General features: G+C 41.7%; 1 protein-coding gene across 1 annotated transcript; it reads left to right on the forward strand.

Moving 5' to 3' along the window:
* The first annotated feature begins 10,249 nt into the window (after positions 1 to 10,249).
* FRMPD4 (FERM and PDZ domain containing 4) lies at positions 10,250 to 115,813 on the forward strand. Its single transcript, XM_055393682.2, has 15 exons — positions 10,250 to 10,406; positions 14,857 to 14,959; positions 63,069 to 63,114; positions 72,273 to 72,377; positions 75,005 to 75,112; positions 80,303 to 80,434; positions 84,960 to 85,079; positions 95,575 to 95,711; positions 98,518 to 98,644; positions 101,018 to 101,107; positions 101,813 to 101,995; positions 103,971 to 104,109; positions 109,959 to 111,026; positions 111,377 to 112,669; positions 114,138 to 115,813. The coding sequence occupies exons 1-15, from the start codon at positions 10,250 to 10,252 to the stop codon at positions 115,460 to 115,462; spliced, it is 5,133 nt and encodes a 1,710-aa protein (XP_055249657.2). The 3' UTR covers positions 115,463 to 115,813.
* Positions 115,814 to 144,179: the final 28,366 nt, after the last annotated feature.

Genomic DNA, 144,179 nt, shown 5'->3' on the forward strand with positions numbered 1-144,179 from the left:
TTGGAGGTTTTTTAAACAGGTTAGAAAAATTCATATTCAGGTTTTCAAAGGCTGCTGTCTTGATAGATACATATTTGCATAATTTTCAATAAAACAAGCACATAATGCTAGAATCATTTGCAAACATCTGTTTCCCTATATTCTTACAACAATCCAAGTTTCTTTTAAAAAATAAGCTACTTTCTCATTCATTATTATAATTCCCCCTTTACTCTGAAGAGACAACTCTTTTAGTTCACTGTTACCAGGTAGCTACCCCTGAGTAGGACAAAAGATTTTCATAGTTACTCTACTGCACTTAATGGTTTTGTTTTGAAAGCAACCATATTGTTGACATGCTAAAGTATTTTACTTTCTTTGGTGCCAAAGCTTGCACTGAATTCTCTCAAGCAGGCATTTATCTCTAAATTTACCCTGGAACCTTTGTTTTGTTGTAGTCAAAGCTGCTACTCCATCATTGTATACTTTTCTTTATTTGTCCCAGTGTCTCAGTATCCTGTAGGGTTCTACAGCCAGCGTATTTTTCTTGTTCAAAGTATCTTTTATATTGTCATATAAAATTTATAATTCTCTTTGTTGAATTCTTTAAAAGATCTGTTATCTTTATTTGATGGCATAAAATCTATAAATTAAGTTGAAAAGAATTGAAGTTTTTCATCTTTTGTCTACCCTTTAAGGAAATACCCCATTTCTTTCGAACCCTCCTAAAATTCTCTAATAAGTTTAAGTAAGGATTCTGGATTCTCTTGGCTTTCCAAATACTATGTAAGTTTCCAAGCTTGACTAAACAGTTCTAAATCTTTAAATGCTCCTGACATGTTGTGGGAATTGACTGACAGTGGCTTGTGGAATTGATTAGTGAAAGTTAAGTTCTCCTGAACTCATAATCTGCATATATATTCATGAAGGCAAAAAGCCTGAGACTCACTGTGTTATGTGACCTGGAAACACATCATGTCTGGTTATCTATGTTTATATTAAATTTTACTCACCTCCAGGGGTGGGATTTGTTTGGGCTCTTTTCATTCCAGAAGACAGAGGCTTGTCCGGATTCATTTTTTAAAACAAAAGTAAGTGGGGGTAGTTGAGTATAAAAATACATATACATCCTAAAAGACATGGAATCCCATGGATGTATGAGAGTGGAAATTCAGCATGGTAGAGCCTCTAAACTTCATGAGAAGCAGCGCTAGGAGGTAGTTCCAGATTCAGAGTTTTAGGACCCTCATTAGCAATACTTCCTGAATTTCCTAGCTTGACATCACTCCACAGTATGGTTTCTCTCCAATGGCATCCCTTCTCTTTAAATTCTCCTTTCACCTTTCCCTCAAAGATGCTGTTTACTCACATAGCCAGTATAAATCTAATCCTTCAACTCATGTGTGTTGTCATATTAGATTTCTGCTGATTGGCAATTCAAATATAATCATATGGAATATTCAAAAGTCCCTGGAATCTCGAGATTCCAGCAGGCCTTTTTGTGGTCTTCAGTCCTAAGATACTGTAATCCGAGCCTTCATGGTCCCCTGAAGTTCACTGACTCTGACATTTCTTTAGGCTCAGCCTATGGCTCTTGGTGCTTTGCTAGACTTACCACCAAGCTAACCCTCCTGAACTTTCTGCCACCTCACAGGGGTCCTCTGTCCTTGACTCCTAAGCCAAGTTGCTCAGACTTTAAGGAAACAAGTCAAGAGAGAGGGTTTCTGGTGTCAGCTTTTGCTCTGGGCCCTGGTAAATGCATCTTCCCTAAGGCAAGGGACTGAATGAAGCCTGTCTACCTTACTAGTTATGGAAGAGAAAAAAACTCAATGAGAAGAAAGCAAAAATTCATTTCAGTGTGTTATTTTGCACACATCATCCTAATTTTGACTTACTGGAGACATATCCTGGGGTCTAATCCCCCTCATGATCCTCTCTGAGTTGTAACCTATCAACTTCAATAATTCACACTTCTGCTTTCTTTTTCCTTCCTACTTACATTCGTATTCTGGGGAATTCAAGTTGGTCTGTCTCAGCACTTTTGCTCAGAGCCTTTCTTATTAGGCCCTCTCACATGTCACAACAGGGCTTCTGGAATGTTGGCTTGGGAGCCACCACTACTCCAGTCCAGTCAGAGATATGAGAAAGTCATGAAGAACAGAGCATGAAGTGCCTGTGGCTGCATGTCAGCTGGGATATTGAGGGGAGAAGTTTCCTTTGGAAGTGTCTGTAATGTTTGTAAAATGTGATATATTTAGTCATCAGTGGTATGGAGAATGGGGTTGGTAGATCCTTTTTGGATGTGGTATTTCAGAGTTTTTAAATACTACTGAAAACATTAACTACAGATAGTTTGAGTGAACTTTTGATTCATAACAAACGTCCCCCAAAGTCAGTGTCATAAAACAATCATCATTTGTTACCCTTCATTCAGCTGGCTGATCTAGGCTGAGGGGCAGCTGTGTTTCACTTGGCTCCTCACTGAGGTTGCAGTCTGGTATGTTCCACATGTGTCTATTCCAGAGCCCAAGCTGAAGGGGAGATAGCGACCTTGAGAATGTCTTCTCATGGTGACAAGAGAAAAGCAAGAGCTCATGTCCAACTACACAGGTGTGTTTTGTTTGTCATATCTGGGCTCAACCATGTGACACGCTTCAGGCAATGAGATGTTCACAGAGTCAGGGGGTGGAGAAGTGTGTCATGTGTCCAGTGGAAAGGCACTGGAAAGCAATGTGGTGGCCAGTGGCAAATCACATCCAGTGGGCAAATAAAGAATGCCTCTGTCTCCAATCCACACCAGTGCTACCTAGATGGGAATATTATATGTTGATGCTTAATGCTTTCATGGAATCGCAGCTGCCCATCCTTGAAAGGTAACATGAACCTTCTCAATCAGAACTGAGGCACATGTGTTTGTTTGTACTCCTTTTCATTCCAATCTTAACTTCCTAGGGATCCCACCTGCCGCCATCTTTCTATATTCTTTAACTCCCCACCAAAGGTAATGGCTTCTAATTTTGCTTCTTCCAAGATCTTTCTGCTCAGCACGTATTCCAATAAAGGAACTCACTGGCTCTAATAAGTGAATGGAAAACTGAAATTACTGTATTAATAGGTTTTCTTACATTTTACTAGTCAAAGTAGTTCTTTGTGATACTTTGGATGTATCAGTCTTTTATTTCTGCTGAGGAAGAAAAGCTTCTTGAGTTCAAAGAAAGCCCTTTCCTTTTGTTCTGAGAAGTTAGGCAGCAGAATTCCTATCATTCCTTTTGAAATGAATCTGTCAAAAACAGGAAGATTGTTCATTTAATCTCAGTGGAAACATTTTCCATCTCAGTTAATACACTATGGATTTTTAGGTCAGAGATGTCTAGCTTATTTGCGTGTGTTTTTTGGAGAAGATTGGGGCAGGGGCTGAAAGTTTGTGTAGCTCATCAGTTGTATTCCTCAAGGCTCAGCATCAGAATTCACTGAAGCATGTTCAGCAGGTAAAAAGATGTTGCTTTTTCAGCTCATTATAAAAGAACTCAAGCATCTTTATAAAAAATATTGCAGGGAGAGAGCCAAAAAATACTTGCATAACTCAAAGGGCAACATGATGTTTCATGGGGGAACATTTTAGTGTGAATCCATTCTTACTGGAAAAGAGACAGGGGTTGATTATTTATAGATAATGTATTCTGAAAATATAACCTATTTAGCAAGAAAATGATAATAACTGTGGAAGGTTATCCACTAAGTGCAAGCAAAACAAATAGAATTAAAAATAATAATAAACAAAGGAGAAAATACTAGAACAGGCAGCAATCACAAAATACACACCTGCTTGTAAGTTTCAAACTTTATTGGGGTGGGGAAGTGTTAGGGACTGAGGGCAGATCCTCTGTGGGATGAAAGGGCCTGCTCCTGAGTCTCATTCTTAAAATGGAGTTAGTGCTTCTCACTTTCTTTATGATCCGGGCTCACTCCAAGGTCACTTAACAGTCTTTGAAACACAGAGGAGGAAAACTTACTAATCTTGATTCAGTTGCTAGAGGGGCCTAGATTTTCTTCTTCTGTATTCTGATACTGTTTTACTTTCATGCATGTCAATGTATATTTGTGTTTACTGTCATTGCATTTGATAACGATTCTTCAAATTGAAGGCCTCTGAGCTTACTTAGGATTTGTGAGGCATCTCACTGAGCATTGGGCTATAGGCAATTGAAACACTGAGTTTGTTTTCATATTTTAAGATTGAATGAGTTCATAATGTCTGAAATCTATGCTTTTCTGTTCATTGCACTCAAGAGATGAAAATAACAGTGGATGCTTTTTGAGTGCTTCCCACATGTGAGAGAGTTTGCAAAGTGCTTGACATTTGTTCATTCATTTAATTTTCACAGCCATCTGATGAGATTTTTTCCTTTATTTTCACCTTTCTTATCCTTGATAAGGAAACTGAGGTACAGAATGGTGAAGTTATTTGTCCACATGACACTGCTAGATAGTGGTAGGGCCAGGATTTGAACTCAGAGTCTGGTTCCAGAGTCTCATTCCCAGACTAGCATACCAGTTCCCCTATTGGCCCTACACCCGAGCATTTGTGTGTTTCCTGTAGCTCCTTAAAGAGTAACTGTCTCCTGCAATTTGGGTACATCAGGACTCGGGACCTGCATTAGATAACGTGCTCATAGGTCCATCCTCACTGGGACCCTCGTGTGCAGGATGAACTTTCCAAAGTAGGAGCCCAACCCTTCTCTGTCAAAGTGGCTTCCAAATATGTTAAAAGTCCAAGGATTTCTTGCCATATCTGCCCTCACCCTGTTCCAGTGCACCATGATAATTTGTCAGGACTGCTGCAGTGGGACCTGAAATGCCCTCCCTGCTCACCAGGATGCCCTCCTGTCTGTTCTCAGTATGGTATTTGTCACATCACCTCCATTCAGAACCTTCCAACTGCTTCCTATTTTACTCAGAACAAAAGACAGAGTTCTTAGAACCTGTGTCATCTTTGACCACGCCCCTCACTGCCTCCACCTCCCCGTACCACTGGCTGTTCTCACTTCTCCTTAGGACCTTTGCACTGCTGAAATGTACCTCCTCCAATCATTTTCTGACCCCTAGTATAACTTGGCAATACCCTCACCCGCCAGCTCTGTAGCCTTCCTCCCTGCATTATTTTTCTCCTAGTGCTTATAATGACCTGATACGCCACACGTCTTACCCATTAGTTTATTCCCTGTCTCTGCTCACTAGAGAGAACATCGTATTTTTCATTCTGCTTTCATTCCTGTTGTGTCCCCAGAACTGAGAAGCCAGTGGGCGTACAATAAACATTTGTTAACGAAATGAATAAATGAATGCATTTTAGAATTGTTTTGGAGAATTAAATGAGCTAACATATGGAAAGCATCTTGAAAAAAGGCTTAGCATGAAATTAGTGTTTAATAAATGCAGATATTAATAAAATATTAAGTGAATGATGAATTAAAAATTGGAGAATTACTTAGTCATGTAAGTGGAAAGAAGATGATCTTTCTAGAGATGCTGTAAATATTTTAACTTACATTTGCAGTGGATGCTACGGGAGGTTGTTAGGGACATTAGTTGTGGCCCCTTTTCCTGTTATCTAGAAGGTACTATAACGTACCCTTCCCTGCACGGATGAATGATCCCTAAACATTGCTACACTTTGGAATCCCCTGGGAAATCTTTTCTGAAAAGTGATCCTGGCTTTCACCCTTAGATATTCTCATATAGTTAGTCTGGGGTGAAACCTGGGCATTAGGGATTTTTAATGCTATACAGATGATTCTAATATGCAGTAAAGTTTGGGCACCACTGCTGGAAGCTTCTCACAGTACTGACAGCAACATGGGGACTCATCTTCCCTAGTCCCACTCTACACTCGGAACTGAATTATGCCAGCCAGAATTCGATTCTCTGTAACACAACTCCTATGACTATTAGCACACTGCCCTACCTCTGTGACCTCTTCATCAGTTAGAATATGTCTTCTGTGGATTCTGTTGCAAACTCGGAGCTCAGGGCCAAAGAATGTGGATTTCCTCTCCATTGTTTCCTTCCTTCCCTCTGGGGATAAAAGGAGAGATGCATTTCCAAATGTAGCTCGAGTACAGCACACTCGTGTTACTGAACCCAAGCACAAACCAATCACCACACAACAGGCCAGTAAATCAAGAGACACGTTTTGAGGACAAGGAATAGCAGCTTCATTGAGAAAGCTAGCAAAGCAAGAAGATGGTGAACTAGTGTCCAGAAGTCCTGTATTACCTGAGTTAGAATTCTTTCATGCTAAAGGAAATAGGGGTGTGGCTGGTTGTTACAAACTTATTGGTGTCAATATTCTTTCTTCTTACATAGGTCTGGTTACAGTGTTCCTATAAACAAGGCAATGTTCTTTTACAAAGATGCAGAGGCAGCTTGACTAAGCAGAGACAACAGAGCACAAGAGTTAGAGCCAAAGATAAAGATCCAATATGGAGTCGGGTTTGTTCTCTCTTGTTACACTCTGAGATGGAGCCCTCTTACAGAGGACACAAGAGAACAGCACAGTGTCCATGATCCCCAGGTAACCCCACTCACCTACAGGCACAAACAGCCACGCCTGTTTCCAGTCTCTGAGGGTCAGTTACATTGGGAGATGAGTTGTTGGAGCAAGGAATAACTTTAATCTGAAGGCTGGCAGACTGAGAAGATGGCAGATGAACACCTCAAAAAACCACCTTCCCTCAGTCATAATTCAGGCTCCTTTTACGTCAGAAGGAGGGAGTGGGGCACCGACCAATGGCTGAGAGGGGCCACTAAAGCTCCCTGCTTGACAGTTACGATTGTTCCCTCAGTTGGGGGAGGGGCTTACTGTTCAGTTCAGTTCAGTCGCGCAGTCATGTCCGACTCTTTGCGACCCCATGAATCACAGCACACCAGGCCTCCCTGTCCATCACCAACTCCCGGAGTTCACTCAAACTCATGTCCATCGAGTTGGTGATGACATCCAGCCATCTCATTCTCTGTTGTCCCCTTCTCCTCCTGCCCCCAATCCCTCCCAGCATCAGAGTCTTTTCCAGTGAGTCAACTCTTTGCATGAGGTGGCCAAAGTATTGGAGTTTCAGCTTCAGCATCAATCCTTCCAGTGAACACCCAGGATTGATCTCCTTTAGAATGGACTGGTTGGATCTCCTTGCAGTCCAAGGGACTCTCAAGAGTCTTCTCAACACAACAGTTCAAAAGCATCAATTCTTCGGTGCTCAGCTTTCTTCACAGTCCAACTCTCATGTCCATACATGACCACTGGAAAAACCATAGCCTTGACTAGACGGACCTTGGTTGGCAAAGTAATGTCTCTTCTTTTTAATATGCTATCTAGGTTGGTCATAACTTTCCTTCCAAGGAGTAAGCGTCTTTTTAATTTCATTGCTGCAATCACCATCTGCAGTGATTTTGGAGCCCCAAAAATAAAGTCTGACACTGTTTCCACTGTTTTTCCATCTATTTCCCATGAAGTGATGGGACCAGATGCCATGATCTTCGTTTTCTGAATGTTGAGCTTCAAGCCAACCTTTTCACTCTCCTCTTTCACTTTCATCAAGAGGCTTTTGAGTTCCTCTTCACTTTCTGCCATAAGGGTGGTGTCATCTGCATATCTGAGGTTATTGATATTTCTCCCAGCAATCTTGATTCCAGCTTGTGCTTCTTCCAGCCCAACGTTCCTCATGATATACTCTGCATATAAGTTAAATAAGCAGGGTGACAATACACAGCCTTGACGTACTCCTTTTCCTATTTGGAACCAGTCTGTTGTTACATGTCCAGTTCTAACTGTTGCTTCCTGACCTGCATACAGGTTTCTCAAGAAGCTTACTGTGGAACCAACTAATAGCTCAGCGTGTCCACTAAAGTTCCCTGATTGACAGTTACGATTGTTCCCTCAGTTGGGGGAGGAGCTTACTCTGGAACCGACCAATAGCTAGCAGTCACTGGTTGACCTGTTGCTTACCCATGGACTCTTGCTTGGGCCAGGGGCCCAATGTGGCTCCAGCCAATGGCTGCGGAAGGCTGCTGTAGCTAGTGGCTGCCTTGCTGCCACTACATCTTGAGCACAGAGATGCAAGTCCAGCAAGGGACCGGGTCTGAAGAAATACCCAGATGCTCCAGTAATGTCCACCTCCAGCCCTCCGTGGAGGAGGGCCTGTAGGCGGCAGAGACAGTGGCGACCAGGTAGAGGGAGGTAGACGAGCCCATCAACCAGGATTACTGTTGGAGGCAGCGGGCACCCCCAGAGTGGGCCAGCCTGGTGGCTAGGCATGGCTGTGAGCCAGGGGGTGCGGGAAAGCAGCCCCTTCCTCAGTGGAGTGCGGGCCAGCACCAGGGAGGGATGGGACCATCCGCCTCAGGTACTGCTGTGGCGGCCACCGCTCCAGTGAGACATTGGAGACAGCACCCTACCAAGGCCGGACTTATGGGCATGTGATGCTGCAGTCACACAGGACCCTGGACCGGGTTTCACCTTCTGCTGTTCCTAAAGTTCTCAGTCCTGGTGGAAGGAGGGCCCCGCATTCTCCTTCTGCACTGGCCTTGCCAATGATGTAGCTGGTCGAGCACATGATGCTCAGAATCAGAAGACCTGGTGTGAATGGCACCTGGCTTTACACCTGAGAAGAGTGTGATCCTGGCCCAGTTCTTCTTCCTTTTTGGGCATTTACAAAGAGGAGGTGGTGGGGTCCAACTCCTTCTATCAGTGGGGCTTGTGAAGATGAAAGGAGGTAATAGATGCGGGTCAGCACATGACCCACCATGGGTTCGTTTGCAACTAACACTTCTCTTTTTACTGGTATTCCAGATCACCAACTGCTGGATTGAAAAGGCATTTCCTTCCTTTCTGTTTCAAAGGGATTTTAAACTTCTATTTTCCTATCCAGTGATATATGCCAAAAAAAGAGGGTTTTCATTGATTTTTCTCAACTGTTATGAATTACACTGAAGGACCACAGGGTTCCTCCTCTTTTCTTCTTGATTACATTTAAACAATACATTGTCCAGATGGTGTGTAGAGTAGCATCTTTTCAAGGTATTTTAAAATGATCTTCTTTTACTTATTGAAGAAGATTAGAGAAATAAAAATTGAATTAAGTCTGTGTCACTGAAATAATCTTGGCTTACATATTTAAGGAGATTTCTAGTGTTCAAACTAATAACTCTTCTCCAGTGAAGTCTGCCTTGGATGATGTGCATGAGTGAAGACTTACAGGAGATGATTTTCGACCTGACTCTCTGGCACATGGGCCCTGAGTGACAATAAGCCACCGTTCTCAGTCTCCGCCCTGCACAATGCAGATAATAATGCCTGCTCTGCTCTTTCATGCTTAAGGTTGTTTTGTGGATCAAATTAACTGTTTATGGAAGCATTTTGAAAATTTTTGAAGACTGTACAGATTTCAAGTTTAGATTATTGATAAGCCTTCCAAAGTTTAGGTGTTCACAAAAAGATACATTTAAATCATTTTGACTGTTTTTCTGGAACAGAAACACCAAGAGTTAATTCCTCAACTTTGAAAAGGGGGGACTGTATTTGACACCAGGGTAACCCATTGCCACCCAAATAATCCCCATCACTTCAATTTCACTGGAGGCAGAAGCCATACGTGTTACCCACTAAAGGTCCAGAACCTTCTGAGGCTCTTTCTCAGCAGATCAGTTGTAATTTGATAAAGAGTTGTCTTCTTTCCTCGGTCATTCAGTTATTTATTGAAAGTACAGTATGTGTCAATCATTATTCTAGGCACCTGGGATAAATCAAAATGAAACAAAATTCCTTGGCCTCATGAAGCTTACATTCGGGTATGGAGAACAGAATGATTAAGTAGGTTCCATAGCATGTTAGCAAGTGATTAGTGCTTTGGAACAACAACAGAAAAAAAAAATAGAAGAGGGAAAGGGGGAAGCAGGGCTGCGATTTTAAGTGTGCGTGTGTGATCAGGATAGTCCTCTTTAAGCTCCACATTTGAGCACAGAGTTGAGAGAGATGAGGGTGGGCCACACACATATCTGCAGGACAAGGATTTCAGGGTGAGGAATAGCCAGTACAAAGGCCTGAAGCAGATGTGGGCCTGGGGTGCTCAAGAAAGAAGCTCGGCAGTGCATCTCCCTGCATCTTCCCTGCTCTTTCCCCAACAGAGAATAGAAAGTTTTGCAGCTAGAGAAGGTGCTGTGACTTGAAACTCATACACTGATGCCTTGTCTCTCTTGTGTGTGCTTTGCCCACAGTCACATGACACAAGCAATCCCATTTGATGACCCTCGGCTGGAGAGCTGCCCAGTCATCCCTCCAGCCCCACGGAGGGTGGAGATGAGGCGGGACCCTGTGCTGGGGTTTGGTTTCGTGGCAGGGAGTGAGAAGCCTGTGGTCGTCCGCTCAGTAACACCAGGTAAGCACCCATCCCCACTGCTTGGTCTCCGGGACCTTTTGCCACCCCATGCCAGCACGACCACTGTTCCATTTCATAAGTTTCATACTGTTCCATCTCAGTCTGTGAAGTCTAGTTAAGTTTTCCCAGCACCTGGATAAAGCCAGACCAGCAGAGGTACAAAAATGGCTCTGCAAACGAGGTTTTAAACTTCCAAATCCATCATATTGCCAGACTTAGCAAAACACCAATCCATCACTTGTTACCATGGAGATGACCCACTTCTTAATGTACGAATGCATGTATTAAGAGGCAGGCATTGTGCTGTTTTCAGTCAGCTCTGGGCAAACTCTTTTCCAGAAAGTTTCAGTTAAGTTTCTCTAGGATATAGGTCTTTGTGGGTGGTTGGATTCTTTTACAAAAATGTACTCCCCTCTCTTCCCACTAGAGGCAGAAGATATTTCACTACCCCATAGCTATTGGGTTGAACCAGATGATCGACTTTGGCCAGTGTCATATTAGATGATGACATAAAGATGACGTAAGCAAAGGCTTGAAATGTTCTTGCCTAGTTGAGCCCATGTCTTGGGTTTCTGCCATAGACGTAAGATGAGTTTGCCTGAAGCGGCTGCTACCCCTTCAGCCTGAGCTCCTAAATGAACCTGTGAGGCAACCAGCCTGCAGCTGAGAGCTAAGTTACAGACTGACCTTCAGTGTTCAGCACAACTGCCCAGCTAACTTTGCCCTTGATCAGCCAATCCACAGTCATTCTAAAGACTCATAAGCATGAAAGGAAACCCTACTGAGTTTGTGGATGTCTTGTTATACTGTAAATGCTAACTGATACAGTGTGTGGCAAATCTCTTAAATTCTATCATAGGATCAGATAATGATGTACTTGATCTTAGTCATTCTCAGTGTAGAGATGTCCCACTATCAACACAGTTGAATATAATGGACTGTGATAACATTGCCTGACGTGGGCTGCCTTTGCCTTTGCCAGAAATCATGCTCTTTCAATTATTTATTAATTATGTGTATTTATATACTTATTTTAATGAACTTGTACTGGATTTATTTTCAGACAAAAGGAAAGAATCTTCTATGCTGTTTTTCTCCAGTATTTTGCAAATCATTAACAAAGTTCAAAAGGAAAATGCTGTAGTCAAGAGTGCAGACTCTGGCATCAGACTGCCTGGGTTTGATGAACTTGAACCCTGCCTCTGCTCTTATTCGGTTGTTTTTAGCTTCCGTGTTCACTCCCCTCCATTTCAGTGTGATATAACTTCTCTACATCCTTTGGCTAAGGAGGATCATAAGGAGGGAACGAAATGCATTGGAAGGATGCCAGATTAATATAGGAAATGGCAACCCACTCCAGTATTCTTGCCTGGAGAATCCCATGGATAGAGGAGCCTGGTGGGCTACAGTCCGCGGGGTCGCAGAGTCGATCACGACTGAGTGACTTACTCACTCAATGTTCAACTCTAAAATATTCGGCCAGTTGAGTCTGTCAGTTAAGGGGAATGAAAGCCCACTAGTGGGCTGCTGCTAAGTCACTTCAGTCGTGTCCGACTCTGTGTGACCCCATAGACAGAAGCCCACCAGGCTCCCCCGTCCCTGGGATTCTCCAGGCAAGAACACTGGAGTGGGTCGCCATTGCCTTCTGCACTAGTGGGCTAGTAGATATCATTAAAGTGGATTCCATTTTTCCTCATTTTGACACAATATGGCCCACGGCAAGGACTGCAGATACAGCCAGCCTCTTTAGACTTGTGCAGAGAAGAGTAAGTTTCCTGTTCACTCCTGCCACTGCTTCATCACACAGCTTCATACTTTGTCTGCTGAGCTTTTTATTTGATTAGCTGTAGATTATAGTTGTTGAACTCGATGCACTTGAGAATTTTATTCTCTAAAAGAGATTTTTTGTATTTTATAATAATGAAATAATCCATATGCTCTTAAAAAAAAAGATAAAGGTTTTTAAAAAATCACCTGAGTTCCAACTACTGAGTGTTAACCATTATTAACATATACATGGAGAACATACATATAGTAAGTCCTTTCTGTCTATACATTTGCATGTATTATGTATCATTAATATATAAATATATATATAGTACTGTGTGTGTGTATGCACACACAATTTTTCCCTCAACGGGGTCCCATTGGGCATGCAGCTTTGTAATCGTGGGACACGTTAACATCTCTGTGGAATTCTCCAGGGTATATGTCCTCCTCGGTGCTAACTGGAGATTCGGGTTTGGTTTTTCATTTTCTTGTATTGACTTACTGTTCCTTTAGCCTCTTCCCTTCCTTGCCCTCAACTTTCCTACACTCTTACCTACTTTTAGACAATTTTGAGAAGAGTAGAAAAAGTGAAAACTAAAGTCAAAGAGCACTGTTTCCAGTCATTTTTAAGAATTAAAATGCAGTCCTATAAATTGTATCTCTCATAAAATAACTCTATTGAAGTCAAGTGATTCCAATGGTAAGATCAGATTATTCTATAGTAGACCAGCCAGCCTTCAGAGTAAAGGGCATGAGAGTCCTCTGAAGTATTCCCCCACTTCATGTTCTGGAAGGCACTGTAATTCTTATTTAAGAAAGAGTATTTCCATGTGATCAAAAAAACATAAGTCAATGTAAGACTAATTCTTGTTCATCTGCACATGGTTTTCTCATCAGATTAGTTAACATCCATTCTGCAAACAGTTACTTTGGACATTTTTCTATATTTGACCAGCATTTGACTTCTAACCATTTCTTTGAATTTGAGTGACTTGCTCATATGTAATCCAGTCATTATCCAAGTTCTCTCAAGTGACTTTTAGAATTCCTTATGTGTGCCAACACTGAATCTCAGTTCCCACATCTGGAAATGAGTATTTTCTGTCACTGATACGGGGCCACATAAAGGTTCTCCCCTCTATCTCACTCCACAGAAAGGAGACAAATGTCTCCTCCAGATTGAGAGACATGTATGGCAAATGTCCGGTGGGTAGACAACAGCTGAATTACTTTGAGTTCCACATTCTGAGTGTTGTGTCCATTTCAATCACTACATGAGTTGACAACATTTGAAAAATAACCTTTCAGTTGCACTTATTATCCAGATAAGCCTCTGGAAAAAAAATAAAATTCCAGTACCATATAGCACCAGATCAGTATTTAGGGGATCATTCCATTAGACATGTGAAGGCAATTCATATTATCAAAGTATTCGCTTTCAGGTTTTATTTAGCACAAATGTGTGCTTCATGCAGCTATGTCTTTAAGTTTATGTGTCAAGAGACCTGTCAGTGACCAGTTTTTGAGTTAGAGGAGGAAGTTCAAAAGAATGCTGGCCACCTTGAACATGGAAGCATTCACAGACCTAAGCTGAGACCCAGCCCAACCCTTCCAGGCCACTCTTTTCCCTTGTGTAAGCCTCAGTCATGTCATTATATGGAAGGGATTATAGCAGTCAGTGAGGTTACTAGTTGAAGCACTTAGCCTGTTGCCTGGTACACAATAAGTGCTCAACAAATATTTGTTCTCTACTTGCTCCTTGGAAAAACAATTGAAAGAGGCTGTGATGGATGACAAATCCTCTGCAATCACACGTGAGCCCCACCACAACATCCTGACACAGTCCAAACCAGAGAAACAACCCAATGCCCTCATCTCCCAGAGGTCACGGTGGACCACGGCTTCTTACCAAAGGCGGCTTCCTTCCTCCCATCTGTCAGGCAATACGTCTTAAATGCCCATAATAGAATTCCCTCCAGCTGCTGAGAGCAAAGCCCTGCTTCCTTGAACCCTCTTCCCCAAAACCCATAACACAAAGTCAAATCCCGTAGGGCCTTCCTGGCACCCCCGCGTTCAGCTATCTTCCAGGCCCCCACAGTGTGCCATCTCCCTGTTGTACAGAGGAAGCAAATGTAGCTGTGTTCAAATCCAGGTGTGCTCAGGTGGTTGAAACTTCGGCTGCCAGGCATCAGCCCTGCTGACTGGCTACCTGTCAGGGGAATACCTTCTTCTAAGGGCCCGGCAGCCTCAGCAGCCAGCAGGACATGTAGGACAGGCCATCTGGCCCCCTGCTGTCTTCCTCACCTACAGAGTCAGTCCACAGGGCAACACATTCCCACGTGATTCATATGCCTGTTAAAGTGTGGGAAGCATTACCAGTCTCCACCTTGCCTGGAAAGTTTAAGAGCCATGTTGATTCCCGAACCCCACCTCCAGAGCTTCTGATTTTATCAGCCCGGCTGCACCCTGGGCCTCAGGCGCTTCCCCAAAGCTCCCACCTGCCTCCCCAGTTCTGTCTAATGTTGGCAAGGATATCGACGAGAACACCCATGTGTGGGTGGGGTTTGGTTTTGCTGATAACATCCATTGCTCACAAGAAGTCATGACTAGGAGCAGAGGCTACACATGGACGGGTGACCACTGGGCTTCTCACCTGCTCTTTACTCTCCTTTGTCTCCAGGTGGCCCGTCTGAAGGCAAGCTGATCCCGGGAGATCAGATTGTAATGATCAACGATGAGGCAGTCAGCGCCGCACCAAGGGAGCGAGTCATCGACTTAGTCAGGTAAGTGACTCGCTCACCCGGGCTCCGTCAGGAGGCTGCGCAACTTTGAGACCTCACTCTGCCGAGGAAGGGCTTCCCCTGGGCCATTTCAGAGCAGAAACACAAGCTGACCCAATCACCTTGAAAGTGCTGTTGACACTGACCTCTAATGTAAATCACCAGGCTCTGTAAACAGATACCTACTTGTCCGTTCTGTTAACATTCGGGCTGCAGACGCTGAATGAAACAGTCCTATTACTACTGCTCTAACCAAGGGTTGCATTTTTGTTTCCTTTCAAAATAACTAACACGTTGATATTCCATAATCAAGGAGATCAACATGCCGTCTCTGAGTTAAATTTAACATAATCGCATGGATACAGAAACATGCAGTTCACTAATTTTTCATACTTGACTGAGTGATTCATTACTGAATTTTCATATCATCAACCAAGGTAACAGGATCATTAGGTCAAAAGTAAAACAGGTTTTTAAATGTGCTTGGTTTATTGGTTTAGTTTCAGCATAGATGTAAATCATGTTATGTGATATTCTTAAAGGGATGTCAGAAAATGTATTTTATGTGATGTCAAAATACGGTCAACAGTCCTCTTCGAAGCCTACGAGAGTTCTACTTCCACTGTGAATCTAGGGCAAAGGGGTCTTGCGAAGTGTTCCAAATGAAGCTGTGTCTGTTAGATGAATGGACCCCCTCATACTGCCCGGCATCGAGGGATACTGACGAGCTTGTGTGACATTATTTATAAACTGATCTTCTGAGGTGAGATGGAAGCAGAAGGCTCTCAGGACACTTTAAATAAACTGAGATAGGAATCTTAAACACTTAATGCTCTCTCATAACAGAAAGGTTCATCTGTACCCTGAGAAAGGCAAAAATATATTTCCAGGGTTTTCTGGAGAAACTTTCTTTCCCAAGCTTAGTTCAGCTTCTGCTTTACCCTGAAGTGCTGTCTGGTCACACCTCCTGGGAGGAACTGGGACAGTGGTGAGAAGACAGAGAAATAGAAATAGAGACTTATTTTTAGGGTAACCAACCATCCCAGGTTTAGCAGCAAAGGGCCCACATCCTGAGATGGTCCTTCTTCTGAGGTGGTTGGTCTGGTCACCCTACTTGAATGCCGGCCTCAGAGTGGAGCCTTCCCAACTGGCTGGCAAAGTGCCTGTGCTCGTGGGGTGTCCAAATCCCCTCGAGTTCCTACTGGGGAGCAAGCACTGAGGTGCGTGTCGGTCACCCTAGGGCAGGAGCCATTCTTCCTGGGGACCAGGAATGCAGGGGTCAGGAGTGCTGTGCCATGTGTAGCCCTTGCGGGGAGCTGGAATGTGACCGCTTAGAAACCAGTCTCTCTTGAGATGCATCTGGGTGTCCGTGGGGAAACACCTCGGGCCGGCAGTCTCTGAGCCTTCTGTGGACTCACGTCCTGGAGTGGTGGGGCTGATGATAGGCTGCACGGTCCTTGTGTTGTCCCCTAAACACACGCTCCTGTGATCAGTCCTATTGATTTCTGTGCTCAGAGGATGACAGAAGAAATAAAATATCTCTGTTTGTATTTGCTGTGACTAAATCGCCTGCTGCAAGACAGAGATGGAGAAAAAGTCATCTAAGCGTGTGATCATGTCCTAGCCATCCTTTCAGGGCATTTAGAAAGAGATTTTTTTTTTTAGAAAAAGATTTTTCCCTGCATCGTGAAAGAAAATGGCATCTCTGTAAACAAAAATCTGTATCACACTTTTTATATAGTGGAGCTCAGTGAAGAGTTGTTGAATAGATGAACCAATTAAAAGAGCGGAGAGCAGACGACAGCTTGCGATCCAAATCCAACCGCCACCTGTTTTGGACAGCCCAGGAGCTAAGAATGGTTTTTACCATTTTAAAAGAGTTGGGCAAAAAATAAAAGAATATTTTGTGCCACAGAAAAATAATTTGAAATTCAAATTTCTGAGCCCATAAATAACGTTTTCTTGGAAACCAGCCACACCCATTCATTTAGATAGATCAGGATCTAAGAAGGTCTGCTCCCTGTACCTGCAGCAGCAACCTGGGACCCACAGGGAAGGAGATATTGACTATCTGATCTTGTCAGAAAAGGTTTGACCCCTGCTTTAGGAAACTTTAAGGTAACCAATCACCTTTTCTTTGGTTAAGCCAAATTTAGATTAAAACCCAAATGATATATGTATTGGATTTTACTCAGGCTGGGGTTATGATTACCGCAAGATTCCCACATTCTTGATGATGGGGTGTGGTGTTTGAAATGGGTTGACATGGAAAGCACTCATGCTTTTTAAGCAGGTACGTAAAGCTCTCTTGCCATTATCTCAGCCCGGCCCCCTTCCATATCCTTAACGTGGCCGAGGGTGAGCTGAGGTCACAGTTCGAGCCCTTTTGGGGTGAACTGTGGCTTCTCCTCTGATTAGCATTGGCTGTCACCCCCGTTGTCTTCCTGAAGTGCCCATACTGGCTCCTCCGTGAGACTCACCTGTGGGTTCTTTGGTGGCAGAAGAGGAGGGCAGTGTCTTGGCACTAGCTGCCCTGCAAGACCTCTTGGGTATGGCACCAGGCAGACTGGCTATATTTCAAGACGTCCACTTGACTTCATCCCTGACAGAGGGACATGAACTCTCACAGCCTCATGGCCCTTCTCACAGCTCTTTGGTTCTCCCCCACTCTTTCTAGAAGGAGAAGGAAAGAAGCGGCATTGCCTCAGACTACATTCTAAAGTCAATTGCCTCCTTTTAGAAAGTTCTGGTGAATCCCGTTTGTTTGCAATTGACTTTAGAATGTAGTCTGAGCATGCTTTGGCTGCTGTCTCAGTGATGGATGACAGGGACACAGTTTGATTCAGCAGTGATGCTTGATGTTGTCGAATCAGGTGACCTGGATCCTGAGTTCTGTGAGGAAAGCAACCTCGTCTGTGTTGTCCTCTGCCGTGTCCCCACAGCGAGGTCCAATGCCAGGCCCGCGGGAGGTGCCCACTAACGATGTGTTGAAAGGGAGTGGGCTCTGAACAGCACTCTTTGCAAACGACGATTTAGATGGTTTACTTCAAGCCCTCCTACAGCTATTCTGTGCATTTCAATGTGAGAGAAATGAATCCATCCCTCAGGAAAACATACATTTTTTTCACCAATTTATCATATGTTTTTACAGCACCTACTTTAGATGCAGGCCACTGAGCTAGGCACCCAACCTACAGGAACGGGTGAGCCAAAGCCAAGTCTTCAGGGAGCTTCAGTTCAGTTCAGTTCAGTTCAGTCGCCCAGTCGTGTCCAACTCTTTGCAACCCCATGAATCACAGCACGCCAGGCCTCCCTGAACTTCACCAACTCCCGGAGTTCACTCAAACTCATGTCCATCGAGTCGGTGATGCCATCCAGCCATCTCATTCTCTGTCGTCCCCTTCTCCTCCTGCCCCCAGTCCTTCCCAGCATCAGGGAGCTTATATCACGTCTATTCATTTGGGGCCCCTCCAAACAGACAAGACCCCACGTTGGCCACATGGGGGAATTGTCAGATTTGGAAGGGTTTTGTTAGTGATAAAAACACATAGGCCCAGGGCTTCCATGGTGGCTCAGTGGTAAAGAATCCACCGGCCAATGCTGGGTTGGATTCCTGGTCTGGGAGGATCCCACAGTCCGCGGAGCAGCTAAGCCACTGTGCCACAGCTACTGAGCCCAGGTGCTGCCACCACTGAAGTCCTCAGTAGGTGAATGCGCTCTGCAACAGGAGTAGCCGCCGCAATGAGAAGCCCGAGCACCACGACTGGAGAGCAGCCCCGGCTCGCCAAAACTAGAGAAAAGCCCACACAGCAACGAAGACCTGGCACAGCCAAAAATAAATAAAATACATTAAAAAAAAATTAAAATGAACACACACACAGGCCTGGATGTACTGAGAGGGTGAACACATCATCCTAAAACTTACTCCCTTTTAATCTCAGGGCAGTAAATGTACCTTTCTAAAAGTAACAGGGTACTTTATTTTAATCAAACAAATCTAAGTACAGTGGCAGTGCAATTCACAGAGGTGAGATGCAGCTGGTTGTGTAGTTATTGTAACAGATACCTTCAAACTCATTAAACCAGAATTTTCAAATAGTGCATTTCTCACTAATGAAAAAGTTCATCCATTAGAAAATTTGCATGTGTCTTTCCACCAGTTTAGTCTTCTATCTGCCATATGTATACTCCACTGAAAATTCAGTTCTTGTAAAAGAGTCTCTTTTTTATTGGGCTTCTCGGCCGATACGTGTTTTACCATCTGTATCTTACACAAGATGAATTCCCTTTCTGTTTGATAAAATATCTCATTTTCTTACCCATTGAGGAAATTTGGGAAAACCCTCATCTTTTTAATAACACTGTAAAATTCTCTCTTTAAAAATTGTCATCCACTTACTTGCCTACATGGTTTGGTCTTATTTTGGTCTTTTTTTTTCCCATTGCCTCTTTTGCTCATGGATCATTTTTTGTTTCTACATATATTTGTGTTTCTTTGTGGATTATTTTTCTTATCATTTGGCTGCTCTATTGTAGAATTTTTTTTCTTGAGAAAATGAAAGAGTTTCTGGGAGACCAATTTACTGCTATAGTAACCACATTTGGGGTTTTTCGTGTATCCTCAAAAAGAACTGTAATTGCAGCAACTGAAATTAGATGAGTTCCGTTCATTTCATAGTTTTCTAAATAGTTAACTCTAACTCATACTTTCTAGTGGTGGAAGACTGAAATCTTTGAAGAATTCATGCCCTTTGCAAATTACCATATCTTTCCTGTTTAGAAGTATCCAAGGGTAATTTCCCTTCAGTTCAGTTCAGTTCAGTCTCTCAGTCGTGTCTGACTCTTTGCGACCCCATGAATCACAGATGTCATGTAGAATGCTGGTAGTGTATAAATACAGGATTCCTGCCCTCACGGAGGAGACTACTAAGTAGTTGTACTCTGTTTAGTGGGAGGATCGTGTTGGGGTGTTGGGTGGGAATGTTCCATGGGGGTGAACAAGAATTCGCAGGAATGTCGTGATGGTGATAGAGGGTGGCTGTTGGTCCTGCCTGGATGGGCAGGTTTATACACAGAGAGGGAGTTGTAAAATGGATCTTCCGCTTGTCTCTGGGAACTCCAGACCCTCTTGAGAGACACTCATTTTTCAACTGGCAGACATGAAAATATCCATTGCCTAGATAAATGACCTGAATCACAATCTCAACATTTGCTTCCGCCCCCCCCCACCCCGCCATCAATGCTTCCTTGGTAGTTCAGCTGGTAAAGAATCAGCCTGCAATGCAGGAGACCCCAGTTCGATCCCTGGGTTTGGGAAGATCTGCTGGAGAAGAGATAGGCTATCCACTCCAGTATTATTGGGCTTCCCTGGTGGCTCAGCTGGTAAAGAATCACTGAGTCAGAAAGATCCCCTGGAGAAGGGCATGGCAACCCCCTCCAGTATTCTTGCCTGAGTAATCCCATGGACAGAGGAGCCTGATGGGCTACAAGTCCATGGGGGCGCAGAGTCAGACAGGACTGAAGCCACTTAGCATGCACAGGATGCACAGATGGGGAAATTGAGATACAGGGAAGTTAACAAATATGCTCAAGATCCCACATATAGTAAGCAGTGGAGGGAAACCAAGTCCAGCTCCTAAGTGAATGCTTATAACCCGCCCCTCCTGTGTAGCCTTTACAACAGCCATGCGGGCATGTAATGTTTATTGTGCCCTCCTTACAGAGTGGAAACTGAGGCTTAGAGAGGTTGAAGCACTTGCTTAACCTGGACAACTTGCTCAGGGCCAGGAAGGGGACATGCATTGGGAGTAGTGGAAAGCTAGTACAAATGACTGGGCCCTGGAAGTTCAAAGGACCAAGCCAGCTCTCTAGTGTGTTAGGCTCTTAGTGGACCCAGCAAACAACAGAGTTGGAAAGGGGCTCTAGAATCTGGATCTTAGTGCCTTCACCCCATCGACACCTCCACTCCAATTTTAGGTTAAACAAAATAGCCTGTCTCCTATCACCAGTTTGCCCAATAACTGTCTTGACTTTTGTAGGAAGAGCTCAGGAGTACCTGCTCGCCGTGGTCAGTGGGAGCCTGATAAGCTTAATAAGAGTGAAATGAAGCATTTAGAATGGACCCATCTAACAATAATATCTGTCTTTTTGTCAGTCCCTCGTCATCAGATCATGTTCTAAGAACATTGCATCTGTAGAAGAATATATTCAGAAGATCATCTTCCTAATTTCAGCTGGGCTTAGATGCCTCTTGGTCCTGTGTAGTAAAATAACAAAGCGATGAACATCTACTGAGCGTCTCGCACATAAAATATGCATGATGGTGTATGACATAATAAAGCCTCCCTGTAGTAAAACCAGCAAGTGCTTTCAGTGAAAACACAAAGGAACAGCCCCTCAGTATGCTGAGGTTACAGATGGTGGTCTCACCTAATACACACTTGCAGTGTACACATTTTCTGACAATTGCAAATTTTAGTGCGTGGGGAGAAAGAAATCTGGGATTCTAGAAGATGGAAAGTGTGAGGAAACATTCTAATATGGATAAGGTAGAAAAAGATTTGAGTCCATAGTTCATAAAGGTTATAATAGCAACTCATGTATGGAAAATCAATGTTGGAGATGGAAGAAGCAGAGAAAAATGTAAGCTCGGGCATGTTTTCAGTGATCTGCTATGTTTGAGACTACTGAATGTGTTACCTTGTAAGAACAAGTACTTTACTTGCATTAAGAACAAAAATGGAAAAAGATAATTATTGGCCTTATGCCATGTTCTATTAATCCTTTGGAACTAACAATTTATAAATTCTTTCATGCCCTTTGTATAAGTAACTGAAAAGAAAAAAAATGATCTTGGTGAGCCTGTGGTCAGAATGTGCTCAGGATCAAGCTATAAACCTAATTCCCTAGATATTTTACTAGCGGGTCTCAGGTGTTCAAGGCCAGATTCTGTTTTTACAGGCAACACAGTGGAGGTTGTGGTTGGCAGGAATCTCAGGCCATACCCTCATATGTGCATTGTTATTTGTCTGTTATGTGTAATAATCTACATTTTATTCCAAATCCTTATCCTAGGGCATGGTCAATTCATCTCATTTGCTGTGGTGCGGAGTCTACAGTTACAGGGCTTGGTGCAATGGGAGAAGGCATTGGAAAGGTGAAGTGTGTGTCCTGTTTTTGGCCTCATCATCGATCTCACTAGAATTCACTGAGACATCTTTGTGCCCATCTGGACCACTTTTGATCACTCACATAGGCTGGGAGCTACTCGTTATCCCCTGTTCACCACTTTCAACACTTCCAAAGCCGTCTCTGTCATCTTGGGTACACTTGCCCCTCTTGGGCCATAATGGGACACTGAATAATTCCAGCTAATTCCTTCTGTAATCTTGTCACCTTCCAGGTTCTTGCTAGGAAAGAAGACATAGGTCACCGTACTCTTTAATTTCACAAGGCTATGTGGTGGTTCCCAAGTGATTCTTCTCGGAGAATCAGCTTCTCAAAAGAGGGGAAGCACACCTATCCTTTCCCAGGCACCCACAAGTTGGTGCTCTTCTGCTTTCCCCAAGACACTCTCCATCTCTCCCAGCCTCTCGCTAGTCCCCATTCTGAAGAGGAAGGAGCTTCACTCTCATTTATAGAATATCCTTCCTAGTCCTTAGCTCCTGAAATCTAGGTATTTATCTAGGTATGTTGTCTTGTCCTGCAGTCATGATTGCATGTTGTCTGGCTGACCATAGAAAAAACAAAAAAGCAGACCATGCAGAGTAAAGAAATGGGCTTGGAGGTGAACATCAGTGAATATTTCAAAATATTGTCCTGCTATTCATTGAAAGCTGGATTTAGAAAAGGCAGAGGAACCAGAGATCAAATTGCCAACATCCACTGGATCATCGAAAAAGCAAGAGAGTCCCAGAAAAACATCTATTTCTGCTTCATTGACTATGCTAAAGCCTTTGATTGTGTGGATCACAACAAACTGTGGAAAATTCTTAAAGAGATGGGAATACCACTCTACATTACCTTTTCGCTGAGAAACCTGTATGCATGTCAGGAAGTAACAGAACGGGACATGGAAAAACGGACTGGTTGCAAATTGGGAAAGGAGTACATCAAGGCTGTTTATTGTCACCCTGCTTATTTTACTCATATGCAGAGTATGTCATGCGAAATGCTAGGCTGGAATAAGCACAAGCTGGAATCAAGATTGCCGGGAGAAATATCAATAACCACCAATATGCAGATGACACCACCCTTATGGCAGAAAGAGAAGAGGAACTGAAGAGCCTCTTGATGAAAGTGAGAGAAGAGAGTGAAAAAGCTGGCTTAAAACTTACCACTCAAAACTTACCATACTAAGATCATGGCATCTGGCCCCATCACTTCATGGCAAATAGATGGGGAAACAATGTAAACAGTGAGAGATTGTATTTTCTTGGGCTCCAAAATCACTACAGATGGTGAAATTAAAAGCAGCCATGAAATTAAGACTCTTGCTCCTTGGAAGAAAAATTATGACAAACCTAGACAGCATATTAAAAAGCAGAGACATTATTTTGCCAGCAAAGATCCGTCTAGTCAAGGCTATGATTTTTCCAGTAGTCATGTATGGATGTGAGTTGCACCATTAAGAAAGCTGAGTGCCAGAGAATTGATGCTTTTGAACTGTGGTGTTGGAGAAGACTCAAGAGTCCCTTGGACTGTGAGATCAAACCAGTCAGTCCTGAAGGAAATCAGTCCTGAATATTCATTGGAAGGATTGATGTTAAAGCTGTAACTCCAATACTTTGGCCACCTGATTCGAAGAACTGACCAACTGGAAAAGACACTGATGCTGGGCAAGATTGAAGGCAGTAGGAGAAGGGGAAGACAGATGATGAAATGGTTGGATGGCATCTCCGACTCAATGGACATGAGTTTGGATAAACTCCGGGAGTTGATGATGGACAGGGAAGTCTGATGTGCTGCAGTCCATGGGGTCGCAAAGAGTCAGACACGACGGTGCAACTGAACTGAACTGAACTGAACTGAAAACTCTTAGTGGGGTAAGGTCAGAAACCCCACTCTTCATGAATTTGAGTTCCTTTTGCCTTTGTTCAGGTTACCATCAGCATCACCACTTAGAATTTTCACTTGGAAGGCTTTGTCTCAAGGTCGAAGGAGGCGATGTACAGGGGAGCACTTTGTCACTTGTCGCCTGCTGTTCTCTGTATGTCACATACCGTCATTGCTGCTTCTGGGGGATTGTAGCACAAACCCAGAAGTCAACCAAAAGCAGAGAGGACCCTGGGTATAAGTCTCATCTTTCAGATTTAATATCTCTTGGGGGAGCAATATAAAAGCCCTAAACCTCAGAGTTTTCAAAGGTAGCTAGGGCTCATGCTGCAGGTGCGAGAACCCAGAAGTGATTGGCATTGAACTTGACTTGGGGGCAGTGGTGGACTGAGATATGCGGTGTATTCCGGCTGGAACAAGAGTGTTTTGTCAAATGGGGGGATGGGGTGTGGAAAGATGCAGGGGTATTTGGCATGTGCCCTCCTGAGTTTGAGAGTAGGTTACAAATAACCTAAACCAGGGGTTAGCAAACTTTTTCTGCAAAGGACCAGACAGTAGATATTTTAGGCTTTGCAGGCCATGGTCTCTGCTACAACTCAACTCTGCCATCTAGCACATAAACAACCATAATTAATATGCAAACAAACATACATGGCTGTGTTCCAGTAAAACGTTATATACAAAAACAAGAGTGCCGACCGATTTAGCTTATAGGCTTGAGAGACCTCACCCCTCAAAACGTGGAGATGGAGAGCCATAGGCATTCCATCCAAGATCATGTTTCATTGCACAGCTCTGTCTTTGAATGGAAGGACATTTAACAACTGACCTCATGCACTAAATCCTGGTGATGCTCCCCCATCACTGGGAACGCCCCCACCCCATTGAGGACCACTGGAGATGATTATTATGAAATGCTTCCAGCGTAAGCTTCCTGTGGTCAGTAGACAATGCATCATAACTTTTCCTCAAGAGGGTGCAAGTTTCAAATTCCTGCAGATGATTGGTTCCAGCAGATGGAATGTTCCAAGATGGCACCCTATCCAGGAGATGGTTGAGAAGAGAGAAAGGAGCTAATGAGGCAAGTCCTGTCCCTATTCCCAAGCAACAGAGCAGGGAGTAGGGAGCAGGGAGGTAGCAATTATCAACATCCACCCTCTCCCTGCTGGGAACCCAGCTGGTGTGGTAGCAGAGACCCCCAAGTTCATAAACAGAATGGTAAGATAGTGGATTTTAGTGATAAATAGGATCTATAAAAATGTACTGACATAAATCTGAGGCAGAAAAGGATTCTTTGAACAAGTAAGATACAGAGAGGTTTTGTACTCCCCTGACACTCTTTGCTACATTTTTTTTTTCATGGAAACAGAAACTGTTGAAAGAGGCACTTGTTCGGAAATATCTTTTTAAAAAAAGCAAAAGGAAAGCAGCCACCATTTATTAAGCCTTTTTCTGGGCCACATACACAAATTCTGGCACATTTCTGTGATTGGACTCATTTATAGTTAAGGGCTTCTCAGGTGGCTCAGTGGTAAAGAATTAGCCTGCCAATGCAGTATATACAGGAGACACGGGCTCAATCCCTGGGTAGGGAAGATCCCCTGGAGGAGAAAACGACAACCACTCCAGCAGTCTTGCTGGACAATTCCTTGGACAGAGGAGCCTGGCGGTCTACAATTCATGGGGTCGCAGAGTCAGACACAACTGAACGACGGAGCACACATGCACATAGTTCAGGAAACAGGATTAGGCAAGTGCTAACTAATTGCAAGGCTCCGAACTCAACTGGAAAGTTCTGTGGTCAAGGTCAGTTGAGCAATACTTGATGAAGCCAGGAAGTCAGCCCAGTGTCTCCTTGGTGTGCATGTTCTCTGACTCCTTGCTGCCACTCAGTGCCTAAGGGACCCTTAGATGTTGAGCAAGCCAGTCTGAGGTGGATGTGTGGATTCAGCCATCAGAGCATCTTTCCTGAATGTTGAGAGCTGATTATCATCCCCAGGACCCTTGCATGACCCAGCCAAGGGGGGTACTCTTCCAAGACATAACTGAGAATGTGTTACCCACCAGCCAACTAGTCAGGAGTTCAGAGTAAAGGTGAATTATTTAGTAATACAAAGAAATGGCATGTTCTTACCACCAGTGTAACATCTAGTATTTTTTTAAATGTTGGATGATATATAGAAGCGAGGAAAATGGGGACTTTCTTTAGTGCCATTTGTCCGCTCTGAAATACTTTTCCATTCCACATACATACATATGAGCTCATGTCTCTCAAATTGGCCTTAATTTCAACACCTTGGCTTATTAGTATTCTGTATGTTTTAAATCAGTCTTTATTAAGTGTGCCAAATTTATATATCACCATGTAGTAGACATTAAAAAGCAGTCAATAAGCCATTTGAAAACAACTGAGAAGATAAAACATAGACATTATCTCCATGTGATATATATGGTTAGACAAAAAAAGGACCCCCAAAGTGTAGATCTTGCCATTTAGTCAGAAGCAATTGTAATATGTTATGATTCCAAATAGGATTTCATGTTTATTTCAACATCTGTGGTTTTTTGTATTCTGAGAATTTCCGGCCTAAACAACCAAGGTGAAATTTGTTACCGATTCTAGGTCAAATAATAAAAGACCTTGAAAACAAAAGATTTGTTATTTTTCCCCCATGTGAGAACTTATCATTGTTAAACATCCTCTTTCCCTTTTAGCTTCTTGCTGCTGTTCTGTTTATATTTTTATGCACAAAATAGTCTACATCTCTGTCTAATAAAATGGAATTGCTTTGTGGGCTGGCATTCTTGGATTTTTACAAGAAGCATGTCAGAGCTGAGTTTTCATCACAGGCTCCGAGCACCCTACCCTAGGGTGTTTTCATTTATATTTAATGTTAAATCAAGGATATTAGAGGTGGAACAGGCTGTTCTTCATTGAACCCGATCAACAGCATCAGCTCACTCTGAATTCAGGAAATAACATCCGGAATGTTCTTTCTGATAGAGCACTTTGGGGTATTCGGTAACTTAGAGCTTGGTAATTTTAAAAGTGAATAGCTAAACACAATAACAAAAGAAACCTCTTTCGGGATTTATAATGCAAATTACCACATTTGGAGAAAGCTTCCAAAAGTGCGAAGATTTAAAAAATATATATACAGTACACATTTCTCACCCTTTAATTTCCTGTGTGTATTATGTTTCTTAAACACTATGAGGTACCAGTTTCCATTATTTGACAAAGTAATAAAATATGTGGGAGGCCCTTAAAAGTAGCCTTCCCCTGTAATTTGTTTTCTTTCCCTGTGAAGTCCCTCTCTTTGAGCTCTCAAATATGCAGTATATATCTTCGAAGTAGCATAGCTGTGATTAATAAGAGACTTTCAGGCCAAGCTGAAATGGAATTCAATCTGGCTTAAACAAAAAAGGAATCTGCTGGCTGGTGGAACTCAAGAGGATGTGGCACAGGGGATCTTTGCCCTCCATCTCTTAGCTCCACCCACTTCCTGTCCTGGCTTCTTTCTCAGGAAAGCTCTATCTCAGTAGCCATAAGACTACTTACCTCAGCTCTAGACTTGCATTGTTCAGTCACTCAGTCGTGTCCGACAACACGCCACCTGATGAACTGCAGCACACCAGGGCTCCCTGTCTTTTACTATCTCCTGGAGTTTGCTCAAACTCAATTCCATACAGTCGATGATCCCATCCAACCATCTCATCCTCTGTTGACCCCTTCTCCTCCTGCCCTCAGTCTTTCCCAGCATTGGGGTCTTTTCTAATGAGTCAGCTATTCACATCAGGTGGCCGAAGTGTTGGAGTTTCCGCTTCAGCATCAGTCCTTCCAATGAATATTCAGGACTGATTTCCTTTATAATTGACTGGTTTCATCTCTTTGCAGTCCGAGGGACTCTCAAGAGTCTTCTTCAACACCACAGTTCAAAAGCATCAATTCTTCAGTGCTTAGTCTTCTTTACATTCCAATCTCACATCAGTACATGACTACTGGAAAAACCATAGCTCTGACTATATGGATCTTTGTTGGCAAAGTGATATCTCTCCTTTACACTGTCTAGGTTTGTCATAGATTTTCTTCCAAAGGGCATCTTTTAATTTCATGGCTGCAGTCACCATCCACAGTGATTTTGGAGCCCAAGAAAATCAAACCTGTCACTGTTTCCACTTTTTCCCCATCTACCTGCCATGAAGTGATGTGATTGGGTGCCATGATCTCCATTTTTTTAATGTTGATTTTTAAGCCAGCTTTTTCACTCTCCTCTTTCATCCTCATCAAGAGGTTCTTTAGGTCCTCTTTGCTTTCTGCCCATTGAGTGGTATCATCTGTGTATCTGAGGTTGTTGATATTTCTCCCGGCAATCTTGATTCCAGCTTGTAACCCATCCAGCCCAGCATTTTGCATGATGTACTCTGCAGGGTGACAACATACAGCCTTTTGTACTCCTTTCCCGATTTGCAACCAGTCTGTTGCTCCATGTCTAGTTCTAACTGTTGCTTCTTGAGCTGCATACAGGTTTCTCAGGAGACAGGTAAAGTGGTCTAGTATTCCTGTCTCTTTAAGAATTTTCCATAGTTTGTTGTGATCCACACAGTCAAAGACTTTAGCTTGATCAATGAAGCAGAAGCAGATGTTTTATAGGAATTCCCTTGCTTTTTCTATGATCCAACAGATGTTGACAATTTGGTCTCTGGTTCCTCTGCCTTTTCTAAATCCAGCTTGTGAATCTGAAAGTTCTCAGTGGATGTATTGTTGAAGTGTAGCTTGAAGGACTTTGAGTATTACCTTGCTAGCATGTGAAATGAGTGCAATTGTGCAGTAGTTTGAATATTTTCAGATAGTTCAGTTCAGTCGCTCAGTCATTTACAACTCTTTGTGAACCCATGGACTTCAGCACGCCAGGCTTCGCTGTCCATCACCAACTCCCAGAGTCTGCTCAAACTTATGTCCATCGAGTCAGTGATGCCATCCAACCATCTCGTCCTCTGTCGTCCCCTTCTCCTCCTGCCCTCAATGTTTCCCAGCATCAGGGTCTTTTGCCCTTCTTTGGGATTAGAATGAAAACTGACCTTTTCCAATCCTATGGCCACTGCTGAGTTTTCCAACTTTGCTGGCATATTGATTGCAGCACTTGTTAAATCATCTTTTAGAATTAGCATCATCTTTTCGAATTTTAAATAGCTCACCTAGGCTTGCATTCCACTATCCTAAAAAGCCAAGTGGATGAAAGACCATCATTTCAGTTCAGTTCAGTCGCTCAGTGTGTCCGACTCTTTGCAACCCCATGAATCACAGCGCACCAGGCATCCCTGTCCATCACCAACTCCCAGAGTTTACCCAAACTCATGTCCATCGAGTCGGTGATGCCATCCAAACATCTCATTCTCTGTCGTCCCCTTCTCCTCCTGCCCCCAATTCCTCCCAGCATCAGGGTCTTTTCTAGTGAGTCAACTCGTCGCATGAGGTGGCCAAAGTATTGGAGTTTCAGCTTCAGCATCAGTCCTTCCATTGAACACCCAGGACTGATCTCCTTTAGGATGGACTGGTTGGATCTCCTTGCAGTCCAAGGGACTCTCAAGAGTTTTCTCCAACACCACGGTTCAAAAGCATCAATTCTTCAGCGATCAGCTTTCTTCACAGTCCAACTCTCACATCCATACATGACCACTGGAAAAACCATAGCCTTGACTAGACAGACCTTTGTTGGCAAAGTAATGTCTCTGCTTTTTAATATGCTATCTAGGTTGGTCATAACTTTCCTTCCAAGGAGTAAGTGTCTTTTAATTTCATGGCTGCAATCACCATCTGCAGTGATTTTGGAGCCCCCAAAATAAAGTCTGACACTGTTTCCACTGTTTCCCCATCTATTTCCCATGAAGTGATGGGACCAGATACCATGATCTTCGTTTTCTGAATGTTGAGCTTTAAGCCAACTTTTTCACTCTCCTCTTTCACTTTCATCAAGAGGCTTTTGAGTTCCTCTTCACTTTCTGCCATAAGGGTGGTGTCATCTGCATATCTGAGGTTATTGATATTTCTCCCGGCAGTCTTGATTCCAGCTTGTGCTTCTTCCAGACCAGCGTTTCTCATGATGTACTCTGCGTGTAAGTTAAATAACTACCTACTAAATCCACCCAGTCTTCCCAGACAGGACTTTCATTGGCCAGGTATGTTGGCACACCACTCCTAAACTGGCTGGGTGGTATGGGGAGGGGGACCAGTTTCAGGTCATATGATACAAATGGAATCAGCCTCACCTGGATTATCAGTATCTAAGAGTGGGGAGGTTGGTTTTGCAAAGGAAAAACTGCCACTACAAGTTTGCAAAGGAAAAACTGCCACTCATGGCTACAGGTTGTTTGGGACACATTTATTAGTTTATTATTATTTTATGAAAAAGTTTGAATAAAATCCAAAGTGTAGAGAAGAGCATAGTCAATCAATGTTCCCATCACCCAGGCTCAGTTGCCATCAACCCATGGCCGATCATCCATACCCGAGACACTTCCCTACACTTTGATGACATTGAAGCAAACCCCAGACATTGCATCATGTCATCTGTAATACTTCAACATGTATCTCTAAGGAATAGCATTCTTTATAAAAAATAAAATTCACAATAGCATTATCACACCTTATAAATTAACAGGATTTTCTGAATCAGATAATCCGTCAGTACTCAAATATCTTCCTTGGTTTCATAAAGTAATTTCTTATTGCAGTATATTTGTGTGTGTGTTTTTACTCAACTGTTTATTTATTTATGTATTTTTACTTTTATTTTTTTAATATCAAAAACATTTTATGTCATGGTATAGCTGATTAAGAATGTTGTGATAGTTTCAGGTAAACAGTGAAGATGCTCAGCCATACATATACATGTATCCATTCTCCCCCACACCTTTATTACAGTATATTTGAATCAAGATCCATATAAAGTCGATATACTATGATTTGCTGGTATATCTTTTAAGACTTTTAATCCGTAGTTTTCCCTCCCATCTCTTTTTCTTTAATTGTCTTTAAATATGATTTATGGATATTTAAAGAAATGATTTATTTAGCCTTTAGAGATTCCCAGAGCCTGAATTTTTCTGACTGTGTCCCTGAGTGTCATGTCACATGTTCTACCCTCCTGTTTCCTGTAAGATTCTCATCTGCTCTCTTATGGAGGATGCTATGTATTTTCATCCTCTAAATGTCCATGGTATCTGATAATATCTTTCTGTGATGTAAGCAACTGTTAATAATCTTTGCCAAGAGCTATCAATTCATGAATGATTACAAAGAGCTGATACTCTAATTCCATCATTTCTTCTTCATTTATAAGCTGAATAACTCTATAAAGTATTTGGTTACCCTGAGGAATAATTCATATGAAAGGAAGAACAGTCACTTGCTCCCATCCCTTTATTTACCACTTTTCAAAACCAGTTTTAAAAATAATTAGTTGTTTTGTCAGCATTCCCAAAAACCATGTTTGTCTTTATGTTTCTTTCTGAATGCATGGATTTAATTATATTTGACTATTTAAATCCATTGACATTTTTATTCTTTTTGAAGCTCAATTTGTCTCCTTTTGGTAAGTGAGAGCCTCTCACAGAGAGCTATTGAATCCTCTCGACAGGACCCTAATAGTCTCTGTTAGTGCCTTGACTCTGATAAGGGAAGATACTCAAGATCCCACTTGTTTGCTTGTTGCTCCACATCTGAAATCTGTCATTTCTCCAAGGAGCCAGGACTCCTTCTAGTTGGAAATTGTATTTAGTAAAAGCGCTAGTTCCGGAGAAGGCAATGGCAAGCCACTCCAGTACTCTTGCCTAGAAAATCCCATGGACGGAGGAGCCTGGTAGGCTGCAGTCCATGGGGTCGCTTCGAGTCAGACATGACTGAGCGACTTCACTTTCACTTTTCACTTTCACACATTGGAGAAGGAAATGGCAACCCACTCCAGTGTTCTTGCCTGGAGAATCCCAGGGACGGGGGAGCCTGGTGGGCTTCCGTCTATGGGGTCGCACAGAGTCGGACACAACTGAAGTGACTCAGCAGCAGCAGCAGCAGCAAAAACGCTAGTGTGTTCGTTGATAAGGACAGAATGAAGACATTTGCGAACTTTTTCGAGATAAAATACATCATGAGCTCATACCAAATGATATGTCTGATTCAAATTCAGGACCAAAAGCTCTTATGTAACCTCACCAGTCTTAAATCTTTGTCTCCTTTTTCTCAGACTCTGAGTCCCAATTCTCATTGTCATTTCTCCACTTTATCCCACTCTACACACACACCAGCCTCAGAATAACAGCGCTAGTGCGGATAACCTGATTACTGAACACATTGTAAGATATTTTTATTGCATTTCTATTTGTCTTTATGGCATACCCCACAAGGATGTTCAAAATACTGTTTTAAAATCACTTGACGTTGTTCCTCTCTGGGTCATTCTGCCTCTAACTGGATTCGCAAATTCAATTATTTCATTTTACTTACAGTTGTTAGGGATGGCTCTTTTGTTTGATTTTGTTTTAAAATTATGTTTGACTATAACCATGCCACCCACTGGTTTCACAGATACTTTATTAAATTTTACAATCAATTTTTAGGGATTTTCTTTAACTTTGCTTTATAATTATGTATATTTTCATGATTCCCAAGTCAAATATACAAAATGCATGTTCAAAGAAGTAGGTGTAAATTCTCTGTCCCGCCTCGCTGTTTCCTTCTACTTATTTAATACTTCTTAAAAAATTTCATTTTATGGTTCATTCTTGCATTAATATGAGCATATAGTGTAATCTATCTCCATTCTTAGAAATGATAGTAAACAAGACACTTTTATTCACTTTGCTTTTTCACTTAATTCTATATCCTGCCAATCTCATCTCATGATTTTGCATAAACACTCACACAAGCAGTAATTAGGAAGATGTATATTTTTGTTCTAATGGTTGTCATTAGATTAATGTCTCTGTGTAAGAGACTTGTCTACCCCCACCCCCACACTTAACTTACCTTTAAAATTTTCTGGCTCTTGTCTCCTGCTTTCTTATTATGAACATTATTTGAAATTAGCTAAGTAACCTCTTCTTTGCCATTTTGCTTGCTCCCTGGACATTTGACTTGAAGTAATACCGTTACACTCATTTATTGTTCTTGTTTAGTCACCAAGTCATGTCCAACTCTTTAGGATCCCATGGCCTGCGGACTCCCAGGCCTCTCTGTCCATGGGATTTCCCAGGCAAGAATACTGGAGTGTGTTGCCATTTCCTCCTCCAGGGCATCTTCTCGACCCAGGGATCAAACCCACGTCTCCTGCATTGGTTCAGTTCAGTTCAGTTCAGTCGCTCAGTCGTGTCTGACTCTTTGCGACCCCATGAATCACAGCACGCCAGGCCTCCCTGTCCATCACCAACTCCCGGATTTCACTCAAACTCATGTCCATTGAGTCGGTGATGCCATCCAGACATCTCATTCTCTGTCGTCACCTTCTCCTCCCGCCCCCAGTCCCTCCCAGCATCAGAGTCTTTTCCAGTGAGTCAACTCTTCGCATGAGGTGGCCAAAGTATTGGAGTTTCAACGTCAACATCAGTCCTTCCAATGAACACCCAGGACTAATCTGCCTTAGAATGGACTGGTTGGATCTCCTTGCAGTCCAAGGGACTCTCAAGAGTCTTCTCCAGCACCACAGTTCAAAAGCATCAATTCTTCGGCGATCAGCTTTCTTCACAGTCCAACTCTCACATCCATACATGACCACTGGAAAAACCATAGCCTTGACTAGATGGACCTTGGTTGGCAAAGTAATGTCTCTGCTCTTTAATATACTATCTATGTTGGTCATAACTTTACTTCCAAGGAGGAAGCGTCTTTTAATTTCATGGCTGCAATCAGAATCTGCAGTGATTTTGGAGCCCCAGAAAATAAAGTCTGACACTGTTTCCACTGTTTCCCCATCTATTTCCCATGACGTGATGGGACCAGATGCCATGATCTTCATTTTCTGAATGTTGAGCTTCAAGCCAACCTTTTCACTCTCCTCTTTCACTTTCATCAAGAGGCTTTTCAGTTCCTCTTCACTTTCTGCCATAAGGGTGGTGTCATCTGCATATCTGAGGTTATTGATATTTCTCCCGGCAATCTTGATTCCAGCTTGTGCTTCTTCCAGCCCAGCGTTCCTCATGATGTACTCTGCATATAAGTTAAATAAGCAGGGTGACAATATACAACCTTGATGTACTCCTTTTCCTATGTGGAACCAGTCTGTTGTTCCATGTCCAGTTCTAACTGTTGCTTCCTGACCTGCATTCAGGTTTCTCAAGAGGCAGATCAGGTGGTCTGGTATTCCCATCTCTTTCAGAATTTTCCACAGCTTATTGTGATCCACACAGTCAAAGGCTTTGGCATAGTCAATGAAGCAGAAATAGATGTTTTTCTGGAACTCTCTTGCTTTCTCCATGATCCAGCGGATGTTGGCAATTTGATCTCTGGTGCCTCTGCCTTTTCTAAGACCTGCTTGAACATCTGGAAATTCACGGTTCACATATTGCTGAAGCCTGGTTTGGAGAATTTTGAGCATGACTTTACTAGCGTGTGAGATGAGTGCAATTGTGCGGTAGTTTGAGCATTCTTTGACATTGCCTTTCTTTGGGACTGGAATGAAGACTGACCTTTTCCAGTTCTGTGGCCACTGCTGAGTTTTCCATATTTGCTGGCATATTGAGTGCAGCACTTTCACAGCATCATCTTTCAGGATTTGAAATGGCTCCACTGGAATTCCATCACCTCCACTAGCTTTGTTCATAGTGATGCTTTCTAAGGCCCATTTGACTTCACATTCCAACATATCTGGCTCCAGGTGAGTGATCATGCCGTCGTGATTATCTTTGTCATGAAGATCTTTTTTGTACAGTTTTCTGTGTATTCTTGCCACCTCTTCTTAATGTCTTCTGCTTCTGTTAGGTCCATACCATTTCTGTCCTTTATCGAGCCCATCTTTGCATGAAATGTTCCCTTGGTATCTCTCATTTTCTTGAAGAGACCTCTAGTCTTTCCCATTCTGTTGTTTTCCTCTATTTCTTTTCATTGATTGCTGAGGAAGGCTTTCTTATCTCTCCTTGCTATTCTTTGGAACTCTGCATTCAGATGCTTATATCTTTCCTTTTCTCCTTTGCTTTTCGCTTCTCTTCTTTTCACAGCTAGTTGTTTACCACCAAGTCACTAGGAAAGCCACTTTATACTCATAATTCACGTTAATACCTCTAAGGCCAGAAGCTACCTACCTCTGTTCTTCATAAACTTTCTAACTTCTCCCCCGTTTGTCATGAATCGGTGTGCTACATCCGCTTGGTCAGAATGGAGCCCATGTGGGTGCTGCCTGGCCCTCTTAGAGCATCAGAGTGAGTTATACAGGGAATTCCATGCTTGTGCCTGACTGTTCTGCCTTGACGCCTGTCAACTCTGTTGATGAGGGATGCCCACATCCTGTTCCCCCTGGGTGCTCATCTCCCACTGCTTGTGAGGACCTGTAGGCATTCTGGGGTGTCTTATCAAAGCTCCTTTCCCCCTTCCCTCCATTCAAACAGGTGCCCTGGTGGTGTATCTCCACCAGCTCCCAGTTGGTGCTCATAAAGATATCTCCTCACCTTGTTTTGCTGGGGATGTCCCTTGGTTTTGGACTTTGCCATCCTCATTACTTTCTCTCTTATTTATGGGAGAACTCAAGGATGTTCAATATTTATTTTACCCACTTGACATCAGCCTCCAATGGCTACAAATCTTAACAAAAAATTTTAATTGTAGAGAAGTATTTATAAACATACAGTGTTTCTTAGGGTCATATAATACTTTCAAATGTGAGTAATTGTTGAGCAGACCTAGCACTCAAATATAAACAAAGAGTGATTCTCCCAGGCTAAAGTGTAATCCTGTGTTTTTTTTTAATAAAGAGGAAATAATCTTATATTATGGAAAAATATAATGTGCTCTGTTGACAACTAAGTGGCTTATATTTTTCTCAGAAGTGAATACCAGACCACTTTTTATGGTACATGTGTGATTTGCTCTTTGAGATTCAAAGGTTGAGAATGTAACACTTGTGGACATCAAAGCCTAGATTTAAAAAAAAATGACTTCCTGCAAAAGTATCTGTGAAGTAACAGGGGAAATATTTGATCCACAGAAGGTATTGCCTCTACCAGTATTGTTTTCATGCTATATGAATCTTCCATGATTAATATGTGAATAGAGGGTATCTTTCACCTTCACAGAGTGCCTCATTAACAGCAAAAGTCTTCTTTATGCTCTGCGTAAGGCTCTAAAGGCTCAAGGAATGGAGTATTTTCCCAGAGCCCGGAATTAGCAGAGTCCAGAGTCAAACATGGATGCCAAGGGAACCTGACCACACAGAAATCGTGTAGCACTGTTTTCAACACCAGAAGGGATTCGAATCATGACCATTGGAGAAGAAAACTTACACTTCATTTGCTTAAAGGACAGTGAGGAGACGAGGCAGCAGGAGAAGGTATTACAAGGCTTGTATAGTCTCAACATTACAATTCAATAGATCTCGGGTTTTTTTCTTCTAAGTTTTATAAGCTGTAATTCAGAGAGGCACCAGGGTGGTATCTGCCCACCTCTGGATTGAAAAAGAAACACAGAATCAGGGCTATTTTAAGCACCTGTCAGGCTGTAATTACCTCTTTGCTCAGAGAAATCTTTATGTAAGACTAATGCAGATTGGCATTTCTTTGGTTTAAAAGAACATTTCCAGTCATTCTTTTAAAAGAATGATCCTTATTAATGATGGTTATTTCAATATGTTTTGATAGAGAGAAAATGTTCCCAGCATGACCCTGACATAGGAGCTTTTAGTTTTAATCTGGCCTGTTTCTTATTTACTTGCAAGCTCCAAATACTTTGAGCTTTATTTTCCCACTCTTTATTGTCCAGAAATTGTTGAATGGCATTTAGTTAAACTTTTCAAGTAAGCTGGATTTGTCTGTGTAAGCCTGGTAGGCTACAGTCCACGGGGTCGCAAAGAGTCGGACACGACTGAGTGACGGAACTGAACGGACCTTCCACAAGAAGTTTACCCAAAATTTGACCATTAAGACACGGGATCAAAATGACAGTTGTAGAATGAATACCAGTTTTACTTCATTGAACAGTTGTTCAGTGTTTTGGGTTGGTCTCACAGAAGTTTACCCTGAGATGAGGTTTCATGTGCAAATGACCTAATGGAAAGAGTTCCCAGGAAAAATAAATTAGGAAATGTCGAAGTAAAGGAAGCCAAACAATGATGGCAAGTCCCAGGTGGGTAAGTTTGGTTCATTCCACAGGGAGTTCTGGATATCTCCTAGGTCACACCTAATAGTTTTCCCATCAGAGGCCAAAAGAAGGAATGTTTGTATTCTTCCTCCATCACAGGGCCTTCCCTGGTAGGGACTGCCCCCTGGGGAATGTAAATTTCCAGGTACTGTTAACTCACTGCACTCCCTCCATGCTCTCTGGCAATGGTGGACTCAGTAGCGTAAGGATATTTCTTCAACAAAGAGTCAAGTCCAGTTGCTGAATGAGAGGAATGAATGCCCTTGGGATCAACGTGTGTGCTCTGTATACGGATCACCTTGGTGCTTTTACTGTCCTTCTTGCATTTGATTTATCCCTGCTGCTTCCATCAACACATCCTAGGCTGTCCAAGGACATCTTAAGCAGACAAAGGTACATAAGAAGTACAAGTTCTGTTGTGCTCTCTAGAAACCCATCAAATCCAATATCAGAGACCACCTGTACCTAATCCAGCATTTGTTTCTAACCCAACATTCCAGGTCACTGACAATTATCTCTAGGAAAAAAAAAAAAAAAAAAGATTTGAGAGTGAATTGATTGAATAACTATAAAGTTTTCTTCTATAAAAAGAAAACTATGTTTTTTTCATCTTTAACTCAGATTATGAATATGCAGCTAATGTAGCTTGAATGTTCTGACTGGAATGATAGACCACCAACCACCAGAATGCTGTTTGAAAAAAAAAATGGATGGAAATCATCCAATCCCTAAAAAGCTGTACACAGGAGAGAACCAAATGCATGGGAGCTGTCTGGGCCTCGGCACTTACCTGGGTGCTTCACATATTCAATCAACACGGCAATCTGCTAGGGCAAGTATTGTTGCTACCATTTTAGAGGTGAGGAAATTAAGACTCAAAGAGATGAAATATATTTACTCAGGAAATGTTTATTAGGCACCCTCTGTGTCTCGGCAGGGCAGTAGGTACTTGGTACGGAGTGGCAACGTGTTCCATTCCTTCCTTAAGCACATGGTCTAGTGAGGAAGGTGGAGAATAAGAAGTGAAGCCAGAAAACACATAGATAACAACAAATCACATTACACGACAGCAAATTATGTTACGTGACGTGAAGGAAAGAGCAGGGTCCTGTAGGGGAGAATGATGAGAATGTGACATTTTTTGCGGTGACTGAGAGGATGGGAAAAGTCAATCAGGCGAAGAAAGAGTTTAGAGGGCTTGGAGACGAGAAACAAGAGCATTGTGGCCGTCCTTGGCCTGCAACAGGGAAAGTGGTGTGAAAAGATGAGACAGGGAGACAGGAGCGGGGTGATGGATGATCTTCTAAAGTAGGTTGGCAAATTGTGGCCCATGGGCCAAATCTATCCTGTTGCCTGTTTCTTTTTTTTGTTTGTTTGTTTTGTTTTTAATTTTTTTAAATTGAAATATAGTTGATTTAAAGCTGATCGCTGAAGAATTGATGCTTTTGAACTGTGGTGCTAGAGAAGGCTCTTGAGAGTCCCTTGGACTGCAAAGAGATCCAACCAGTCCATTCTAAAGGAGATCAATCCTGGGTGTTCATTGGAAGGACTGATGCTAAAGCTGAAACTCCAATACTTTGGCCACCTCATGCGACGAGTTGACTCACTGGAAAAGAGTCTGATGCTGGGAAGGATTGGGGGCAGGAGGAGACGGGGACGACAGAGAATGAGATGGCTGGATGGCATCACTGACTCGATGGACATGAGTTTGAGTGAACTGCGGGAGTTGGTGATGGACAAGGAGGCCTGGCGTGCTGTGATTCATGGGGTCGCGGAGAGTCGGACACGACTGAGCGACTGAGCTGAGCTGAACTGATTTGAACCATGTTGTGTTAGTTTCTGGTGTACACCAAAGTGAGTCAGTTATCCATCTGTACTCTTTTTCAGATTCTTTTCCTTTATAGTTTATTGCAGAATATTGAGTAAAGTTCCCTGTGCTCTATAGTAGGACCTTGTTGATTATCTATTTTTTATATAGTAGTGTGTATATGTTAATCCCCAACTCCTACTTCATCGTTTCCCCTTCTTTCTCCAAAGGGAAAATTATTTCTTTGTCTGTGAGTCTGTTTCATAAGTAAGTTCATGTGTATCATTTTTTAAAACTCCCCATATAGGTGATATCTTATGATATTTGCCTTTCTCTTTCTGACTTACTTATCTGTAAGTAAGTAAGTGTATCTGTCCCCTTGCCTGTTTTTGTAAATCAGGTTTTATTGGAACATAGCCACAGTTGTGTATCTACGTATTGTCTATGGCTACTTCTGTACAACAACAGTGAAGGAGCATAGTAATGGGATGATCTGTCCCACAAAGCCTAAACTGTTGGCTGTCTGACCCTTTCCAAAAAAGATATGCTGACCCCTTGATATATTCCTTGAATAGAAGTCCGGATTCTACCGTAGAAAAAAGAGGGAACCTTTGAGAGGCTTTAAACAGTAGAGTAAAATCATCCGACTTGCATTGTAAACTATCACCCTGGCTCTTTGCTTCATGGAGAATGGAATAAGGAGACAAGAATGGAAACAGAGAAACCATTAGACGTTCTTGGAAGAGTCCAGATGAGAAGTAACTTCTGACTGGCACAGATCATCCTGGGAGTAGAGCAAAGTATGTCAGAGGAATAATCGGAAGGACTTGGTGGTGTATTTGATGAGGAGATTGATGGATAGTGGGGAATGGATGGTAAGTTCCAAAAATTTCAAGCTTGAACTCCAGGTAGATGATGGTGTCAGTCAACAAGATCAGCCAACTGGAGCTGACAGAAATAATTTCAGTCAGTAAATAAGTTTATGTTGCTTAGAATTATCTGTTAGTAAGTTATGGACTCTGCACTGGAGACCACGTCATCATGCTGTTACCATAAGCAATATGGCCTACCATAGGAATCATCACATGGGTTTAACTCTCAGTTGAAGTGGTGCCTTTCACACAAAACCGCAAACAATAAATCTTTCACACCAATATTTGGGGCAGTTGTGTAATTGGGACACAGGGAAATGGTCAAAGTGACCTGATTTAGAAAGATAGCCTGTAATTTTGTAGCCTTGTTCTTTATATTTGGCAAAGTTAATGTATCATTTATATAATGCATAAAATGAGCTAATTTTGAGCTTTATCTTACTGACAAAAAACTATCTCAGGCACTGATTAAAATCTTTCAGGCCTGAGTTAAATGTTTAACTATATACACTATGCAGAGAGCATTGTTGAGGATGTGCAGTATAGGATTCAAAATAGTTGTGGGGCTCTTGCTGTCACCGTAATATTTATTTTGTCTCCAGTTTCCCTGCGGGACCCACTCCCCAACGTTTCTCAGGTCATGATTCACCATCGGGAGATTCTAGTACTGTGCTTAGCCATAGACTAGATGGCAGTAGCTCTGAGGGCCCCAAGCTTGAACAAGACCTCCCACAGCTGACTCATCTTCTCGTCTAGGTAGCTGAGAGGGCCTTGCTACTCCACTCTGGCGGACTGGAATCTTAAGCCCCAGCCAGTCCTACCCACGTTTCCTCAAGCTGTAGACCCAGCCCAGGTTAGAATCTGGCACAACTCAGAAGTGAAGGATGACCAGATAGTCACATTTCAAACTGAAGCTCAGAGTACCATTCCTGTTTAATCATTTTCTGGGATCTACTTGGTGGACTTTATTTCCCTTTCATTAATTGAACAGCAGTCCATCTATGTGGAAAAACTACATGTGAATAAGAGTAAAGCATGTAGAGTGAATTATTAACTATGCAAATTGACTCCTTCAGCTGTTCTGTTTTTCAGACTTTTCCTAACAGTTCTACAGGGCATATGTTTAAAGACATATGATACATTACCTGAATTTCAAAGAAGCCATTAAGGTCTCATTTGGGCAAAGAAAATGCATTTTTTAAAAGAACTCCTAATGTGTGTTTGTATAATCGTGTCTCGTGGTTTTTTTAATGTTGCTGCTGCTGCTGCTAAGTCACTTCAGTCGTGTCCGACTCTGTGCGACCCCATAGACGGAAGCCCACCAGGCTCCCCCGTCCCTGGGATTCTCCAGGCAAGAACACTGGAGTGGGTTGCCATCTCCTTCTCCAATGTGTGAAAGTGAACAGTGAAAGCGAAGTCGCTCAGTCATGTCCGACCCTTAACGACCCCACAGACTGCAGCCTACCAGGCTCCTCCATCCATGGGATTTTCTAGGCAAGAGTACTGGAGTGGCTTGCCATTTAATGTTGCTACTGTTCATCAAATATGAAAAATTAGACTTTATAATATTATCAAAATAATTTTCACGTAGCATTAGTCTCCTACCTACTTTATGTTTCCTGCTAATCACTGACCAGTGTTTCTAACATATTACAATCCATTCAGGCCTTGTTATATTGAGTTTAATTCTGTTTTCCTATACATAGTAGTTTTGTATTAGACATGAAGTAATTTTGAAAGCTCTCACTCTTTAATTCAGTTTCTGCCTTTTATCTTCTCACTACTTTACAGGACATTTTTCTGTTTTGCCTAGTTGAATATTGATCCCCCTTGCAGATTAATGAAACTCAAGAAAAGCATAATTAGTGTGAAGCACAAAAAAAAAATGTTCAGATTTTTAAAAGATCGTTGCATATGTTTTTCATTTGCATCCTTTTTAATTAACTCTGGTTCTGGAATGAGATTAAGCTTCCATATGGTGGTAAGAATAGAAACTATAGGATGATTAAAAATGGAGATCACCAGCCTATACCCTCTCTGTTCTATATCGCCTTGGAAGTCAATGATAGTGCCAAAACTCTGATCTGTCACTATTTGGGACATGTAGTAGAGGGAAATGACCTTGGGTTCTATAGCAAGGAAGCTATTCCACGATTTCTATTTGCTTGTTTTTTCTTGTTCTTAACCCCAATGGATACCTGCTTTTGAAAAGTTATCTTTTTATGATTCTTCACGTAGCAATTGGAGAGGTTTTGTGAGTGAAATACATCCTTTCTTCATATAGTCAGTCCAAGTACAGCCTATAAACCCATTAATACAAAGCAGAAAGGTCTCAGAATTCAGTTGCAAGGTTAGTACGGTCCAAGTTCATGTTCCTAGCAGTATTTCCCAATAGACAGGAAAACAGGATTTCTCTACACCTTGTCATGGAGAAATTATAGCCATTGATTACAGTAAATCGTTTTCATAGGTTGAGGCTGAATTCAAACATGGAAGGCACGCTTTAAAAATTTAATAGAAATCCCACAACCTCTTTCCATCAGTGAAAATATGATCATCATCCACTGACAATCTGTCAACTCTCAGAGAATTAGAACATTGCTAGATTTCATAAGATTTGGGGAGTTGTTTTCAAGTAGCTTGAGCTATATACCTATTCTTCCTTAACCTGAATTTTCCTCCTGGTGAGAGGGTGTGTTTTGTCCTGTAGTTGTTTACAGGCTGTTGCTGGATGTGCCATCATTGCATTATTTTAGGCGCTTAGTCGTGTCCGACTTATTTGCGACCCCATGGACTGTAGCCTGTCAGGTTCCTCTGTCCGTGGGATTTCCCAGACAAGAATACTGGAGTTGGTGGCCATTTCCTTCTCCAGGGATCTTCCCAACCCAGGGATCAAACCCGGCATTGGCAGCCAGATTCTGTACTACGGAAACACCACGGGAAGCCCTCATCTTTGAATTACAGCTTCTTTAGTTGCATCATCTCTATTCCTTACCCAGGTTAGAAACAACATTTCTTAGTTTTACAATTTCCCCCTTCCCTAACATGCATGTAAAAGTTATCAACTGAAACAAGAGTTCAGAGCCTTTACCATCACCTTCTTCTTGTTTTATCTTTCCTTGGTTGACTTTTTTAAAAATTTTGAAATATAGTTGATTTACAATGCTGTGTTAGTTTCAGGTGTAAAACAAAGTGATTCAGTTATACACACATGTATGTGCTTAGTCGCTCAGTCGTGTCCAACTCTTTGTGACCCCATGGACTGTATGTAGCCTGTTAGGCTCCTCTGTCAGTGGGGATTCTCCAGGCAAGAATATGTTTTTCAGATTCTTTTCCCTTATAGGTTATTATAAGATGTTGAATATATTTAATAGTTCCCTGCACTATACTTAAGGTCTTTGTTGTTTGTCTAGTTTATATATTGTAGTGTGTATCTGCTAATCCCAAACTCCTAATTATTGCCCTGCTTTCACCTTTGGAAACCAGAAGTTTATTTTCTATGTCTATAAATCTATTTTTCTTTTGTAATAAAGTTCATTTGTATTATTTTTTTTTAGATTCCACATATAAGTGATATCACATGATATTTGTCTTTCTCTGACTTATTTCACTTAGTATGATCATCTCTAGGTCCATCCATGCTGCTGCAGATAGCATTGTTTCATTCTTTTTTATGGCTGAGTAATATTCCATAGTATGTACATACCACATCTTTCTCCATTTCTCTGTCAATGGACATTTAGGTTGTTTCCATATCTTGGCTATTGTGAATAGTGCTGCTATGAACATTGGGTCCATGTATCTTTCTAAATTAGAGGTTTCTATGGATGTGTCCCCAGGAGTGGGATTGTAGGATCATATGGCTACTCTATTTTCAGTTCTTTAAGGAATCTCCATAGTACCATTTACCTGATTATTGGTGTTCAAGGACAAGTTCAGTCACATTAGAGCTCTTCATATTTCCAGTTCTGATCCACATGAATTAGAAGGTAGTGGCTATGATCGCTAACTGCTAGGAATACCCAAGAGCTCTAGCTACTTCTGGCACCAGAAGTTTCCATTTCATTAATTCCATCTGTGCCTTTTACCTTTTCATTTGTAGACACCATCTAGATGGTGAGGCCTCTGGACACGGGTTTCCTCCAGATCATGTTTGAATCTCCCTTCCTCTTCATCACTATTTTTACATATTCCGTTTAAGCCATCATTCCACCTTCTCTGAGGTATTACCATGGCTTCATCACTGAGTTATCTTCTCCCCAACAACCTTAATATTTGCCTGCACTGTTGGCTCAGGCACCTTTTCAAAATGAAACTGATTTTACCAGTCCCAGTTTAAAGCACCCACCTCGGGGTCACAGCCATCTGAGGTCAAGTACACATGCCTTACATAGATCGAAGACCTTCTGTGATCAGGCCCACACTCCTGGTCAACCTCTTTCCTTGTCTATTCTCTGCTATGGCCTTATACCCACCTTTCCACAGCCCCCAAGTGGACCATATTCCCTCCTACATTATTTCCTTTGGACTTATTCCCACAGCTCCAAAATTCCTTCATTTCCCTACCTACCTGGTAAATTCCTCCTCCATCCCTGAAGACCCCTGAAGCATCTCCTACTTTGCAAATGCTTCCTCGAATATAACTTTCTTCACATAAACCCTGAGAAGTGTTGACGCTTCCCCCTTCATACCACCATGTTCCGTGTATGCGTCTACATGACACCTTCATGAGCAGTGATGCTAATTCCTCAATCTAGACTGTGGCCTTCTTGAGGACAAGGAGTCTGTTATGTTCTTCGTTTCCCTATAGCGTAGCATGGTGCCAGGTACCTACATGTTTGAATGAAAAGAAAAGTGAATGAATTTATGAATGAGTGAGATCCCAAATTGGCTGCTTGGTTTTCAAAACCTTTATTCTGTGTCTGGCCTTCTTCTGAGAAAATGAATGGGTTTCGTAAATTCCTGTAGTAGAAACAGGCATTTTAGAGCTTTCTTTGCTGTAAGACATCTACTAAACACAAATTGTACTCATACATTTAAATTTTCACCTGTAACTCTGCTTCGTTTCCTGTGCACAGAATGCTTTCTGCCGGCTGTTAGCATTTGATGCTACCCTCTCCCTCTATAATGACTCTGCTACTTTAGAGTGGTTCTCTCCAGGATTCCTTGCATCAACAGGGTCTTGCACTCAGCTCTCCCAGCCATCCTTTCTACCTTCTCTCTTCCTCAAGAACCACCACCCCAACCTTGTGTGCTAGTTATGCTTAGAAATACACTCTTCCCTAAACAGACCCAAAGCATTCCTACCTGCACAACTATTGGATCCTTTGGTGCACCTGTGAACCCCTTTCCTTGTCAGGCTCCATCCATTGAGACCCAGCTCCAAAGCTCCCTTCCCTGAGGCTCTCTGTCAACTGCCCTCTCATCTCCCACAAGTTAGAGTTGCTCTTTCCCCATGCTGCGTTTCTCTGCTTTCCAGCTATCCAACCCTGCCCTGCTGGGGGATGTGATCCAATTGCTTAGCCTTTCTGCTCCCCAGTTTGGTCAATTACCAAATGGAGGCAGTGAAACTTACCCGTCACTGGCATTATGGAGATTAAAAGACACAATATGGAAACATGCTTTGCAGCCTGTCAAGATGAACACAGCATGTATCCTTCTTGGGAAGCTCAAATGAGCCAACAGAGAAAGGCAAAACTTGGGCATGTGGACGCTCTGATTACTGATAATGACTTTACAAGAACAGAGGGAAAGAACATTGACACAGGCAGTCTGGGTTGGATTCCTGACTCGACCTCGAATGAGCTGTGTGGCCTTGGACAAGATACTTAACCTCTTTAAAGAGAGCCTGTATTCTCACATGTAAAATGGAAATAATGAAATCTACCTTACAGAGTGATTTTAAAGATTAGAGAGGATGAGGGTCAAGCAGTCCATCAGAGGACTGGTGCCGTCAGTGATAAATAATGAATGGAAGCTGACATAGCTCTGATTACTTGAACTCAGATGGTTTCTGATCTTGCCTTACCATCTCCCTCATGGACCAATGCTGATCGGGACACACACCCAGGCACAGACAGTGTTACATGACTTGACAAGGCCTGAGACCTGGGAGACTGAATTCAATCCTGGGAGGCTGCCGACTTGGACAGGTGTCAAGATCTTGCTTTAGCAACCTGCTTTGCAAAACACCACACTCCCAGGCTATCCAGACTCATGGCTGACAGTCATTTAGAGCATCCTATCTTTTCCTGCAGGAGTTATTCTCAGAGCCTCAGCGATGCTGAGCTCAGACAGAAGCCCCAAGAATGTGCAGCGTGCATGGGCGGGGAGCAGTTCTATCCACTGCAGTGACATGAGCCAACTCCATCACTGGGCTAGACTCTCCTCTGTATCTTCTGAAATGCTCTCCCTCAGGGCTCTGGAAGCTGGAATTAATAATAAAAACAATAATGGCTTAACAGCAATAGCAGGCAGCTGTGTTTATGAAGACATGTGGGTCAAGGTAGCTCGCATCCCTTATCCTACTTTATCCAGACACGGGGTCATGCTAGCGAGGACCCTCCTCCTGCAGCAAGAGTATATGTACTTCGGTAAATGAGTTTTTGTTTATTTTTTTAATTTCTGGCTCCTGGGCTCAAAGTATTTTGATTTACAGAGAATAATAGCACCCAAACCCTAACATACTTGAAGGAGTACATGAGAAATACTGGGTGCAAACTGCTTTACACAGTTTCTGCTGCTGCTGCTAAGTTGCTTCAGTCATGTCTGACTCTGTGCGACCCCATAGATGGGGCCCACCAGGCTCCCCTGTCCCTGGGATTCTCCAGGCAAGAACACTGGAGTGGGTTGCCATTTCCTTCTCCAATACAGTAAAAAGCTTCTTGATGAGGGTGAAAGAGGAGAGTTAACGAGCTGGCTTAAAAATCAGCATTCAAAAACTGAAGATCATGGCATCCAGTCCCAGCGCTTCATGGCAAACCGAAGGGAAAAAAGTGGGAACAGTGACAAATTTGATTTTTTGGGCTCCAGATTCACTCTGGACAATGACTGCAGTCATGGAATTAAAAGACGCTTGCTCCTTGAAAGGAAAGCTATGACAAACCTAGACAGCATATTAAAAGGCAGAGACATCATTTTGCCAACAAAGTTCTGTGTAGTAAAAGCTATGGTTTTTCCAGGAGTCATGAACAGATGTGAGAGTTGGACCATAAACAAGACTGAGCACCGACAAATTGGTGCTTTCAAACTGTGGTGCTGAAGAACTCTTGAGAGTCCCTTGGACTGAAAGGAGATCAAACCAGTCAATCCTAAAGGAAATCAACCATGAATATTCATTGGAAGTACTGATGCTGAAGCTGAAGCTTCACTACTTTGGCCACCTGATGTGAAGAACCAACTCATCAGAAGAGACCCTGATGCTGGGAAAGATTGAGGTTAGGAAGAGAAGGGGACAACAGAGGATGAGATGGTTGGATGGCATCACCGACTCAATGAACATAAGTCTGAGCAAACTCCGGGAGATAGTGGAGGACAGCGAATCCTGGCATGCTGCAGTCATGGGATCGCAAAGAATCAGATACGACTCAGCGACTTAACGACAACAACAAAGCATACAGTAGGTGTGAAATAAATGATCACTGTTGTCTCCACAGAGATCCTGACCATCCCCATTCCAATGCACGTTGAAACCTTCTGATAAAAGCCATGTGACTTCACAGAGCCAAACAAGTTATTTCTCTTCTTTTCCAATTTGTTCCCTCTTTTCTTTAGGGAAAAGCAGAGTCTTTCCTCCCACCTGCCTCTTCATGGCTGTCCATGGATGTTGACAGGTTACCATGGACAACAATAGGCCTGGAAATAGATGAGGTAATCTGGGAAGACTTCAAAGGAGTGATTCCTAGGAAGTGTTTTGAAGGAAGAACCTAGGGTATCACTTGTTGTTGAAGATGAGGTCACAGGAGGTTTTAGGTGAATGATATTGAACAAAGCAGCTTGATTAATATAAGGAACTCATCCACTGGATGGCTAAATAGCTTTGGGTCTCTAGGAGAAACTCGTTGTTTGAGGTTTGGTCCCGTTTCTGCATCATTTGAATGAGAAAACAGGTGGCCAAAGGTGGAAGGCCTCATCCAGGCCACTGCTAGCCAGCGAAGGCATCCTCTTTTCAAATTCCCAAGTCCTGGATAGTTCCAGAGAATGACAGTCCCAGACAGGCAGGGATTGTTTTCTCTGTTCACTAGTGTATCCATATAGCCTAGAACGGTCATCAGTGCGTAGGATGGGAATGTCAAACATTTGTTTAATCCAGTCCAGTGGTCTTTAAAGCTGAAATGTAAGTAGAGAGGTACCAGGGGTATCCACTGCTGGGAGAAAAATCTTTCTTTGATTCTGAGATGCTTTTGGAAATTGTCATATTTTAAGAAGGAACATGGTGTGACTCAGTAAGATGGTTCAAGATTGCTTCCAAGGAGAAAGGAGAAAGGAGCCATTCCACTGCTTGATGGAAGAAAAGTCATTTTCCCCAAATGTGGTTATTGAATGAATTCATTTTTTTTTTTACTTTCTTTAAAACCATTTTTAAAACTGAAGTGGCACAGTGATAAAGAACCCTCCTGCCAATGCAGGAGACACGGGTTCGATCCCTGGGTCAGGAAGCTGCCCCGGAGAAGGAAATGGCAACCCACTCCATTATTCTTGCTTGGAGAATCCCATGGACAGAGGAACTTGTCGGGCTATAGTCCGTGGTGTCGCAAAGAGTTGGACATGACTGAGCATGCGAGCGATAGTGATAGTGAATTTACAATGTTGTGTTAGTTTCAGGTGTACAGCAAAGTGACTCAATTACATATATAAATATATACACATTTGTATATACATATGTTTTTTCAGGCTCTTTTCCATTATAGGTTATTAAGTGCTAACAACCATAAAAGGAGAAATCGACAGTAACACCATAATAGTAGGGGACTATAACACACCACTTATAGGTTATTATTGAATGAATTAATTTGAAAAACAATTCATGTCCTTTTTGTCATGAAAGCCATAAGCTTCTCATTACCATCTCACTTGGCAAAGTTGGCGATCCCCATGGAGTCCAAGAAGCTGCCTTTCAGCCTTGCCTTCTGAAATGCTGAGTTCCAAACAACAGGTGCAATACTGGCCTTTGTTCACTGACTCTGCCCTGGAGCCCCAGTATCCGTGTCTGCCCTTGGGACCTGGCCTGTACAGTTCCCTGGGAGGAATACTCTCAGTCAGTGCAAAAAACACAGAGGACAGTGATGGAAGTGAAGGCAACAGCCACGTCAACAAGACGGAGTGGATGCTCTTTAAAAAATGAACATAGAATCTAGTTATTTCCTGGCTAGGAGCAAGAAGGGGGAATAAAATCTCATAATCAGCCCCACCTACATAGCGTGGCTGGGTGGATGACAGTTATTAAAGCCAAGGCGATGGCCAAGTAGTACTTTCATCACTTGTTTCTTTAAATTATTTTCTCTCCCCTTCCTCCCTCAATCCTGCTCTCATCCACCCACTTGGATCTTTTTTTTTTTTTTTGGCAGTATTTAAGGAAAAATAACAAAAAGAAAAAGAACTGGAATTTACATAGCACCTTTCTTCCAAGATATGAAAAGCAGCTCCCCCATCTATAATTTGTGCTCACAACAATCCTCTGAACAAGCCTATTATGATGATTATTACCATTATGATGATTATTATTATTTCCATTTGCAGTCACATCACTTGCTGAGACTTTTGGCGACTGCCTCCGTTTTTGAACAATCTCGTGCCCCTCAGCGTATGTATCAAAAAGGTTTCCACTGCCACCTCCCGTTTGGTGATTGTGCCACGTATTCCATGACAATCCCTGGACCTCTGTTTAATTTTTTCGCTTAAAAAATATATGAAATTCCTGTATTGAGCGAGCACTACAGGACTGTTGAGCAGAAGGTGAAGTCACTGCTGATAGAGCAGAATCAAATATGAATATCTTGAGAACTGAGAGGGAAATGGAAAGCGGCTGTCAAGGCTAATTGACTTGAATTGCATAAGAATATGATTTTTTTTCTTCAGGAATTGACTCAGGATATGAATTACGCTTTCTAACAGCTTCAACTCAGCATATGACACTACCTGTCTCTTTCTAGTCTCTTTTAGGCTACAAATGTGTATGGGCTTCAAACTGTTTAATGTTTCCAAAGTGTTTCCAGCTTACTGAATTCCTCTGGTCATGTCACATAACCCATGACAGCAGTGCATCCATGGCAATGACCCTGAGATGGCATAAGCCACTGATAAATGGTCTCTGTTAATTGGCCCAGCAATCTGTTCCTTCCTTGGCCCACACCCCGAGTTATTTTTAACATGGAGCGATTTCATTCGGCAGACCAGACAGTGAGTCTTTCTTCTTCTCTTACTCACATTCATTGTCCCATCAAACTCTCATTCTTTTCCACATGATACCTGTCATACAATTAGATAGAGGATGTATCAATCAGTCAGCAATTGCTTCATAACAAATAACCACAAGATCTCAGGGGCTAATAGCAACGAACATGTCTCTTTTATTGTGGTAAATACATGTAACATAGAATTTGCCACGTTCGCCACTTTTAAGTGTATGATTCAGAGGCATACATTACTCTCACAATGTTTTGTGACCTTCATTACTACTTATTTCCAAAACTCTCATCACCCCAAATAGAAACTCTGGACCCACCGAGCAAGAACTCACTATTCTTCCCTCTTTTCAGTCCCTGGTCAGCTCAGTGTACTTTCTGTGTGCATGAATCTGCTAATCCCAGATATTTCACCTAAGTGGAATCATCCAATATTTGTCCTTTCGTGGCTACAAATAAACATTTCTTTCTCACACATCTGGAAACTGTTGAAGTAGCTCCGTTGATCTTGGCTGGACCTTCCTGGAAGAGGCAGGCTCAAGTACAAGTCTGCATCACAAGTCTCTCATCCTCTTTGGACCAGAGTGTGGTGTGCTTATGCAAAGCGTGAATAAGCAAGCAGGAACACACCAGACATTTAGAAGTGGAGGCTCTGACCTGGTACCTGGCATTCTGGTCAGTCTGTACCTCTTCTTTTGACCAAAGCCGGGTCTTGACCAAGCCCAACCTCTAGGGTCAGGGAAGAAAACACCACCACTTTCCAGACATTTGACTTCATTAAAAGTGCTATAACTTTTCTGAGCCTCATTTTCTTATCAGTAAAATGAAGATAATAATATTACCTAGCTCCTAGGGTGTCATGATTATTACTGAATTGCTCCACAATTGCAGTATAAAATTGCAAGTAATATTATTGTCATTCTTGAAATATAAAGAATAGAAAAGCAACAAAATCCAATAAATCTTTGTTCTTTTTGCTTTTCATTGAGGAAAAGAATTTTAAATTAGCAGAGGATGCTGGACACCTTCATGGAAACTCGGAATGGGATTTAGATTTGCAGGCTAAGAAGGTTTATTGGAATTTGATGAAGCAATAGCAGTCATTTTATCCATTGGTTTTCCTACTGCTTTTAGCAACAGAACCCCTTTTTCAACAGAACTCTAACCCACAGTCTCAATGCAGAAATCAGTGGAGGATTTCTGGTTTAAGAAACACAAGGATATACAGGGCTCTTTCCACTGACACTTGTCCCTGTCTGAGAAGGGTTGCATGGAACACAATTTGGAAACTACTGATTTAGTCCAAGCTCCCTGCTCTTACAAATGTAGGATGTATATTGATGTATATATTGATGGAAGCAGCTTGTTCCAGGAGCCAGCAGATTAGAAAGCCCTTGGTCACACACTTAGAAGAGTAGAAGAAATAAGGTAAAGGAAAGCTATCAGAATAGAATTTAAGACATACGAATATCACGAGCTCTGGAAAGAATGATGTAGCCCCATAAAACAAGGTCTCGGCCTGAACACATGCATACCCTATGACCTGGCAGTTCCACTCCTAGTAATATGCCAAACGATAATGCCTACATATATTCACCAAAAGACATACACAAGACTGTTAATAGCAACACTATTCTTTGCGACGTCCAATTGAAAATCACTCAAATATCCCTTAATGGTAAAATGGATAAGGAAATTGTGATACATTCACACAGTGGCACAGAACGACTTGGATGTATCTTAAACACAACTCAAAGTGAAAGAAGAAAGGAAAATCGTTTATGCTATGTGATTATATTAAGATAAGTTCCCACTGGGGATCAAACTACTCTGCTGTGTTCGGTGCCAGGATAGTAGTTTTCCTGGGGCCGGGGGTGGAGGTACGTCTGACGGAGCCTCAGGTTTCTCAATCTCAGCACTACTGACATTTTGGGCAGAAATTTTTGTTGTAGGTGGCTGTTCTGTGCAATGTCGGATGTTAACAGCATCCCTGGTGTCTGTCCACTAGATGCCAATGGCAGCCACCCTCATTGTGACAACCGTAAATGTCTCTCGACACTGCCAAATGCCCTCCTGCCATATCCCAAATGCCTCTCCTCTACTGGATACTCAGTGCTTACTGAAGGAATGGATGAGGCGAGAACCATTTAGTATCATATAGAATGTGAAGTCAAGTGGGCCTTAGAGAGCATCACTACGAACAAAGCTAGTGGAGGTGATGGAATTCCAGTGGAGCTATTTCAAATCCTGAAAGATGATGCTGTGAAAGTGCTGCACTCAATATGTCAGCAAATTTGGAAAACTCAGCAGTGGCCACAGGACTGGAAAAGGTCAATCTTCATTCCAATCCCAAAGAAAAGCAATGCCAAATAATGCTCAAACTACCGCACAATTGCACTCATCTCACACGCTAGTAAAGTCATGCTCAAAATTCTCTAAGCCAGGCTTCAGCAATGTGTGAATCGTGAACTTCCAGATGTTCAAGCAGGTTTTAGAAAAGGCAGAGGCACCAGAGATCAAATTGCCAACATCCACTGGATCATGGAGAAAGCAAGAGAGTTCCAGAAAAACATCTATTTCTACTTCATTGACTATGCCAAAGCCTTTGACTGTGTGGATCACAATAGACTGTGGAACATTCTGAAAGAGATGGGAATACCAGACCACCTGACCTGCCTCTTGAGAAACCTGTATGCAGGTCAGGAAGCAACAGTTAGAACTGGACATGGAACAACAGACTGGTTCCAAATAGGAAAAGGAGTACGTCAAGGTTGTATATTGTCACCCTGCTTATTTAACTTATATGCAGAGTACATCATGAGGAATGCTGGGCTGGAAGAAGCGCAAGCTGGAATCAAGATTGCTGGGAGAAATACCAATAACCTCAGATATGCAGATGACACCACCCTTATGGCAGAAAGTGAAGAGGAACTCAAAAGCCTCTTGATGAAAGTGAAAGAGGAGAGTGAAAAGGTTGGCTTGAAGCTCAACATTCAGAAAACGAAGATCATGGCATCTGTTCCCATCACTTCATGGGAAATAGATGGGGAAACAGTGTCAGACTTTATTTTTTTGGGCTCCAAAATCACTGCAGATGCTGATTGCAGCCATGAAATTAAAAGACGCTTACTCCTTGGAAGTAAAGTTAATGACCAACCTAGATAGCATATTAAAAAGCAGAGACATTACTTTACCAACCAAGGTCCATCTAGTCAAGGCTATGGTTTTTCCCGTGGTCATGTATGGATGTGAGAGTTGGACTGTGAAGAAAGCTGATCGCCGAAGAATTTATGCTTTTGAACTGGGGTGCTGGAGAAGGCTCTTGAGAGTCCCTTGGACTTCATGGAGATCCAACCAGTCCATTCTAAAGGAGATCAATCCTGGGTGTTCATTGGAAGGACTGATGCTGGGGCTGAAACTCCAATACTTTGGCCACTTCATGCGACGAGTTGACTCACTGGAAAAGACTCTGATGCTAGGAGGGATTCGGGGTGGGAGGAGACAGGGACGACAGAGAATGAGATGGCTGGATGGCATCACCGCCTCTATGGACAGGAGTTTGAGTGAACTCCGGGAGTTGGTGATGGACAGGCCTGGCGTGCTGTGATTCATGGGGTTGCGAAGAGTCAGACACACTGAGCGACTAAACTTAACTGAACTGAGATGTGTAAAATAATTTTTATCGCAAGAGATCCTGTTGCCCTTTTTCAATCGTAAATGCAAGTACCAGTTTCATCCATTAATTAAAGATTCTTCAAAGCCCAAAGATAGTATTCATTCAGAAAAAAAAAAGAAATGAATTAATTGAACAAAAAAATTTAGGTCAAACCAAAACCAAATATTGTTATGCAAATAAAACTGTTAGTAGTAGCAGTTTACAAAGTCACAGTGCCTAACCTGAAATTTTACTACAAAGGTTTAAAACATGCAATTTAAGAAAGGACTTGAAATGATACAATTTCATTAGAATGTTAATTTTGATAATCACTGCATCATTTATATGGATTTTAACTCAATAGCCTAATATTCTTTGAAAGAAAAGCACAGCTTAAGCCTTAAACACAATCTGTCAAATGTGAATTGGACTATTCAAAGAATTCTGCTCTCTCCCTAGGTTTATATTCAAGTCATTGTTTGTATGTAAGCTATTAATTCTAAACCCAAAATTATAATGTGCTTTAATCCTTTCTCCAGCAAGTTCAAATACATACCCCACAAGGTAACAGCAATTGTGCCTTCAAAATTCTTTTTTGTAGGGAAGCATTTTTAGTCCAAGACTCTGATTGGATCTTTTCCTCTCCCCTGAGTTTATAGTTCCTTTCCCCATTACCCCAATCCTCAAAAGCCCATAGTTAGTGTTACAATTGTGCTAGCCCCACGTCCAACAATTAGAGCCTCCTTTCCCACATTTCCACTTATGTTTGTATGACAGATTTTTTTTTTAAGTGTCCATTCCGGGTATCCTGTGGAGTCATTAGATTGGATATTGAACCTTCCTTGATAAGGGAGCCACGTTCAATTTCAAATCCCTTTGACTCCTTTGGCTGCTTTTTAAAAGAATAGTTTGCAAACTCTTTATGGACAGATGATGTTTCAGTTTTCTGTCACCACTCAACAAATGAAATGGCTTAAGAAAATAGTTTCTTATCTCATGACGCTGCGGGTCCATGGGGCTCATTCACACGGTTCTCACTGCTGTCGCTCCTGTGGCCTCAGTCCAGTCGGCTGCTGGAGCAGGAGCAGGAGCAGGATAAAGGCTTGTTTGGACTGGATATCCAAACATGCCACATGGACTTAGACAGCCGACGCCACTGTGTCTGCCCAGGCCAGTTTCCCTCGCCGTGCGCTGCTTCTCCACACATGGTGATGGCAGGGTTGCTGAACTCTCACAGCTGGCTTCTCACAGAGTGAACGTTCCAAGACACCCTTGTGGACACTGCAGGGCTTCTGGGATTCTTCTAATCAAGGCCTGGAAGTCATGCAGTGTCACTTCCATAACTCTATCTGTCAAAAGTGCGTCACAGAACTAGTCCAGATTCAGTGGGAGAAGACTACACAAAGTTATGTGAGTCCCCAAAAGCGTGGTTCACTGAGGACCGTCTTTGGAGCCTCCGTACAGATGGGAAAAGATAAACAGTAAGATTATACAGTTGTTCAGGGTGAACCCTTTGACACAGCACTTAATAAGAATCTTTCCTTAAATTCTCTTCACTGTTGCTTTGGCTACAAACTTGTTCTCACTTCAAATCTGTTGTTCAGTCACTAACTGGTGTCCAACTCTTTTACGACTCCTCTGTCCGTGGGATTTCTCAGACAAGAATACTGGAGTGGGTTTCCATTTCCTTCTCCAGGGGATCTTTCCGACCCAGCGATTGCACCCGAGTCTCCTGCATTGGCAGCCACATTCTTTCCACTGAGCCACCAGGGAAGCCCCTCAGATCTGTTAGTATTTGCTTAGTATATTTCAGTGCTCCGATATTGGGTGCATATATTGGGTTGGCCAAAAATTTTGCTTGGACTTTTCCATTATATCTTATGGAAAAACCCGAGAGAAGTTTTTGGCCAACCCAATATGTTTATGATTATTATGTCTTCTTAATGAATTGATCCTGTTTATCATTATAGTGATCTTTTTTGTTACCTCTTTAGCCTTACGGCCTATTTTGTCTGGTATGAGTATAGTACCGTGCTCTGGTTTGGTTTCTGTTTACATGGAGTATCATTCTCCTTTCCTTTACTCTGAACCTGTGTGCGTCCTTAAAGCTGAAGTTCATCTCTTGCAGGCAGCGTATGGTTGTGTCAGCAATATCACCCCTCATTCAAGGAGAAAATGGTAGTGAGAGAGATCGGAGAATTGGTAAAAGGCAAGTCAGTGCTCCTGGACAAGTGAATTCTATGATTCATCCCCTCTGTCTTTGCTGCCCTGATAACTATGGTGGCTTCATTATGCCTGTTTCCTTTCTCCACATCCCTTGAACCTTAGTGATAAAATGACGAATAATCCGGTTCCTCTTCTCTGCAGTTATTGAAGTAAAGGCAAAGTGCAGCAACAGTGGGGAGAGTGTGGATGTTTCATGAAGCCCATGACAGACCACACTTAATGCGTTGACCCTGTTTGCATGCTTGATTGTTAGCTGTTTCCACCCTCTCAAGCTAATGGCTTCAGTACCTGTTAGGAACTGATACAGTGGATAATTGCAGTCTCTGCTGAGAATGGTAGAAAGGTCAACTGGATGAAGCATTAAACCTCCATTTCAAGTAGTCCTGTGGTGACTTTTCTAAAAAGGAGGGACAATGTTATTTCCTCCAGCTTTGCCAGCAACTGACTTTATATTATGACTAGTCATCAGAAATCTCTGTTTTTTCATATCTCTAGGTTCAGGTAAGAAGATAAAATACTGGGTTAGCCATAAGGTTTGTTCAGATTTTTCCATAAGATGGTACAGATTAACCCGAAGAAACTTTTCAGCCAATACCTAGGATTGTGATGTTCTTCTGAGAAAAGCATCATTGGAGAAATACTGTTTATCCGTTGTTCTTTCCATGGAGTGACTATCCACCAGCAGAGAGTTTAACGTCTGAGTTGCACTAACCAGCTGAAAAGGATATTTTTCTATCTTCTTTGAAGAACTCTGAAGTTCCACAAGAAGAAAGACTTATGTGTACTTAGAAGTGAGAGTTCAAACACCATTTCACTGTGCCTTACCACCTTTCTTTCCAAATAAAAATACTGCCTATCAGTCTTTTGAATTATGTTAAGATGTGATTTTACAGTTCACAAAATTTTTCATATATCACCCTAAATTACCTCTTTATTTTGCCTTTTAAAAGTCTAACTTTTCAGCCTTCATGAATTGATTCCTGACTTCTACTGGAGAAGTTGAAAATCATATTGTTCACTTGTTTAGACACTTTTTTTAAAAAAAAAGGAAAAAGCAAGACTCCTCCTGAATTTTGACATGGCATATATTCTTTATATTTTAGTTTGTTTTGTTTTTGCTTCATTTTATTCTGTTTTCCCAATCTTTGAGGAAATCTCATTGCTCTTCACAAGTAAATTCGTGTTGATCTCTGAATTAGTTAAGGAAATCTGTTTATTCGGTCTATGAGGGAAATATACAATAGTGCATGCCAATGTGATCATATACTGCAGTATTAAGATCATGTAAATATCAAGCGGGAAAGTCAAAGAAAGGTGTCAAGCTATTCTGCTCTAAGAGAAAGCAAATAAAAACTTTCGCTTCATTGTTGAAAGGGATTTTAATACCAAAAACCTCATTAGAATCTGAGATTCTTCGCTTGGTGCAACAGAATCCCATCCAATGAAAATTTTAAAAAATTTTTAATTGGAGAATAGTTGCTTTATATTCAATGAAATTTTAAAATGGGCTGTGATGCCAAAGAATGACCTGCAACCACTGACATTGGGGGTCCCAAACATGTTTCAAGGGATTTTCCATCAAAAAAATCTAAGAAAAGACTTTTGTTAAAAGAATGAAAAGAGAGGAATAAAACGGAAATTTTATAGGAGTGGTTTAGGGTCGATTAGACTATATTTTCCTGTGCAGGTCAGCACTGTGATATAGGGATTGAAGTGCTGTTTTTCACAAATTCAATCATTTAAAAAAATATTGGCACTCTAATTTGAGATTAATCTTTAAGAGTAGAAAATTCACTTGGCATTCAGTATGAAATTGTACTTCTCTAAATGTGCTCCTAACTGGATTTGTTTCAGGTCCCTAGCTGTTTTAAGCCTTCATAAAAAGAAGTTATCTGATTACTTGAATGAGCCATTTTTCATTCCAAATTCTAATTTGTCTGTTGTGGCTATTTTTAAATGGCTTCGATCTTTATTTTCTCCTAGGATTTTAGGGTTAGGAATTCTAAGGAATTCAAAACATTATGGAGTTCTTGTCTAGCAGATTATAATTAAATAATTATAGGTGAGTGAAAACAGACTAAAAACATATCCCTAGTTCTAATGGTAAATGACATATTGGAATATTTTATTTCAATTGAGACAGCATCATTTACTCATTAAGTGGTAAAATTAAAATCAATATAGGTTATGTTTCAGATGAGTAACAGGGAATTACTATAGACACAGAATTTAAATGCTGTAAATATAATAGACATATTTTGGAAAATGGTTTCCATTTTCAAATTAATAATGTATACTGAGCAGTGCTTCTTTCTGACATGCTTGACAGGAAAATATTCTGTGTAAGGTGAAGTCATACATGGACACTACCTTTGAGACACTTACAGATTAATTGGTTGTGAATCTTTCTTTGTTGGTGTTGCAGACAGAATCTTAGATGGCCCCATGGATGATCCCTGTCTCTCAGTGTTCATAATTTTGTGTATTTCCCTCTCTTTTAATGTGGGTGAGACCTGTGATTTGCTTCTTGCCAAAAAAACATGGCAAAGGTGATGGAATGTCACATCTGTGATTATGTTACATAAAATTATACCTTCCATCTTGCCAAAGGATTCTGTCTCCTTTTCCTTTGCTGATTTGATGCAGCAAGTTGCCATGTTGAGGAGGCCCATGTAACAAGGACCTAACAGTGACTTCTAGCCAACTACCAGCAGGAACTGAGGCCCTTGGTCCAACAATCCCAAAAGAAACTATTTAATGCTGCCAAAAACCATAAAAAGTCTACCTGGAATTGGATCTTTCCCAATGGAGCTTTCAGATGAGACCTTAGCCCTGGGCAGCACTTGATGGCAGTCTCATCAGACAACTTGGATAAGATGACCAAGTTAATTCATACTCATATGTCTGACTCATAGAAACTGTAAGATAATAAATGTGTGTTGTTTTAAGCTGCTAAGTTTATGGTAAGTTGTTATGCAGCACAAAATAACTAATGAAGCTGGCTTCTGTGATAGGACAGAATACTGATCCACATCATAATGCCCAGATCCTGTGGCTCTGCAGAAGTGATTCAGTTAAGGATGGAACAGTTTTTCCTGAATTGTCCAGGTGGACCCAACATAATCACAAAGGCCCTTATAGGTGAACGAATAAGGCAGGAAACTCAGGGAGAAATTGGAAGATGCTACATTGCTGTTTTTGAAAATGGACGAAGGGGCCACGAACCAAAGAATAAAGGAAGGAAGACTCCAGAATCTGGAAAAGGTTCCAGATGCAGCGCTCTTAACACCTTGATTTTAGCCTAGTGAGGCCCATTTCAGACTTTTGACCTCCAGATTTGTAAGATAACCAATTTGTGCTGTTTTAAGCCACTAATTTATTACAGCAGCAAGAGGAAGCTAATGCAGTCTATGCTTATTCTGTTAGCATGTAACATGAATAATGAGTCCTTCCCCAGGGATTTGTCTACTCCTAACAGACTGTACTGGAGCTGTGAATATTTTTTTCTTTTTCTGGAAATGAACAAATTACAAATACAGTGCCAGTGAGCATTGCTCTAGGGAAAATGAGCATCTTTTCCACAGCCTCGTGGGCCCGTTCATTCTCCCCACCCTGCCACATCAGGCCCCTCATTCTTGCACTTACCATGTTATTGTTTCTTCTTCAGAGTTTAAGCACTCACTGTCTTAGTTAAGGACTGTTTGGATTCAAATAATCTGACCTATTCAAGTCAGTTTTAAATAAAGTAAAGTTGGGGTGTAAATGTAGCAGTTAGGTCTCAGGATAAAATGGTAAAAAGCAACTGTTCTTTCCCCTCTTTGCCTGTTCAGAACAGCTCTCTAGGGCCAGGTCTTCATTCAAATCAGGTGAGTCCACAAATATATTAAGCAGGTTCAGAAAATTTCTCCAGTCATTTGAATACTTATAATCACAACAACTCTTATTCTGTCATCAAAATGTTCATTTGTCACATGATAGTCAAAACTGCCAATGCCAGAAAATTTCTCCCTTGCCCCTATTTCCAACCTGGGAAGCCTGCACTGTGTTAAGGGGCATTCCCCAAGATTCTTCTCCAGCTTTGGCGCCTTCCACATTGAAATGAGGCCAGGACAGTGTGGTAAAAAGCAGGAAATTCTCACTGTTTTAACACCAAGGTAATCCAGTATTGACTTCCTCTATCCATGGAAGATCATGACGGTTGACTTATGGGAACCTGTGCAGATTTCTAGAAGGTTTCTCTGTTGGGTTGTTCCAACTGCAGGTCCTTTGAATAACATAGTACCCAGTGACTGGCTGTGTCCAACACTCCTTAGCTCCTACATCTTTCCAGTAAGGCCCTCTTGCCCTGGAAGAAGCTCAGTTGAACAGTGCCTTTATTAAATGACCCCAGGCACCATATCCACTATGTCTTCCAGACATCATCACAGGAATTGCACACTGAGAGCCTGTCTCTGTGCAAGGGTAGTAATTTTTCAAATGTGGCCTCTGCTCTTTGGCCATGCGCTGCTTCCACTGACCTTTCCCTGTTACCTCTTTTTCAGTTAAGTCAGGATTAATACCCCAAGATGAAAAAGGGTCCAAAACTCGGGTTTTAATCTCTCCTTTGAAAGTATGTGACACCCTGTTTTCTCACGTCAGGGTGACTGGCATTAGGCCTCAGCTGAACCTGCCTCAATCATTGTGGCATTCTCTAATATATGAACACATGTGGCTTCCATCTTTTTTTCCTTCTAGGATTAGAATCCTAAGGGACCCAAAGCACTATGGAGTTAATTCTTCTTGTCTGGCAGGTGATAATTAAGTACTTACAGATGAGTGAAACAAAAAATAAAAGCCCATTGCCAGAACTGACGACAGATATCATACTGTGATATTTGACTTCGGTCATTTTATTGATGTAAAATGATGAACAACCAGCTCTCAGGAATGGTGGGAACTAGGCCTGCTCAGGGGACCCTGGCATCTGTAACCTTTCCTCTTATTCAGTCGTGATTGTGACTCAGATTCCAGCTCTTTGTCTGTATCTCTTCGTTCTGATTCTGGAGAGAGGACATCCAATGGCCTTATTCCAACACTTGGGTCCAATCAGCTGTGCCCCCAGGATACGTTCTGAGCCCATTGCCTACTGCTGAGGGCTCTGGGGACAGCTTTGGGTAGAACAGGCCAGGCAGGACCAACAGGCACACACACCACGGCTACCACACTCTAATTCTTCCTGCCACATCGTTCCATGACACTTGGTCCACACATTCACATGCCCACCCTCCTAGAGACGGATGCCCACCTTACCTCCAGTGTTTCACGTCCATGCGTCCCCTGACTGGGAACGTCCTCAACCACTTGCCCTCAGAGGCTAGTGGGAGGATTTCTTTGGGATATAAACCAGAGTGGAATGGCTCGGTCCTAGTGCTGTGAGGCTGAAGTGTGCCTAGGTGTGCCAGACTGCTCCCCAGAACTGCTCCACGAGGCTCCACGGCCACCAGCCATGCACTGTCATTTGTCTCATCCACCAAATTCTCATTTGATTACACTGTTGCTCTGTTATTCCACCTAATGGGAACACGGTCTCGCCACTGCAGTTAGTGGGGCTTTCTGTCAACCCTTGGCAACTAGGAATTGATGGGGTCAGACAGGCCTCTCCCCACCATCAACATCATCCTAAATGTTCTTCATCCATTTCTTGAGTTCTAGTCCTCTTTGTCCTCCCCATTGATTTGTCTTCTTCCCCACCCCCACTCCCTCCATCAGGGCCCACCGCTCCTGTGGCAAATCACATGGTCCTCCCCAGGCAATGGACTTATAGTGAGGAGTTGAAGAGTACTTAACGCTAGAAATGCAATTTGTCATGACTTCTCCAAAGGAACAGCACCACAATAGATCCCCTTCTCTTGAATCATTTGGGCAGGACGTCACAAAAGCAGATAATTAATTACCACCTAAACTATAGAAAAAGTCAGCTCCTACTCAACGAAATGGCAACTGACCTTTTTCCTACTCAGTATAAAAAAGGAACAAAGGAAGGAAGAAAAACTATTGCAACCTATAATAAGATTTTTCCTCAAGGGGTCAAGTTACTTGAAAGGTTTGGGTTACTTGGGGGAAATTAAATAAACCATGACATTGTATTACATTGTCCTGCTCTTGGCTACACAGTGTTCCCTATGGTGAACAATATTTCCCAACAAGTGCACTTCTGAAATGTTTATCGGCTCAAGATCCTAGGCATTGTTACCTCAGCCTTAGAAAGCCACACGGCATGGGAAGTCACATTTGCTGGGATCCTGGTTTTACATAAGAAACCTACAGTGACATTTTCCTTTTCCTAATGCTGACCCTAAGAAGATAATGATGTTCAGTGAATTGATAGCATTTTTAAAAATCTATCCCCTTCCAGAAAATTGCAGACATTTTAAGCAGCTAAAGGAAAGTCGGAAGGGGAGAATCAATTTTGAGAGACACAGTCGATGCTTTTAAAATCTGACCTTCCTTCAGCGAGTTTTATTTTAGGGCCCTGCTGTTCAGTGTTGCAGATTATATCACCCAATATAAATCGAACAGGAGGCTTTCCACTGGGTAAACATTTGATTCTGGTTTTCTCTGTGGTCTGAAAGCTCACTTCTGAGCCTTTTGAATCTCTGCCCTGGGAGTCCAAGGAACATTCGCCAACATCACACATTTTGTTTCAAAAGAGCACCGCCACCAGTAAAGCCCAGGCTCTGTGCATGTCATAAATACTTTTTTTCCTCTCTCTTACAGAAGCTGCAAAGAGTCGATACTCCTCACTGTTATTCAGCCTTACCCTGTAAGTGTCCTGTGAGTAAAAATGCCTGTGTGTGTTCTCAGAGTTCCAGTCTCCTCCTCCCACTCCACTCCAGGGAATAACAGCAGAGAGAAATAGCATGCATTCATAGTACCAGTTCCAAAATCTTGATTATATGTATTTTGTACAGTATGATAGAAACCCTTCATTGGAGAGAAAAGAAAGTGATGCATTTCCCAAATATCTTGGAAATCAGCTTTTCAGTCCTATGTGCCTCTCACATCTGGAAATGACACGAAACTCAAGAATTTCCTTGTGATTCTTTTAAGTTTCCAGGTTAAGAATCACAGGTCTAAAGGGAATATCTAATTGTAAGAAGTTAAAGCATGATAATTTTCTTTATCCTCATCTAAATAATTTGGTAGGACTTTAAATTTGAGAAAGAACTGGAATATGCTGATTGCTGATATATGATCCCGGGAAGCAGATGATCAAGGTTGTGGGAGTAATTCCAGTGAGAAATAATTGTGATCTGAAGTAGAGTAATGATGGAAAGAAGTGGATGGATTTGGAAATATCTTGGACTTATACCTGATGGGCCTTAGTAAGTGGTTAGGACAAGTATGAAATTTTAAAAAGTTTAATAATAAAGATACCATTCAAAGCAACTATTTACAATAGCTAGGACATGAAAGCAACCTAGATGTCTATCAACAGGTGAGTGGATAAAGAAGCAGTGGTACACATATACAATGGAACATTACTCAGCCATATAAAGGAATGCATTTGAGTCAGTTCTAATGAGGTGGATGAATCTAGAGCCCATTATACAGAGTGAAGTAAATCAGAAAGAGAAAAACAAATATTATGTATTAACACATATACATGGCATCTAGAAAGATGGTACTGATGAACCTATTTTCAGGGCAGCGATGGAGGCTCAGACAGAGAGAACAGACTTGTGGACACGGGGTAGGGGGAGGAAGCAGAGGGTGGGGCGAATGTGGAGAGTAGCACGGAAACATACACACTACCGTATGTAAAATAGATGAGCCAGTGGGAATGTGCTGTGTGACTCAGGGAGCTCAAACTGGGGCCCTGTGACAACCTAGAGGGGGAGATGAGGTGGGAGGCGGGAGGGAGCTTCAAGAGGGAGGGGACATATGTATACCTATGGCTGATTCAAATTGATGTATGGCGGAAACCAACACAATCTTGTAAGGCAATTATCTTTCAATTAAAAATAAATAAACTTTTAAATATATAAAATTAATAACAAATAATAATAATAATTTGGTGCAGATGTTGGACAGTTCAGAGAAGGCAATTGCAACCCACTCCAGTACTCTTGCCTGGAAAATCGCATGGACGGAGGAACCTGGTGGGCTGCAGTCCATGGGGTCGCACAGAGTCTGACATGACTGAGTGACTTCACTTTCACTTTTCACTTTCATGCATTGGAGAAGGAAATGGCAACCCACTCCAGTGTTCTTGCCTGGAGAATCCCAGGGACAGGGGAGCCTGGTGGGCTGCCATCTATGGGGTCGCACAGAGTCGGACACGACTAGAGAGACTTAGCAGCAGCAGCAGCAGCAGTTGAACAGTTCAGTAGGTTGTCAGAAGGGTGGGGGATAATTGAAATTGTACTGCCTTCAGTTCCCATGATTTTTTTTAAACCAACTTTATCATGGTGTAATTTGCACGTCACAAACTTCTTCCATTGTAAGTATATAATTCCATGATCTTTATAAAGTTTATTGAGGCATGCAGCTGTCACCACTATCCAGTCAGAGAACACGTGTATCACCCCAACAGGATTCCTTATTCCCATTTACAGTGCATCCCTTTTCCTACCCTTAGTCCTGAACAGCCACTAGTTAACTATTTATTTATTTCTATAGATTTGCCATTGCTTGTGAATTTCACACATGGGCAGTAAACTAAAAAATACCAAGTCCAATTCCTTCAGATTTTTTTCCCCAAATGTTTGCTGTCAGTACCTTGTGGCCTTCAGGTGGAACAGCAGAAACTCCAACCTACTTATACTATACTCTTTTTTCTTCCCCATAAAGATTTCTACATCAGTTTAAAGGCTCTGGTATTTGCCAGTCTCCACCTTCTGACCAAACTCTTCATCTCCCCTGTCATAAAATTTTCTTCCTAAGCACGATAGGCTAGGCATTTTAGGCAGGAAAAAATACGTACTCAAGTTTGTAGTAAGATCACGAGACACCAAGTTATGCCATGGAGGAACATTGCTACATTTATTAAAAGCAGTTTAATAATGAGTGTTACTTTTGGTGCCAACTGTTTGACACAACTAGACACACACACACACACACACACACACACACATACACACACACACACTTGGATTTGAAATCTAAGGAGACAGTAGGATGTAAAAGCTCCAAAATTTGAGATCTAGCTCCCAACAGTATAACAGGTGACTCCCACAGCTGCTCCAATCCCAGTTTCCTCATCTGTGTGAGGAGAGGGTCAGATGGCATCCCATCCAAGGGCCTTTCACGTCCAGTACCTCATGATCTGCTGATTCCTTCCTTAGAAAGTACAGCTCGTCTGTCTTCAGATTATTTCATTTAAACCAGTAGTCACTCACACCTACTTCAGATCTATCCACTCTTCTTCATTTCTCTGCAGTTAACAGATGCAATTTGGTAAAGTCAATGTAAATGTCTGTCATATGTAAGTGATTGACCAACCAGAAATTTCTGGTAGAACTTTAAGTTTACATTGTCTTTCCTGACTTCTCTCTCCCTAATTTATAACCCACTTGCAATGCAAGATCAGAACTATTATACTCCAAACCAGGTTATTTTTCCAATGTGGCATCACACTTTACCTGGCACAGTAAGCCTAGAGGAGTTTTGCATACAAGTTAAGGGTTTTGTCTTATGGCTTTGCTTGCTGTTTTTTGCCTTTTCATTCTGCATGACTTGTTATTCATATCAATACTCATTACTATTCGTGAATCATGGAACTTAACTTTTAGCAGCTAATCTGGAATTTTCAGGGAGTTCATTTGGCTCCTGCTGTTGTGCTATGTTAGCATTCAGGAGTGCTGCTTGTTCTTACGGGCAGCAGTTGCGCCTTTCAGAGTCACTCGCTCCTGGCCAGTTATTGCAGATGCATGCTCAACTTTGATTTTCCTCTGACAAACCCTCCTTCCTCCTGAAATGCTCCTCACACACTCCACCTGCCACCTCCTCAGCCTCACCAAATCCCTCTTACCTCTCAAGTCTCAGAGCATGCTACCTCAGAGTTTCTCAACATCAGCATCGTTGGGCTGGGGAATTCTCTGTTGGGAGGTGTGTCTAGCAGCAGCCCTGGCCTATACCCACTGAATGCCAGTAGCATGCTGTCCCAAGTGGTCACAACCAAAAATGCCTCCAGACACTGTCATATATTCCCTGGGGACCAAACTCACCCCTATTTGGGAACCAATGTGTCACCTAAAGCCCTCTCTGTTTGATCCAGTCCAAAGTGGCTTTTTCCTCCTCTGAACTGAAAGATTTGAAACCTTAAAGTTACTTAAATAGATACATCAAATGAAGAGAGGAGTGCAAATGAGAAAAGAGACTGCAGATTTTTACTTTTATTTTTGTGTTTGGATTTTCCTGTAAGCAAATGGCTTTAAAAAAAAAAAAACAGATTTTATGTATTTGCTAAACATTTTCTTGGCAACCAAAATTGACAGAAATGAAGGACCGACTAGACCAAAAGAAAGTCAATTAATTCTACTTTTATTACAGACAAGAGAAATTAGCATTTCAATTTCTTTGCAATTTATTGGTCAGCATTTTTTATGTTGTATTTCTTCTGCATAATAAGATCTAGTCAAGACAAAGAGCCAGTGTTTACATCTTTTGGCACACTCCATGTGTTCCCAGGGCACCCCAACATGACCCAGCCGTAGCAATCAACCTCCAATGAGGCTCAGATCAATGGGTTCTGGGAGAAAAGTCTTAGGATTCCCAAAATTCTTTGATGAGAAATAATTCTTAATAGGTTTTGCCTTCTTATTTTAAGTATTATGAAGGCCTCAATTGCCACCGTTTTTACCTTATTTCTTAGAGAAAAATCATGGAAGAGCAGAAGGAAATACAGAAGCAGAAACATATGTGCTGGCAATATTTTTCCTCAAAGACAACCAAAGTAAACATTTTGGCTTATTTACTTCCAATCTAACAGTAGTTGATATCATATTATATGTACATTTTTATTCTGCTTCATTTGCTTAGCATACCAAGCATTTTCCTGTGTCATCAAGGTTTCTATATAAGCATTATATATAGTCTGTAAAACACTACATTGAACCAAGATTTCCTTAACCAGCATCCATCATTAGGCCCACTGTCTCTCATATGTTTCTATTATAAATAAATCTGCAAAGAACATCTTTGTGTGTAAAATCTTTATCTGTATTTAGTAACATTTCCTCAGGATCGAATTTTAGAAGAGGAATATTTGGGTTACTTGTGGATTTTATTTGTTTTCTTCTGACTTACCATCTTATTCCCTTATACTGTTACCATTTTTATTTATTTTTTTATTTTTATTGGAGGCTAATTATTTTACAATATTATATTGGTTGGTTTTGCCATACATTGACATGAATCTGCCCCGCTTAATTCCAGATCTTTCTTGGCCAGCTGCTCCCTTCTTTCCTTTCCATAGTTCCCAAGTCTAGAACTTTCAGAGCATCCCAATCCAACATTACCTGAGACAGCGAGTATTTAAACAGTCTCTATAATCTCTCCTCACATAACCCCAGATCATTTGGATTGGGCTAAATTACTCTCATTTCTGGCATCCCTATGCTACCATGTTTCACCTTTCCTCTAGGCCAAAGAGCTGAGAGATCTACTTGTCTGCCTCTCACTTCCTGTCTACCTTCCACTGTGTTCCACATGCCTGAGCAAGGCTACACACCTCCTCATGGAAGCGCCTCTGTAGTAGATGCTATCAGGACCCAGAACGTATCCCCTTGGCATGTGAGCATGCTAGCCCAATTTCCAACTGAAAGCACCAGGGATTCTTTGCCTATGGGCTCTTTCACCACAGGGCCATGCTCCTGGAGCAGGCCAGAAGTGCTCTATGAGCACTCCACTAGGTATTCTCACTCCCAGAAGAGCAGCCACCTCTCATCCCTGATTGACAGGAGCTGGTGGATAAATACCCCAGTTCCCTCTCTCTTCAGTCAGCTTTGAGGCATGTAGCCCGCCTTGTTTCTCAGACCTTCCCAGCATGCTTCAACTCCAGTTGCTGACAGTGGTGCCTGACTAAACAATGAATGCTTTGTTGGCTTCCTCACTGTCCCTCTTCCCCTGCTCACCTGCCCATGCTTCCTAGGAGCAACTCCCAAATCAGCTATCATCTTACGAATTCTGGTCTTAGGATCTGCTTGGAAGAACTCCAAACTAAGTCACCCAGTGATAACTGTAGGCTAGTTAATCTTCACTATACAAGTAGTACTTTAGAGCTATAGGAATGCAAGTTCAAGACCTTACACTTCAGCTTCAGAAAATTTATCTTATGTAATTTTGTTTCAAACTAAGTCCTAGTGACTTAGAACATCTAAGAACATCGGAAGAATGTCAGCCATCTATCATGGCCATCTTTGCAACAGGGAATTTGAGAAGAGGTGCAGGGGTTGATTAGAAGCCTTTTAATTGTAAAATTAATTAACAGCAGGAAAATCTGATTATTCTAAATAGTAATTATCTGTGATTTCCACCACAGGATATGAAGTGCTTGTGATAAGCACCTCCTGGTCAGCATGTTGCCAGGAATTAATTCATCAGATTTTTGGGTGGTGCACATTGTGTATTTTTTAGCCGCAGAGAGACACCTCAGTCAAAACTGCAGTCATGACTAGATTACATATCTCATGTACCAGAAGTAATTCTAGTCAGTGGAAGAAAGCATTACTTTATTGATTCAAATTCAATAATCTTCAGGCTTGAAGAGCTTATGTTTTTATTGTCAAGAGGTAATTTTTAGAATGTGTATCTATTATATGAAATAGTCACAAATCCAGAACAACAGCAAAAAAATGCAACTTGTGTAGATTCTTGGACTTTTATCCCAAGTCTATTGACTTCAAAATATGTATAAAGTAACATTTACCTTGGCTATCTAGTTTCTTTTCTGGTTTTCCTAAGTTACCAGGATTGTTATTAGGGCATGGGAAACTTTGGGTTGGCCAAAAAGTTCGTTCAATATTTTTCATAAGCTGTTATGGAAAACCCAATCAAACATTTTGGCCAACCCAATAAATTCAGAAATGGATCTCCAAGAGGTAGGCATGCATTAAGCTATAAAACAGCCTTCCCCATCTTGACCAATTCTGTTCTATGGGGCCACTTTTAAGGGCAATAACCTTATGTACTTCCATGGGACCATCACTGCATTCTAAGATTATGCAGCAAATGAGATGCGTGGAAAACTACATTCTGTTAAATATACTTTTTATTGAGGCAAGGAATTATGTAGAACGTTTTTAGAAAAATGAGGTAAAATATTACATTTAGAAATTCAGATACATAATAGAATAAACCTCAGCATCTGGCGCATGGAACACATGTGAAATACATCATTCCCAAACAATGCTGAGAAAGTGGGGTGTTCCCACATTCAAATATCTCATCTAATTAGCAATGTCTGTTCTGGGTAGCTTTATTATAGCCGCTTCACTCGAGCTAAACACATTGTGCCAGTGTAAATATCCCCTGCTTAAAATCATTACCGGAAAATAATGTTTTCCCTTTGGCTAAAAAATGGCATATCAAAAGCAAATGAACTCACTACTGTATGATTTGTTCGTTCATTATGACTAAGCTTGGCCTGTAATTATGGTACGGAAGAGAACACCTTTGTAGCCCGACTTCAGATTTGCAGTAGGACTCTAAGTCACGTTGACCATGCTCAAAGCTATTCTTTTTAGGAGCAGCCATTCAGAGATTCTTTTGCAGGGCGGCAGGTGTGTTTCACTTCGTTTTGTTTTTAAAGGGCAGCCATTCCCTTTGACATCTTGCATAAATGGGGGAATTGAAATTCTGGAGGCCAAACCATCCATCCATACCGCCCTTAAGACACAGGGGAACTTTTGAAATAACAGAATTTTCTCAGCATTAAGGCACACTCCACCCAGGAGTACACATACACATTTTATAATGAGTTTTTCCAACAATGATTTTGTTTTATTATCATAAAAAAAATCACATAACATAAATCTTCCATTTTTGAGTGTACAGTTCTGTGGCTTCAAGTACATTCACAATCTTGCGCACCCATTGACACTCTGGAATTCCAGGGCATTTTCATCACCCCAAAAGGAAACCCCATAGCCATTAAACAGTTACTTCTCATTCTCCCCACCCTCTCAGCCTCTGGCAACCACTAATCTGCTTTCTGTCTCTCTGGATTTTCCTATTCGGGACATTTCATGTAAGTGGAATCAAATCATAAATTATGTGGCATTTTGTGTCTGGTTTCTTTCACTTACCATGATATTTTCAAGGTTCATCCATGTTGTAGCATGTATCAGAATTTCATTCTTTTTGTAGCTGAATAGTATTCCATTGTATGGATGTTGTTGTTTCATTGCTAAGTTGTGTCCAACTCTTTGCAACCCCATGGACTGTCGCCTACCAGGCTCCTCTGTCCATGGGATTTGCCAGGCTCCTCTGTCCATGGGATTTCCCAGGCAAGATTACCCAGTGGGTTGCCATTTCCTCCTTCAGGGGATCTTCCCAAGCCACAAATAGAACTTGTGTCTGCTGCGTTGGTAGTTGGATTCCTTACCACTTAGCCCCAGGGAAGCCCATTGTATGGATAGACCACACCTAACTTATCCATTCCAACATATTGTTTTTAAATTGATCTCAAGTATACTTGTATTTGAAAAAGATGGAAATCTTTTTTTTTCATTTTACTTGAAATTCAAAATATGGGATACCCTAACTGACTTTCGTGCTTTGAGATGATTGCAGTACACAGGAGGTTGAACCTCCATTGATTCTAGAGTTAATTACTAGAGTTCTTTACACAACATCCTCAATCTCTTAGAATTGTATAGTATGAAGAACATTAGATTGAACCACGTGGTATATCCAGTATTTGCAATTGTAGGATTTTAAAATTGCAATTGTATGATTCAGGCTATTTACCTCTATATTAGGTTCAATAGAGAATGCAGAATAAACAGGTGGTGCTTTCAACATGGTAGACACCTACCATGTGAGTTCCCTTCCCCTTGGGCTTCATGAAAACTGTACAAAGAGGCTACTTTTCAGATGAAGTTCGTTTGCCAAGATCACTTCCTCAGAGCAGGTTTTCTCATTGTCCTTTGCATTTCTGAGGGAGGACAACTGAATCCCTGAGCCCCTCTTTCCAAGGAAAGACAAAGGGCCTATAAGGTGAGGCAGAACATGAAGTTGACTTTCTTTTTTTTTTTATATTATTTCTTATTTATTTATTTTACTGAAGTATAATCGACTTACAATATTGTGTTAATTACTGCTGTAAAACAAAGTGATTTAGTTGACTTTCAATCCTAAATCAAGGCCTCTTTGCTACCTTGCCCAGTAAGATTATAGGATCACAGGTTACCAACAAGAGGCTGAAGCTCAAGTTTTGGGCTCATAAAGCGTGGCACCTTTTGTGTGTGTGTGTGTGTATCCTTTCCTGTTCACGTTCCCATATGCCCTTAATATGAATAACAGTGAGATTATCAGTTATTTTAGAACTGTCAGTGGCTCCTCTCCACCGTGTTAAAATAGATTATTAATGATCAACTTGTTATAAACTGAACATGCGATTTGGCCACCCCCTCATCTTCTATTGATACATTGCCCTCAAAGCTCTGTATTGAAGGCAGGATTTACATACTTCCACGACTGTCATTTTAAAAGATCCTTGGAAATGTGCTCTGGAAGAACATGGAACATGCTGTTTATAGTTCTGGTCTGGTGGCTAAATCAAACTTATTACTTGATGTGCATGACAGGGTTTTGATTGCATCCATCATTCATATTTAGTTCTTGAATTGGGCATGTACCAAACCCTTTTGAGGAAAAATGTTAAATATCTAGGAAGATAAAAATAGAAAACAGCTCTTACCAGGTTGACTTTATGTTACCAATAATCAGATCAAATATTTTCTTTCTTTTTTCTAGTCTCCCAAATCAGCATTTATTAGCGCTGCAAAAAAGGCAAGATTAAAGTCCAATCCAGTCAAAGTACGGTTCTCCGAGGAGGTCATCATCAATGGCCAAGTGTCGGTGAGTTGACAGTCACCTACTGGTGACTCACAGAGAGCCATTTGCCCCACTGGAATGATCAGTTCCAAATCGGTTGTTGGCTTTCACAGGGTATTGAATCTCAAGATTGTAAAGGGCTTGAGAGATCGCCAGGTTGTGCCTGCTATGTTCCTCCTCCTTTTTTTTTAAAAAAAAAGATCTATTTATTTTATTTTATTCTTTATTTTGTGTTTTGGCTGTGCTGGGTCTTCGTTGCAGCACATGGGCTTTCTCTCATTGAGGTGTGAGGGCTTCTCATAGTGGTGGCTTCTTTAGTTGAGGAGCATGAGCTGTAGGCCAGAGGGCTTCAGGAGTTGCAGACCGTGGGCTCTGTAGTTGTGCCTCCGGGCTTAACTGTTCCTCGGCATGCAGAATCTTCCTGAACCAAGGATTGAACCGGTGTCCCCTGTGTTGCAAGGCGGATTCCTTTTTTTTTTTTTTTAATTGTGTAAGGTGGATTCTTAACCACTGGACCACCAGGGAAGCCCCTGCTGTGTTCCCTCTTGCAAACCCAGAATACACAGTAGTCCATTATTTTCTTGAGTGTTTCCAGGGTTAGAGACCTCACTACTTTGCAAAGGAATTCATTTGATTTGAGATCTCTGACCTCACCTCCTGTCGAGTAGATATGCCCCTTTGAAACTTTCACGTACTTCTCCCCATTCTGACAACTAAGCATTCTTCCATGTGACAGCCCTTTCTATATTCTGAGAAGGGTTTCCTCTAAGTTTTTCTTATCCAAAATAAAATGGCTCTATTCTTTCAAATAATCAAAATGGAAAGAAGTTAAAATGATGGAAAAGTCTCCTGTATTCAACCAGGACTGAGGAAATACTGCTCAGACCTCCATTAATAAGTCTTGATAGGAATCATAGCTACTCAGGCACATAATTGATCTTCAAAATGAATAATGCAACTATCAAAGGGATGCTTATTTTCAGTTTTTTCCCCAAAAATAGAGCCTAGTGTTTTTAGTTTTTAGAAAGCTATCCTCCAGGACACTCGTGTTTTTTGGACCTTTGAAGTGCCAGCTTTTGGTGTTGAGGTTTTGTTGTTTAAGTAAACTCACAGGGAGAAAATGGCATCCATGATATACTTGCTATGGGCCACAGACTTCCCTGAGGGTGGTCCTGGATGTGAATTTGAAGATACAAGCCTTCAGATCCTTGGCAAGGCACTCACGGTGCAAGTGTCTTCTTGCCGAAACTTGCTGCCCTGCATCTGTTCCAGCTGGACATAGGATATAGGACAGCTCTGGGGGTTGAACATCTCCTTCATCCACCATGGACTAACCACAGGCTTGAACATGGCAGGGACGTTCAGTCTCTTTTCTACTGCTCAGCCTTTGTGACTGGCTTCCTTTCCAGTCTCCTCTTGCTCTTCTGAGTCATTGTGTGGCCTTCCTTTTAGACATGGAGCCTCACTCACTCAGTGAATAAGGCAACAGGAAAGTCATGTGTGAAACCCACAGGAGTAGAGAGGAGGAGAGGGGAGTCAGAGAAAGAAGCAGGAAGTGAAAGGCCAAAGCCTGTTTCAGACATACCTGGAAACTGAAATCTCATGGACCAACTGATGGATGTTAGCAAGTCTGTGGCCCTCTGGTCTCCATTTCTTCATCTGTAACACAAAGGACTTACACTTTCATGATTGCTGGCTTTCCCTCCACTCCTAAGACTTCTTGACCAACCACGTGTTTGTGGAACTCACCCACCTTGGCTTCTTATTCCCCATTTCATCCCTCCCTACTTCCAGTTACAGAGAATTCAGAGAAATACATTTCTTTTGTTCACTTTTGGTTGTGTTTCAAGTATCTCTTTTGACTTATTTTTAAGTTATCTGTTTGTTACAGTGTTTTATTCTTTTAGCACAGTAACCTGTTCCTCATATATCCCTTGGAGTTTAAGAAACATGTCACTCATTCATGTCTGACTTTTTGTGACCCTATGGACTATACAGTCCATGGAATTCTCCAGGCCAGAATACTGGAGTGAGTAGCCTTTCCCTTCTCTAGGGGATCGTCCCTACCCAGGGATCAAACCCAGGTCTCCAGCATTGCAGGCAGATTCTTTACCAGCTGACCCACCAGGGAAGCCCAAGGAACATGTCTAAGTGGGTTAAAAATCATTTCACAAAATTACTTTAAACTTGAAGCTTATTAATGTTTATGATTTGCCATCATCACTCCTGCCAACAGGCATCACGTGAAACATCATCATTTCTGGTCCTGATTCTGCTCAAAACATATTGCTCTGTTAAAGTCTGGCCTTGTGGTCCCAAACATTGTGCTTTAATTACAAAGGAATTATTTCTGTTATTGTGCTTTCCAGTGGGAGGCCTTGATTTAAATTAATTTAAAATAAAGCCTCATCTGATTAATCTTCTGATGGGAAAAGGTCTTTTAGTTGAATCAGCTGAGTTATCTGTAGCTAGAGGAGAAGAATTTTGCTATAAACAACTGAACTCCGATATCACCAGAGGCATAGTTTGGTTGGTCTTAGAAAGTTTGATTTTTTGTTGTTATTGTGATTACAATAAATTGCTGCTTCTACAAGGGGCAGAATCCTAATTCGACTGACATATGACTCTTTGTTTGTTTGTTTGTTAAATAGGAAACTGTTAAGGATAATTCCCTTCTTTTTATGCCAAATGTCCTGAAAGTCTATCTGGAAAATGGGCAAACCAAATCATTTCGCTTTGACTCCAGCACCTCCATAAAGGTAAGAGGACCCACTGAACTCTGTATCTGGAGACTACCAGGTATCACATGAAAGTCCCACTGTGAGTTTTGTGTGGGTATAGCTTCATTTAGAATGAGCTGTTTATATCTGAGATTGTTTTGGTTGTTTCCAAATACAATAGTGTGTGAATACTTAAATACAGACCCAAACAAAAAATTTAAATGAAGAAGGTTCTGCTCTGTGTTGCAAACCAATATAATACACTATCAGTCATGAAATACTAGGACTAGTCATTTTAATGCAACTGAAAATTAATTAAAATAGTGTGACTGTCACCAAGAAGCCTTGGCACCCTGCCCAAAGCCAGCATGATTTCTCAGCCATGTCAGCCACAGAGAAGATTAAAATGTTAGCTGTTAATTAAATGCCTGCTACTTTAGTGTCCATCAAAAATAAGGGATAGAAAAATGTAAAGATAACATTTACTTTGAATTGCTGTAACCAATTTCATGGAAACGATAGATAAAAAGGCAGAAGTGAGTCGTGCTTTTAGGGCAGGGGTGAAAAGGAGGAGTCACAGAGCAATCCTCTTATTTCAGAACCACAAGTGAGTTCTCCCTAATGGGGATTATTACAAAGCGTATGGATTCTTTTCCCCCATGTTTCCTTCCTGGGGGAAAAAGTGCATATTCACTATTTTATTGGGCAAAAATGTGTTCAGAAATTGATTCCTCTCTAATGTTCCATAAGCTTAAATTAGGCTTTCTTCAAATGACACAATAAAAAAGATTTTATTGAGGTAAAAATAAAGGTACCTAGTGATGAGCTGTATAATAATGTATCAAGAGAATATAGACTTTGTATTAAAAATGTCTATCAATAGTCAGCCTCTAATTCTTAATTTTTTTTTTAATTAATCAGCATAGACCTTATGAGTGGAATCATTTCTGCCAAGGCCAACTTGCAGTGCATTCTTATTGCTATGCTACCACAAGCAGCTTGTTCTGAATTGCTTTAAATAAGTAGTGATTTAGCAGGTAATAGAGCAGACAATATTAGATTGATGATGGAGCATTTAAATCACCCTTAAATCATTGCAGATGAAATATTAACTTCCTTTGTATAAGACTGCTAATTTTAAGTGGTGATGACTGAAAAAGTCCTTTTCCTTTTTTTCCTACTCAAAATCAATTTATGGGGAGATGTGACTCCAATTATTGATCAACTGATGCTAAAAGCTGAAACTGCAATACTTTGGCCACCTCATGCGACGAGTTGACTCACTGGAAAAGACTCTGATGCTGGGAAAGGTTGGGGGCAGAAGGAGAAGGGGACGACAGAGAACGAGATGGCTGGATGGCATCACCGACTTGATGGACATGAGTTTGAGTGAACTCCGGGAGTTGGTGATGGACAGGGAGGCCTGGCGTGCTGTGATTCATGGGGTCGCGGAGAGTCGGACACGACTGAGCGACTGAACTGAACTGAACTGAACTTAGAAGTCAGCAAACTTTTCCTGAAAAGGACCGCAGAGTGAATATTTTAAGCTTTGTGGGCCAACTGCTCTCTGCTGCAACTACTTGACTCAATTGTTGTACCATGAAAGCAGCCAGAGACAGATAGCTTCAGAAGGTCACTCAAAGGACTTACAGAATGCAGCCAATTGGTATACTCACAGTTACAGTTTATTACAGCAGAAGCCTACACATAAGAATCAACAAGGGGAGAAGGTGCCCAGGGCAACAGAGAGCAGGCAGAGAATGCGCAGCCATATTCCCCCAATGAAGTTGTGCCAGCAATGCTTATTTCTCCCGGCACTGACCTATGACAACTCGCATGGAGTTCTGCAAACTGGGGAAGCTTGCCCAAGCCTTGATGGTCAGAATTTTTATTGGGGATTGACCACTTAAACACAGCTACCCACCTGTGTGGCCAACCTTAGTACCCTGTCCCTCCAGAGATAAGCTGATAGCACATGACTCAAGGCCCCCACCATAAATCCCATTGCTAGCATGGACTGTCCGTTATAGCCCAAGACTCCTCAGTGAACAAAAACACCCCTATCAAGCAGGACCTGCCAAGAGCTTAAAGGTTACCTCCCAAGAGCCAGAGGCAAAGAAGCAAACCTTTCTTTAGGCAAGACTTAGCCTTTACTGGGCTTCCCTGGTGGCTCAGAGGTTAAAGCATCTGCCTACAATGAAGGAGACCCGGGTTCTATCCCTGAGTTGGGAAGATCCCCTGCTGAAGGAAATGGTAACCCACTCCAGTATTCTTGCCTGGAGAATCCCATGGGTGGAGAAGCCTGGTGGGCTACAGTCCATGGGATTGCAAAGAGTCGGACACAACTGAGTGACTTCACTTTCACTTTCAATCCATTACTACACAGATAATAATATGTAAATAAATGGTCATGGCCAGATTTGAAATGAAAGGGCCGGGCTCTAGTTTGAAGACCCCTGACCTAACTCCAAAGAGTTGTGTCTCATTCTGCGATACCAACTGGTCTGAAAAGCTCCTTGCCGTTGGACCCCTTACCCATCTGAAGATATGGGTAAAGACTTGAATTCATTTCCTAACTGAAATCAATCTAAATTTAAAAGAGAGCCCTAAAAAAAGAGAGAAAGTGCCCTGTTGTTAATTCCTTCTGGCCTCTTTATTATAGGAACCCACCCCAGTGAGAAGATGGGGAGCCATGAAGAATTCACATCACATTAAAGTTATCCGAGCTTGTGCCTAATAGCCTTATTATCACAATAGATGCAGACTGGCAGGCATAAGATGGAAATAGTATAGGTATGAAAGGGATATGACACTGTTTAGGAAAAATTGCCAAAAGTTTTGCTTACAGATACACAATAGGGTAATGTTATTGTTATCAGAGTTCCTTCCCAGTGATTCAGGAAAATGTTTTATAAAGGATGTGTTGCCACATAGAGGTTGGTTTTGTTTTTTTCTGAGACTTGAGCAAAAATTCTGAAAGAGAATCCCTTTATGAAATTCAGTATAGTCATGGAATTTCTGTTGATGGATTTTTTTTTTTCCTGGTGAGTAGTTATGGGGATCTTTGTTTTAAAGGGGCCTAAAGAAATTTTAAAAGATCCACAGAGATAAATCAAAACCTCAAGAAAGATCAATTAAAAAAATTCTTTTTCTCTATGTCAGGGTTTCTCTCTCTTGACATTGGCAATACTTTGGACCAGATAATTCCTTTTATGCTAATAGCATCCCCAACCCCAGTGTGACAACCAAAAGTATCTCCAGAAATTGCCAAATGTTGCTGTGGGGCAAAATTTCTTTGGGTGGAAAACCACTGCTCTATGGGATTTTCGGCATCTGAGTATTAATTATCTTTGACGAGAGATCATTTACTAGTTTTCAAGTACATGAAAAAGTAATGGCTGACGACATTTGCTTGCATTGCAGTACACTTGTGCTTGTGTATAGAACACCTTTCTGATCATAAGTGTTTAATCCTATAGAAGATTGCTGGCACAGCTTGTTCATTCTACCCTCCTCAGAGATTTACAATAGAAGCTGATATATGTATATTGTTACATCGATGAAAATAATCAATAAACAATCAAAAATTGGAATAGAAGCCAGCTTCCCAGAATGCTTTAGGAAAAGCATGGTTTTCAGCACAGTTTTATATCTTGTCAGAAAAAAAGAACATTAAATAGGTCAGCAATACATTGCTTGAAGATTTCAAAACAAACCCAGACCAGCATGTACACGAGTCAATCTGGCCTTGGCACCCAGGTAGGGAGTCATCAAAGAAAGACCAGCATTGGCATCCCAGGAAAGGATGCATTTCATCTTTATTTTTAACCTGGGCATTCATGACTTCTGGTCAATGGGCCCTTTTCTTTAATAATTAAACAGGTGTACAATGTTTGATAGGCCACAGACAGACTGTTCAAGTTAGCAAAATTCAGGTTAACTCATGCATAAGCTGGAATGATTTCTCAAGACCTCATTATGTGAAAATTTCTTTTATCAACATGATCCCCTAGCTGTGTGCCAAGCAGTGCTGTAATCAGTGCTGCCTATGTATGAACTCGTGTAGTCCTGATATCTGTTCTGGGGCAGGTATCTTTATGACCCCTGATTGACAGACAGGGACACTGAGTTACGTCAAAGTGAAGTAACCTGCCCTAAGCTGCCAGCTGAAAGAAGAGATCAGGGTAAGAAACCCAACTGCTTGCAGAACCCGTTTCCTTACCACCACCACGCACACTTACAGAGGGGTTGGCAACCTTTTTCTTTTTTCTGTAAAGAGCCAGATAGATGGCATATATTTTGGGCTTCCCAGGCCATACAGTCTCCATGGCCACCAGTTTCAGATCTGCCCAGGCAGAGCACGAAAGCAGCCCATACATAAAGAGATGAGTGGGACTGGGTTGCAGCAAAACTTACTTTATAAAACAGGTGGTGGGCTGGATTTGGCCTGCAGGCCGAGCCCTGGGGTAGACCGCTTTCAGAGGTGGTTCAGTTGCCTCCCCGTTTAGAATGAGGGTGTCTGAGCCAACTTCACTGCACGATCTGTGGCCAAGCTCTCTAAGACCTTAGGTGATAGGTAAGATCCTCTTCCAGCCGTGCTCCTGACTGCCTCTCCGTGTCTGAAGTCCATAAAGAATTGGGGTTGGGGGGTTGGCCAGGAAAAGGGCAAGCAGAGAAAGAAGGCCCCATATCTGTATCTTTCAGGGGGTCTTTGGAGCATCAAGCTTAAGAATCAATCAAAGGTACAAAATGGAAAAATCGGCCTATTTGTATACTTTTCAGTCATGGTAAACTCCATGGCTGTCTTGACTACTAACTCCAGAGGGTACCTGGATTGGTTTTGAATTGAAGTAGAATTGATGTACAATCTTATGTTACTTTCAGACACTACTGTGATTCACTTATATGGAGAGATATAGATACGTATATATCTCTCTATCTATATTATTTTTCAGATTCTTTTCCCTTATACATAAGTACAAAATATTGAACAGAGTTCCCTGTGCTACACACTAGGTCCTTGTTGGTTATCTATTTTATATATAGTAGGGTGCATAGGTTAATTGCAATCTCTTAATTTATCCCTTCCCCCTCTTCCCTTTGATCACCACAAGTTTGTTTTCTATCTCTGCGGGTCTACTTCTGTTTTGCATATAGGGTCATTTATATGTGGAATCAAAAAAGGCTACCTTGATTTTGATCACATATCTTCAATGTTTCCTCTGTAAGGATGTCATCTTAACCCTTCAAGAGAAGCTCTCCATCAAAGGCATCGAACATTTCTCCCTGATGCTGGAGCAGAGGACGGAAGGGGCCGGAACAAAGCTGCTTTTGCTTCATGAACAGGAGACCCTAACTCAGGTGCGTGAATGCTGCCCATAGTCCTTGCTGCCCGGCCGAGCAGAGGCCACCCAGCCCCGAGATCCCTTGTCCTTGAATCTTTTCAGTGCCTTCCCCACAGCCCTGGGCAGCCCCATTAAAGGAAGCGCTGGCATTCATAATGGATTTTACACCTCAAGGTGATGTTTCCCTTTTCGTCAATTTTTCGTAGACTGTCAGTTGATCTCACAAGCAGAACTGTCAAAGGCTCAGCAGTGACTCACTGGGGGCGGTGGCTCTGCAGAATTATATGTTATGTGATGGCAATGACTTATTCACCTGTTCCGATAATTGATCTCTAGAAACTATTAAAAAGAAATGTTTTCTGAGATTATTTAAATGAAGCCCAAATCGTATTTCATTCTTTTAGGTTCCAAGTGCCTATGTCAGAGTTTTTTTGGAAGCCTGAAATCCCTGACCCAGTCCTGCCCACTATAAATATGTGACCCACCAATGTGTCCCTGGTGGCTCAGGGGGCTTCCCTGGTGGCTCAGATGGTAAAGCATCTGCCTGCAATGCAGGAGACCCGGGTTCAATCCCTGGATCAGGAAGATCCCCTGGAGAAGGAAATGGCAACCCACTCCAGTACTCTTGCCTGGAAAATTCCATGGATGGAGGCCTGGTGGGCTACAGTCCATGGGGTCGCCAAGAGTTGGACACAACCGAGCGACTTCACGTTTCAATGTGTCCCAGCTTCTGGTCACCAAGGTGCCACCCCTATGTGTTAGCTGGGGAGCCAGGCAGGCTGAAGAGGGGACTTTTTGGACAGGGGTGTGAGCAGACACCAGGAGAGGCAGGCAGTCAAGTCACGCTTAGTTGCTTTTTGGTTGTCACACAATTAAAAGCCCCACATCAGGACCTGAAGCTATCCTCAACTCTCTCAATTTAGTAAAACTGAATGTGATGACTTTCTTACAAAGTCAGTACTTGTATTCATTTATATTCCTCTCTCTAAACTTGACCTTTTATTTTTATCTACCTGTTGATATTTTAAATCTCATCTAATTATTTATTATTGTTTGTTATTATACCAAAACACGCTTGGAACCAGTTGACTTCTTTATTCGTTATAGGGTAATGACATCTGTCTTAATAGAGGAACGACTCCTGATATATTCATCATTATAGGGGAATGATCCCTGATATATTTGTCGTTATTGGGTAATGATCCTTGATATATTCGCCATATAGGGGAACGACCCCTGATATACAGAATCCCACATGTGAAAGGCCAGTGTTTGGTTGAGTTCCCCCATAAGCCAACCTTTAGACAAGGATTTGGAATCCAATGGTTTATTTGGGAGGCGACACTGGGAAATACTGGGAGAGGAATAGGAGGGGAAATGGGATAAGGGGGTGCCACTAAAGAGTGTTTTCAAGCCAGTTTCCAGTGTGGACAGCTGGAGCTCAGTCCCACTGGGGACACTGGGAACCAGTAGAGAGCATGCCTCAGAGGTATCCCACTCGAGGGGAAAGGGGACTGGAGTTTTGAGTGCTAACATCCGTCCATAATTGGGGGTGGGCTTCTCCCAAGGACAGCTACTCCCTGGCTGTGCTGGTTTGCCCTGGACTGGCAGATGGTCACAGGTGTTTGCAGTACCAGCCTTCACCTTGGAGCAATAAATGCCAAGGGGATGTGGGCGGACAGCCAGTTACTATGAGTCTAATGGAAACCTCCCACAACTTTTTGATATTTCTATTTCTGCCTTTCCCCAGAACTTCCATCTACCACCTAGAGGTTCTTTCAAAAATCTCTTCTGATGCTAGGTAATCATAACTTCTCATTCCAGGTTGATTTCCAGTTTTTAAATTCCTCTTAAAACATTAGAAGGAAACAAAAACCCTCTAACGATGATTCTTCCCTTATCTTTCTAAAAGAGGCTTTGTTTTGTCTTTCATCAGAACTAATAACAAGGTGCTGAAACTTGAATATTCTCTCTAGACAGAAAATTGATAGTGTAAATATCCTGAAACAAATTGGCTATATGCCTTTGAATTCAATACATATGAAAACTTCACCCGTAAAATATTTATAGGCATGATAGAAAGGGGGAGTAAGTATAAGAAATATGTCCAATAACAAAAATTGTTTTAAAACATTTACCTGTGATGAAAACCCCCAAGGACCTGCTAAGCAACTCTACCTGAATTTTTAGCAGTTTGACACTAAACTTCTATCTAGCAAACCATATTGTTATTTATATACTACCTAAAATTTTCAAGAATTTGGATTTTTTGCTTGTTTTAGAGACTGTAACTCTTATGGACTGCCATTTTTAATGAGTCTAAAGCATGCTTTTGCATTCCACTCATTTATTTCCCAAAACTAGTGTAACCTACTACTGATAAAAATAGACTCAGGTGGCTTATGGAAAATTCAGGACAAATTGTGAAACGTGAGACTTTTTACCATAGTAAAAAGTTAAAGTCCTAGTCGCTCAGTCGTGTCTGACTGTTTGTGACCCCATGGACAGTAGTTCCCCAGGCTCTTCTGTCCAAGGGATGCTCCAGGCAAGAATACTGGAATGGGTTGGCATTTCCTTCTCCAGGGGATCTTCCCGACCCAGGGATCGAACCCTGGTCTCTGCCACTAATTAAAGGAGCCAGAGATACGATGACCTCTGACTTTCTAACATCAGAGCAGATCTTCTGGCAAAACACCCTGTGACGTCACTGTTACATGCAACAGGAGCCCTGCCAGCACCCAGCTCTCTTAGGGTCTCACATATCCTCCTTCCTGGTTTGGTTTATGATCAGCCAGTGATGACCAGCCTAGAGCTTATGGGCTCCTGAGTTCGCTCAGTTTTGCAATCCTGCCCACAGCCGGAAAGCTGGTTTAGTGTTACTGGTTTTCAGGATGCCCAGTGTATCTTTATATGTGGGATGTGTTTTCCCTTTGAAATTCTTCTGTATAGCAGAGTCAGCAATGTAATTTATCAGAGTGTGCGTGTGTGTATGTGTGTGCGCGCGCGCGTGCACACGCACGCACGCATGGAAGTCAGGGACTCAATGAAGCTGTTATTAATACTATTTTTCTTTTGAACATGTTTTTCTTTTCCTTTTTTTTGGCTTCACTGCACGGCTTGCAGGATCTCAATTCCCTGACAGGGACTGAACTCACACCACGGCAGTGAAAACCAGGAAACTCCCTATTTTTAACTTTTATTTATTTAGTTACTTTTTGTCCGCTCTGCACAGCATGCTCAACCTTAGTTCCTCTAAGGGAATTGAACCCGTGCCCCCCTGTAGTGGAAGCACAGAGTTGTAACCACTGGACCATTAAGGAAATCCCCATCATATTTTGAACTTTAAATAGCAGTTCACAAACATTGTTTTTTTTTTGCCAGATTTTTCTGCTGCTGAAAAGTAGTTACAAGTACATGAAACTGCATGCAAATGCATCAGAACACACACCCAGGCACACAAGCTACCAGTCGAACCACTGTGTGGGCTCGTGCTGCACGCTTCTAGTTCCATTGCACTGACCGCCTCTTCTAGGAAAGTTAAATTTACCTTCTTTTTTTAATGTTTTTTTGTTTTTATTTTATTTTTTACCTTTTTTCTTGAAGTCCAGTGTCCTTCATTCCTCCAGCTGTATGTGAACCACCTCCTGTCCATTGGCTGATTCCGTTTTGTTAGAGAAAGAATTAAGAAACTAAGACCTAGTAGGTGTCACACACTGTGCTAGGGGAGAGGAAAGTGACTCAAAAGGGTCCATTCCTTAACCCTGAAGGACCTATGGTGTATTCTCAGCCCCTTTGAATAATCTGAACAAATCATGATAGTAGAAATTGGGGTAGTTTGGGAAACTTGTGGACTCCAGATTTAGTGAATGGGCCAGAACGATTGTCCCCCAGCCTTTCGGTTGGATATCATGCAGGTTGTCAATGTCACATTGACATCATCCTAGAGTCTAAGGGAGAAACCCATGACAGTGGTGTGCAGTAATAAACAGTAGTGGACAGTCTCTGTGCTTTCCCCCCTGGGGCTCCTTTTGCACCCTACCCCCAGCCTCCCTTGAGTGTGTGACTGTCACTTACAACAGCCAGCATCCTCAGAGGACTGCCCTCAGACAGCTGGCACCCATTCCATCCATACCTGGAAATTCACATCCCCCTGGGAGAGGCCAAAACCAGTGACTTATCTGTGCACCCAGGGGATCCATGGGGTAAGTTTCCCACCAGAATCCCCCCTGGGACACCCCACTGCCACCTCTGCTGGGCTGACGAGCTGGTTCCTCTGCTGTCTGACGTCCTTCCCCTCCTCCCTCACTGGCCTCTCCTGGGGACAGTTCCTTTTTGGAGTCCCTCATTTCAGGGACTGCTGTGGGGGAACATGACCTAAGTCATAGGTATGTGCAGTTTTCATGGAATGAGTATGGATGATAGATACTAAAATAACCTCAACCACTTCCTTCTTCAGTGTCCGGAGAAAGCTGCCTTTGCTTCTGGCCCACAGACCTTTCTGGCAGCACTGAACGAGTCTTGTCATTGGTCTCTTCTTCTAGGTGACCCAGAGGCCCAGCTCCCATAAGATGAGATGTCTTTTCCGAATCAGTTTTGTCCCAAAGGATCCAATTGACCTTTTAAGGCGAGATCCAGTTGCTTTTGAGTATCTGTACGTTCAGGTACGTGGTTACTGGAGCATATTTCTTACTAACATTGTGGGGTGAATAAACTGTGGGGTTTTCCTCCCTGAATTCTTTCATTTGGGATCTTCTTTCTCTTCGTCCCTCACCCCCCCCCAAGCTTAATGTATTATAAAAGGATTCCATAGTGATTTTATTTTAAATTGAAGTATAGTTGATTTACAATATCATGGTTCAGGTGTACAGCACAGCGATTCAGTTTTATATATATATATTTTTTCAGATTCTCTTGCCTTATAGGTTATTATAAAATATTGAGTAAAGTTCCATGGTGCTTTTAAATTTTCACTTGATTTTGATTTCATCCTTGTGCAAAAGTGGCAAGAGTAGTGGATGAACTCTTTCGTATCCGTCACCTAGATTGACCAGTTATTCCCGTTATACCACATTAATCTATCTTCAGTGTGTGCACACATTCTCCTTGCCCCCCACCACACACAATATTTTTTCTAAACCATATGAATGTCAGTTATTAAAACCATACTCATTTACCCCAAAATATGTCAGTGTATTTTGTAGTAACAAGGACATTTTCCAATATAATCATTACACAAATAACCAAATAAGCAAACGTGACACTGATACATTTCCATTATGTGATCTACAGTTTATATCCAAAGTTTGCCATTGTCCTAAAACTCTCCTCTGTATCAATTATTTTCTTGATAGGATCCACTCCAGGATCTCATTTTGTATTTAGTTGGCATGTCAGTTTAGTCTCCTTCAATCTGGAGCATGCCTCACCTCAGCCTTTCTTTAATTTTCACAACCTTGAAAGTTTTGCAGTTATTTTGTAGAAATCCCTTGATTTTGGTTTCTCTGATGTTTCTCGTGATTAGATGGGGCTCTGCACTGGGGGCAGGAAAGCAACACAAGTGACCACATGCCCTCTGTAGCACATTGCATCAGGAAGCACACGGTATCGTTCTGTCCCCCTTGTGGTAAGATTCACACTGACTCTTTGTTTTTTTCTAGGAAGTTTTACACATTGACTCTTGTCAACATAAACATTAAGTGATGTTTTCCAGAAATCGCTACTTTCCCTTTTCTAGTTAATAAGTAATTTGCAGAAAGTCACTTTGCAACTCCTTTCTATCATTTCACCTGTTCATTTTAGTATTCATTGAGGATGCTTGCCCAAATAATAATACTATTATTATTGTAATGGTTGAAAATGATTTGCCTAATTCCATTATTTCTTCTTCAGTTATTCATTGGTGTTCTCCTGTAAGAATCCCCTTCTCCTTTATTTACGTATTTTGTTCATTCATTTATTTGGTGCTTCAGTTCAGTTCAGTCACTCATTCGTGTCCGACTCTTTGCGACCCCATGAATCACAGCACACCAGGCCTTCCTGTCCCTCACCAACTCCCGGAGTTCACACAAACTCATGTCCATCGAGTCGGTGATGCCATCCAGCCATCTCATTCTCTGTCGTCCCCTTCTCCTCCCGTCCCCAATCCCTCCCAGCATCAGAGTCTTTTCCAGTGAGTCAACTCGTCGCATGAGGTGACCAAAGTATTGGAGTTTCAGCTTTAGCATCAGTCCTTCCAATGAACAACCAGGATCTATCTCCTTTAGAATGGACTGGTTGGATCTCCTTGCAGTCTAAGGGACACTCAAGAGCCTTCTCCAGCACCACAGTTCAAAAGCATCAATTGTTCAGCACTCAAATTTCTTCACAGTCCAACTCTCACATCTATACATGACCACTGGAAAAAACATAGCCTTGACTAGACGGACTTTTGTTAGCAAAGTAATGTCTCTGCTCTTTAATATACTATCTAGGTTGGTCATAACTTTCCTTCCAAGGAGTAAGCGTCTTTTAATTTCATGGCTGCAATCAGCATCCACAGTGATTTTGGAGCCAAAGAAAATAAAGTCTGATACTGTTTCCACTGTTTCCCCATCTATTTCCCATGAAGTGATGGGACCAGATGCCATGATCTTCGTTTTCTGAATGTTGAGCTTCAAGCCAACCTTTTCACTCTCCTCTTTCACTTTCATCAAGAGGCTTTTGAGTTCCTCTTCACTTTCTGCCATAAAGGTGGTGTCATCTGCATATCTGAGGTTATTGATATTTCTCCCGGCAATCTTGATTCCAGCTTGTGCTTCTTCCAGCCCAGCATTCCTCATGATGTACTCTGCATAGAAGTTAAATAAGCAGGGTGACAATATGCAACCTTGACGTACTCTTTTTCCTATTTGGAACCAGTCCATTGTTCCATGTCCAGTTATAACTGTTGCTTCCTGACCTGCATACAGATTTCTCAAGAGGCAGGTCAGGTGGTCTGGTATTCCCATCTCTTTCAGAATGTTCCACAGTTTATTGTGATCCACACAGTCAAAGGCTTTGGCTTAGTCAATGAAGCAGAAATAGATGTTTTTCTGGAACTCTCTTGCTTTCTCCATGATCCAGCAGATGTTGGCAATTTGATCTCTGGTGCCTCTGCCTTTTCTAAAACCTGCATGAACATCTGGAAGTTCACGGTTCACATATTGCTGAAGCCTGGCTTGGAGAATTTTGAGCATGACTTTACTAGCGTGTGAGATGAGTGTGATTGTGTAGTAGTTTGAGCATTCTTTGGCATTGCCTTTCTTTGGGATTGAAATGAAGACTGACCTTTTCCAGTCCTGTGGCCACTGCTGAGTTTTCCAAATTTGCTGGCATATTGAGTGCAGCACTTTCACAGCATCATCTTTCAGGATTTGAAATAGCTCCACTGGAATTCCATCACCTCCACTAGCTTTGTTCATAGTGATGCTTTCTAAGGCCCACTTGACTTCACATTCCAAGATGTCTGGCTCCAGGTGAGTGATCACACCATCGTGATTATCTTGGTCATGAAGATCTTTTCTGTACAGTTCTTCTGTGTATTCTTGCCACCTCTTCTTAATATCTTCTGCTTCTGTTAGGTCCATACCATTTCTGTCCTTTATCGAGCCCATCTTTGCATGAAATGTTCCCTTGGTATCTCTCATTTTCTTGAAGAGACCTCTAGTCTTTCCCATTCTGTTGTTTTCCTCTATTTCTTTGCATTGATCACTGAGGAAGGCTTTCTTATCTCTCCTTGCTATTCTTTGGAACTCTGCATTCAGACGCTTATATCTTTCCTTTTCTCCTTTGCTTTTCGCTTCTTTTCTTTTCACAGCTATTTGTAAGGCGTCCTCAGACAGCCATTTTGCTTTTTTGCATTTCTTTTCCATGGGGATGATCTTGGTCCCTGTCTCCTGTACAATGTCACGAACCTCCGTCCAGAGTTCATCAGGCACTCTGTCTATCAGATCTAATCCCTTAAATCTATTTCTTACTTCCACTGTTTAATCATAAGGGATTTGATTTAGGTCATATCTGAATGGTCTAGTGGTTTTCCCTACTTTCTTCAATTTAAGTCTGAATTTGGTAATAAGAAGTTCATGATCTGAGCCACAGTCAGCTCCTGGTCTTGTTTTTGCTAACTGTATAGAGCTTCTCCATCTTTGGCTGCAAAGAATATAATCAATCTGATTTCGGTGTTGACCATCTGGTAATGTCCATGTGTAGAGTCTTCTCTTGTGTTGTTGGAAGAGGGTGTTTGCTATGACCAGTGCGTTCTCTTGGGAAAACTCTATTAGCCTTTGCCCTGCTTCATTTCGTGCTCCAAGACCAAATTTGCCTGTTACTCCAGGTGTTTCTTGACTTCCTACTTTTGCATTCCAGTCCCCTATAATGAAAAGGACATCTTTTTTGGGTGTTAGTTCTAAAAGGTCTTGTAGGTCTTCATAGAACTGTTCAACTTCAGCTTCTTCAGCATTACTGGTTGGGGCCTAGGCTTGGATTACTCTAATATTGAATGGTTTGCCTTGGAAACGAACAGAAATCATTCTGTCATTTTTAAGATTGCATCCAAGTAATGTATTTCAGACTCTTTTGTTGACCATGATGGCTACTCCATTTCTTCTAAAGGATTCCTGCCCACAGTAGCAGATGTAATGGTCATCTGAGTTAAATTCACCCATTCCAGTCCATTTTAGTTCACTGATTCCTAGGATGTCTATGTTCACTCTTGCCATCTCCTGTTTGACCACTTCCAATTTGCCTTGATTCATGGACCTAACATTCCAGGTACCTATTCAATATTGCTCTTTTCAGCATTGGACCTTGCTTCTATCACCAGTCACATCCACAACTGGGTATTGGTTTCGCTTTGGCTCCATCCCTTCATTCTTTCTGGAGTTATTTCTCCACTGATCCCCAGCAGCATACTGGGCACCTACCGACCTGGGGAATTCCTCATTCAGTATCCTATCATTTTGCCTTTTGATACTGTTCATGGGGTTCTCAAGGCAAGTATACTGAAGTGGTTTGCCATTCCCTTCTCCAGTGGACCACATTCTGTCAGACCTCTCCACCATGACCCGCCCATCTTGGGTGGCCCCACACGGCATGGCTTAGTTTTATTGTTCTAAAACATCATGATATTCATTGTAGTAGCATTACTAATTTCAAGGCAGTAAAACTTTAAGAAGATAGTGTGTTTTGCAGTCTCTGATTCTGGGATATAATTTTTTAAAAATAAGGCTTCCAGAAATGAGAATCTTTGCTAGTTTGTCCCACAGGGAATTGATCCACTTGATATTTAGGCAATATTCCTATATTTCTCTATAACCACTTCCCATTACTCTTAAATTCCCAATATAATCACATTAAACAGTAAGAACCCACTTACCTAATACTTAAGCATCTACATTAGAATTACTCAAAGAGGTTGTAAAACTTAATGTAACCCTCCCCCACAGAAAAAGGAGGCCAAAAAAATGCTGCTCTCTTTGGCTAGGGGATAAATGTTAAGTCAAAGGTTGCTGGAGCGCTAAGTGAGAAATAAAAAGCAAAGAATGTAGGAAAAAGAAAAGAAATATTCCTTTACTCTGGGTAGTTGATAAACTGGTATTTGTTTTACTATTCTCAGTATTTTCTTGTACATTTCAAAGCTTTCGTGATCTTTAAAAAGTTGGGGGTGAAAAGAAAATAGAAGTTGGCAGAGAGATGTAGAAAAGATAAATGTCAGAGGTTAGGAATAGGGACAGAAATTAAGTAGCAATAAGCCCTGGAGAGCAGAAATTAAGTGGGAGGAGAAAAGCAGAACATACTGGAACATTTCAACCGACGAGGGCACTCAGGCAAAGGCCTGTTAAATGTTTCCCACCTCTTTGGAGGAGACTGTGGTATTTAGAGCTCAGTAGGCTGTTTACTTGGAGAAGGAAATGGCAACCCACTCCGGTGTTCTTGCCTGGAGAATCCCAGGGACGGGGGAGCCTGGTGGGCTGCTGTCTATGGGGTTGCAGAGAGTCGGACACGACTGAAGCGACTTAGCAGCAGCAGGCTGTTTACTGCTCATGTAGATAACCCTCAACCATCAGGAAAAGGTAATCCTGCTCCAAATAGAGAGATGTGCAGTACACTTCACTCCATTTTCTACCCAGAAATGGTAGAACCGCCATGATTTCGGCTTCCTTAAATGTTAAACTTTGGTTCCCTGGACCCCTCAACAATATACCCTCTTTCCCAAAGGCCAGGTAACCCAGACCTGACTGCAAGGGACAGCCTGATTCTCAGCTAACGTGTTACTGCAACTTCCCCATATTCCTGCTGAGAACCTACCCAGGGCTCTGCCACTGCAACTCACATCACATATGCTATGTTTTAAGCTTGCTAGTTGCAAATATGTAGTTACAGGTGCCTATCAGCGCATGGCTGTAGAACTTGTCATCTCAGTTGTCATTCTCTATAATTATATACTCATCCCATTAACAAGATGATGCTTTAAAACCATTTACTTGCCTTCTGTTTTAAACATCACAAATTTATTGTGTTTCTAAAAGAAGAACACAGTTGTGTTTGTCTTGGGGAGGGGAGACCTTTTAAGTACCCCAGGAGTACTGCTCAGCATGGTTCTATTTAAGTCTGTTTGCTCAAATCTAATACAGTTTATGGAGATCTTTCTTACTCCAAAGATACATCCTTTATACCTGTGGAACTGTCCTGAGAACAGGAAAACCTGCTGAGACTCTTGCCCTGGGACTAGCTGAAGACTGAAGATATTTCTGCTTTCTTACCTTCAGTGTTGCTTGGCTGGTGGATTAGCTACTCCTTCAAGGAGTAACCAGTGATGGGGGGTGGGGCGGGGGCGGGGACCATGTTATGGTGGGTAGAGACCAAAATTAATCTATCATCATCTCATTTATCCTTCACTGAGAACAGGAAATGAAAATTTCTTGGACTCAGACCCCTGTTTCAAAATGCCTTGTATCATAGAACATGGAGTTTGTCTAAAATTACATATGTGTCTAGCATGAGTCCATGGACCTGTGAATGGTTCTATGCCCCAAGTGTTGATTTTAAGGCACTAAACAGATGCAATAAAATTAGCCTAGAGAACAGAAGAGGAAACAGAAGCAGTGTCTATCACATTCAGCTCAGTTCAGTTCAGTCGCTCAGTCGTGTCCGACTCTCCGCGACCCCATGAATCACAGCACGCCAGGCCTCCCTGTCCATCACCAACTCCCAGAGTTCACTCAAACTCATGTCCATCGAGTCGGGGATGCCATCCAGCCATCTCATTCTCTGTCGTCCCCTTCTCCTCCCGCCCCCAACCTTTCCCAGCATCAGAGTCTTTTCCAGTGAGTCAGCTCTTTGCATGAGGTGGCCAAAGTATTGGAGTTTCAGCTTTAGCATCAGTCCTTCCAATGAACACCCAGGATTGATCTCCTTTAGGATGGACTGGTTGGATCTCCTTGCAGTCCAAGGGACTCTCAAGAGTCTTCTCCAACACCACAGTTCAAAAGCATCAATTCTATCACATTACACAGCCAAAAATCAATTCAACTTAGCGAGCTCTTCCTGAGGGCAGTGGCCATTGATGAGGTGAGCCATGACAATGACCACAAAGGTTTCAATAGTGATAATAGATAGAAATGTCTTAACCATTAATGGACCATGAAGTATTTTACAGATTTTAGCATATCTAATAACACTAAGGAGAAGGCAATGGCACCCCACTCCAGTACTTCTGCCTGGAAAATCCCGTGGATGGAGGAGCCTGGTGGGCTGCAGTCCATGGGGTCGCTAAGAGTCGGACACGACTGAGAGACTTCACTTTCACTTTTCCCTTTCGTGCAGTGGAGAAGGAAATGGCAACCCACTCCAGTGTTCTTGCCTGGAGAATCCCAGGGACGGGGGAGCCTGGTGGGCTGCCATCTATGGGGTTGCACAGAGTCGGACACAACTAAAGTGACTTAGCAGCAGCAATAACACTAAGCCCTAATAATCCAGACTCTTCTAATTCATAATTATAATAAGCTCTGCTAACATTTTACTGTCCACCATCTACTTTTTTAAAAGATGGTACACCAATTGGTAAACAGAAAAATCCGGCCACAAAATGTGTTCAAACACCTTAGCAGTATCTTTTCTTTTTTTAGTATCTCACATGTTCATTATAAACGAATTTTTGCAGGTCTAAAGTGGAGTCTGTTGAGATCTCTGTTAAGCAAATCAGCGACCACCATTTGCATGTGTAACTATTTTAAATAATGTACTTGAGAGTAATAAATGCATAATTTGTACCAAAAAGATGTAGAAGTCATATGTCACAGTAGTTCTCTGGGATCAGTCTGAACTAATTATATAATGTAATTAGTGACTAATCACCTAGACAAAAAAGTTCACCCAGAAGTCTGGTTAAATACAGGAGTGGGAAACAACAAGCTCAGTCGCAATTCTGAGAAGTGACAGTGATGACTCACCTTTATAAAGCACAGTCCGTATTATGAAACATCCTCACAGGTATACTAGCAACCTTGAGTTAGCTGTCGTTAGCTTATTTTTTTTTTTTTTCAGATAAGAAAACTGAGACTCAAGAGAGATGGAATGCCAGGTCCAAAGTCATTTGATTAGTGGTTGACAGAACCTAGGATCCCACTTGGAGCTTTTCTCTCTAAATTCTATGCTAAAATCCTGTTTCACATCTGTCGTGCAAGTCCTTTTAGCAGTCCTAAAATAAAGTAATTTATTAAGAAAAACTGGTTCTTTGAATGGCTTTTATGGCCTGGCACCCTATCCCTCAAAATGACGCTAACTGGCCCCTCAAATGCCTGGTGCCCCATTGTGGACAGTCCTGAGCTCTTGGAAATAACTGGTAAATCTAATGCCACAAAAACAAAGTGGCAGCTTGGAATTGCTCCCAGAGGCTATCTTCCTTCAGAGCCACCCTGTCTCCTGCCTCTAATGACACCCATTTCCAACCAGAGTCCAGTCCAGTCCAGATAGACGTAGACTTTTAAGGAGAAGTGAAGAAGGAAAAGCATATGAAGAATGGAGGGGAGGGAATATGACTTCACTCTTGGGTGGGGAATAGATAGGTTGAGAGGCAGACAGCCAGAGCAGGTGGGCAGGGCATACCTCCATAGCGCCAGAGCACCATGGGGAGGTATCCGAAGGGCAAATACTGTGTTCAGAAACCATCAGTTCAGTTCAGTCCCTCAGTCGTGTCTGACTCTTTGCGACCCCATGAACTGCAGCACGCCAGGCCTCCCTGTCCACCACCAACTCCCGGAGTTTACTCAAACTCATGTCCATTGAGTGGGTGATGCCATCCAACCATCTCATCCTCTGTCGTTCCCTTCTCCTCCCGTCCCCAATCCCTCCCAGCATCAGGGTCTTTTCCAACGAGTTGGTTCTTCACTTCAGGTAGCCAAAGTATTGGAGTTTCAGCTTCAACATCAGTCCTTCTGATGAATATTCAGGACTGATTTCTTTTAGGAATGACAAGTTGGATCTCCTTGCAGTCCAAGGGACTCTCAAGAGTCTTCTCCAACACCACAGTTCAAAAGCATCAATTCTTCGATGCTCAGCTTTCTTTATAGTCCAATTCTCACATACATACATTTGTGAAATGTATGGGAAAACCATAGCTTTGACTAGATGGACCTTTGCGAAGGTACATGTTCCTGTTCAGTCAAATCAATGTATGAAGTGGTCATAAATGTACTTATCTCAGAAAGGAGCCAAGCAAGTCCTGATACAGTTTTCCGTTTGAAATCTTTTGGGAGGCAAGGCAAAGAATAAAAGAAGGGAGTAAGAGGCTGTATTTTCTAGCCCAGGAGTTTAGTTTCCCATACAAAGATAAGTAAACACACACGCATAATATGCTTATACGGGACCATGTTTCTCTTCACCACTCGGCTCAGTGTTTGATCCCTGAGGAAGTGAGGATGGCACCCTCACACCGTGTGGTCCTGGAGGGCTTGGCATGCTACAGCACCCTCTCAGCACCTCTTCAATCTGATGCTCACCCCAAACCCTGTGAGGTAGGCGTTGCCCTTTTACATGTGAACAAAGTAACGCCAAGAGACTCCCTCAAAGTCACAGTGAAGGCAGTCCCCACTGGAACGGACTGGCAATTTCAAGAGCCACCCTCCAATGAATGCACCAAGGCACTGTGACAAAGCGTGCATCTCATATCCTCACCCCCCTCCCTACTCCGGCCACATTCTTAGTATGAATTCCTTTTGTACAGATGAGTAAACTGAGGCTGCAAGAGCAAAGTTAACTGCTTGAAGGTTATACACAGAGGTAGCCATTAGTGAAGCCAGGACTCCCAAGCAGGTGTAGGTCCAGAGCTGCTACATTCCATCGCCTTCTAATTCTGCCTCCCCGAAGCCTCTCTGGATGCTAGGAAGAGGGTGATGTTGATGATGACAGCTCTTGACATGTATGAGAGCTTCCAATTTACCAGATGGAGTTTTAAGGGCTTTACCTTGTTAACTCATTTAATCCTCGTCACAACTCAGTAAATGGGGAGTTTTATCCCCAACTCACAGAAGAGGAAACTGAGGTACAGAACAATTAAGCGGCTTGCCCAAGGTCACACGGACAAAGTGGAGAGAGAGGATTGGAACCCAGGATTCCAATCCCGGTAGCCTAGCTCCACAAGCCACATCATGATACCAGGTTTTCACGTTTTCAGTCGTGACACCTGTGTTTGGGAATTCCATTTCTAAATTCCTCTTTATTTTTACAAAAAGCCAAATATTTAATTAGCAGCTTGCTCATGATGAACGATCAATGTTTGTGTGGTCTGTGTGAGTATACTTAAGTACTGACTCAATTCCAAGCAGCTTCCCTAGTGGCTCAGATGGTAAAGAATCTGCCTGCAATTCAGGAGACCCATGTTCAATCCCTGGGTCGGAAAGATCCCTTGGAGAAGGGAATGGCAACCCACTCCAGTATTGTTGCCTGGAGAATTCCATGGACAGAGGAGCCTGATGGACTACAGTCCATGGGGTCGCAAAGAGTCGAACACAACTGAGCGACTAACACAGTCACTTCACTTTCACGTGGAAGTGGAGGAGGGACACAGAAGAAACGCGTGTCACTCTAAGGCGACATGATGCATCCTTTGACAAGCTGCGCCCTCTGCTGGTGTCTTTTCAGAGTTGTAACGATGTCGTTCAGGAGAGGTTTGGGCCGGAGCTGAAATACGACATAGCCCTGAGGCTGGCAGCGCTGCAAATGTACATCGCAACCGTGACCACCAAGCAAACACAGAAAATCTCCCTCAAGTACATCGAGTAAGTGCTGACTCTCCAAACCATTTTGGAGACAAAGATGCTGTCTCCTTAATGCCCAAGGGTATTTTTGATGTGTATGTCTATTTCCAAAATTGATCTTGTTTGTGGCAGAGCATCTGTTAACCAGAGGCAAAATATATGAATGTTCTGTTCGTTTTCGGTGGAAGAGACCATTTCTTCTGTAATCCACCTTCAGAGAATTATGGTTAAATTGAAGGTCATGTTGCAAATGAAGCGTACATTTTAAAATTCCTAAATGAACTTGGCTCCAAGTCAAGCTCTGGTCTCAGCACTTTTCAGACATTAAGCTGTTTGATTCCCACAACCTCCCTATGAAAGCAGTAGAAATGTCACTCCATTTTACAGATGAGCAAGCTGAGAATAGTTCAGTAACTTATCCAAATCACACTGGCTATTAACTAGGGAGGGTAGGATTTGAACCAAGGCGGTGGGACTCCGCATTGCACTGTTGTTTGTGTGATCATCTGAAGACCTGTGTTGAGAAAATGGTGTGCATAACCAGAGACTACCTTTGGATGATCAAAATGCCATATAAAAAGTAATTTTTTGAGTCATAATCAGGTAAGTTGGTATTGGTAATAAAGAACTGTGACAGCATGGGAAAGGATGCCATACAAACTTCATGAATCAAAAGTTTGGAACATAAATGCCTTCTCTTGCTGAATATGGCATTTGTAACAGCATGTACCTTTTTAGCTGGAATAGATCCCACCTTCTTAGAAAAAAGCAGTGTATGTTGCCCTCAGTTGACAGGCTTATATCAGTCATCCTTTAAAAGTGAACTGTCTCCCAGTCTGTATACTTCCCATCGGTGGGTGATCCAGTTGCCTAAAGCAGCCACCATGTTCTTAATCCTGGCAGCTCTAATGCTAAGAAAAAGAAATGGTCGTGTTGCAAAGTTTATGGTGGGGCTGAAGCCTCATCTTCATGTAACACTGAAAGCCTTAGTGTCTGTTCCACGTCCAAGTGGCATATGGCTGATTGAAACCCTCCACCCCAAAGAAGTTTCCCATGGGCTGGCAGCCTGCAAAGCCTCCCCAGGTTCCACAGTGGCAGCTTGACCCTCCCACACAGCAAAATGGCTTCTTCTCAGCATGCTGGAGAGCCTTCTGGGGGGAAGATGAGAGCTTCCAGCTTGTGGACTCCCAATGCCCTGATCTTGCCATTCTCAGTTATCCTGTCGCTGCCCAGGGACAGATCCTTATGTGCAGTTTAAGAACCATAAGCCTTCCAATCTCAGTGCACTTCTTTTTGCAGATGGTTTGTTTTTTTCTCTCTTGGTTTCTCTGGAAGCTCAGAGAGATTCAGCTCACAAAGAGGTCTCACACCCAAGTGGATCCCTTCATACCCTCACCCAATCCCCTTTCTGAGGTTTTTGGGGACAGATGAAATTGGATCCCATTTGAAAAGGTGGCCTGCCCAACTTGAGATGATTTTCACACAACCAAAATGCATCTCTGTTCTTACTCTCTGTACCCACAGTTTACCAGGTTGGACATGGTACAGTCAAAAACTTCCAGAGATACCTAGCTTTCCTAAGAATCTTGCAGAGCCTGTGATGATTAATTAATGTTGTCATTAATTAATTCATTCACACAACACATGTTCACTGAGCATTTTATATGATATTTCTACTAGGAGAAGAGAAGATAGTAATAAGTATAAATTGTTATCTTAACCTTTGAAGAATTTGTGATCTGATTATAAAGACAAGACATAGAATGAAAAATACTATTGTAAAATAATGATATAAGTAGAATTACAAGGAAGCCCATAAGAAGTGGCAAATGATGGGCGAAAATAAGTACAAGTTGAGGAGAGGAGGAGGAAGCAAGTGGTAATCATGGAAAACACCATCTTAACTAGGGAAAAGCTTGTGAATGGCCAAGTAGAGGGAGGCTGACTTCCTACTCTTCTCTAGAGAGAATCTGGAACAGGAGAAATAACCAGAACCTTCTCAAAAGTCTTCATATAATTTAGAAGATACTGGTTGGGCACATGAGCAATCAGGATAAATTTCCTATAATTCAAAACATGGAACCGTCTTAGGATAGGGTTCTAGTCGTTCTTGGAGAAATAGATTCTTGGCAAGAATATACTAACCGAATCCCATTGTTTGTTTCTTCCTAGTATAGCCACACCTATGAGAGATGGTTCCATCTCCTTTTCAGTACCAAACACTCTTAAGGGTCCTGAACTCTACCCTGCCTCCATACCAGCAACCCACTCCCCACCTCAGCAAGAACTATTGATGGAAGGAGTTAGATAGACATTATCTGGGTGGGAGAAAAGAGAATTGTGTCTTTCTAAAGAAATCACCATTGGTGAGGGAGATGGGGAGGAAAGAATGGTTTGGGACCATGAAGGAGGTATACTCATCCTTCTAAGAGAATAGAGAAAGACGACTGTGGGCAGACGGGGAGGTGACAATGAGAATAAACAAAGGGATGGGGAAAAGTTGTTAGAAGTACAAACGCAGACATGTGAATGAGTTTAAAGAGACTCAGAGGTGGGATGGATAAAGTGTCTCTTCAATTTCTATTGATCCCAAATGCTCCTCTCTGGACAGTGAGGAATATATTTCTTTTAAAATGCAAACATATGGATTAATGATCAAATAGTATGTTTCCTGAGTGTAAATTAAAGGTTGCTTCCCTAATTGGGGACTTGTCTCCATTCTCTGCCTTACTAAGAATTCGTTTGTTCCAACAAACATCAGAGCGCCATTTTGTCTTAGATAACTAATCACGAGAATGTGAAATTAAAGATCTGCTCTTTATTGCAGAAAAGAATGGGGATTAGAGACTTTTCTTCCCTCTGCTGTGCTGCAAAGCATGAAAGAGAAGAACATAAAGAAAGCACTTTCACACCTTGTCAAAGCAAATCAAAACTTGGTACCACCCGGTAAAAAGGTATCACATTTGCATCTTAATAGAAAATGGATTTTAAAGAGAGAGGCTTGCATGCATTTTTTAAAATGTTTAAAATTAGCCCATGAATAAAATACTTAGCACCAGATTTTCAGAAGCTGTAACACTATATAACCTTCTCTTACTTTAACTATTCACATGTTTCTAAGACTAATGAAAAATAAGTGTTCCTATGGAGACCTCTTTATTCCTTGCACACTATAGACTCCTTATTGTACAGAGTTTGTGCGCGTTCACATGTGCATGCAGGAGAACCTTGCAAAGCCTCTAAGACCTTGGGATTAGAGGACAGAATTGCCAAATAATTTCATGTTTTCATCATAGTTTTGCTTACCACTCAGACCAGCTTAAGCACAGCAGTCAGTAAGGGTCCCTGCAGACTTGATGCCACATTCATTAAACCAAAGTTTCTCTCCCTTGGCTCTCTTGACATTTGGGATCAGATCATTTTTGGTTGGGGAGAAGGGCTGTCCAGCACACTGTGTGATATTTAGCATCATCTCTGGTCTCTATCCATGAGATGTCAGCATCCATTCCCTCAATCATGACAAACAAAAATGTCTCCAGATTTTGCCCAAATCACCCCAATTGACAACCACTGAACTGGATTGTACTTTTAGAGAGAAGATAAATTCAGTTCTGTCACTCACCATCATTAGCATTAAAATCTTTTTTTTTTAATCGAGTAGAAGAAACAGAAAGAACATTTAAAATATACCGTTGGTCAGAATAGAGTTATGTTTATTGGTAATAAAAAGCAAAAGGTTTTAGAAACTAGAGAGAGAAGGAGCCTTATGTAAACTGTAAAATTGAAGGCAGCCTGCCAACCCAAGAACATTTTCTCAATGATATCAGCCATCGATATATGTGTGACTTGAGTACAAATTATTTCTGTGGGTAGTTTCTTTGTCTTAGTATCTGGTTTTAAGTCCTTTTTATTGGCTAACACATACTTATTTCTGCTCCCTCATCACCCCAGTGATTATTTTTAAGCATGTAATCAAGTTCGACACACTACCAGTCACCTTTGACTTACTTCTCAGTTTCTGTAAGCATTCAGCCTATGGAAATATAGCAGGATGTCATGGGTCAAGATGTTCTAAATGTCAGTTCTGATTTGCCCAGAGCTACTTTTCTTTTAATTGACTTGGTGTGATTTTTTTTTCCCCCCAAGCCTGGCCCACTGGTTTTGTAATAATTTGGATAATGGCTCTAAGATCGGTCTATCACTGTCCTTCTATAAAGGTCATTTTTTTTAGTTAAGAGTGAGTGGTTTGCTTTTGCATCAATTTGCAAAGTGCTTTGGATTTTTGAAAGAAATAGGCTGGATGATTGGTCCTAAATTACAGTTATATGAAGGATAGCACATTGAGGTACAGTTAACAAATGAGTTGGCAAGTTATCTGCAGTTGAAAACAGAGTTTTACAACCCTTGCCACTTGATATTCTGCACCTTGTTGGAAAATTTCACCCCTAACAAACTCTTCTGGAACATTTGATATAATATGTGGACATTTTTCCTTCTTTCATTTCTTTTTTAAATTTAAAAAAGATTTATTATAATCTGAAATGTTTCAAATATGCAGCAAAGTGATTCAGTTATACGTCTATGTGTGTGTATATATATTATATATTTGTTTTCAGATTCTTTTCCATTATGGATTATTATAAAGATATTAAATATAGTTCCCTATTCTCCACAGTAGGACTGTGTTATCTATTTTATATTTATATAGTAGTTTTATATCATATTTTATATTGAAATGTGGACTTTTTTCAATCAAGTATTTTTTTAGGATATGGGAATCTACATTTTTAAGTCTTCTTAAGGATCAATTTTACTGGATAAAATCTCATTTGTCAATCATTTATTAAACTCCCTAGATTCTTGGAATTACATTACTAGGGACTTAGGAATTTCAAACATTTCCACAATGATTTATGCTCAGAAAGCTCATTTTTCCCTAAAAAGTTACAAAGAGTGGAAGAAACAAGATGGGATGGTAGCACCTGTTTAAAAGGCTTTCTATGGATTGAAGGTATGTATTCAAAAGATCTCCCACAAACTGCACACATCCCATTTCAGTGGAGAATTTTATTATCTTGTTCTGACTGGTTGAATGCCCTGGCCCAGCATATCTATACTTCCCCCCCCCAATAAAAAAATTTTAAGCTAGATGTCCTGTTACAGCCTTTGATCAGCTTACTTTCATTCCTCATGAAGAGCCCTTGTCACACCCCATCTGTTGGCAGTGGAAGCATCCTTCTCGTTTGCCTTTGTTTTCGGCTAGTCTCCAGCAGAAACAAAATCACACCTGATGGAGTGAACACCTGAGGTTTCTTTTCTCTCCTCAGCTCTCCGCACTGCAAGCCAAGGTCCATTATCTCAAGTTCCTCAGTGACCTCCGACTGTATGGGGGCCGTGTGTTCAAGGCAACATTAGTGGTAATTTCTCTTTCTTGCTTTTTTGTGGAAGTCACAGAGGCCTTCAAAATGTCACTGCCTAGGCTGTCTTGAATGAGCTGCCTTTGATGACAAAAGCAAATCAGCTGTGAATCTTTTCCAGCCCTCATTTCTAATTGACTGCACCCTAGTCTGAAAATATCAGAAGAAATGTTAAGCTAGATAACACCACTGCAAAATGCCCCAGAAAAGGAAATATGAAGAGTCGAGAGAATTGGTGCACTCTCACAATGGCCTCCTTTTAAAGCATTGGGCCAGAATGATTTGAAAAAGAGAAAAAAAAAATCCTCATTTCTGATAGCCTCTCATGATAATGAATATGCATGCTATGATAACATTTACTTCCTACATTATTCATAATTTATCAGAGCCTTGCTGTAATCATATATCTGGTTCTTCTAATTGGATGATTTAGTACAATTTAAGCCGGGAATACTTTCTAAAGAAAATGTAATCTTAGAAAAACAGACTCTCAGGTTCAACTCTGCCTGGTACGTCAGAGCATTTTCATTATTTTATTTATTTATTTGTTTTGGCCACATCATGAAAATTGCAGAATCTTAGTTCCCCAACCAGAGATGGCACCTGGACCATGGGCAGTGAAAGCATGGAGTCTTAACCACTGGACCACCAGGGAATTGACAGAGGTCTGGTATTTTTAAAATTTTGTGGACATGTCTTTCTCAGCAGGCAGAAAAGCGCTCAGAAGTGACCCTCTTGGTGGGACCCCGCTATGGCATAAGCCACGTCATAAACACCAAAACCAATCTGGTGGCTCTTTTAGCTGACTTCAGCCATGTCAACAGGATCGAGATGTTTACTGAAGAGGAGAGCTTGGTGAGGGTGGAGCTCCATGTGCTGGATGTGAAGGTAAGTCTTTCAGATATTGACATATGACTTTGCTTCCTGATAGTGCTTCTGATACGTACAAAGCAAGCAAAATTTCAACCTGTGCAGCCCATTAGTGGTGAAATGGGTAAAGAAAAAATCCACTCAACTCAGGCATGAGGGCTCCAGTCCTCACTAGACGGCTCTGTGATTAGGGGACAAGTCCCTCTCTTTCTCTGAGCTCCATCTCTTCAGCTCTATATGAGAAAGTAAATGAGTTGGTGTCTAAGGTCCCATCTGGCTCCAGAGTGATGGGGAGTGGGGAAAATGTTTCCCTACGTACTTTCTAGAATATGTGATTCTTATGTAGAGAGTCAGGGAGAGTCTTCCCAACTTTGTTTAGATTCCCCGTTCCCTTTTTGATGTAGCATCCATATGGGCTCATTCTTTTGGAAAGACTGAGTATTTCAGTCAATCTGTCTTTTCACGCTGTAGCAATTAGTGGTGGCCGAACATCTGGCCCCTTGAATATCATGGCCATTTCACTGGAAACAGCCATCTGAGATTATCCTCAGAGGGCAGACATTTCCTCCCCAAACAGAAGTTGACAGGAAGCAATCCAGGTCCCCTGTCCCCACCATCTTGTCCCAGTCATAGATGAGTCATTGGATTTTGGCAGCATTACTGTATGTGATGTTTCCATAGAGAAAAGGCCCAGTGAGTCCACAGAGGAAACAGGTTGAACTGGGAGAAGTCATGCTCTGAGAACAGAACCCACTCCCAGCTTCACACCCCCAGTGTTGTGGGAGTGGCAGATTAAGATGAGAGGAGAACGTGGAAATGGGCTTCCACACAACAGAAGGGACGTGTCAAGGGAGAGTGTGGAGCTCAGGCACGCCGGCCATGGCCCATGGTGTTTCATGGGCCGAATCCCAGCACTGCACTTGACTTCGTGGCAATGAATGTCCAAGGGTAGACTTGGCACACCTGTCCTGATCCATGACCAAAGATGCTAAGAGCAATATATCCTGTCATGTAAAAGGGGCAGAAGAACGGGTGTATCGGGCGCAGTCATCACAGACCTGATAACAGGGGTAATTTATCTCAAACAGAAGGAGGTGACAAGGCCCTGTGGATGGTTTCCTGTTTATATAAAAGAATTGTGAGACTGCTTGGAGGGACACTGCCACTGAAATGAAAGGAAAAGGCAGCAAGTCGAGTTGATCAGGGCCTTGGGGCGGAAGTTGGGTTTCATCACCCAAGGCCATCGTCCCGGCCAGGGTCCTGCCCCCGGCAGTGAAAGCAAGGGGCCTGTCACCTCGCTGTTTCTGCGCCTCTCCGGTTGTCTGCTTTTTTCTTGCCACCTTATTTTCTTCTCATTTTCTCTTTTTCAACGAGAACACACCAGCATATCCATCCTTCCTTTCTCAATGAGGATAGTTGCTTCCCTGTATGCCCAAGATCCTCATCCAATTATGTTTCTAGAAAGTTGGGGCAAGGCCTTTTCTCAACTCCCATGTCTATTTTCCCCTCCCTGTGAATTTACAATTTCTTTTAGAAGTATCCTTTTCCTGGATCTCTTCAACACTTTTCATTCAGTCTTAACAGTAATTTCCACTTGATTTTTACTTCAATTCAACACAAATTTTCACCATGAACCCAAACTTAGTCTTCCTGTGATTTTTTTCAGATGGTAAATTCATATCTGTTAACTGACTCCTTACCTGTGACTTTTTAAAAGATTAACGATTTGAAACAAAACCAGTGTTATTTGTTTTAACCCAATATAACTTGGAAAAGACTCCAAATGTCTAGGCTTTCAAAATGGTGTCACCTGAACTTTTTTCAGTCACGCTCTCTGTTATACCTGACCTTTCCCTCATTTGTGTTTCTCCAGTGAAACAGTCACTCCAAAAGTTTGTTTGTTCACATTTCATAAGCACAGATGTCACTGTTGTCACTTGAGGGAGGTTATTAAGGGGGGATGGTTTTAACCAAAGCGTTCTCTTCTGTGTAGCCCATCACGCTCCTGATGGAGTCTTCAGACGCCATGAACCTGGCCTGCTTAACAGCTGGATACTACCGTCTGCTTGTGGATTCCAGGAGGTCAATATTTAACATGGCCAATAAGAAAAACACAGGGACCCAGGACACAGGTATTCTCTTCCCAAACTCACAAGGTACCAACCTCCCTTCGCCATGCCAACTGACAACAGTAAAAAGGATGTTTTCTTTTAAGGAGAGAGGAGCAGATTTAATCATTATAGATGTACAGGCTAATACAGGAAGAGGGAGAAGTAAAAAGGATTCCATATTTTGAGACTGGACAATGTATTGCTGATATAAACTAGGGGTGAGTTAGCACTGCAGAAGCAAAATCTAGCATGACAAACCAATCTGGTACAATGCTGTTGTTGTGGTTTGAATTATTAAAAAGAATGATCTAAGACATGTTGACGAAACCTGTTTACTTTAAAGTGATTAATATTTCAAAAATAATAAAATAAGGATATTTCTTGAAAAATTAAAAAGTATACCCATAAAAGCATCTAATGTCCAAATTTAACACGAAAGCCTCCAAATGTTCTAATATTTTTTTAATGAAAATGTTGATTTTTTTTTTTAATCACACTTTACATGGGGCTTCCCTTGTGGCTCAGCTGATAAAGAATCTGCCTGCAATGCAGGAGGCCTGGGTTCGATCCCTGGGTTGGGAAGATCCCCTGGAGAAGGGAATGACTACCAACTCCAGTATTCTGGCCTGGAAAATTCCATGGACTGTATAGGGGTCGCAAAGAGTCAAACTCGACTGAGCGACTTTCACTTTCTTTTTCACATGTCACTTGGCAAATATTGGGTACCTACCTCCAAAGCAGTGATTTAATTATTGTGAAGGGTGTAGGTCTCAGCCTTTATGTCTGATTTTTAACTGCCTCATTCTCCCAGAACTCAGTCAGGGTGCAGAGAATTGAGGATGGAACGCCTAGTAGTTGTGAGCCTCCAACTTTATAAGCAGCTGATCCCTCATTAAGGTGCCCTACATCCAGACGCCAAGTACGTCCTCCCACGTCAGACTCATGTCCAGGGTTCTGGGAGCTCTATCTTGGGAAGACATGGAAATTGTCCAACGCTTGGACTTGGGACTCCAGAAGGGACCCTGGACATCATATTAGCTTTTTCACAGAAGCATCGAAATGGCAAAGATCAAATAATTCATCTCAGCCCTTTGACACAAAGAAATAGCCCCAAAAGTGCAGATAAGGGGGGTTGTAGCTGTTAAACTGAGAGTTTCTTTGAGGGTAGATGGTTTTCATTTATTCTAGAAGTGTTTTTGAAATTTATTTTATTGGATTATAGTTGATTTACAGTGTTGTGTTAATTTCCCCTGTACAGCAAAGTTATTCAGTTATACAGATGTGTGTGTGTGTGTATACATTCTTTTCACAATATTTTCCATTGTGGTTTATCCCATAATATTGAATATAGTTCCCTGTGCTGTACAGTAGGACCTTATTGTTTATCCATTCTATATATAATAGTTTGCATATTTTTCTTCAGTGTTTGAACTTTTTCCTCCATCTGTAGTGGACAGTCAGTAAATATGGCTGGTGGACAGAGCCTACCATTCAAGTCAGAGATACTGAGCCGTAAAAAAATGTATAATCAGAGGCTCCATAATTAGAGCTTATTTTAAAAGAAAAGGAAATTCTGGGAGAACAAATTCTATTGTCAGTTTTTGAAAGAAAATGGAAGAGAAAAGAAGGGAAGGAAAATCTACTTTTAAACTTATCAGGAAACAAAAATTATTTTTCCCTGAAAATATAGTAATATGCAGCTGGGCACACATATGGATAGGCTGGTACACAGTTTATTGTGACAGCTTGTTGAGTGGAAACAGTTACTAAGGTCAAAGGGTAAAGGAAAACCAGAGAGTTGAGCCAGGCATGCTGGAAGGCAACTGGGACTTGCAGCTAGATTTCATCCCAACCCACCTTGAAGTGGTGTATTCAAATGAATCAAAGAGGAGGTTGATGTGTGTGCTGGGTTCAGTGGTGAATATCTTTATGACCACATGTTTTCATTGAGCAAGGAGATTGAACTGTGACTTTTGAAATTACGAAGAGCAGTTCCGCAATTTAACATATTCCTTTTGCGTTGGAAAATCTTAAAATCCTAATGTGTATTGTTTAAATCAAACCTTTTCCCCATGGACGGTTAAGATTGTATGGGTGCAAGAGGAAAGCGAAAGCTGCTGCTGCTGCTGCTGCTGCTGCTGCTAAGTCGCGTCAAATCGTGTCTGACTCAGTGTAACCCCACAGACAGAAGCCCACCAGGCTCCCCCGTCCCTGGGATTCTCCAGGCAAGAACACTGGAGTGGGTTGCCATTGCCTTCTCCAATGCATGAAAGTGAAAAGTGAAAGTGAAGTCGCTCAGTCATGTCTGACTCTTAGCGACCCCATGGACTGCAGCCCACCAGGCTCCTCCGTCCATGGGATTCTGCAGGCAAGAGTACTGGAGTGGGTTGCCATTGCCTTCTCCAAAATCCAAAGCTATCATTCTACAAATGGTTACAGTAATAGGGGACTCAGTTCTGTCCAGTTTATAGCGACTCACAACATGTTGTTGAATAAAGTTTCATGAGCAAAAACTTAGTTCCAAAAAGTATCATATCACCATGGGGAAATAATGGAGCTTCAACCTTTGGGTCATTTCTCTTGGTTCGACAGTGAGCCTGAGGGTAAGGGCACATGTTCCAAATAGCACACACAAGCCTGCATGTGTGCATGAGTGTGTTTAATGAGAGAGGATGAGGGAGAGAGATGGCACACTCCAAGAAGCAATTAACTGGTTGACCCAAGCAGAGCTGCAACTCGGAGCTCAGCTTCCTCTAATGGCTGAAAAGCCTCCCTTCTCTTCAGAAATTCCCCCAGAGATCTCCTGAGACTCAAAAACTGTAGAGTCTGAAGTCTGTTAAGGCCAGCTCATCTGTAGGAGACATCCTTCTGTGTCTCCCAGATGATTCCAGAAGCCAAATCAGTACACCCTTCTAGAAGAAAGCCGAGAGAGTGTGTGTTTTCTTCTTGTCTCAAACTGATCAGAGACCTTCATCAGGAGCTCTAGCTAGCAACAGTAAACCCCTCTTTCTTCTTCACTGTCTTGAAAATTAACCCTTCAAGTACTTTGCAAATCCCTGAACCTATGTAGTTAAGCATCTCTGGGCCTTCAGTTCAGTTCAGTTCAGTCACTCAGTCGTGTCCGACTCTCCGTGACCCCATGAATCACAGCACGCCAGGCCTCCCTGTCCATCACCAACTCCCGGAGTTCACTCAAACTCATGTCCACAGAGTCGGTGATGCCATCCAGCCATATCATTCTCTGTCGTCCCCTTCTCCTCCCGCCCCCAACCTTTCCCAGCATCAGAGTCTTTTCCAGTGAGTCAACTCGTCGCATGAGGTGGCCAAAGTATTGCAGTTTCAGCTGAGCATCAGTCCTTCCAATGAACACCCAGGACTGATCTCCTTTAGAATGGACTGGTTGGGTCTCCTTGCAGTACAAGGGACTCTCAAGAGTCTTCTCCAGCACCACAGTTCAAAAGCATCAATTCTTCAGCGATCAGCTTTCTTCACAGTCCAACTCTCACATCCATACATGACCACGGGAAAAACCATAGCCTTGACTAGACGGACCTTGGTTGGCAAAGTAATGTCTCTGCTTTTTAATATACTATCAAGGTTGGTCATAACTTTCCTTCCAAGGAGTAAGCATCTTTTAATTTCATGGCTGCAATCAGCATCTGCTGTGATTTTGGAGCCCAAAAAAATAAAGTCTGACACTGTTTACACTGTTTTTCCAGAAAGTCTTATTTAATTGCTTTTAGCCTGCTGACCTATTCGGTTTTCTTGTTGGTCTAAACCAGGGGTCGGCAAACCATGGCCCATGGATCAAGTCTTGTTCTTGTGAATGAAATTTTATTAAAACGCAGGCATGTACATTGTATTAAATATCTAGGGTAGCCGTAACAAATTATCACAAGCTTGAGGACTTAACAGAAACTTGTTCTGTCACAGTATGGGGGGCTAGAGGTTCAAAATCCAAGCACTGGCAGGGCCAGGCCCCCTCCAGAGATTCTAGGGGAGATTCTTGTCTTGCCTCTTCCGGCTCCGGGTGGCCAGCTGCATTCCTTGTAGCTGCGTGACTGCAGTGTCTGCCTCCATCTTCACTCAGCCTCCCCCTCTTCTGTGTGTGGCCCAAGTGTCCCTCTGCTTTTCTCTTATAAGGACCCTTTCCATTGGAGTTAGGGTCCCACACAGATAATTCTAGGTGATCTCATCTCAAGATCATTACTTATATCAGCAAAGACTCCTTTCAAATAAGGTTACATTCATAACTTTTGCAGGGTCACCATTCAAGTCACTGCATCTGTTTGCTTATTTGTCAGCCATGGCTCCTTTCATGTTACAACAGTTGAGTTGAGTAGTTGCTGAATGGAGCTGTTGACCCCACAAAACCTAAAATATTTACTCTCTGGCCCTCCCTTTACAGAAAAAAATCTGCCGACCCTTGGGTTTAAACCCAGAGCTCTCTTACATCCTTGCTCAAACATTCTCCCTCCCCACAACAACCTGCACTAGTCCCCACACACACACACACAAAGCCAGTCATAATTCATGTCATTGTTAATAAAACAATGCTGAACCCCCCCAGGTGTATTTATTATAAGGTCACATGTAAATATGCCTGTTGTGTAACTCAGTGTCTTCAAATTTTATCTTTATCTTTACTTGGTATTCATGAAGATATATATATTGAGTAAAATGACTTGGAACATTCTTCAACATTGAGTCCATTATATAATTGGGAGAGAGTCAAAACCTCTTCAGTAAAACTGTTTTTGCTTTTATTTTTCCTATATCTCTTGTATATCTGATATTGGCATTAATCAAACTTGGGCCAGAGGGCAATTTGAGGAAACAAATGGGAGAATATGTGGCCCTAACATTTCCTCAAAATGTCACCTCTGGAATTGACAAAGCGATATTGACACAGTGACTCACTGCCCTGTCTTGGTAAATATCAGAGCAAAATTTCCACAGCAGAATTCTCTATTGGAAGACCCTTAAAGATCAAATAACACAACCCTGTTTAAATTAGGATTTTGCCATTTTAATTCTGGAGGAACATTAAACAAATCTTCAGGAGTTTTCATGATACAAATAAAGATGGAAATTCATCAAAGTATTAACTGTGCTTAGAAATAGCAGAGAGGAGTACACAAGTTGAGTACACAAGTTGAGTAGTTGCTTTACCTTCTGCATCCTGCCTGTGTGTGCATGTGTGCTTATGGGCATGCGTGCTGGCACTTATATGCAAAAATATGCAAACCCTAGGACAGGAAAAGGCTAATGAGAAGTTTTAGCACTACCATTGCAATATGTAGTATTACAGTTTGTGTTACCATACATTATATACATGCATATTTATTATTATTTTGTCATTACAATATTTCCTGAAATACACGGTAGAAGTACGAGAATCCTTGACCTTCTCTTAACTTGATGAGGAAAAAGTCCAGCATCTCCCTATGCAAAGTGGGAAATGTTAGATTTCACTTTCCAAAGAAAAGGGCAATCTTTCCAGGAATAGCAGCCCACTGGACTATCACCTTTAAGGATTTTTTAAAGGTATGTTGTATATTCACATCTATAGACATAAAGAAGGTCTTTTAAATACTAGAACCAGAGATCAGACGGAATGAAGCTGTAGTGCCCTACTCTCAGATGGTATTCTATTTTATCAAGTAGCAGTTCTATTTTCTGCAGTATCAGTTCTCCTAACCAAGAAATCCTTACACCTGAAGCCTAAATCAACTACTCCCCTATTTGGAAAGCTGAACAATTACCATATTCACAGAAGTGATGCTACAAGCCATTAAGAAACAGAGACAAACTGCCCCCAGAAACCAGCCTGCACAGTAATGTGTCTTTGCATGACTCTTTCTCTTTAGGAACTGAAAATAAAGGAAAGCACAACATGCTTGGTCCCGAGTGGAACTGTATACCCCAAATGACCACCTTCATTGGCGAAGAGGAGCAGGAAGCGCAGATAACATACATAGACGCAAAGCAGAAGGCAGTTGAGATTCCGGATGGCGCCTTGTGCCCAAAAGACCACCACCGGCACTTGTATGTGGACAACACCTATAACTCAGATGAGCTGACCCAGCAGCTGACCCAGCCGGGTGAGGCTCCGTGCGAGGCAGACTACAGAAGTCTAGCTCAGCGGTCCCTGTTGACCCTCTCAGGCCCAGAAACTCTTAAGAAAGCCCAGGAGTCTCCGAGAGGAGCCAAAGTGTCCTTTATTTTTGGAGATCTCGCCTTGGATGAGGGGGTCACTGCCCCCACTCTCGGCTACGAAAGGCTATTGGACGAGAGTCCAGAACTGCTGGAGAAGCAGAGCAACCTCTACATAAGCGGTGCCAACGACATGAAGAACCTGAGTCTTACTCCGGACGCAGAGAGCGTCCAGTTCGTGGCCAATTCTGTGTACGCAAACATAGGTGATGTGAAGAACTTCGAGGCCGCTGAGGGCATAGAGGAGCCCCTGCTACACGACATCTGTTACGCGGAGAACACAGATGACGCGGAGGACGAGGATGAGGTGAGCTGTGAGGAGGACCTGGTGGTGGGAGAGATGAACCAGCCGGCCATCCTCAACCTGTCTGGCTCGAGCGATGACATCATCGACCTCACGTCCTTGCCCCCTCCCGAAGGGGACGACAATGAGGATGACTTCCTGTTGCGTTCCCTGAACATGGCCATCGCTGCGCCCCCGCCTGGCTTCAGAGATAGTTCTGACGAGGAGGACTCTCAGAGCCAGGCCGCTTCCTTCCTGGAGGCCAAGGAGCCAGGCGGCGCCCTGCAGAACGACGAGATCCCTGTGTCCCTCATCGACGCTGTGCCCACTAGCACGGAGGGCAAGTGCGACAAGGGCCTGGATGACACTGGCGTTTCCACGCTGGATGCTCTGGAAGCTCTGTCCGTGTCAGAAGATCCGCAGACCAGTGACAATTCAGGTTCTTTCACGATTGTTACGTTTATTCACTGATAGCCATATCCTTCCATCCCTTCAAGCCATCCGCCCTTGGAGTCCTGTATGTGTCCATTTCACGCATGTCCCGTTTCCCAAATGTGCTGAAACTACCATCATGGGTTTTTCGTGTATGTGGTTTCCATTTTTTTTTTTTTAACATGTGGCACGTTTTTTTCCCCTATTTCCGGAACAACTGTGCAATAAACTCAGAGTCCCTACTGAAAAGGGAAACACTTGGTATTGTTTTTAATACTAATGAATCCCATGTTCTTACGTGTTTCCTAGTGCCTGTGATGCATCCATTAACCGCTTCTTGTTTTTTACGGCCTGCAGGTGTAGCCATCTTGCGGGCTTATAGTCCCGAGTCCTCCTCTGACTCGGGCAATGAGACTAACTCTTCTGAAATGACGGAGAGTTCTGAACTGGCCACGGCCCAGAAGCAGTCAGAAAACCTCTCCCGCATGTTCTTGGCCACTCATGAAGGCTACCACCCCCTGGCGGAAGAGCAGACAGAGTTCCCCGCCTCCAAAAGCCCTGCTGGGGGCTTGCCTCCAAAGGCCTCCCACACTCTGGCCGCCCGTCCGGTGAGTGACCTCCCGCCCAAAGTTGTGCCTTCCAAGCAGATGCTTCATTCGGACCACATGGAGATGGAGCCCGAAACCATGGAGACCAAGTCAGTCAGTGACTATTTTGGCAAACTGCACCTTGGGCCGATGGCGTATTCCTGCACCAGCAAAAGGAAAAGCCAGCCGGCCGATGGGGAGGGGAAAGCACCCCTTAACGGGAGCGTGCCGGGGAAAAAACAGCAGGGGATCAAAACAGCTGAGGTGGAGGAGGACGCCAAAGGCGGTAAATTTGCTACCGTGTCTTCAAGGGACAGTCAACACCTCAGCACTTTTAACCTGGAGAGAACTGCCTTCCGCAAGGACAGCCAAAGATGGTACGTGGCCACTGAGGGCGTTGTGGCTGAAAAAACTGGATTGGAAGCAGCACCGGGCATCACCTTTCCCAGAGCTTCGGGTGTGGGGAGCAGGGACGCCGAAGGGAAGGATGACGGGGCTCCCGAGGGAGAAGCCATCGAGGTTTCAGGACTTGGCCCGCGGGACCACTTCTTAACAGAGGTCACCTGTGTGTCTTCCGCCAAAGACTTAGGTAACCCGGAGGATGCCGACCCGTCCGGCTGTGACCGTCCCGCCAAGCTCCCCGAAGCAGAGGAGGGCGTGGGCCGCCTTTGTGACTACCACTTGGCCAAGCGGATGTCGTCGTTGCAAAGCGAGGGCCATTTTTCTCTGCAGAGCTCTCAAGGCTCCTCGGTGGACGCAGGCTGTGGCACGGGCAGCAGCAGCAGCACGTGTGCCACGCCAGTGGAGTCCCCCCTCTGCCCCTCCCTGGGGAAGCACCTGATGGCCGAGGCATCCGGGAAAGGCGTCAGTTACCTTCCCTCCGAGGAAAGAGCCCCCGGGCTGCCCAACCACGGGGCCACCTTTAAGGAATTACACCCACAGACAGAAGGGATGTGTCCGCGGATGACAGTGCCTGCCCTGCACACAGCCATTAATGCCGAACCCCTGTTTGGCACTCTGAGAGATGGATGTCATCGACTCCCCAAGATTAAGGAAACCACAGGTACAGCAATGATGGATTTAGCGCTTTGCGGTACCCGAACAAACCTAAAATTTAAAATTTGGAAGAAAAGTAAAAGTTAGGGTTTTATTCTTTAAAAAGCTGCTGAACTGCGGCCAGGTTAAGTGTCAACCATCGGTCCCCCAGTGTTTAATACATACTGACGTTTCTAGATCTGGGCAGTAGTGGAAATGGCATTTGCCCTTTAGATTCCTGCTCTGTCTTGGTTTTAGAATTTAATGGAGCAATTTTTTTTTCCTGAATTCTAAATGTAGACTTTTAGCCAGGCCCAGTGCCACTTTTAAGTTACAAGAATCACAAAACGTTGATTTCCTTCTCAAGATATCAAATTTCTCATTTTGCCATTTCGTTTTTGAGAAGCAGGGAAGGATAATAGAGCAGGGGATCTGGGAGTTGGGAGGGATTGGGGGAGATCATTTGCCTTTCAGCAATATTTCCAGATTCCTCTGTACTCTGTAAAACTCTCCAAGATGAATATTCTGAGGTGTCAGGCCTACTGCAGTGTCAGGAAGGTCTGGGGGTACATGATGAGCTGTTTTATTTTCCCCCAAATAATAAAATAATAAGCACAGGTAGAAACATGAGCACAGCTATTTTCTGTGCTCATCTTCACCATTCTGCCACCAGGTGGGCACTTATCGGTCTCCAAGATCCACTTGGCTGGCCATCATGGGGCAAAAACAGATGCTCTTTCATACTTTCCAATTTCAAATTATACCCTCAAATAGTGTCTTTTCCAGTAGGTCAATATATGTCATTGAGACCTTGTTCTTGTTCAGTTGCTCGTTTGTGTCCAACTCTGCGACCCAATGGACTGCAGCACGCCAGCCTCCTCTGTCCTCCACTGTCTCCCTGAGTTTGCTCATATTCATGTCCACTGAGTCAGTGATGTCAGTTAATTTCCACTCGTGCCCTTTTAAGATTATCTCCTTTGTCAAAACTCACCACTAGTTTCACCTGCCTTGGGAACCCCATCTCTGAATGTGACTTAACTTGTCTCCCAGCTGGCATCTTTTCCTCTAAACTCGTTAAAGGATACCTTGAAGTTTACAAAGAGCTTTCACCTAATTTACCCCTTACTTCTCACAAAAATTCTATGAAATGGAAATTGTGCTGTTCTCATGACAACTTTTCTGGCACTTTCCCAGTGTCTCAGCTTCAAACCCTGTACCAGGAAAACCTCATGGGGTCCTCTTTAAAAGATTAGTATATTTAATTTGCATTAATTAAATTAGGCCACTTCTTTTTAAAAAGATAGCCAATGCCAGGATTAATCTAACTCCTTAAAATGGAACTTCAAAGTCATAAATATGCTTGAATAATCTCTGTGAGACGTGTGTTCTCTCAAATATATCCTTGGGAGATCACAGACATCACATAGAGATTTAGCAAAAATGACCACCCATGAGGTGCTTAATGATTCTCTGTTTTTCTGCTACCCCTAGTGTAGCTTTGACAGAGCCTGGGAAGGAGAGACGAGGAGGCATGCCTTCAGCTTGGTCTCAATATCCTGAAGCTGATCCCACCCTGCTACCATCAAACATTCACTCGGAATCAAAGGTGCCAATTCCAAATCAAGACCCTAACGATTTCTCCCAAGCAAAACAGGCCTATGGAGAGGCTGTGAGCTGGTGGCCACTGGATCTGAGAAGGGGGAGCCTCAGGACATCCCCCAGCCAGAGGGCTCTGAGACGGAGCAGCAGTATCCTCTCAGGATCTGTCAGTTTGGAGACCTTCCGGGAGAGAAGCCAGGGTGCGGTCAGCTTAAAGTGTCCAGGTATCACAGAAGCACAGGAGACCAGTTCAGAAAGGCGAGCAGAACTCCCCCTAGGGAAGAAGCTCACCAAAAGTTTTTCCCAAAGCTCGATGCACTTTAGCTCTGAGGGGAAAGTTCACAAAAGGTCCCCGGTGGCTCACAAAGACTCAAAGCTGTATAGGACATTGCCCTTGCGGAAGCTGGAAGGCAGCCATTGGAGATGCCGGGGACCTTTCAGCTACTGCTTCCTGAACCGAGGGCAGGATGAAGACGATGATGAGGACGAAGAGGAGGGGGAGGCCACCCACCAAGTCTCTTGCCTCTTTCGACCACAGATGACGCAAGCCATGCCAGACCCAACCAGCCCACCCCTGGCTGTTGGAATTCAGAAGCAAGGAGGAGAGCTGTCCAGAGGTTCAGTGCTGAAGGTCTGGGCCGAAGACTTGAGTGGCCCAGATGATGTGGACTTCAGCAACTTAGCTTTTGATGCCCGGATTGCAAGGATAAATGCCCTTAAGGAGAGCACATATACAATGCCCGATGGGTTCCTTGCAGCCCAAAATGATGCCAATGAGCTGCTCTGCCTTGTCAGGGCAACCAAGGGAAAGAAAGAGGAGTCACGCCCTGAAGCATATGACCTAACACTTTCTCAGTACAAGCAGCTATTATCCATTGAGTCCAGACAGTTGGGAAGTGCCTGTCGGAAAATGGCAATGGCTGAGAAAAGCCCAGAAGAGATGCTCCTAGCTATGACTTCCAGCTTTCAAGTGCTCTGTTGCCTAACAGAAGCCTGCATGCGATTAGTTAAAGTCGTGAACTCCGAAACACAGCGGCAGGAAATAGTAGCGAAGATCGATGAAGTGGTCATAAATTACATCTGTCTCCTGAAAGCTGCTGAGGCAGCCACTGGAAAGAACACTGGTGATCCCAATGTTGGACTCTCGATGCGACATTCAACCACCATGGCCGCTCTCGTAAGCACACTAACACGTTCTCTCAAGATGCTTTTAAATAAATAAAGTATGAAAGTCACGTCATAATCTACCTTTGCAAAGCCATACATGAACTTTTATTTACTTTATGTGTACGATGAACAGACGTCTCCTTTCTTCTCTCTGTATATTTTGTTATTTTCTATGAAATAGGAGATAAAAGTCACATTGATGAAAAGTTGAAATGTACTAATCCAGATGTATTCTGTTTATATTATACATATATATACGTGTAAAAGAAATATACAAGAAAGTGGTGACATTTGGCTATTTTTCATATAGTCGAAACTCTAGGTATGTGATGTGAAATTTTAATTTCTACTGTGTTGGAGCAAAACAATGAATCCTATCCCCTTTCCTTCCAAGCTGATACTTGGAGACCATATCATTCATATTTAGAAGTAAAAAAGAAAAGAAAAGGAAAGAAAAATCACAATGTATATAAAACATTACTTATGTTTTAAAGCTATGATTTTTAAGCATTGGAAATAGCAACAGACATTTAAAATTCAAAAAGCTATTATGAATTATTAGAGAATATATATAATAAATTAATTTTTGCTCATAGTGTTTGGTTATCTGATGCTTTTTTCCAAGAATCCTACATATTTCATTTTGGCTTATGCCATTTGGGCTAGAAATGGGGTGGGAATGGATTCTATTGTGTCAACACAAATGCTCTTCATGATGTTTCTAGAATGAATCACTTCCCAAATAGAAGAACAGAGGGAACAGTGGGCAGGTTTCTGGATAATACCTACTTATAGACTAATTATGGAAAGTGAAAGTAATTCAGAATACCAAAATTAAATTGTTTGGTGAAAAGAAAGCTCTGCTTTGACTCAGTGTCAAAATATACAAACCAAAGACATAATCTCTCTGCCCGCCATTTCAGCCATGAAACATAGGATTCCCTTCAGGGTGACAGAGCATTTAGAGAAGTATTTGCAAAATTGCAAAAAGGAACATAAAATGATCCTCACAAGTAAATGCAGGTCCAGTAACGTGAAGCAGACCACACACCAGGCTATGAGTCACATTGCAGATCACAGCTCTCAGCAAAGAGCTTCATGCATCCCCTCTGCAGGAGCCCATGCTTCCAACCAAATTTGCAGTGACAGCCTAACACTGGGACAAAGTTTTGAATCTGGAATGTTACAGAAAATCAGGGAAAGATAGTTACTGTAATATGGAAGCCATACTGAAATAAATAATGAAGTATTTATGAAATGTTCTAGTCTGAGTTGGCTGATAGAAATATGTAAGCTGGGAAAAAAAAAAAAGAGTGGTAAACTTGACCACTTTAAGTGAACCTGATGGAATGCAAAGAAGTTTCCAGAACCACCGTCTCTCTAAAAATGTATCTTTGGGTCAAAGCAAAATGATGCAAACTCTGCAATTGTAAAATAAAGTTGATAATGTACATATGTACTTCATGGCTCTTTTAGTGTTCAAGCTACACACACTCTTATTTATGTAGGTGGCTTCTTAAAATATGACAGGAGTGTTCCCAGTGCAAATATTTCCACTTTTGTAGGCATAACACAGTCCCCAGTTGCTATCTCTCTCATCAGTCGTTCCACAGAGACTCAATAAAAAAAGCCACACATATTTATAGGTGGTAGCAAACAAAAGGAGTTTAGACATGTGTTACTACAATGTTTAATAAAACATTATTTGATTACAATTATAATATTGGTGTTTGATAGAAGTATTAATGGTGTTTACTGTGGAAAATTTTGGTAAATATTCTGTGTACTAAAATATTAATAAGATTGTGTTCTATGTCAGACAATGTATGAAACATATATATTATCTCATCTAATCATCACAATGATCTCATGGTTTGGACGCTATCATTAATTCCATATGGAGGCAATATGGTTTCATAGTTAAGGACATGAAGTTTGGGGTCAGACACTTCTTGATTTAAATTTGGGCTCTGCCATTTTCTATCCCTTTCATCTTGGGAAAGATAGTCAATTTTTCTCAGTCTCAAGTTCCTTCTAGCAAAATGGAAGTCAATAATATCTATTTCCATAGGACTGTCATGAGTTTTAAGTAAAATTATGTATATGAAGTTCTTACTGCAATACCTGGCAGAGAGTAAGTACTCAGTGTTATATATCATTATCATCATAAGCACTGCATTAAATATATTGCCCAAGATAACACGTGGGGGCTGTTTGTTTTATATGCGTATTGTATCCTGACTGTGCAGAATACATTAGTGTATTGCCTATGTATAAAAGAACTATACAAGAAAGTGACATCTCCAGTTAGAACACCATCCCAGTCCATTTCATTTCTTTGGGAGGCCTCAGTGAAATAGCTCTGGGTCTTTCTAATCAATCTCCCAGAACCATTGGGTGCACCAATAAATTTTTGCTTCATATAAACAAACTCTTTACTACTTAGAAAACCTCAAAAGCCCCCCTGTTGCTAGACGTGCTGCTCCTAAGTGGGGTCCAGATCCACTCAAGTGTAGGAAGAATGTATTAGAATGATCCGCGTGTTTTTTATCTAGCCTTTTTAATGTTTGTGTATGTTTTATAACAGCCTAAGAGCACAGTGGTATATGTACATCATTTTAAATAAATCAGTTAATAAGCATATGCCTGGTGCGTGTATGGGATATTGTCACAGACAGAGTTGCACTCACTGAAGTGTGGAGACCACTGAACCAGGGAATGAAAATTTCTTGTCCCTAAGGTCCTTTACACGTAGTCTGCAGCCTAGTTTCCAAGGTGTATCACCTATCATTTTAATTAATCTTTTATTATAAAGCTTTCAGACATATACAGAGGTAGACACAATCATATAATGAATCCATATGTACTCATCACACACCAATTCATGTCCAATCTTATTTTCTCTATTTCTAGGCACCTCCTTCCACAGCGTATGTAGAAGCCAATCCCAGACATCATAGCATTTAATCCATGAATATTTCGGTAAGCACTTACTATAGATAAGAATTTTTAAACATAATCATAATGCCATTTTTACACTTTTTAAAATTAATAGTTCCCTAATATCATCAAATAAATGTTACAGAAATAATGAGGAAACCCCCAAAGATAATCACTGTCAACAATTTAGGACATCTGCTTTCAATTTTTTCAATATCTATGCTACTGTTATCATTATTGTAGGTGTTTATGAGTGTAACTTTTGACTCAGTCTGAACACATTTGCTCCTTTTCTGAGTCTCAGTTTCACCATATCTTAAGTGGATTGGCTGGAAGAATCTAATTGACATGGAAAGACGGAGGGCTCAGATGAATCACCCTCACAGCATTAGGCTGCCAGTAAAATCCAACAACTCATACAATTGCATTAAACATTAAAATTAAAACAGACCCCTCGGCCCAGCTGAAGTTAGTCTAATCACAAAAGAAATTGTTTCAGAGAAGAAGAACTGACTATATTGAAATGCCCAGCCACAACAACATTACAATAGATCGATTCCTTTTGCTATGAATTTCCTCTCATCGTGCTCCATCCTAGGAAAGACAATTTGCATTTCTGTTCTTCTTTTGTATAGTTCTAAGTGTCAGTTATTCCATGAATGTTATTTCTGAGCTACTCAGGATGGCACTCTAATTTATTCCTCCTGGTTTACTCTTAATTTGGCAATGTTTGTTCTCTTGGACTGATTATCACCATTCGTAATTGTGTTAACTATTTTTGAAGTTGAAAAACAAGGCAAATTGGCTGTGTTCAGGTGATTCCTTTCTTCTCTGTTCTAAACAGTTGAGAATCTTCACAGGAGTCAAAATATGTGGATATTATTACACTGTTTCTCTAACCTGATTTTGTGCTATGAAAGGGGTTGATTTTACCGGGGGGTGTGTATTTGAGAGTATAGAGGTGCAAAAGAGGTGTTTGAGTTTATAGATGTGTATGTCTGTCTGTGAGAATAGTTTTCAGTTTAGTTTTGTGGATTTCAGTGCAAGTTTCCCCTCTGGCAGTCCAAAAACTATGATAAAACTTTCAAGTCAGATTGCAGAAATAGCTTTTCGGCTTTGAAAGATCAAAGGGTTGGAATCTTACCTTTTGAACTGAATTTTATTCATACCAACTTGAACATCACTAAGTTGGGTACTTTTTATTCCACCTATTCCCTAGCCTACCTTCTCACTTTTTCATTTCAAAGCTTGGAAAGTAACCTTCAGAAATTGTATTAGAATTTTTTTAATTTAAAAAATAAGTAAATTTCAAAACCTATACATAGGAAATCCATGGAAGAACAATCCATGTCTTTGTCAACTGTTTCTGCTGTAGAAAATAATGGAATTAAATCCCACATAGATGAAAGAAGCAGATAACTAATTACCCCAAGTATTGGGGTAACTTATTTCACCATTCAACTTGAAATTAACCCACTGCCTTCTGCTGAATTTGCCCTAATCTTTCCTCCATATTTATAATCGCATCTCAGTTTTCTGTTGCTTTAAAATTAATGTGCCACACTGCATGGCTTCTGGGATCCTATCTCCCCAATCAGAGATCGAACCCAGGCCCTCGGCAGTGAAAGCATGGAGTCCTAACCAATGGACCAGCAGGGAATTTCCTTCGTTTTTCATTCTGCAGTCTAAACCAAAATTCTCGACTAGGATGTCCTTTGCAGTCTCATCATTTGCAACGTTAGGAAGAATTAGCTTCGACTGTCAATATAGGTGGGATTGGGGAAGCTGAGTCTTCTTGGTAACCTCCAACCAAGTAATAGTTCTGTTTTCCTGTTGAATTAGTACCCTTTGCACATCTTGCTGTTTGACTACATGACCCATAACTCCTTTCTGTCTCCCAGCTCCCAGGGTGAGTCCATTCATTTGTTCAAATAGCTGTCAACAATGTCCTAGTCTGGGCACACACTCTGCTAGGTCCTGGAGGCAGGGTACAATATGATTGACATGGTCTCTGCCAAAAAGGGAACACCCATTCTAGAATGGGTAAGCCTTTGTTATTTTTCAAGAAAGAAGGGGCCCAGAGTAAGTCAGTGCAGGCAGTCTTCACTTTGTATGGTAGTACAGGACTGCAGAGAAGACCATGCAGGCCCAAAATGTTTAAAATGATCTTAATACTGTGAAAAAATTACAATTGTTCTGTTATCCATAAAGACTTTTAGTCAAAATATCATTCTTATCAATTATTAATGTATACAGATATGACAATATAATAAAATGCCTATTTATCCAGTACACAATCATTTAAAACATTAGAAACTCTGAGAATTAAAATGAGTCTTTTTGTAAAACCTTATAGAGTAGTTTGAACAGTACTTGCCTTTTTTGCATCATGTAACTTACAGTATGGGCTTCCCAGGTGGCTTAGTGGTAAAGAATGTGCCTGCCAAGGCAGGAGATGTGGATTCTATCCCTAGGTCGGGAAGATCCCTTGGAAAAGGAAATGGTAACCCACTCCAGTATTCTTGCCTGGGAAATCCCATGGGCAGAGGAGCCTGGGGGCTACAGTCCATAGGGTTGTAAAAGAGTCGGACATGGCTTAGCAACCAAACAACAACTTACAGTATGGAATTAGCATCTTTGTATGCTTCAGCAAGTTTCCAAACTCCTTTCTCAGTATGGATCAACTTCCAACATTTTATCAGCGGTGGTTTCTTTGCTGTGAAATATCTCTAAGAGTTCCTTCATGTGACTGTTTTTTCCCCAGTGTCACTTCTTTGGGGACTGCTTCAATCCTTTTCATCACAACCACTTCCCTTTTTTATGTCACTAAGTTCGCCTTCCCTGCATCCCTCCAGCCGACCTGCATATCTGTAATCCCAAATGAGGACAGTGATGACATTCCCACAGTCCTCTGCTTCTTCTATTACTCCGTTTACATTCAATTATAATTCTACTTCCAGAGTAACCACTTTTATTTCTTTGTTGCACTTTTGCCTTTATTGGCCAGTTCCCTATTGTAACCATCCATTTTTTATAAAATATTATATGGTTCCGTTTTATCACTCAGAGGAAAGGGAGGAAGCAAAACTTCATGCTTTGCTGTCTGTGCATGACCTGAATACCAAATGCTCATTGACTGATCAGTGGCAGACTTTGAAGGAGATGATATGATTAGTCATTGATCATCATGCACATCTTTTATTATTTATTTATATTTATTTATTTGGCTGTATCAGGTCTTAGTTGTGTCATTCGGGACCTTTAGTTGCAGCTCATGAACACTCTAGTTGTGGCACGTGGGCTCAGTAGTTGTGGGACAAGGACTTATTTGTTCCACGGCATGTGGTATCTTAGTTATCCAGCCAAGGATTGAACCCATGTCCCTTGCATTGTAAGGGGGATTCTTAACCAGTGGACCACCAAGGAAGTCCCCATCTTTTATTTATATAGTGGTTTTTTTTATTAAAGAGTTAGTAGCAAAATTTGTACTTTATGGAGTTACTCACAGTTAACATACCATGGTAACCAAAGTTTAAACCATGTTGTTGGGGGGCTGGTGTTTAGCTAAACTGTGTTATTGGAGAGTCACATATATTAGAGCCATCCAGAATGAAGACTTTCTGTACTTAGGTGTTTAAAGGGTCTGAAGCCCGTGGTAAAAATGACTGAACAGGTAGCATTCAGTACTGTCCAATAGAATTTTCTGCAATAATGGAAATTTTCTAAATCTTTGAAGTACAATATGGTAGCCAAGAGCCATATGTGGCTATTGAGGACTTCCAACATGGCAACCGAATTTTTAACTTCATACAATTTAATTAATTTAAATTTAAACACCCACCCATGGCTAGTGGCTACCATATTGGACAATGAAGCTCTAGCAGACAAATAGACAAAAAAATGTAGAAAAATAAGCATAATTGTGACAGATTGCAGTAAAGTCTAAGAGGGAAATTGATAGGCTGCTAAGGAAGATTCTTCTAGATTTGGCAGGATGGAGCTAACTCTGATCATTTAGTACACACGACCTCCATTTCACACAGGCCGTGCTAAAGACATGTAAAGGGTGTATGTAATGGAAACAGCAGCTAAAGAGTATCCCTCATTAGAGTGGCCCTGAACAATGCCAACACACACAGAGACTCAAACAACATTCACTTTGTTCTTAGCCTTTGGATGCCTTAGATGATCATGTATGATTTACATGGATAACTACATTTTCCCCAATATCTGAAAATCTGCTGTGAATTTTGACTATAGATTATTTTGTGATGATTACCACATACGATGGCATATGGGAATTGTGTCAAATACTGACCTAACAGGCAGCATATGCAATTTGTTCCCTAAAATATGTCTTTCCTGAAAATACAGTCTGATGCCACACCAACCCTCAGTCCAGAGCTGGAACTTTTCACTGCTTTTCCCCATCTTTCCACCAATTCTTGGGCCCAACTTCCTTCTTGGTTGGGTTCCAAGCCCGATCCCAAGTACACTCAGATGTGACCTAATCCATTCTGAGGTTTAAAATATATACAAGGTAGAAAGGAATAAAAGAAGGTGTAAGCTCAGAATTTGATGAAAGCCAGTTTAACTTGAATCTCCACTATCCATTATTGTCTTCATTATTGCCTTTGCCTTCTTTCCCCTCTTTATCTCACCTGACACTCCCTGCCCCCACCTTTCTGTACTACTTTTCTATTGCTGAGTAACACATGAACACAAACTTAGTGGCTTGCAATAACACACATTTAGTATCTCACAGTTTCTGGCGGTCAGGCGTCTGGGCACAGCCTAAGTGGTCCTCTGCTCAGGGTCTCAAAATGTTGCAAACAAGGTTCAGATTGGGCTGCATTCTCATCTGAAAGTTTGGTTGGTGATAACTCTGTTTCCAAGCTCTTTCAGATTGCTGGAATAATTCATTTTCTTGCAGCTTTAGGATTGGCCATTATTCCTGCTGTTTTGCTGGCTGGAAACCAGAGGCTGCCCCAGGGTCATAGAGACTGCCCACAACTTCTTGCCGCAGGGCCATTTCCAATGTGGTTGGTTATTTTATCAAGTCTCCAAAGAGGTTTAAGTCAGGTCTTCCCAGAATAAACTCATTTAATCAACTCAAAATTAAATTGATTTGGGACCGTAAGTACATCTCCAAAATTTCTTCACCGTTGCCACATTCTGTTGGTTAGAAGCATGTTCCAGGTCTTGCCTCCACTCAAGGGGAGAGGGCTGGACAGGGCATGAACAGCAGGGTCAGGAATCACGGGACCACCTTAGGGGCTGTCAGCCCTGCTCTTCCTTTAGCCTTCAAACAAACTCAATAGGTCACATATTCCTCTGAACAGAAGATACAGTGTAGACACTTGAAATACAAACTTCAAAGGCTTTCAGAACCCACAGCTCTGACATAAGTCATCAAAGGCCACATGGACAGCCTTTGACCAGCTCTGTCTTGGCCCTGACCCATTCTCTAGATTTATGTCCATGTTAATATGCCAGGCTTCGCTGGGGCTGGAAACTCCAATAATTATGATGCACTAACCTGTGCAGGTCGGGATTTCATTAGTGGTGAGTCCATAGGTAAACTTTCTGCAGCAGTATGACTTTTTTCTTTGCACTCATTTTAGAGTCAAGTATGACTTTGAGGTCAGGTTACATCAAACAATTAAACTGGCAGATGAATTATTAAAGATGCTAAACTTTAGCCAGCATAACCATGCCTTTCTCATGTATTTATGGGAAGGGGGATGAATGGGCTCCAGGTCACCTGCTCCTAAATTATTCATCTGGAAGTGGAGCCCACACAGTGAAATTCAACTGCGCTCCATGCCCACTTGGCACTGCTGGCCAGAGTACCCTGAAAGGATACTCTTTCCTTCATGTTGACTTCAGCAGAGCTGAATATGGAACAGGGCTCATTTCTTTATGGATTCTCCCCCTTTGTTTTGCAAAGCTATGTAAAATTATATTGCTAAATCAGGCTAGACTGAAGTATTCTGTTCATACTCCCTTGATTTCTGAGAAAGCTGAGACAAGGCAAACTGACACACACACCCCCATGCACATGCCTGTGATGTCAATAAACGTAGTGTCACATCACCCAGAAATACATGCTTGTCTTTTCTGCTTCCTGTCTGCCTCTGTTCCTCACTACTGCAAATTTGGTTTCTAATCTGTTACCGGTATGATTAGAATGACATTAATAACAATACCTAACATTTATTCAGGCAAATGTGCCAGGTACTATGCCAAATGATTTTCATGCATAATTATTGCATCTATTTCCTAGAACAACCTCTGAGAAAGTATCATGCCTTGTTTATTTTTCATTTTTTGCTATATCCCTCGTGTTGTGCAATATCCTCCTGTAGCTTATTTTATACCTAATAATCTTTATCTTTTTTAAAAAAGAAAATTGAGAATCCAAATGTAACTGGCCCCAAATCATGGATGTTGTCAGAATCAGGATTTGAACTCAGGAATTGCAGTTTTCTTCACCAGGTTTGGGCCAAGTAGCTAGCTTGATTGTTTTTAATCAAATAAATACAGCATGTATTTTTCAAAAACTTAAATTCCACCAAAGAACTTATAGAATAAAAAGCAACCATCTCCCATCCCAAACTCCCCACTAAATCCCAGTTCCAAGAGACAACCCATTTCACCAGTTTCTGTTTTTAGTTTTTCTAGTGATTTTCTCCTTAATTCTAAATAGTACAGTTTGTTGACTTACCGACTTTGGACAATTGCTGCCAATCACCTCTTGGATGATGAGAAATTCACTTATTTATGTTACCGCTCACCTTTCCTTCTCCTCCCCTATCCAATATCTAATAGGGGTGTTACTGTGTTCTAGTCTTCATCATCTAACTTTAAATTTTATAGTTAAGCCTCTGCTTCTTGTTCAGTCATCTTTAGACGGTCTCTGTTGATCCCTCATCGATGTGGAATGGAGCAAATTATTTCCCCAGCATATCTTTCTTTCCCCCTCACCACTTCTTCACTCATTCCTCCTATTTTAGGCCATGAGTAGCACCACATTGATATCATTTACACTGTTATTAAAAGCAACATTGGTCACAATGTTTAGGGACCAATGTTTTGTAAACCACTACAGCCTGGAAAACCAGCATAGTCAACTGCTTTTGCGAAAACCATGATATTATCCAGAGCTCTTCTAGAAGGTGAAACAGAGACCCCTATATGTGGAAGGAAAGAAGAAAGAGTTTACTGTGAATTCATTGTATCTTAAATTGGTGATTCTCAAAATGTGGCCCTGAACCAGCAGCAGCAGCACCACCCGTTGGTAACATAGAGATGTGGATTCCTGTGTTCTACCTAGACCCACTGACTCAGGTTCTGGGGGGTGGGGGGCAGCGGGGGTGGTGCAGTCCACCAATAGGATTGAAGAAGCCACCATATAATTCTAGTGAGTGCTCAAGTCTGAAAATCACTGTTTTTTCTGCACTAAACCTTGTCTTCTGACTGAAGCTTAAATTACTTAAAATGTGTTTAAACATTGAAATACAGAGTGGCTATGATTAATAGTTCCTAAAGAGATGACAACAGCCCGCATACACATTTAAGAGAGCTCTCACCAGATTGGATTTTCAACATCAGGAGACATTAAGGGAAGAAGTTTCATAAGAAAGGAGAAAGTAGACAGAACACAATTTGAATTGCATTCAACCTGGAGAAGTTCTGTAGCAGCCAGAATAGTCATATATATGCCAAAGCAAGCTAGTTTTCTGCCCTACATTTGTCTAACAGAAGTTCAGTGTCATTGCTTCATAGAGCCCCTTTAACTAAATCCAATTCCTCCTTCTTATAAGTGCAAGTTTGTCTTACTGTTTCCTCCTAGTCAAGATTGGTAGCATTGTCATTTCTCTCATGAAAATGAAGTCATTCATTAGACTTAAGTTGGCTGTACAATTTACAAGCCAATAATCAATAGCGTTTGTATTATGAGGATAAGAGGATTCAGTTTATCCACCTTCAATATTATGGCTCCCAAGTCACTTGAAAGAATGTTCAAAGCATCAAAATAAAATAGATTCTTTCCTCAAATAGCATTGATTTTTCAAAATCATATCATAGCTTCCTTTGTATTTAGTTTCTAGGTTTTTAAAAAAGTTTTCCTGAAGTTTCTATAGGTTTTCCTTTTTTCTTTCTCATGAAATTAAAATGTGCTATTCTGAATATCTCAGAGAAGGCAATGGCAAGCCACTCCAGTACTCTTGCCTAGAAAATCCCATGGATGGAGGAGCCTGGTAGGCTGCAGTCCGTGGGATCGCTAAGGGTCGGACACGACTGAGCGACTTCACTTTCACTTTTCACTTTCACACATTGGAGAAGGAAATGGCAACCCACTCCAGTGTTCTTGCGTGGAGAATCCCAGGGACGGAGGAGCCTGGTGGGCTTCCATCTAAGGGGTCACACAGAGTCGGACACGACTGAAGTGACTCAGCAGCAGCAGCAGCAGCATTCTGAATATCTAGCACTGCGTTAAAAACCACCTCAAAATGTAGGAGCTTAAAGAACTATTAGCATCCCTCCTGGGTCTGGGGTTGGACTCAGCTGGCTGATTCTCACTTGCAATGTCTCATGCAGCTGCATTTAAGTGGTGACTGAGGCCAGAGTCACCTGAGGTTTGACAGGGCTTCACAATGGCTTCTTACGTGGCTAGCAACTAGCCAGGAGTTCATTGGAGGCTGTCAAACAGTCTTCGTGGGATCGCTCTGTGAGGTTTGGGTTTCGTGCAACATAGCAATTTCAAGATTGCAGTGCCTCTTACATGGTGGCTGGCTTCCAAGATGGAGCATGTCAAGAGCGAGGGTCCCAAGAGAACCAGGCAGAAACTTCAAATCTTATGACCTAGTCTGGAAAGTCACTCAGTAAATTTTTACTGGTCACCTGAGAACCAGGTCCCAAGAGAACCAGGCAGAAACTTCAAATCTTATGACCTAGTCTGGAAAGTCACTCAGTAAAATTTTATTGGTCACCTGAGGCCTCTCCATTGTCAAGAAGAGGAGAATTAGGCTAGCTCTCGGTTGGAGGACTGACAAACAGCCTGCAGCTTTCTTTAATCTCTCCCTCGTGCTTCCATCAAAACCTTAACAGATCCAATACCTCCATTGTGTTGTCTGTTTCATGGAATAAGCTCTTCCTGAAGGCATTCCTCTTTGTTAGAGCCGTCTGACTTCCTTCTCTAGTATAAGCCTATTTTTATCTGAATAAATATTATCCTAGGATTTTCCCTTCCCAACTTTCTTAGACTGGAGCCCAGTTTCCTGTATCCAGTATTACTAGGGGAATTTTCTCGTAAAGCTTTCATGGAATGTAACCTTTTTGAATCTTGTGTACCTGAAAATACCTTCACTTTGCCCATCTGCTCAGTTGATCATTTGGCTGCATATGGGATTCCAGGTTCAAAATGACATTCCTAGAATGGATGTCATTGTTCCATCATCTTTTTACGTCAGTTTGCTGAATGTTCTTCTCATTCCTTTAGCAGATCTACCATCTCCCCACAGATCTGTTTCTTCTGCTTACTCGCAATGTGAATTTCACAAGGTTGTCTCTAGAGCTGGAATTGTATTTTGTTCAATTTGCTTGGAATTTATTGCACCTTTTCCTTCTGAGATTTCCTGCCTTTCTTCAATTCTAGATTGTTTTCCTCCTATTATTTTTTTCCTCTAAGTTTTCTCTATAGTCATTGTCTAGTGTTTAGTGAACAGAACTGATATTTTTTTCAGAGATATCAGCTATGTTGTTTTCTTAAATTCTTTTGAATGAACTGCAGAGTGCTGGTTTCACGCTTCTGTGATTTGGTTACAGTGTGCTCAGTGGACCGTGTGGAGGTCATAGGTGAATATGTGACCTGGCCATATTCTAGGTGTCCACAACTACATGTGTGGGTTCCTTTGTTTCTCTCTCTACTTTAACACATTGATTTAATATTGGGATTTTTGTATGACACACCTGAAGTATACATTATTATCTAGAATATTCTGTGGTCAATTCCTGTGTACCTGCAACCCAGATTTATCAGATCCTAGCAAATTACCATATGGCTTTGGATCTTGATTGTAAAGAAATGAGTATCAAAGACAGTTGGAATACTCTGAGTAACTTTCCCCAGTGCCCTGTGTCTCCCTCTTAAGGTATCATCAAGCCTGATTTTGCTTTTGTACCCGTCCCATGCAGTTCTTCATATATTTACCACATGATTACATGTCCTTAAAAATGTGTGATATTGTTTGGCATGTTTTTAAACTTTATGTAAATGGCATCATATTGTACATATCCTTTCCACACTTTGATTTTGTTATTCAACATCAGTTTCAAAAGATCTATGCCTTTTGAGAGAGAGAGATTTCATTCATTGACCTTTATGGCTTTACAGTCATCTATTGCATAGTAGAATTTCGATTATGCTGTTAATGGATATTTAGGTTGTTGTTTTTTTGCTATTAAAGACACTGCTGCAATGAACATTCTTGTACCTGTCTCTTTGTGCATATGTGTTACGATTTTTCTCAGGAGGCATGCTGAAGTGTGGAATTTGAGAAATAGGTTTTCTTCAACTTCACTAGATATCGATTCCCTCCTAGACAGGCCCAACAATCCATGACGATTACAAGAGCAGGAAAAGCAGTCAAAGGAGCAGGCTAAGATGGTCTGAATCTGCTTTCTCTGAGGTTTCCTTCTAAGCAGGCTACCAAATTAGGCTGGCTGATTTCTTAGGGAGAGAGACAGATGAGAGATCGAGATAAAGGTAAAGATAGAGATAGAGATGAAAGATAGAAAGAGATCGATTGCTCTCTCTGTAATAAATTATGTATTCCCCAACACTAACCCAAACCAAAGAACCCAGAAGTACTCTCAAGCATCTAGGCTCACGTTAATCTCTTCTATACATTATTCTGTTCCTCTTCATGATGGCATGACTAGAGTGTAGAAAAACATTCGTAGTGGGTGTTTACTGACAGTTACACACACAATTTGGTTAAATGAAACAGACCAAGACATGGGTGGGAGAAGGAGAGGGGAAAGGAAGGGAATGGAAGAAATTAAATCAGTTCAGGAGGCCCATCATCTGAATAACATGTCTTCTGGTAAGTTCAAAGAAAAAGGGAGTGTTGTTTTGTTTGCATGTGTCATGACTTAATCAAATGGTATTGTACAATAGATCTCATTCTAATTATCATCTTTTTTCTTTGAAGATTTTTTAAAATATATTAATTTTTAATTGAGGGATAATTACTTTCCAGTATTTTGTTGTTTTCTGCCAAACATCAACATGAATCAGCCGTAGGTGTACATATGTCCCCTCCCTCTTGAACCTTCCTCCCGTCTCCCTTCCCATCTCACCCCTCTAGGTTGATACAGAGCCCCTGTCATACAGCAAATTTCCATTGGCTGTCTATTTTGCACATGGTAATGTAAGTTTCCATGTTACTCTCTCCATACTTCCCACTCTCTCCTCCACTCTCTCCATGTCCATAAGTCTGTTCTCTATGTCTGGTTCTCCATTGCTGCCCTGCAAATAAATTCATCAGTACCATCTTTCTAGATTCCATATATATGTTAGTATATGATATTTATCTTTCTCTTTCTGACTTACTTCATTCTGTATAATAGGCTGTAGGTTCATCCACCTCATTAGAACTGACTCAAATGCATTCCTTTTTATGGCTGAGTAATATTCCATTGTGTATATGTACCACAACTTCTTTATCCATTCATCTGTCAATGGACATCTAGGTTGCTTCCATGTTCTAGCTATTGGAAATAGTGCTACAGTGAACATTGGGGTACATGTGTCTTTTTCAATTTTGGTTTCCTCAGGGTATATGCCTAGGAGTGAGATTACTGGGCCATATAGTGGTTTTATTCCTAGTTGTTTTTAAGGAATCTCCATACTGTCTTCCATAGTGGCTGTATCAATTTATATTCCCACCAACAGTGTAAGAGGGTTCCCTTTTCTCCACGCCCTCTCCAGCATTTATTGTTTGTAGACTTTTTGATGATGGCCATTCTGATCAGTGTAAGGTATCTCATTGTAATTTTGATTTGCATTTCTCTAATAATGAGTGATGTTGATCATCCTTTCATGTGTTTGTTTGCCATATTCTTTGGAGAAAAATGCCTATTAGTTCTTTTCCCCACTTTTTGATTGGGTAGTTTGATTTTCTGGTATTGAGTTGTATGAGCTGTTTATATATTTTAGTGTGTCAGTTGTTTGCTATTATTTTCTCCCATTCTGAGGGTTGTCTTTTAACCTTGTTTATAGTTTCCTTTGCTGTGCAAAAGTTTTTATGCTTAATCAGGTCCCACTTGTTTACTTTTGTTTTTATTTCCATTACTCTAGGAGGTGGGTCATAGAGGATCTTGCTTTGATTTATGTCATCGAGTGTTCTGCCTATGTTTTCTTTTCCAATCATCATCTTGATCTTTATTTTCATATTATTATTATTAAAAGATCTGCCCCATGTTGCTATGTGTACTCTTTGGTCAGATCATGGTTTCTTATTGCTATAAAATATTCCACAGTGTACAGCTACCACCTTTATTTATCCATTTCTTCAGTGATGGACACCTAATGATCTTCAACATTCACCTACAAACAAAGCTGAGACATCATTCATCCTCCTATGTAAAACATTATTTTTACATAAAACATCAAAACATCATTTGTCCTCCTATGTAACAGCAACAGCAACACACATCCACGTAGAAACACAAAGATACTGGCTCATAAGGTATGTGTGTCCTTAATGTGACCAAGATGGTGGCACCTGTCTACATACCCACAAGACGTTGCTTCGTGTGCCCCACCAACAATGCACATTGCCCAGCTTTCTGACTTTGCCTGGTTCATGGATTTATCTTTCTGTATTGTTTGAATTTGCATTCTCTGATACCTAAGGAGTTTGAGCCTCTTTTCATAGATTTGTTGACCATATGGGTTCTTTTTCCTTTAATTTCCTTTTATGTTTCTTTTCCAATTTTCAATCAAGTTTTTTTTTAACGTTGATTTGCAGATATTTCTTCTGCATTTAGATATAAAGCCCTCGTTGGTTTGGGACATTGCCAATATTTTCTCCCAATCCATTGTCTATAATCTTTGTCCATAGTTTCCTTTAAAAACTGAAAAGCTTAGTATGGAAATAATCAAGCCCATATGTCTTTAATCTTACGATGTTGGCCTTGAAGGTTTTGTTTAGAAGTCCTTCCTCGATTGTTCATGAGAAATGTATCTTCACACATTCTCTTCTACATGCTTTGTAGTTTTACCATTCATATTTAGGGGTTCTTTTAACATTTGCTGACATGTACTTTTATTTATTTATTAGTTTTATTTATTTATTTAATTGAAGTATAGTTGATTTACAATGTTGTGTTAGTTTCAGGGTATATCAAAGTGACTCAGTGATATATATACATATACACACACATATATACTTTTTCAAATCCCTTTCCATTGTAGATCGTTGCAAGATATTGAGTCTACTTCCCTGTGCTATACAGTAGGTCCTTGTCGTCTATTTTATATGTAGTTCAGTTCAGTTCAGTCGCTCAGTCGTGTCCAACTCTTTGCAACCCCATGAACCGCAGTATGCCAGGCCTCCCTGTACATCACCAACTCCCGGAGTCCACCCATACCCATGTCCAAAAAGTCGGTGATGCCATCCAACCATCTCTTCCTCTGTCGTCCCCTTCTCCTTCTGCCCTCAATCCCTCCCAGCATCAGGGTCTTGTCAAATGAGTCAGCTATTCGTGTCAGGTGGCCAAAGTATTGGAGTTTCAGCTTCAACATCAGTCCTTCCAATGAACACCCAGGACTGATCTCCTATGGGATGGACTGGTTGGATCTCCTTGCAGTCCAATGGACTCTGAAGAGTCTTCAGCACCACAGTTCAAAAGCATCAATTCTTCCGCGCTCAGCTTTCTTTATAGTCCATCTCTCACATCCATACATGACCACTGGAAAAACCATAGCCTTGACTAGACGGACCTTGGTTGGCAAAGTAATGTCTCTGCTTTTTAATATGTTGTCTCAGTTCAGTTCAGTCGCTCAGTCGTGTCCGACTGTCTGCGACCCCATGAATCACAGCATGCCAGGCCTCCCTGTCCATCACCAACTCCCGGAGTACACTCAAACTCATGTCCACAGAGTCGGTGATGCCATCCAGCCATCTCATTCTCTGTTGTCCCCGTATCCTCCCGCCCCCAACCTTTCCCAGCATCAGAGTCTTCCAGTGAGTCAACTCGTCACATGAGGTGGAGTGTGTATCTATTAATCCTAAACTCCCGATTTCTCTCTCCCTCCATATTTAGTTTTTAATCCACCTGAAACCTGTCAAAACTTTTTTTAATATGAAGGCAAAGTAGGAATCCACTTTTATTATTTTCCATGGGTGTAGATGATTTTCCTCAGTGTCTATCTCTGATCAGATCCTCTGGAACAAGCAGCATATTCTGAGGCTTAGAATAACACAGGGTGGACAGATTGGGGATGGTGATGTGTGTCCCATCCAAGTGATATACATTCTGCTTCTGGTTCACTTGGGACTCCCTGGAGGGAACACCTGTGGCCAGATTCCATTGTGGTGACGTGACATGGGGTTAAGCCTGAGGTGCTATCCACCAGCTTACAGGGAGCAGATCACAAGAACAAATGGAGGTAGAAGAACAAGGCAAATATCACACATTCTGGTGAGACCTGTTGGTGAACTTATATGAGATACTATCAGGAACTCCCAGGAAAAACTGGATGAGACATTAACAGGGAAGAAAAAGCTTACATTGTTAGGTGGGCACAAGAGCAGCCAAGCCATGGGTAAATTCCATTAAGGTGATCCCTTTTATTACCACACAGCTGATGGGGTCAGGGGAAATTGAACAATATATGTAAATTGCATTCTCTAGTGTGTGATGGGATGAAAGTACTATTTTATTTTCACATTTATTAAATAAGAATTACATTCCTGGGAGTAAATTGCAATTTGAAAAGAAAAAAAAAATTATTTTTGAAACCCAGCCTATATATGTCACCCATTCATGTTGTTATAAGTGAAGGATTACTCTATATTTTAGAATTATTTTTTCTGTTATACAATATTCATACTGTTAAAGGCAAATGGATGTGGAATAAGATATAATTATAACATTTAATCTTGTAAAAATATCACTAAATCACACTTGAACGTATCTTAAATGAAAAAGCATAATGGAAAGAATAACTAAATCCAGGAAGACATTTTTATCTGTCTTTGAGAATATAGAGCAGAAGACAGAGCTGTGCTCCTAAGTGCCTGAGACAGGAATAAGTACAGATTAAAAGTATAGTAACAATTGATTTTTGATAAATACTTCTTGAATTTGTAATCACCATATTAAGTGACCTTTTCCAAGGAAATTAGCTCTCTGTCTTGAAGTTTTCCTCTGCTTTGTCCAACTAATGAAGTCCTATTAGTTTTTCCAACCAGACTTCAGAGGTCACCTCCCTAGGCAGCCCTCCATGATTGTACCTCCAACCCCAATCAAGAGCAACGCTTCCTCTTCTGAGTTCCCCATGTCTTAATACTCCTATTACTGCCTTACTCACACAGCATTAGGTCTTTGGTTTGGTTTTTTAATCTGTTCTGCTTAAGGAAGTACCTGAATCTTACTCACATTTGTCTTTCTGGTACTCAGAACAACGTGTAGCACACAGCAAGCACCAAATAAATGTCTTGTTTTAAAAACTGAACTGAGGGAATTCCTGTTGGTGCCGTGGTTAGGACTCTGAACTTCCACTGTAGGGAGCACAGGTTCAATCCCTGATCAGGGAGCTAAGACCCTGCATGACCCAGGACAAGGCCAAAAAACCAAAAATAGTTCTTTTTGCTTCTGAACCTTTTTATTTTGTATTGGGGTGTAGCCAATGAATAATATCATGATAGTTTCAGGTGAACAGTGAAGGGACTCAGTCATACATATGCCAGTGTCAAATAAATAAAATTTTTAAATGAACTAAAATACCAAGGGCTTTTAAAAATGTATTACCACAGTGATGAAACAGTTCCAGGGAGCAGGGGGAAAGTTGTACTTTAAAAAAAAATTATTTCAATACAATCTGATTTGTGACCACATATAAACTCACAGAACTATACCACCTGAACTTTGGAAATGGGTATTATCTAGCCCAGCACCTCGCCAACTTCAACGTGCATATGAATCACCTGGACATTTGTTAAAAAGAGGTTCTGATTTAGGAGCTCTAGGGCAGCCTGAGATTCTGCAATTCTAACAAGCTTCTATGTAACAGGATGTTTTTCATCCACCAGCCAAACAAGCAGCGAGACCGTAGTCCCCCCTGCTAACCAAAGGCATGAAATATAGCACCAACATTTGGACAACTGGTCAGCAAGCAGACAAATGTGAAAGCAAGTGTTGCTAAACATCTCTAAAATGACAGTTCTCAAACTTCAGCTCCATCGGTATCACCTGTAGGACTTGTTAAAGCCCAGCTCAGTCAGTGTTCTGTGAGCAGGTCTAGGGTAGGGCTAGGGGGCTTGGATTTTACCAAGTTCCCAAGTGGGGCTGACGCCGCTTGTCCAGGGTTCACACTTGGGGAACCATTGCTCTAAGACTCACCTTGCAACCATCGTGCTCAGTGACCAATTCCCTCGTGACTGCCAGAATCCAACCATCCCGACAGGTGATATGGGAGGATCAAACTGGAATGCCTTGGAACCATCTGCCATGTGCGAGTTGGTCGTCAATTACACTTGAGATTCATCCTCTTGTTGGTAAAGAGGAAAGAGCATTGGATCAGGTGGAGAAAGACCTGGCTTCCAACTCTGGGTCTTGAAGCTGTCATTTATAACCCTTTGGGTCATTTCTGAACCACCTCAAACCTCAATCTCTCTGCCTGAACTTCATGACTCCGGTGAAGAAGGCCCTGCTCTCTGACCTTCTCAGATCTCCCCCAGGGAAGTCTGACCTCCCATCTCCCGAGACCTTTGTCTTATACTCACATGAACTGCAGTGGTATGTCTTTATTGCAGTAAAACTCTGAGTTCCTTGAGGGCAGAGATGAGTTTTATCTATATTTATTCTCAAGTAACCAGAGATATCCCTGGCAAAGAGCAGATACTCATTAAATGTTTACTATTGAGTGAATAAAAGTAATAAACCTGGGTTCCAAATAGCACTTTAAGCCCTGGCTTTATGCTAATTCTCTAATTTTAGCTGCTTTGAAGTATGATTAGAATAGAATACCCCACCAGGTAGCGCTGGGAACACAGACACATAATTCAACACTTAATACGACTCTCCAGGGACAAATCCCTGTTTAGGCTGCTGAGCTATAAATGATCTTTTTTAAAAAAAATTTTGAGATTTAATGATACATGGAATTATTTTTGCGGGTAAGTATTTTTTACTGGTGCTCTTTATCACAAGCTTTATTAAGGAAAGTTTTCCTGTAGGGCCTTCCTTTTATAGATAAACTGAGTCTTTTATTACTGTAAAAGCTTTCATTAATAAAAGAAATCTTTTGGTACTTAGGTGTTTGTTTTGTAGGTTTTAGAACTTATTTTTGAGTCAGAAACACTTTTCCAGTTAATAGAATTAAAAATCTATATTTCCCTTTTTCCTAGCTCTTAGCACATCCCAGCCTTGACTTTGGGTGAGTTCACCTAATGTTTGTGTGCCTCAGTTTTCTTATCTGTAAGATGGGGGTAAAACAGCTGCTATTACAGAGTTTTCATAAGAAATACATGAGTTCATTGATGTCTTTATGAGAGTGTCTGACCTGTAATAAGCCCTGATAATGTTAGCCATTAGTGTTTTAAGATGAAGTAAAATGAACACATTCTCAGGAAAGTGAAGGCTTTTTTAAAATTGAAGTATAGACCATTGCGGAGCCGCCTTACAGTGAGGCCGCAATCGAGATTTTAGGCGTCACAGTGGTCTGTAGGGTCCCTCCTTTCTTCCACCTGTGCCTTTCCTGATACTAACGTCATTACTCTAGGAAAGCTTCCCCTTCAGTAACCTCATCAGCAAACTGTGTGAACAAGAGAGCATCTAGGCGAGAGACGCCCGGCTCCCGGCGGCGCAGACGCGAGAGACGCCCGGCTCCCAGCGCCGCCGACCACGTGCAGAATCGTGGCTGAGAGGAGCTGCCCCGCGCCCAGGGTTGGGGCGGTGGCCGAGAGGAGCTGTGCCACGTCCAGGAGAAGGTGGCTGCTTGGGCACCGGAGGGCCGAGAGGAGCTGATCCACATTCAGAGCAGGAGGGGCGGCCTTGAGGAGATACCCCTCGTCCAAGGTAGGGTACAGCGGCTGCGCCTTGCTGGAGCAGCTGGGAAGAGATACTCCACGACCAAGTGGAATATAAGAATCCAGTGTTCTGGGGAGGAAGGAACAAGAGGGCGAGACCACGTTCTTCCCCACAAATTCATCAAAAGAACATTTGAACGTGGAGTAAAGTCCACAAAACAACTTCTGAATACTGGCAGAGGACATCAGGCTCCCAGAAAAGCAGCCCATTGTCTTCTAAAGGAAAGAGAAGAAATCCAGCTCCACCCACCAGAACACTGACACATGCTTCCCTAACCAGGGAACCCGGACAAGTCACCTGTCCAACCCCACACACAGCGAAGAAACTACATAATAAAGAGAACTCCACAAACTGCAAGAAGAGGGAAAGGACACCCTAAGCAAAACAATATAAGCAAGATGAAGAGGCAGAGAAATACCCGGCAAGTAAAGGAACAAGATAATTGCCCACCAACACAAACAAAAGAAGAAGATATAGGGAATCTACCTGATAAAGAATTTCGAATTTTGATGGTGAAAATGATTCAAAATCTTGAAAGTAAAATGGAGTTACAGATAAATAACCTAGAGAAAAGGATTGAGAAGATGGAAGAAAGATTTAATAAGGACTTAGAAGAAATAAAAAAGAGTCAATATACAATGAATAATGCAATAGATGAGATCAGAAACACTCTGGAGGGAACAAACAGTAGAATAACAGAGGCAGAAGACAGGATAAGCTAACTAGAAGATAGAATTGTAGAAATAAATGAAACAGAGAGGAAAAAAGAAAAACGAATTAAAAGAAATGAGGACAATATTAGAGACCTCTGGGACAATGTTAAATGCTCCAACATTCGAATCATAGGAGTCCCAGAAGAAGAAGACAAAAATAAAGACCATGAGAGAATACTTGAGGAGATAATAGTTGAAAACTTCCCTAAAATAGGGAAAGAAATGATCACCCAAGTCCAAGAAATCCAGAGAGTCCCCAACAGGATAAACCCAAGGTGAAATACTCCAAGACACATATTAATCAAATTAACAAAGATCAAACACAAAGAACAAATATTAAAAGCAGCAAGGGAAAAGCAGCAAATAACACTCAAGGGGATTCCCATAAGGATAACAGCTGATCTTTCAACAGAAACTCTTCAGGCCAGAAGGGAGTGGCAAGATATACTTAAAGTGATGAAAGAAAATAACCTACATCCAGCAAGGATCTCATTCTAATATGAAGGAGAAATCAAAAGCTTTACAGACAAGCAAAAGCTGAGGGAATTCAGCATCACCAAACCAGCTCTCCAACAAATGCTAAAGGATCTTCTATAGACAGGAATCACAGAAAGAGTGTATAAACTTGAACCCAAAGCAATAAAGAAAATGGCTACGGGATCGTACTTTTCAATAATTACCTTAAACGTAAATGGGTTGAATGCCCCAACCAAAAGACAAAGTCTGGCTGAATGGATACAGAAACAAAACCCCCATATATGTTGTCTACAAGAGACCCACCTCAAAACGAGGGATGCATACAGACTGAAAGTGAAGGGCTGGAAAAAGATAGTCCATGCAAATAGAGACCAAAAGAAAGCAGGAGTAGCAATACTCATATCAGATAAAATAGACTTTAAAACAAAGGCTGTGAAACGAGACAAAGAAGGAAACTACATAATGATCAAAGGATCAATCCAAGAAGAAGATATAACAATTATAAATATTTATGCACCTAACATAGGAGCACCACAATATGTAAGACAATTACTAACAAGTATGAAAGTGGAAATTAACAATAACACAATAATAGTGGGAGATTTTAACACCCCACTTACATCTATGGATAGATCAACTAAACAGAAAATTAACAAGGAAACACAATCTTTAAATGATACATTAGAACAGTTAGACCTAATAGATATCTATAGGACATTTCACCCCAAAACAATGAATTTCACCTTTTTCTCAAGCGCACACGGAACCTTTTCCAGGATAGATCACATCCTGGGACAAAAATCTAGCCTAGGTAAATTCAAAAAAATTGAAAATCATTCCAAGCATCTTTTCTGACCACAATGCAGTAAGATTAGATCTCAATTACAGGAGAATAACTATTAAAAGTGCCAACATATGGAGACTGAACAACACGCTGCTGAATAATGAACAAATCATAGAAGAAATCAAAAGAGAAATCCAAATATGCATAGAAATGAATGAAAATGAAAACACAACAACCCAAAACCTCTGGGACACTGTAAAAGCAGTGCTAAGGGGGAAGTTCATAGCAATACAGGCACACCTCAAGAAACAAGAAAAAAGTCAACTAAATAACCTAACTCTACATCTAAAGCAACTAGAAAAGGAAGAAATGAAGAACCCCAGGGTCAGTAGAAGGAAAGAAATCATAAAAATTAGGGCAGAGATAAATGCAAAAGAAACAAAAGAGACCATAGCAAAAATCAACAAAGCCAAAAGCTGGTTCTTTGAGAAGGTGAATAAAATTGACAAACCACTAGCCAGACTCATCAAGAAACAAAGGGAGAAGAACCAAATCAATAAAATTAGAAATGAAAATGGAGAGATCACAACTGACAACACAGAAATACAAAGGATTATTAGAGAATACTATCAGCAATTATATGGCAATAAAATGAATAATCTGGAAGAAATGGACAAATTCCTAGAAAAGTACAACTTTCCAAAACTGTACCAGGAAGAAATAGAAAATCTGAACACACCCATCACAAGCACGGAAATTGAAACTGTAATCAAAAATCTCCCAGCAAACAAAAGCCCAGGTCCAGACGGCTTCACAGCTGAATTCTACCAAAAATTTAGAGAAGAGCTAACACCTATTCTACTCAAACTCTTCCAGAAAATAGCTGAGGAAGGGAAACTTCCAAACTCATTCTATGAGGCCACCATCACCCTAATCCCAAAACCTGGTAAAGACCCCACAAAAAAAGAAAACTATAGGCCAATATCACTGATGAACATAGATGCAAAAATCCTTAACAAAATTCTAGCAATCAGAATCCAACAACACATTAAGAAGATCATACATCATGACCAAGTGGGCTTTATCTCAGGAATGCAAGGATTCTTCAATATCCGCAAATCAATCAACGTAATACACCACATTAACAAACTGAAAAATAAAAATCATATGATTATCTCAATAGATGCAGAGAAAGCCTTCGACAAAATTCAACATCCATTTTTGATAAAAACCCTCCAGAAAGTGGGAATTGAAGGGACATACCTCAACATAATAAAAGCTATATATGACAAACCCACAGCAAACATTATCCTCAATGGTGAAAAACTGAAAGCATTTCCCCTAAAGTCAGGAACAAGACAAGGGTGCCCACTCTCACCACTACTATTCAACATAGTTCTGGAAGTTTTGGCCACAGCAATCAGAGCAGAAAAAGACATAAAAGGAATACAAATTGGAAAAGAAGAAGTAAAGCTTTCACTGTTCGCTGATGACATGATCCTCTACACAGAAAACCCTAAAGACTCTACCAGAAAACTACTAGAGCTAATCAATGATTACAGTAAAGTTGCAGGATATAAAATCAACACACAGAAATCCCTTGCATTCCTATACACTAATAATGAGAAAATAGAAAGAGAAATTAAGGAAACTATTCCATTCACTGTTGCAACGAAAACAATTAAATACTTAGGAATATATCTACCTAAGGAAACAAAAGACTTGTACATAGAAAACTATAAAACACTAGTGAAAGTAATCAAAGAGGACACTAATAGATGGAGAAATATACCGTGTTCGTGGATTGGAAGAATAAATATTGTAAAAATGAGTATACTACCCAAAGTAATTTATACATTCAATGCAATCCCTATCAAGCTACCAACAATATTTTTCACAGAACTAGAACAAATAATCTCACAATTTGTATGGAAATACAAAAAACCTCGAATAGCCAAAGCAATTTTGAGAAAGAAGAATGGAACTGGGGGAATTAACCTGCCGGACTTCAGGCTCTATTACAAAGCCACAGTCATCAAGACAGTATGGTACTGGCATAAAGACAGAAATATAGATCAATGGAACAAAATAGAAAGCCCAGAGGTAAACCCACGCTCCTATGGACACCTTATCTTCGACAAAGGAGGCAAGAATATAAAATGGAGAAAAGACAGTCTCTTTAACAAGTGGTGCTGGGAAAACTGGTCAGCCACTTGTAAAAGAATGAAACTAGAACACTTCCTAACACCATACACCAAAATAAACTCAAAATGGATTAAAGATCTAAATGTAAGACCAGAAACTATAAAATTCCTAGAGGAGAACGTAGGCAAAACACTCTCCGACATAAATCACAGCAGGATCCTCCAAGACCCACCTCCCAGAATATTGGAAATAAAAGCAAAAATCAACAAATGGGACCTAATTAAAATCAAAAGCTTCTGCACAGCAAAGGAAACTCTAAGCAAGGTGAAAAGACAGCCTTCAGAATGGGAGAAAATAATAGCAAATGAAGCAACTGATAAAGGATTAATCTCCAAATTATACAAGCAGCTCCTGCAGCTTAATTCCAGAAAACTAAGTGACCCAATCAAAAAATGGGCCAAAGAACTAAACAGACATTTCTCCAAAGAAGACATAAAGATGGCTAACAAACACATGGAAAAATGCTCAACATCCCTCATCATCAGAGAAATGCAAATCAAAACCACAATGAGATACCATTTCACACCAGTCAGAATGGCTGCTATCCAAAAGTCTACATGCAATAAATGCTGGAGAGGGTGTGGAGAGAAGGGAACCCTCTTACACTGTTGGTGGGAATGCAAACTAGTACAGCCACTATGGAGAACAGTGTGGAGATTCCTCAGAAAACTGAAAATAGAACTGCCATATGATCCAGCGATCGCACTCCTGGGCATACACACCGAGGAAACCAGAATTGAAAGAGACACATGTACTCCAATGTTCATTGCAGCACTGTTTATAATAGCCAGGACATGGAAGCAACCTAGATGTCCATCTGCAGATGAATGGATAAGAAAGCTTTGGTACATATACACAATGGAGTATTTCTCAGCCATCAAAAAGAATGCATTTGAATCAGTTTTAATGAGGTGGATGAAATTGGAGCCAATTATACAGAGTGAAGTAAGCCAGAAAGAAGAACATCAATACTGTATATTAACGCATATATATGGAATTTAGAAAAATGGTAACCTGAACCCTGTATAAGAGACTGCAAAAGAGACATAGGCATTTAGAACAGTCTTTGGGACTCTGTGGGAGAGGGTGAAGGTGGAATGATTGGGGAGAATGGAATTGTAGCATGTATATTATCATAAGTGACCAGTCCAGGTTCGATGCATAAATTTTCCTCTGTTCATTTCTTTGAATTTGTGCTTTTTTAATAAAAATACTTTTAACTGTAAAAAAAATAAAAAATAAAAAAAAATAAAATAAAATTGAAGTATAATCACTGTGGATGCTGATTGCAGCCATGAAATTAAAAGACACTTACTCCTTGGAAGGAAAGTTATGACCAACCTAGATAGTATATTAAAAAGCAGAGACATTACTTTGCCAACCAAGGTCCGTCTAGTCAAGGCTATGGTTTTTCCAATGGTCATGTATGGATGTGAGAGTTGGACTGTGAAAAAAGCTGATCGCCGAAGAATTGATGCTTTTGAATTGTGGTGCTGGAGAAGACTCTGCAACTCCCTTATACTGCAAGGAGATCCAACCAGTCCATTCTAAAGGAGATCAATCCTGGGTGTTCATTGGAAGGACTGATGGTAAAACTGAAACTCCAATACTTTGGCCACCTCATGCGACGAGTTGACTCACTGGAAAAGACTCTGATGCTGGGAGGGATTGGGGGCAGGAGGAAAAGGGGACAACAGAGAATGAGATGGCTGGATGGCATCACCGACTCGATGGACATGAATTTGAGTGAACTCCGGGAGTTGGTGATGGACAGGGAGGCCTGGCGTGCTGCGGTTCTTGGGGTCGCGAAGAGTAGAAACGACTGAGCGACTAAACTGAACTGAATAATTGATATACAATGTTGTCATTTTCTATTGCACAGCAAAGTGATTCAGTTATGTGTCTTTTTCATATTCTTTTCTATTATGGTTTATCACAGGATATTGAATATAGTTCCCTGTCCTATACAGTAGGACCTTGTTGTTTATTCATTCAATATATAATAGTTTGCATCTGCTAACTCCAAACCCCCAATCCTTCCCTCCCCCACCACCATCAACCTTGGCCACCACGAGTCTGTTCTATCAGACTACTGCATAGGTATGTTCATTCGTGTCATGTATAGATTCCACATGTAAGTGAGATCATATGACATTTGTCTTTCTCTGTCTGACTTAGTTCTGTCAGTATGATAATTTGTAAATCCATCCATGTTGCTGGCATTATTTGATTCTTTCTTATGGGTGAGTAACATTCTATTGTGTATATATTCACTACATATTGTTTGTCTGTTCCTCTGTCCATGGACACTTAGGTTGTTTCCTTTTCTTGGCTATTGTGGATAGTGCTGCAGTGAACATTGGGGGGCAAGTATCTTTTTGAAGGTTTGTCCAGATGTATGCCCAGGAGTGGGATTGCAGGATGATAGGGTAGCTCTACTTTTAGTGTTTTAAGGACCCTGTACACTCTCCTCCATAGTTACTCCACTCATTTCCATTCCCACCAACAGTGCAGGAAAGTTACCCTTTTCTCCAAACTCCTCCAGGTACCTTTTAAAACCATCACTTGTCAGTCATTTTTGTTTCATATGACTGCTTGGTTGTCCCAACAGGACAAGGGTACAATTGCTGGAAAGATCCCAGTAATTCCTGCAGTGTGACTACATAATATAGAGGACCCATGAGTGTTCTGGCCACCAAAGGAAACCAGGGCACCCCAAAGGGGAGGGACAAGCTTCCCTGAGCCGCCCCCAAGCCGCCCAGCCGATCAGGGACGAGCTCGTTTCGGCCTTCCAGAAGTTCATGTTTGCTGTTCCCACAGCTCCAGCTGGCATCCCCCTCTCACCAACTGCTCTGGAGTCCTACTCAAGCTGGCCTGCTGTCAGGTGCGAGCTGATAACGGCCCCCGCATATTGCTTTGTCCTCGTGTTTATGGCAAGCCCGAGTGATCAAAGGTCACTGCCAGCCTCGCTTCTGTGCACTGACCCTGGCCTCGGGGCTGCCTGCAGCCCTTCATGCACCTTCTTATCGCAAATCTATACCCAGCCTGTTTCCCAAGACTTGGAGGCTGCGCGCATGATCAAGCCAAAGGCACAGTGGGGTCACTTGAGAATAAAGGGCCCTATGGGAAGGGGACAAAGGGAGTCCTCTCGGCTTTCTGATGGTGGAGCCAGTAAGGCTACGTTAAGTTTCTGTGTGTGTTTTTAATTGAAGGATAGTTGATTTACAATGTGTTACTTTCAGCCATACAGCAAAGTGATTGAATTATACATACATATATATTCTTTTGATCCTTTAGAAATAATTAAGGCTGTACTATGTCCCGTT

Source organism: Moschus berezovskii, chromosome X (genome assembly GCF_049115385.1).
Source record: "Moschus berezovskii isolate FMDL1 chromosome X, NW_MosBer_1.0, whole genome shotgun sequence".
Taxonomy (NCBI): domain Eukaryota; kingdom Metazoa; phylum Chordata; class Mammalia; order Artiodactyla; family Moschidae; genus Moschus; species Moschus berezovskii.

What these genes read in the sequence shown, in the direction of transcription:
- FRMPD4 (XM_055393682.2), top strand. Translation starts at nt 10,250, where the DNA reads ATGACACAAGCAATCCCATTTGATGACCCTCGGCTGGAGAGCTGCCCA. An exon ending in ATCTCCCTCAAGTACATCGA is followed by an intron (nt 95,712 to 98,517) that starts GTAAGTGCTGAC and finishes TCTTTATTGCAG; the next exon opens with AAAAGAATGGGGATTAGAGA. An exon ending in TGTTCAAGGCAACATTAGTG is followed by an intron (nt 101,108 to 101,812) that starts GTAATTTCTCTT and finishes TGTCTTTCTCAG; the next exon opens with CAGGCAGAAAAGCGCTCAGA.